The sequence below is a fragment of the Onychostoma macrolepis genome, chromosome 05, assembly GCF_012432095.1.
Source record: "Onychostoma macrolepis isolate SWU-2019 chromosome 05, ASM1243209v1, whole genome shotgun sequence".
Taxonomy (NCBI): domain Eukaryota; kingdom Metazoa; phylum Chordata; class Actinopteri; order Cypriniformes; family Cyprinidae; genus Onychostoma; species Onychostoma macrolepis.
Window position 1 is genome coordinate 1630984 of NC_081159.1, and position 129017 is coordinate 1760000.

Genomic DNA, 129017 nt, shown 5'->3' on the forward strand with positions numbered 1-129017 from the left:
GCTGATTTCACGCGCGAGGTAAGCTGTCCGCGAAGCGCTGCCCAGGTGGAAAAATGCGCTTTAGCTGCCAGATCTCGATTGCCGAAAATTACATTGTGTTTGATGCAAAACTAACCCTACGAAATCATATGAAAAAAATAAAATAAAAATCATAACTGTATTTTTCCGTATACTTGTGTCGCTTACAGTTAAAGTCCTTCTGTGATTTTATTGTTGTTTGCAACGTTACTTGGCAATATTTTAAATATATTATTATTATTATTATTATTTTATTATTTATTTTATTTTATTTTTAAAATATTTAACTTAATTTAATTCAGGTAGTTGCAAAGGCAATATTTTTCATCATCTGTCATTTCATTTACCTTGATGTACTAAAATAACAATCTAAAAGAAAACGGATCATAGAAACCTAAAATGTTCGGAACAATAGTAAAACCTATAATAGTCTCTCAGTTATGCCACAATAACACTGCATTAGTGCTGCTGTCATTATGAGGAATTCGCTCAAAATTACTCAAAGACTCATTAATGGAATTGTAAAGGAAGCAGATCACAATCAGAATTGTAAAGAATTGAAGAATTCATATATATATATATATATATATATATATATATCGGTGTATATATATATATATATATATCAGTGGCGTTCCGTCCATATAAGCTGCGAATGCGCCGCATACCCAGGCCGTCTGAGAGAATGAGTTCACGGGCTAATGAATATAAACATGATTATAAGTTGATCTCTTGTCATTTGAGATGTGACTTAAAGCTTAATAAAGTGTTGGGATTGGGAATAAGTATGTAAAATTATTTATTTGAAAAAAAAAGATTTTCTGTAAATCTACGTCAGTGAGACAGTGACGGAAGCTGACTCGTCAGGATTGTAGCGCGTTCTCAGTGTTCTGCTGGTATGCGGCTGATTTCACGCGCGAGGTAAGCTGTCCGCGAAGCGCTTGCCCAGGTGGAAAAATGCGCTTTAGCTGCCAGATCTCGATTGCCGAAAATTACATTGTGTTTGATGCAAAACTAACCCTACGAAATCATATGAAAAAAAAATAAAATAAAAATCATAACTGTATTTTTCCGTATACTTGTGTCGCTTACAGTTAAAGTCCTTCTGTGATTTTATTGTTGTTTGCAACGTTACTTGGCAATATTTTAAATATATTATTATTATTATTATTATTTTATTATTTATTTTATTTTATTTTTATTTTTAATTTTGCATGGTCTATTATTGTCATCCGGGTGGGAGTTTTAACTCCTATTCACTGGGAATAAAAAATAAATTCATTCAGTTGATGCAGAGACGTAGTCCGGGGAAATCCCCCATCTTCCCACGCTCTGAATAAAACGTTATTTGGCGGTTTTTACTTGGAAAACAGCTGTTTGTTAGCATTCCAATAACTATGGATAAACCTGAAACGATAGAAGGATTGGAGATGAATTTAATTTACAAATAGCCTGAGGTAGGTATGTGCATATTTTTAAATCGACACCTGCCACGGTGTTTTCCTCTTTGAGTGTGCCCTAAAAGCGATTCGGGGGTCCTTAATCTTAGCACTCAGCATACCCTGTTAAAAAAGTCACCGCTCGCCACTGATATATATATATATATATCTGCAAACTATATATAAACTATATAAATATATATATATATATATACTTTTTTTTTTTTTATGTCTAAAATCGATTTGGACTGTCATCGTAAACAAAGCAACAGCTACATTTTATTGTATTTATTAATTTATTTTACACCATTACAGGAAGAGTTTGGAATAAAACTAAAGTTTGCAGGTAGTTGATTATTCAAAGAAGTGATAGGAAAATTAGTCTACACGAGGTCCTGACTTCACCAAAGGCTATCTGTCTGTTTACTAAACAAATGCCTTTTTTATTTCTAAGTGAGAAGTTATTGTTGGCAGTGTGTTTGTGAGTGCATAGTCCATATGTGATGTCTATCAGGTCCAGACAGAAAGATAACATGGATGTACCATTAGAAGAAAGCAGGAAAGACTGATAAGCCGGTCTGCTGGTTAGAGAAAGAGAGTGGATGTATGTCTGTTTTTCTGCTCTGTATCTCCATGATCCAGACATTGTATGTGCTCTGTGTTTCTTGTGAATAAACGTTCATTCCTTTTGTTGTTCTCTCTCTCATACACACACACACACACACACACACTTTTGGTACCAGCATGAGGGTAGTGTGAAGAGCAGACAGAGCTAATATGCTGAGTGAAGTGTAAACACGCTTAGCAAGCCAACACCTCAAAACACACCTCCATCTGACGTCACTCACACACACATTCATGTATGATGGAAAGGGACAATAAATGTAAACAGCATGATGGATGATGTTGAGAGGTTGGACGGTCTGACTGCATGAGTTCACAGAATCACACCCTTGATATAAACTTGATATAAACTGTTCATTCTCCATAGCAGTTTGTAAGCTAAATTGGCATGGGTTCCCTTGGGAATTTCCATAGGGTTTTTTTAAATAGCGGTTAAGATGTATAACAAACACAAGGATTTGAGTTTACATGCTTGATGAATCAGATCATCTTTGAAGTCGTTAGCAATTTACAAAAAAACACAATGGTTTCAAAACACACATTTGAAGCAGTACCGTTTCAAGGCATAGGCAAGCTAGGCGGTCGCCTAGAGCGCCACCAGCTGGAGGGGCGCCAATGAGCACATGTACTGCCGCTACATTTTAACAGAGTTGTGATCAAGAGTGGCACGGACACCCTGAAATATGATTGCCGCCCCCACTGGATCCCCCAACATCATTGGGCTAGAGGACTGTCATTCTGACGATGCCTGTATGCCATTGGATCAGAGCGCTGTCAATGCTGCCTCTGATTGCTGCATGCAAAGTTTGCGTTTGGATCCCTCAACAATGCCATTAGATCAATGGGTTCTGTCAGTGTTTTGGCAAGGTATGGCTTTTTTTTTTGCCATGCAAGTTCAAAGGCCAATTTAAAATGTCGGTAGGCTACATAAAAAGTGCACAAAATCAGTATTTTGTTTAGGCAGTATTTGTGACAGTCGAGAAATCATGTGAAACTGGTCTAAAAGGTGTGCGTTTTTGCGCCAATGCATTGTTAAAGGTTCAGTGTGTCGTGTAATATTCCCATATAAAACCAAAATTCCCATTTTCTTTGCTCCTTGCAAGCGAAGTGTTAGTTTCGTCTTGAGTTATTTGCACTTGGCTATTGGCTGGGCCAATCAGAAGCCGGCCACAGCTGTTTTCACTGTAGTGTGTTAGGCTGTATTTATCAGAGGTCCGAGCGCTGACGCGGAAGCATCAGCGGAAGCGTTCAGCCTCCTCGTGTGAAGACCGACGAGGGTAAAGACCATCGACTTTTCCTGCGCGACTTTAACCGAGCAACGACTCCGAGCGACACACTTAAGTATCTTTTCTTTTTTCCCCCTTCCCTTACACACTCTCCGTTTCTATCCTCTTTCCTGCCACCTCTATCATGTGTTTCCAAACCATTCCGGTTCTCTCTCAACCACGCTCTAACGTCACATGCAGACGGCAACGTAACCCTGCTAACCTGCGCCTTATCTCTACCTCCTCCACTACACCTCTTTCCTTCTCTGTGGGTCTCTGGAATTGTCAGTCAGCTGTCAACAAAGCTGACTTTATTTCAGTTTTTTCTTTAAAATCCACGCTCAGCATCTTGGGCTTGACTGAGACCTGGATTCGTCCAGAAGACTCAGCAACCCCAGCTGCTCTCTCTACTAATCTCTCTTTCTCTCATACCCCGCGCCAAGTTGGCCAGGGTGGAGGCACTGGTCTGCTCATTTCTAACAATTGGAAATACTCAAACCGCTATCCCCTATGCAACTACAACTCATTTGAATCTCATGTCATTATTGTATCAGCTCCCATAAAACTCCAGATTGTGGTCATTTACCGTCCCCCTAGCCAAATTCTAGCCACCTTCCTAGAGGAGCTGGACGGGCTGCTGTCCTCTTTCGTGGAGGATGGTACTTCGCTCTTAGTCTTTGGTGATTTCAACATTCACCTAGACAAGCCTTATGCTACAGACTTCCACTCACTCCTTGCTTCATTTGATCTCAATCGCCTTACCACTACTAGCACGCACAAATCAGGCAACCAACTTGACTTAATTTACACACGCAATTGTACTGCAGATAACATTCTGGTACAACCGCTACATACTTTGGACCATTTCTTCATTACATTTACATTACACTTTGCTTCTCCTGTGCCACCAACCCCCCTACCAGTTACTTTTAGACGAAACCTGCGCTCCCTTTCTCCTTCCCATCTCCTCTGTAGTATCCTCCTCTCTTCCATCACCCACCCATTTCTCATCTCTGGATGTAAACGCAGCTACTGAGACTTTATGCTCTACCTTAACCTCTTGTCTAGACGACATTTGCCCTCTCTCTTCTAGGCCAGCACGGGCTGCTCCTTCCAACCCCTGGTTATCCGAGGTTCTTCGTGAACATCGGACTACACTCAGAGCGGCAGAGAGAAAATGGCGCAAATCAAACGATCTGTCGGACCTCAGTAGGTACCAGTCTTTGCTCACATCCTTCTCTGCTAAAGTCCACACTGCCAAATCCTCACATTTCCGCAACAAGATCGACAGCGCTCCAGACATGCGTAATCTCTTCAGAACATTTAATTCTCTCCTCTGTCCCCCTCCACCTCCTCCCTCCACCTCTATTACAGCTGATGACTTTGCCACTTTCTTTACAGACAAAACTAGATCGATCAGTGGTCAGTTCTCACCTCCACGCACACAGGACCCTCAGCCTACCACATCCACTGCTAAAACTCCCATCTTCTCTTTCTGTCCCCTCACTGAAGCTGAAGTATCCAAGCTTCTCCTCTCCAACCATCCTACAACATGTCATCTTGACCCAATCCCCTCACATCTTCTCCAAGCAATCTCACCCACACTCTTACCTGCACTCACACACATCATCAACACATCCCTCCTCACAGGCATCTTCCCCACTACGTTCAAGCAGGCTCGGGTAACCCCACTGCTCAAAAAACCTACATTAAACACTTCTCTTATAGAAAAATACAGACCTGTCTCTCTCCTTCCGTTCATAGCGAAAACACTTGAACGAGTTGTCTTCGACCAAGTCTCACTGTTTCTTTCACAGAACGACAAACTGGATGCTAAACAGTCAGGTTTCAGGAGGGGCCATTCAACTGAGACTGCGCTTCTCTCGGTCACTGAAGCCCTGCGAATTGAAAAAGCCCATTCCAAATCATCAGTCCTCATTCTGCTGGATCTATCTGCCGCGTTTGACACTGTCAATCATCAGATACTCCTGTCCACCCTCTCATGACTGGGCATCACTGGCATTCCACTTCGCTGGTTTGAATCCTATCTCACTGGTAGGTCTTTCAGGGTGGCCTGGGAGGAGGTATCCAAAGCACATACACTGGTCACTGGGGTTCCTCAGGGATCAGTTCTTGACCCTCCTCTTCTCCACATACACTATATCACTGGGTCCCATCATCCAGGCACATGGATTCTCATACCATTGCTACGCTGATGACACACAGCTCTATCTCTCTTTTCAACCAGATGATCCAACGGTAGCTGCAAGGATCTCAGGCTGCCTAGCGGACATCTCGGCATGGATGAAAGAACATCACCTGCAGCTCAACCTGGCAAAGACTGAGCTTCTTGTCCTCCCTGCCACTCCGACTCTACAGCATGACTTCACGATCCAGTTAGGTTCATCAACAATAACCCCATCAACTTCGGTCAGAAATCTTGGTGTAATCTTTGATGATCAGCTGACCTTCAAAGACCACATTGCAAAGACTGCTCGATCTTGCAGGTTCGCACTATACAACATCAGAAAGATCAGGCCCTTTCTGACAGAGCATGCTGCACAACTTCTTGTCCAGGCCCTTGTCATTTCTAGGCTGGACTATTGCAATTCTCTTCTGGCTGGACTTCCGTCAAACACAGTCAAACCTCTACAAATGATTCAGAATGCAGCGGCACGACTGGTCTTCAACGAGCCCAAAAGAGCCCATGTTACACCTCTCTTTATCTCCCTGCACTGGCTACCAGTCGCGGCTCGCATCAAGTTCAAGACACTGATGCTTGCATATAGAACAACCACTGGCTCAGCACCCGTTTACTTGCACTCTCTATTAACAAACTACATCCCCTCCAGAAGTCTGAGATCTGCTAGTGAGCGACGCCTCGTGGTACCATCACAGAGAGGCTCAAAATCACTCTCCAGAACATTCTCGTTCATCATTCCTGGCTGGTGGAACGATCTTCCCACCTCTATCCGGAATGCTGGATCCCTGTCAATCTTCAAGCAACAACTGAAAACTCATCTCTTTCGACGGCACTTGACTTCATCCTAAACTTAAAAAAAAAAAAAAATCTCTTTACTTATTCCTTCCTTTGGTAGTTTGTATTTATTTGAACAATGCCTGAGACTTGGTGTTGCAAGCACTTCGTCTGTCTGATTGCCTCTTCAAGATGAATCGCTTTATGTATTCCCCAATTGTAAGTCGCTTTGGATAAAAGCGTCTGCAAAATGACTAAATGTAAATGTAAAACGTTTACAGCCAATTAAAATCAATACAATTAAGATCAATACATAATTTATTAAACGGCTTTGTCAAATTTAACGCATCCTAACGGAAGTGTCGAAATGCTGAATCAATTAATTTGCTTCCAAAAAAAAATAATAATAATTCGCTTCCAACAGCGCTTAAAGAGAGTAGCGTCATACATATAGAGGGCAGAGCGTCGCGTTATTTAAAGGGGAAGTTCACGCGTCAAAGAGTAATAAAAGAACTACTAGCTGCATTCTGATTACTTTTATGTCACTGATCAGGCTTTTATAGGCCTACAGTATGTAGTTTGGGGTAACAAAGGGTTTTATAGGTTTGACTGAAATAATAATACAATAACTGACACAACAACAACAAAACAATTGAACGCTAATAGGGATTTCGCCTAGGGCGTCAAAATGGCTAGAAACGGCCCTGATTTGAAGCATAACTGTGTATAATTTATATTGTAGAACGAATCTGAAAAAGGAGTAATGTTAACCGTTTACTTCATTTTAATAATAAAAGCCATAATTGCATGTTAAAACAAACTTTGTAAATTCCTAAGAGAATCCATGACTTCTGGATTGTATTGTATAGTGTTGTTGTTGTTGTTGTTGTTTGTTGGTTACATTTACACAGCAGAAGGTGGCGACAGACCTTTACGAGCGAGTCATTGAATCATTCGTTCAATCGATTTGTTTAAAGAACACCGACCCATTCAGTAACAAACCTGGGCTGTGTTTCTAAAAGCACTGCAAGCCTAGCTTGTAGAGACCATCGATACCAATATTTCCACGATCTACTTGAGGCTTACAATGCTTTTAGAAAACGCCATCCTGGACCGAATCATTGAATCATTCCTTTAGTTGATTCTTTCAAAACACTGATACATTCAGTAATGAAACGTGAGTAATTCAGTCATTTAGTAATATGTTAAAACTGATCAAACTGATTCGTTCAGTAAAGCCACCACCACGACAGCATTTCTCTTTTTACTTTATACTATTTATAAAATAAACTAATTATAAGATATTCTGAATATTCTGTCATAATTTATTCATCCTTATGTCATTCCAAATCTGCATAACTTATTTTTTTATTTTTTCTGTAGAACACAAAATAATATTATTTGGAAAATAATAAAAATAATAATAATCTGTTAATACAATGGAGTTTAATATCATTTGGGCTCCAACATTCTTCAAAATATCTTCTTTTGTGTTCATTAGGGTGAATAAATGATGACAGAACTTTCCGCTTTAGATTAATTACTCCTTTAAATAGGCATAACAATTTTATGTTTATTTTAATATCTTTATGTATCCCAAGAAATACTGTAAATATTGGCAATAAAAATGAACAATGGAACATTTTCATGTAATTTACAGACAGACAAACAAAACACACTGACACAGCCAGGACATGCACACTTGTTTCCTTATGGGATGGATCTAGTCCAGGGCACAGGGCAGAAAGAATACTGATCCATCACAGTAAGAGGATGTCTGAACACACACACACACACACACACACACACCAGCTGCTGCACAGAGCAAGATGATGAAGTCCAGGTGGACTCCAAAAGTCCATTAAAGATAAAGACCTGGTGAATGTGTGTGTGCGTGTTGTTCGGTTTCTCAGTATTCTAATATTCCTGGAGTTTTATTGGAGGAGCTCGACAGAGAAACTCCCTCTTGGATCATTAAAGTCACACTGAAACACCTTTGACATGATCTTACGTCTTTATAGAATTTAAAAGCTTTCACACCTTGTTACACCTTCTGTCTTGTTGGGAAAATAAACAGATATCGAGTCAAATGTCCGTAAACATCTCTACAGAAATCAGTACGGACTTCAACACAGCACACATTTACATCTAATCATGAGTGAGTGTGTGACTGAATATGAATTTTCTTCAAACGTTTATGAAGCCCAAACCACTCCAGAAGAGTGTGTGTGTGTGTGTGTGTGTGTGCGCGCACCCACATCCAAGTGTATACAATAAACTTCTGTGTCTCTGCTCTTTGACTTTGGATGCCTTCGTTAAATCCGGAAATTTGTGACATGTTTGATTTAGAACTGTTTTGACTGAAACTGCAGAAGCTCCTATTTAACAATCAATCAAATTAAAGTGAAAGCTGTTATTTTTCTAACCTGCCATGAATGGCAGAGGTATGAAGCAAACCTATAAATTCAACCAATCATGCAAAGCGCACACACACATACACACATGCATGCACGCACGCACACACACACACACACAAACAACACCTTTCTCCTGTTACAGCCAAAAAATCTGAATCTCTGCATTAAGTTCCAGTGATTTGATATTTGATAAATTAACATTTCAAGTCTATGCGCCAAAATCAACTATTGTTGAAGCGATGTAATTTAGCAAATGCACTGACCCGTCTGAGTCGTGACCTAGAAGTTAGCACAAGTGCATTATGGTGCTTGTGCAGGCAACATAACATGGCATTTACATGAAACTCAATAATGAAATCAGACTCTGTATCAGGATCTGTATTTTCCAATCTTAATATCTGGACAATTTCCACCTTTCTGAGTCATAATCCAAAACTAAGTTGATATAACACTGGAAAAATACAAAATAAAGAGGTCCAAGTCCAGGTGGCAACTATCTTCAAATGCAGTGTTCAGTGATCATCTCAGCCAGTGAGACAGCAGATAAAAGCTTCCTTGTGTCATTATTGCGGCAAAAAGGAATGCATCAGAAGAAAGCAGTGATAAGACAGATGTGTGCAGTGTAACGCTGGAACTGCGTGGCGACTTGTTAACTGCACAGTCTGGATATCTTATCGTTGAGTGTCTGAAAGGGTCAGAGTGCATCTGCTCTTGTTGTCAGTTTGCTTATGACCTTCAAGTCACAATTTAAAAAACTAAGCATCACAATTACTTAAAGCAAAGAAGGACATTTTTGCAAAGGATGTGACATTTACGCCCATTCTCAAGAGCCTCTCACATAAAATGAATGCTTACAATGTTCAGTCATACTGTATGTGTCATGCAAAGAAAAGGGATTCATGCATATAGTCTCACATATAAGGCCAGATCTACATAGTCTCAGATACACTTTATTATCAAACTATCATAGTGTAATTTTACTTACCTCATCTGTCAACATGATGCCGTTGAAATGCAGAGCTGGTGCAAAGATATCCACAGCGCTATGATGCTTTCTTAACTGCTGCTTTCTCACCGCTGTAATTTTTGCTGTGTGTTTATTGATAGGAAAGCATGCAGCACATATTTACATATTCATCTGAACAGCTATGTGGAAGGTGTCTGGATGTTCATTAACAGTATATCCTTGCAGAAGTATTTGCAACTTTTTCTTACTTAAGCCAAGAGTGAAAAACGAGTATATTGTGAGTGCACTGAATCACGTTCAGTCATTACGTGTGTTCGAGTGCGAGCATGAGCAACAAGTTGCTGCGGTTCACTTAACGGCCACGGGTGTCACTAATAACGAGGGTTTCTAAATTCTACATGTGATCCCCTTAAACACACACACAGTAACATGCAGCAAAAAGAGAATTCTGTGGCACAGAGCGAAGGTACAGGAATGCATCCCTTTTATTTATTTTTTGCTTGAAGATGCCCGTCTTCCTGAAACTCCCCCCGCAGGTGTTGACTGACAGGTTGTAGGTGTGATTGAGATCATTTGTATGTGTTGTTTTTCTGAGTGACAGAGGAGCTGGCCGACGTGACAGCATAGCACTTAACTCCTGTCTGTTGGCAGTTGCAGGAAGCGCACATACACACGTACACACACACCCAAAACATGAAACTCACCTGAGGCATACCATAAAATATGTTCAGGCCTTATGCATGGCTGTCTTTGGATATGCAAAAACAAAAATGTACGACTGCACAGACGATTTCTGTGTATGTGTGTGTGCTACAGTGCTTGCTAACATAGTGAGATGACTTAGAGACATAAAATTGTCCTCAGAATGGTTGCTGCTGAAGGTATATTCTGATGGGGTTAGCCAAAGAAAGAAAGAAAAAAACAAACAAACATAAACAAATTATTCAGAGAGTGACGGTAATACTTTAAAAATATATATTTTTTATATTTTTGGGCAAAAAAAAAAAAAATGAATTAGACTAAGTGAAAATATTACTTGTACAGTATAAAAGAAAAAAATCAAGGGATTAACATGATATTAAACAGTGCATGAAAATCCTCACAAAACTTTCCCATTTTTATAATATGCCAGTGTTTCATAAGGCAAAGTATTTCAAGAGTGACATTTATGATGCCGTGTGGCTGCATTGTTTTCCATAAAGTTTCTCAGCGGTTAGGGTTTTCACCTCATGTCAGCGATTACCAAGAATAAATACTTCGTAAGAAAATTCTCCCATCACCAATCATGCCGTTACCTCACATGACTCTTTTAAGGGCGTGGCAGGATTTTTCTATTCCAGCAATTAAACCACATTGGAAGAAAGCCAAGAGCAACAGGTAGTGTTACTATTCATGGGGGAAAATTGGCATCAGGATTTGTTTTTGAGCCTAATTTTACTACTGCACAGTGCCTTATTTGATATAGTGATGGTAGAAGCTATGATGAAACACAGATCTCGTCTTTTGAAGTTCTGCGGTCTGTGAAACTGCTCTGTGGAAAACAGCAACATGAAAAAATAAACCAACTGCAAATCATATCTGGGACAATTGGTCTGTGTTTAAGAAGAGAGGAGCGCACAAGGACATGTGTGCCAGTCGGCCTTGTTCTTCTTGGGACGTTTCCACATGGATGTAATGTAAAACCTATGGGACAGGCCGAAAGACCAGGGCTGCCCCGAACTATAGAAGCATCCCACCGCACATGTTGTCAAAGCATGAGGAATTTGTTACAAATGTTGGTCAGCTGCAGCTTGTTGGTTTTTCCAGAACAATGTGGAAAGTGAAAGGCAGAAAAAGAGAAGAGAAAATAGAACAGACGAATCATCAGTTATCTTCAGAAGACTCTTTGATCGCCTTTATAATTTCAGACAACCTCACAAGTTCCCACAGCAAACTCAACAGTCCTTGCTGACATTAATAAAACTTGTGGTTTTGGCATCGAGACAAAATATTCAATCAAATCTACTTCTAAAATCTACATTTAATGGCAGCTTTATAAATAATCGATAGAATAGGAAACCTGAAAGCAATGCAAAATCATGCTGTTGCTCTTGAATGCTGTCGTAATATTGGATGCGGATAGATAATGGTCCATTTTTTAAATGCAAGTTTATTTTGAAAAAGAATAAAATATGTCCTCATTTCTCTGGTCCTGATTTCTAAATTGCCTGTACAATATCTGGGTTTTGGCTTTGTTTTCTGTTGTCATGCTCCAGTCCTCATACATATTATGGATGCATATTTGCATTGCTTTGACCGTTCTCTGTACATCCCACCTTCTACGACACAATTGGTCATTTATATACAATGCCTGCATGCTATTCGACAAACCACTTTTCAGTCATCATCTTCAGCAAGTATGGAAATAATAATGTGAAAACAACGCAAAAACCTGGACATTTTATAAATCCTGGCCATTCTAAAATGTGACCCTGGACCACAAAGGCAGTCATAAGCAGCACAGGTATATTTGTAGCACTAGCCAAAAATACATTGTATGGGTCAAAATTATCAATTTTCCTTTTATGCCAAAAATCATTAGTATATTAAGTAAATATCATGTTCCATGAAGATATTTTGTCAATTTCCTACTGTAAATATATCAAAACTTCATTTTTGATTAGTAATATGCATTGCTAAGGACTTCATTTAGACATCTCTAAAGGCAATTTTCTCAATATTTGGATTTTTTTGCACCCTCAGATTCCAGATTTTCAAGCAGTTGTATAGCCTAACAAACCATACATTAATGCAAAGCTTATTTATTCAGATTTCACATGATGAATTTTGAAAAATTGACACTTATGACTGGTTTTGTGGTCCAGGGTCACAAATAATTACCTTAAACAGTCTCTTAAACGGACAGTGGTCTGGCTCACCATCATTTCTAGATCCTATACTGCCAAATGTTAATTGATCTACAGTATCATCGCCAGTAGAGTGATCAGTAGAGCGATTCAGAACAGGTTATTATCAATTTTGGAAATTGAGAAATTTTGCCTCTCATTGACTGATTAAGGTTTCACTTCACTAATTCCAGGAGCAGAAAGAGGTGAAGCCTGACAAAGCCTGCTGGGCTGAGCGGCTTCCACCATCCATCAGCTGTGTCAGCTCACCCACAGCGGCTGAGCCGAGGCTAAGAGCACGGAATAAATCACACTTTTACCCACAAGCCCTGCCACTCAGAGGGACAGTGATTTATTCTTCAAATCTACCTTAGGAATGCTTATGCCAATTGAATTTAGTTAAAAGAAAAACGCTTTTTGGCAACACTTTACATTAAATGTGACATGTTACTATATCATAACATTTTTAATAAATAGATGAATGTGCAATCACTATAGCCCCACAAAATAATATATAACTACAAGTATAACTACATTTTTCAATTGTATCAATAAAAAAAGTATTTCACAAATTTGCATTAAACTTAAACGAAAAATCCTTAAATGTTATGCATATAATGAATTAGAAAATTAAAATCAATAACTAACAAAACGACAACCTAAAAACACAACTTAATATACGTTTTGCATAAATCAAAATAACTAAACATTGATCATTTCATTTTATGTCACAAATCACAAAGTGAAATGCAATTTTTTTTAGCTTTTTTTATACATTCAATGATTTTCTCTATTAAATGTCTAACTGAGGAAAAATGATTCATTATTAAATAAATATTAAATATTTTATTATTAAAAGAGGGATATGTTATTCAAGTTTTTTATTTGACTTTTTTTTTTAAATATTAATTTTAAATCTTTGCAAACATGTTTCATATAAAACAATAAAGACTTTTAAAGCAAGTCCATTTCACACTTTCACACAAAAGTAGTAATTATATTTAAATTAATATTGTTAAAGCCAATTATTTAAATTCTTAAAACTTTTTTTTTTTTTGCATTAATTAATAAGCTTATGCATAGAAAAATGCTGAAGCATTATACACCAGAAATATAAATATAATCTTTAAAACTTGCAAGTAGCATATAATACAAAGCCAAAGACAAAGTAACAAATGGAACCTAAACCTTTAATATTTAAAAATGTGCTTCACTGTAAATGGCCGAAGTCAGTGTTCAGTCACTCCAAACTGATACATATCAGTCAATCCCTCCCATCTGTATGTGGGAGAGACGGTGCATTACCTATCAAATGTTCTGCAAACATGGGCTGAACTAAAGAAAAATAAAAACTCTGCTGACTTCACTGTTAACTAACTCACAGATCATATCCACCCGACTGCACCCTGGAGAGCCAGACTCCCTGCGGAAGAGCTGCGATGTGTAATGTGTTTGAATTGGCATGAGGGGAATTTCTGCTGGGGCTTCTTGTGCTGCAGCTATTGAATGACCTACATACTGTTTAACAATTTCACACACGTGCTTCGGTAGTGATAAGAATCAGCTTATACTTTTCCAAAAGGTGTCAGAAGAACAGAGCTGAGCTCCTTCCTGTCGCTTTTGAAAGCAACGAGCAGACAATAGACTGACAGCAGCCAAAAAATATCACTATATCGTACTTTCACGGCCTCCTGCTGTGTGTGAGTGTAGTGTACTTGTTTGAGTGCTGTAATATGATCTGTACATGACACAAACCAGTTCTGTTTTACCTATTAACTTTCTAAATAACTTACACAAGCCTAACCAGAAGAAATAACTAGATTTGAACATTTTCTGAACAAAGGTTTCTTGTCCATGCAGTTAGTGTTATAGTGGATGCCAGGCCAATGTGGTTTCAAAGTGCTTTTTGCACATTGCTATGCATTTGCTAACATTTTCTGGATGGTTTCTTATGAGTAAAAGCCAAAAGAGTCCACCTAGAAGTTTCTATGACAATTTGGACCCTAAATATGGTACTTTGGTACTAAATATGGTATATGGTACTTAATCTTACTTTTCAACATTTACATTATTAACCCTCATGTTGTGTTCCGATCATTTTCACCCAGAGAGGATTTTCTTTTTTCCGAAAAACCTAGTTAATGTTATCGCATCGTACTAAAACTTTGCTTTCATGACAACTAAATCAGTTTTTGAGTGAACATTGCCAAAATTATGCTTTTATCACTCAAAAATTGAGGTGCATAACCTCAGCTTATTGAGGCTTATGACGAATCAGTTCCATTCCATAAAAATAAAATAAAATAAAATAAAATAAAATAAAATAAAATAAAATAAAATAAAATAAAATAAAATAAAATAAAATAAAATAAAATAAAATAAAATAAAATAAAATAAAATAAAATAAAATAAAATAAAATAAAATAAAATAAAATAAAATACATGTGCTAATTAAAAAAAAAAAAAAAAGTTGATGAAAAGATTGAATCCAAGATTTTCGAAAAAGCCGGTCATTTCTGACTGGGATCACCAAATACGTTTTTCAGATTTTCAGCACAAATAAATGTATACATTAAAATACTGTATTGCTCATTGTCAGTGTTGGGGAAAGTTACTTTTAAAAGTAATGCATTACAATATTGTGTTACTCCCTAAAAAAGTAACTAATTACGTTACTTAGCTACTTTTTATGGAAAGTAATGCGTTACGTTACTTTTGCGTTACTTTTTAAATATGAGCAGGGCTTGATTGTTTTTAATACAAGTTCTATTTATAGCAAATGTAAAAGCCCTTTCACACCAGAAAGTGTAATGAATAAACCTCAGGCTGAAGGAAAAGTAAATTCACGTCTGTACAGTAGAACGCAGGAGAAGAAGGTTCAACACTCTTCAGCAATAAAAAAACAATGAAGCACAATTGTTAGTTTATCTAAGGTCATTTTTGCTTATTAGTATGGTTGAACTGGATCATCAAAGGTCAGCAGAAAAGGCATTGGTTAATAAAATGGAATTAGATACATGCGTGTTGTTTAACATATTTAATTATTGCAGGTTTGTGCCATATTCTGTGTTTTAATTCATTTTGATGAATACTAAATCTGTTTTTTGCAAGTGGGATGAATTAATGCACATTCACATTTAGCCTAGAACTACAGTAACATCATGTTCACACGGTGCACTGTCAGACAATAAATGTGAAAAAAGTAACTGGCATTACTTTTTTGAAAAAGTAACAGATATTTTCTTGTAAAATAAAAAGTAATGCGTTACTTTACTAGTTACTTGAAAAAGTAATATTATTACGTAACTCGCGTTACTTGTAATGCGTTACCCCCAACACTGCTCATTGTTAGTTAATGCATGGATTTATTGTACAGTGTTAACATAAATGAACACCCCTTCTCAATAAATCATACATTTTGAGTTACCATTTCTATCCATAGCACAAACAATGCAAGATGAGTTACGTACCAAAGTTTTATACTTAGAGTTAAGAGTTTGTTCATTTCCTCAGCAAACATAAGTCCAGAAACATGACAAAAACAAAGCAAAAAAATGCATTTCTGCGTGAGATGTGTTAGACTCCGCCTTTTGCCCTGAATAGCAGCCCCTCTAAAATAACCAGATTTCTGTCCAAACACACTCTGCCGCTAATGTTTCCTGGACCACAAATTAATGGCTATGTAAGTGTTTGACTGAGATGACTGCCTGAGGCAGAAATGAAACCTCACTTTGATATTCTGTGTCTCTGTTGACCAATGTTACTGTTGGGGCCTCCAGAGGAGGTGTGTAAGACCACCTCTGTGTTATCGAAAAGAGCTGGGTTTTAACTTGCCCGCCTCCTGCGAACGCTTTGCCAAGATTCAAGATCGTATGAACACTCTGAAGAATTAACAAGCACTCTTTCCAGATCTTTATCACAAAGACAATGACCTTCCCTGCCTGCAATCTTCCTGAAATAAAAGCCTTTTTAACAACAACAACAAAAAAACGTAAGATTATGTTGACTTATCTTAACCGTCGTGAGACCAAATTCACATTAAAAAGTATTGAAAAGTTGGTTTGCAGGGGTAATTTTACATGCGTTTTTCTGGCCGAGTCCGCGGCAGCACGGTAACGTAACGCTCTTTCCAGCTCAGCTAACGTGGTATTAACAGCTCATTTAGCTTCTGATGGGCTCCATGTGCAAAAATGCTCCGCCACAAGAGCCAGAGTCAGATCACATGGATTTTTCAGGCCTTTCCTCATCGTTCCACGCAAACCAGAACAAACGCAGAGAGCCCGGAGGAAAACAAATAGCTTGTCCTGGTATGAGAGAGTGTTTGTGTGTATTGCTGTCCTTGGAATCAAATGTGTAAGCGCCGGGCTGCTACGGGGCCTTTGCTGTATTTATTTGCTCTTATTGGGGCATTGCATAACCATACATCTTCTCCAGCAGGAAGTCACTGGTCTGCACTACAGTGGTGCTTTGAAATGGAGACCAAAGGGGGTTGGAAAACTTCACCACCACAAATTTGTTATGCAACACAATCTCTATCGTAATATCAAAGCAGTATTGAAGAATGTTTTCCATTCTGTGCAGGATATATCCATATATATATATATATATATATGTGTGTGTGTGTGTGTGTGTTATATATATATAAGTGCCATTTGAAATTTTCTTCTAAAGTTAGCATTTTTCTCAGGCTCTCATGTGTAAGTTCAGTAATTTCACTTTAATGGCATTGAATAGGTTATTTTCATAAATAACATAAATATAGGAGCCTGAGAAAAATGCTCACTTTAGAAGAAAAATTTAGACACATTTACTAAAAATTACCTTTTTATTATATATTTTCAAGTCTAATTCAAATCAAAGCTGATTATGACCCCTGTAATTTGCCGATTTGGTGCAAAATTATTAATAATGGTTCTTATTATTATCCTCGTCAATGTTGAAAACACTTTTGCTTAATATTCTTCTGTGAAACTGGGATATAATAAATGCAAAAAATTAATAATTTGCTTATTTTACATAAAGTGCACAGATAAATCAGATATATATATATATATATTTTCCTTTCACAATTCAATCAATTTGCACATTTTTCCTCATTAAATAGTGTATAACTTGTATCTGAAACGTCACATTATAGAAATAACTCGTATCACAATACAAATATCACATTAAGGTTTAACTTTAGGCCAGCTCGCCGGTCAGTTTCTGGGTCGCTGGCATTAGGTTAAAGGCTAAGAGTGAAGACTGTGGGTCATACAGCTGCGTTATGTTCAAAAATCAATTGTATTAGAAAGAACAAGACAAACGAGATTTAGAACGAGGCCTTGAAAACGGGGAGGAGTCACGCACCTGAACTGATCTATAGACATACGCAGACGCGCTTTACTCTCTCCTGCATGTAAAGAGAGATGTCAGCATGCCTTTCACATCAGAGCGACGTGTGTAATGGTGCTCTGTGGAAATGGGAATGACAGCGGAGAGAGTGGGAGAGTCGTTTATGAGAAGCCCCCCACTGTCCCCGCTTTCATCATGCAGTGCAGTTGTTGGTTTTTCTGTCTTGGCTCAGCATGATCTGGCAGTGAGGGAAGTTCATGGAGAAGGAAACTGCGGAGGAGAAGAGAGCCTTTCATTGCCTGAGGGAGCCACTGGTCTGCCAGCAGCAATCAGACAAGCATACTTGCTCATGAGGGCCAGATATATCCAGATCTTTATTACGTTTTACGGCTTTAGCTCCGTGCACTGACTGTGACAGGATGACTGATTGCATCATCTTAAAGAAACCCTCCAATCACATGCTTTCTTCATCCATTTGTTCCAGCAAAACACATCTGCATCCACTAAATATCTGCAGAAATATTAGAGGATCCTCAGATCCACAACATAAATAACCGGCAGAAGAGAAGACGGTAAATTTAATACATGCATTTCTTCTTTACATCAGTGAATATAAACAGAGTCTTAATGTTTCAATTCTGTTGTTGTCGCTACAAGTCTGTACATCCCAAAACCTTAAAAAAAAAAAAAAAAAAAAAAGTTTATTTAAAGGTGTACTTAGCATATTTTCCCTGAATAAATGTTCAGTAAAAGTGGTTGGTAAGATTTTTTTTTTTTTTTATATATATATATTTAGAATTTTATTAATAATGACACATTAAACTGTGACAGTAAAGGCTTTTACATTGTCGAAAAAAAATCTATTTCAAATAAATGTCATATTTTGAACTTTCTATTCAATGAATCCTGTTATAGTTATAGGTTAGAGTTCTAGATTGTTGAAGGAAGTAATAACATGGAATGATAATTTTCTAAAATTAATATTGTAATTTGTTGATTTGATGTTTCGTGCAGAAAATCTAATAAAGAAATTTGAAATAAAATATTACCACTTTACTGTATTTTTGATTAATTAAATGCAGCCTTAGTGAGCAAAAGAGACTTTAAAAAACATCACAAGCAATAGCACATATGACCAGCCACACATACACAAATCAACAGCTATTTAGCATTTACCAATTTGGTATCATTATTAATTTCACATGCAAACAAGTTAGCCAATCATAACCTACTCCTGAAGCTTTAAAGCTGCAGGCCTATAAATCAACTTTAGAAAACGTGTATACTATAGCTCCTTTATAGTCTTGGTAGAGTCAGTGATTTACAAATAAATCTCTCTCTGTGGAAGTAACCTCTCAGATGTGTACTAAAGTACAGTATCAGTCTATAGTGTCGTTGTGTGTACAGCTGTAACTGCCATAACCAGATCCAGCCTCAAACAATGGACAAGCATTCCTCCCAGCACTAATCTACACTTGTAAATGTTAAATATCATACAAATATGTCAGGAATTGCATACATCAATGCTTTGTCAATGGAAGGCTGTCAAGACAGCAGCGATCTAGACGTACTCTACCATCATTTTCTGACACATGCAGATAAATAAACTACCGAGACCAAATTCAATGCATATTGTAGGTGTGCTTATAGTGTCTGTTAAAAACAAAAACATACTGACATGCCTAATTTGTCAGTTAACATTAGGACAAGATGAAGTCATTTCCGTGTTTTGCAAAAAAAGCACCTCATTCATCAGTGCATGAGCTATTATAGTCTTATATTTAATATGTCAGCTTGCAGTCATGCATTCTCATAAAAGTGAGTGTCACGCTGCACAGTGTGTGTGTGTGTGTGTGTGTTTGTGTTTTTTCAGATGGCGTAGTCGGGCGAATTCAGACCCAACCGCAGACTTTGGCAGCATGCCCTATCTGAGCCTAGTAAACGCCAAGAGAAGATACCTGCAATTTGTCATCCATATAAAATAACAGCGCCGAGCCGTAGAGTCATTCTAGAAGGCGCGCCTGCGTTACTCTGGGGATAATATTCGGCTCGGCATCCGTGCCCTTTCTGCTCTTTCTTTTTTTTACGATTACAATCTTTTTTCCCCATCTTGCTTTATACTTTTACAACAGTTGGCAAGCCACAGAAACATGTTTAAGACCGAAGAATCTGTTCTGACTGCAGTGCTTTTGTATTCCGCTTCCAGAGGAGGCGAGAGGCCAGAGGGCAATGCATTCATTCTTTCTCTGACAAGACGTTCGGAGAAATGCCAAGGTTAGATTTCTTACATGATGTGTAAGGCTTGTGCCCGTCTACATTTGGGACGGCCAAATTACATGCTAGCTGTTAGAGATTTCACCCTGCCATTTACCATCAAAAGCTACAAGCCAATCTGGCACGAGTAGGAATAGAATCGCCCATTTTATGACCTACATTATTGTGTTTGCAATGAACATCGTAATAAAATGCACACTCTCAGATTCTTCTGTCCTACGAGGCTGCTGGGGAAAAAACTGCATGACAGTATTCAAGTGTTTAGTGTAGGATAGTCATTTTGAATATTTATTTAACAATATTAATAATAATAATTATTATTATTATTACTTAAAACATTTGTATATTTTATAGTGTATTTTATATATTTTTATATGTTAATGAATATTATTTATATTATATTTTTTATTTTATTTATTTTAATACAAATATTGAAAAGTATATTTTTACTATTCTTTATATTTAAATGTTTCTATTTTCTATTTAGTGTATAGTATATTTTATTTAAATATATTTTATATTTTAATTAATATTATTTATATATTTTTTATTTAGTTTTGTATTTGAACTTTACAAAGTAAATTATTGTTTATATAAATACATTTTTAAAACCTTTTATACATTATAGTGTATATTTTTTATATATTTTTAAGAATATTATTTATATTTTAATTATTTATATATTTATTTGAGTTTATATATAATATTTGTTTATATGTTTTAATGATTGCATTGATATGAAAGCTAAAGTGTGTGTGACTATTGTTGTGTTGTACAGTATGTGTGTGTATAGCTTTGCAGAATTACTTCATTAACCTCATTAGAGTCTGCGCTGTTAAAACCCTTGAGTTGTTTTGCTTTATACTCATGCTGCTCAGAAAAGAGAGGCACAGTTAATCTTGTGTTTTGCGTACAAGTGTGCTCAGGTGTAACACCTTTGAAAGTAAATTCCTGCTGGATTTCAAGCGTCTGCTGGCCAAAGGTGACAAATCTTGGTACAGTGTACTCAGCTAATCTTTAGATCTAGTGCCATCGATCTTTTTCACACATGACAAATACGACAGAATGCGAGCACATTCCTGTCTAAGCAAGGCCTTAGATCCTATTACAAATTATAGCGAGCGTTTAAGAGACTGATCAAACAAATATGGCACTGTTGTGTTTGTATATCTATTGTGCAGACACAAACATAAGTGGATGAGTAATACCGCTACAAAGGTGAGCGTACACCAGTGTATTATCAGTAGACAGAATATGGTGTCATTTATCATGTAGCTCTCTTTCATCCAGCACAACTACAGGAATCAAAGACCCAAGCAGTTCAGAGTGAGCAGCTGGAGTTTAAAGGTGTTTTCACACTTGTGTCCTCTTTGAAAGAACCAAACTCAGAACCCTTTATTATTATTATTATTATTATTATTATTATTATTATTATTATTATTATTATTATTATTGGTATTGTTGTTGTTGTTATTATTATTATTATTTGTATTGTTATTATTATTATTATTATTATATTGTTATTATTATTTGTTATTATTTGTTATAATTATTACTATTATTAAATATTTTACAGATATGTTAATAATTTATATTGAAATTTTACATTTATGTTGTGACATTTATGTTTAGAGAGAGAGTATTTCTATTTAATTATGTGCAGTTTAATAAAAATATTGATATATGTTTTAAATTTCATATTGTTTACATTTAATATAACTAAAATTAAGTGAACCAAAAGAGAACCAAGTTCACTTTGTGTTCATGTTTATTATAAATGTATTATAAATATTAGTATATATATTTATTATAATAATAATATTTTAGTTGTTTACTATTATAATTAGTATTAATATTTAAATATTTTTTATAATTTATACTGTAATTTTATATTTATGTTGTAAATATATACATATATTTTATAGTATAAATTGTATTTTAAGTTTGTGTATTTTGTGTTTGAAAATAGATATTTCATTGTTTCAATTTTATATTTATATCCTTTATAATACTGCATGATGAATAGACAGTAGACTGACACCCAATCACAACTAAAGTGGATATTAGTAGTAGTAGAAGAAGAAAAAGTAAAAAAAATAAAATAAAGGTTAAAAGTTGAGGTTTTTTTTTTTTTTTTTTGATTCAAAGTTCTTCACATTTCCTCATGTATGACTGAGAGCTCTGTGGTCCTGGTTGCAGGTTGGCACTCGTTTTGCTCTAGGATTGGCCGGCTGATCACATCTAAAACTCCCACACTGCCACCATGCCTTTAGCTGATCCACTGTGGATGCCAACACCGTCTCATTTTGTCTTTACATTTAGGCTGAAAAATACAATGACTCATATAATGGGTCATATAATGCCATTTTTGTACAAGCTAATATGATTCTTTAGGGTCTAAATTGAAAGTTTGTAATACACTTTAATTAAAAATTCTCATTAGTATTGTAAGAAAACACTAATTTTACCTGCTCAAAAACAGCTCTGTTTTCAGCACACCGTTTTAGTGCGTGTGTTTTTAAATGCTAATGAGCTTTGCTCGCCCGCCCCTCTGTTCTGTGGGGCGTTTTGACCTAACACACATGGAGTGTTGCCTTGACAACAGTTGAGGGTATATTTTGAAGAATGGCAGCGGAGTCTCTGAGGATACTGTGCAACCGTATCAATTCGAACCCGGAACAGGATGACATTAAGGCTCGAACGGGACGTTTCTGAATAGTTGGTTAACGTAATGTCACTTTTATCTATTTTTGTGTGTACTGTCAGGTAGAGTAGTGAGATACGAACGCTATGTGTTTACTGATCGTTAGTTCATTGACAGATTGATGTTACAGCTAATGGTCATGAAAAATACATTTGGTAAATGTAGGCTTGTCAGTGATGCGTAACGTTATCTACATACATCGTGAAGCGTGCTAGCGATTTGCAAAGATTAAGATAAAGATTAATATAAAGGTTAATTAAACGTTACACTCACTTCTTCTGGAGGTTCAGCAGGAACACGAATAGTTGGTACCGATTCTTTTTCAGGAGCAGCTTCTTAGCAAAACCAGCTTTATACTGACCTTCATTTATAAAGCAGTCTGGTGAAAATGATTCGCGCAAACATGAAAACATTGACGTTGCTCGTGGGGAATATTCCTTCAAAAGCAAAACTCAGCCACTGTGTCTTCAGCGGTTCGGACTTAGGAACATCAAAATGACTGCTGTGTTCATTATTGCACCGAGAACAGAACACCACAATCGCTTAGACGCCATTCTGCTCATAGACAGCTCCAGCGTATATCAACAATGACGCGCGGACTATGATTGACAGCTCGCTCACGAGCAAGGGCGGGTCTGTGTTGAAACACTGCTGTCAATCAACCATCGTGGGAGGGGCGTCCGACCGTGTGGCGTCACACGGTCGAACGGCTTGATTTGAGACAGGGTAAAACAAATAAGGAGATTAAAAAAAAAACACTGGATGGATTTTTATCATTTTATGATGGTTGTGTACAGGCACTGCTAACACACATTTCAGTACAATCAACTTGTAAAAGTGCATGTACCATTATATGACCCCTTTAACTCTTTTAACTTTTCAAGCGCTGCCATGCATGAAAGGCACAAACTGATGAACCCACCAGAATGCATTTGTCAAACATAAAGCATGCGACACACAAACAATCAGGACGAACAGGAAGATACAGTTAATGCAGTGCAGACAGGATGTGTTCAGAAGTAACTGGGTTGTGTAATGTGTTATTAGCGGCAGTGCAGAGAGTGTGTGATTGGCAGGGCCCTCTGTGTGTGGTGAGGAGAACAGCTGTAGATACGGGGAGCCGAGGGCCAGCCATTCGCTTTGCTGGGCCTCTGTGGCCTTTAATAAACACATCTACCGCCTGCAGAGCAATAGCAAAGAACTCCTGACTTGAACTGATTTCACAGGATGATCCGAAAGTTAAAGAAATGTGACCCTGGAGCACAAAAGCAGTCATGAGTAGCACAGGGTATATTTGTAGCAATAGCCAACAATACATTGTATGGGTCAAAATTATCCCTTTTTTTAATGCCAAAAATCATTAGGATAAGTTCCTTGCAGATATTTTGTAAATATCCTATCGTAAATATATCAAAATGTAATTTTTGATTAGTAACACGCATTGCTAAGAACTTCATTCGGACAACTATAAAGGCAATTTTCTCAATATTTAGATTTTTTTTTTTTTTTTTTTTGCAATGAACATCATAATAAAATGCACACTCTCAGATTATTTTTCTTTTTTCAGATTTTTTTCTTTCTCAGAAGTGTTAAGTGAAGGATAGTCATTTTTAATATTTATTTGATTATTATTATTATTAATAATAATAATAATAATAATTAATTAAAACATATGTATATTTCTAACCTATTTAATATATATTTTTATATTTTAATAAATATTATTTATATTTTATTTATATTATTTTCTTATATTTTAATACAAATATTGAAAAATATATTTTTGCTATTCTTTATATTTTTATTTTCATTATTATTTAGCGTATATAGTATATTTTATTTAAATACATTTTAATTAATATTATTTATATTTTAATTATTTATTTGGGGGATTTTAATTAAGTTTTGTATTTGAACTTTTTTTTTTTTCCTTTTTTCTTGCACCCACAGATTCCAGATTTTCAAATAGTTGTATCTCAGCCAAATATTGTCCGATCCTAACAAACCATACATCAGTGGAAAGCTTATTTATTTATCAGGTTTCAGATGATGTATAAATCTCAATTAAAAAAAAAAATTGACCCTCATGACTGGTTTTGTGGTCACAGGGTCACAAATTATTGACCAAAATTATGTCATTGTTTACTCATTCTCATGTTGTTCCAAACCCTTACTTTCTTATATAAAACACAAAAGTTCCATTGGGACAAAAACTTCAAGTAAAAGTGTCATAAAATTATTATAAAATAAATCGCTTGTTGTATTCCTCAATTGTAAGTCGCTTTGGATAAATGTGTCTGCCAAATGAATAAATGTAAAATGTAAATAAGACACACGATAGGTTTGTTATTCATTCATAATCTTCCCCTCCAGTGAGCTTTCGTTAACCTCTGTATCCGGATCACTGATTCAGGGAGTTGAACTCGAGAACCAGATTCAGATTTGTTAATTAAGAGTCTTTTACACTTGTCTTCACTTTTAAAGAACCTAGTTCACTTTGTGTCCACATTATTCACATTACTATGTATTAAACTTTTTTATGCAACAACAATATTCCATGTCACATGTACTTACTATTATAATAACAATAAATTATGCATAATTGCATGCAAGTAACCCTAATCCTAACCCTAACCATAGAGTAAGTACATGTAGTTAATTAATATTACTCAGTAGCCTACTTAAATGTATAATTACACTGTAACAGGGACACCTTAAAATGAAGTGTTACAACAACAACAATTATTATTATTGTTGTTGTTGCTGTTGTAACACTTCATTTTAAAGTGTCCATGTTACAGTGAAACAAACAATGAAGAAAAAGTTGGCACACCATATCTCCAAAAGAAGAAGACTATTTATAGCATGTTCTCTTCATATTCTGTGTGGTTTCTAAGGTGTTCTGGGTGATTGCTTGGGTTTTTAACGCATGCATTTGTTAGGTGGTTCTGAATTAAATTTGGTCTCTTTTTAATCAGAAAACTAGCACACAAGTCATATGAACTACTTTTATGATGCCTTCGTGTCCTATTTGAAGCTTGAAAACATCAGTCCTCACTTAATACTGTTGCATGGAAAAGAACAACCAATACAGTCTCCAGAGTTTCTCCATCAAACAAAGTCAATCAGACAAATTTGGCAGTTTGTAAACAATGACAATTTTCATTTCTCGAATCATTACCTGTGAACAGGTTGACAGTAAGTTTACTCAAAGAACACATTTTAGCAATTAGATGTTTTACTGTAAATATAAGTTGTCAAGCTGTAATTCTTAATGTACCATATTTTTCACAGTTAGGGTCTGGAAACCACAGCTCCTGGGTTTGTATTATAAATGTCAAAGTTTTTTTTTTTTTTTAGTGTTGGGCAATGATAAATTAATTGCATCCAAAATAAAAAAGTTTGTGCGTACATATATATGTTTTTATAATTATGAAGTACTGTATATATAAATATACACACATGCATGCATATATTTAAGAAAAATGTTATGTTTATATATTAAATATACATATATATAATATAAATTATATAAATATAAGCTTACACTTTATTTTAAGGTGTCTTTGTTACACTGTAATTATACATTTAAGTAGGCTACTGAGTAATATTAATTAACTAATTTATTTACGATATGGTTAGGGTTAGGATTAGGGTTACTTGCATGTAATTATGCATAATTTATTGTTATTAAAATAGTAAGTACATGTAACGTGTAACAAGGACACCTTAAAATAAAGTGTTACCGGATATAAATATATACATGTAAATATTTTCTAAATATATACTGTATGTGTGTGTCTTTATATATACATATTAAACATACACAGTAAACACACATCTATTATGTACACAAAAACTTTTATTTTGGATGCAATGAATTGTTACCCAGCACAATTTTTTTTTTTTTTTTTTTTTAACAGTGTCTCCCTTTAAGACTCATCTGTTTCTTCTGTAAATCAGCATGGGATGTTCAGACTCTTCTTCATGGCTCTTCCCATCCAGCCAGACACTGGTGTCAAAGGCTTTGAGACGAACACAATGAGGTTAATCTCTCATATTCTGACTTCCTCCAAACTACTGCCACACGGACAGCGGCACTCAAACACATCAAAGCTCAAATTCAATTTGCAACCTTTTAATTACAGGGCTTTGCTTTGGTCCTAATCCTCAGATTGATCCTCACATCGTCTGCTCTCCGCACCCGGCGGCCCATCGTCACACGCACACCGCGCGAGGCATCAGAGGAGCAGAAAGAAGACTCAATCAAACAGGTTTAGGCGAACGAATCCGACCGATATTAGATCTGACTCAGACACACACGTGCTCCCGCCGCCCTCAAAGGCCCATAATCCTCCTTGCTTCTCAGGTGTTGTGTGTTTAGACAGCTTTGAGAGCACAAAGACACGTAAAACCCCTGGGCAGAGAAAAGATTCGGCCAAGCATTGCATCTGAAATGAGCGATCATGATAATGGAAACCACTTAAGAGAGGAGAGAGTGAGAGAGAATATGTGTGATACTATAGAGAGGTGCCCACCTGTATACGTGCCTCTGCCAGGGTGTGTGGTTTTGCGGTGAGGTTTGAGTTTGTGTATGAGATTTAGCCGTGCTGTTTCTTCAAAGACAGATGGGGGGTGTTGGCTTGCTTTACACTTCCATCCATGAGGTGAACAGCCAACTGGTTTGAGAGGATAAGCCGCGTCTTTGTCCGCAGACGACCTTTAACGTGTCCAGACAGTGCGGGACAGACAGTCTAAAGCCAGCATTTTTGTATTATAAAAGAAGTATAGCCATGTTTATGTTTCACCAGGAGACAGAGGAGTGTATAGCTCTGGAAAACGGTGAATCACCTCATTTTTATTATACACCTACTCAAAGTGAAATGTAACTAAATTATGTTTATGGGTTTCAGAGAAAGAGAGTTTGTTTCCCTCTACTCCTCACTATATCTACTTCTCTCTCTCATAGAGAGTCATGCATGGGGAAAAAAATAAAACAAATAAATATGAACATTAAACATAAAAAGTTAAACATTTTAAATATACATAATAACATTTTATAAATATATACTATACCTAGTAAAAAAAAAAAAGCTATATATTTAAAATTAATTTATTTCATACTAAGTATAGTTCAAATCTATTTACATATTTATTGACATGTCGCTCAAGTCTTACTGATATAAAAATTATAATTAAACTTTATGTGTACTATACTTGTGTACAATGCGCATTTCTTAATATTAAGCCTAAAATGTGTTTTAATGTCACTATTGATGAGGACTGTATGATTTTTGAATAATCTCTGTCTTTAAATGCGCGATATTTACAGTGTACCTGAAGTATACTTGCAATAGTTCCACTTTAGCACAATCAAATAGTATATTTTTAGCACTACTTCTGCACAATTAAAGTGCATTAAGCACAAAATTAATTGTCTAAATTTAGCAGACTTTAAGTATACCAGTTTAGTATACCAAAAGTACAATTGATTTTTATCATGTACATAAATATGTAATTTGTGTATAAATATGTATTTGTCGTAGACTTTCTACTATTTCAAATACATTTTAGTATATTTATGTTTCACTAGGAATAATAACATATTTTAAATTATTATGCATAAATTAATTAATATCATACATTTATATTTAATGAAGCTTTTCTCATCTTCTAATTGTAATTTCTGTTCAGGAAACTCTATAGTCACCTACAGACATATGTTTTGGGATTGCCTTGAAGTTAATCATTTTTGGAAACCGGTATCTATGACTCTGAAGGACATGCTGGAAATGGATATACTGTATCATGCGGTTCAAAGCGTTTGCTACTAAATGATGACTCATCTTTCAGTTTATCTCTGTCTCAAATGCTTGGCAATGCAATCTGCACACTCTTTATGTGTTCTTTCCTTGACATTGCAAACATCAGCTGCAAGGATGAACGGTGCCACTTAAAAAACTATTTCAGCTTGGATAAGAGCAATTTCTAAACTTAAGGTTTTATTTAACTGACATGTTTTAAATGTCTTTACACTGTACTCGTCTTGTAAAATTTTATGTAATTATTTTTGTTATAGACTGTGTGTGATTGTACCTAATTTGATACAGAAAGAGTGGGGGAGAAATTTCTTCTTTTTTTTTTAATGGTCGCTGTGGATGGGTGGGATGGCATTTAAAATGAAAAAAAAGCTCAGTGTTGCACTTTATTTCTATTGATATATTTCTGTATAGTAACTTTCTGTAACACTTAATAAAGCTTTGATTAAAAAAAAATAATATATATACTGTATATGTGTATGTGTGTGTGTATACAGTGTATATATATATATATATATATATATATTATAGTAAATCCTTTAAATATATATTTTTAATATTATTTTACAATATATGTATATATTATAATATAATTAATATAACACAATATAATATCTGAAAACATTTGAGAAAACATCTATTGGCATGGCATTTAAGTTCACCCAAGACATATGTTTCATTCAGGAAGAAAAGATCATTTGAAATTTTAAAAGAAAAATAACTTTACATATAGATTTTTAGTCATATTTGCCACTTTGATGATGTTAGGATGTTGTGTGTGGTTGCCAGGTTGTTGCAAGCATTCGCTAAGCTATTCTGAGTGGTTATTAGACCATATTTGATTTATAAAGTGTTCTTGGGGAATGCTAGGTTGGTGGTTCAAGTCAAATTGAGATTTCATTCATGTAGGTGGCACAATTGGTTCCGGAGAAGTTGCGTGCCAAAGTTTAATACTGAAGTTAAAGCCCTAGTGATAATGGACGCAAGAGACACAGAGTCACTCACATATGATGATAATCTCTCTCTATTTATGTTTCTTTCATTACCTCACTCTTTCTGTCTCTCTGTCTGTCTGTGAGAAATACTGGCTTTTCAAATCGGCGGATTGTAATGGGCTTTGGAAAAATGTTCTGGTAATGTGAGACTGCAATAAGAGATTATTGCCTTTGCATAAATTTCAGAACAGAAGGGAGGGGAAGCTCCCCCAGGATAAGTTAGAAAAAGGCTGTCTTTGAGAAGCAGCCAGACCAGCCTCCGTCCCTGGAGAAGAGTTTCAGAGAGACACACTGTAACCTACACACACTCACACACATTTACTCAGAATTTAACCCTGCCTCTTAAGGGCAGCACAAGAGCCAGCCCGGAACTGATATACATATAGAAACACACACACACACACACAGTATGTGGCCCACCGCAAAAATGGGACCACCTACCAGAAAGGAGCTGCCAATATAGTGTCACTTTACAATGAACACGCTCTTCATGTAGACAGCACTCTCGTATATGACACACACACACACACACACACATACATACACACACACACACACACACACACTCCAGGGTGTGTAGAGGAAACGCACATGTACTCACACCGCAAGTAAACACCTGAGGAGATCACTGCATATCTGTGGGCTGTCTCCGGGAAACAAGATTTTAATTGTCTCAGGCTTTTATTGGGCTGTGCAAGTCTGAACAGGATCTTTCTTTCCCATTCATAAGAAAAGGATGACATTTCTCCCTTAGCTCTTTTTCATTCTGTATTGAAGGGAAAGAACACATGCTTTGAGCAAACATTAATTCCTTGTGTTACCTTGTAATTTGGTAATTTGCTTTAACAAAAAATGCAAATAGTGTTACTCTTTGGCACTTTCAAGACATTATTCTGTTTGTTTACAGACAGCAACAATGGCTCAACCAATCTGGTCTGAGTCTGTTTTTTTCTTTAGTCACACTGTTTGAAATAATAATAATAATAATAAAGCCTTGAGGCAACCAGCTTCAGGATTTTGAGTACTCACCTTATGGGAACAATATATTTATATATATATATATATATATATATTGTATTCTCTGCATATATATATATATATAGACTATCAACTTATATTAAAGTTTGTCTGTGCTTTCATTAAACAAGTTCTATAAACTTGTTTTTCACTTTTGGATCCAAGTTAGCTTGGATTTTATATTAAGCTATGCATTAAAATATCATGTAGAAATAATTCTTAGTTTGTCTTGTGTATCCGTTTGTTAAGCTAACTGGAAGGGTCATATATACAGAGTTAATTTTATATATCAAAACAAGTTGTTTAAACTCATTGAAATCGGAAAAAAAAACTTTACCGCATCGTGGAGTTTTGTAGACGTTTAAGTCAAGTCAAGTCACCTTTATTTATATAGTGCTTTATACAATACAGGTTGTTTCAAAGCAGCTTTACAGTGATAAACAAGAAAATAGAGATTCATTGATGCAAACAAAATTCAATTCTGCTGTAAAGCAGCTCTAAAAAGACAATAGTAAACAGTCATTATTCAGTTGAAATCAGTTCTGAATAATGACTGTTTCAACTATGATGACTTCCACTTCTGAGTATCCCGGAAATGTAAAAAAGGTCCATGGTGACTTTAAACATTACTAAAAATTCACAAAAAATAAATCAAAACACTACAAAGAGCTAAACATCTATTAATTTTGAATAACAATTGATTATATTTCAAGAAAATGTTGGTAACATTTTAGAATAGGGAACACTTATTCACTATTAAAAGTGATAAGTTGACTTAACTTAAAAAAATTGAGGAAAGCCGTTGCCTTAAAATGATTAAGTAAATAATAATAAAAAAAAAAGAGTTAAGTGAACTTGACAATTCACTTAACTTATTTTTTTTAAAATTATCATTTACTTAAAAATTTTACGGCAACAGGTTTCCTCAATTGTTTTAAGTTAAGTCAACTTATCACTTTTTACAGTGTACGACTTTTCCCTCAATAAATTCCTAATTTGCTGCTTATTAATAGTTAGTGCGGTAGTTGTTAAGTTTCGGTATTGGGTAGGATTAGGGATGTAGAATAAGGTCATGTAGAATAAGGCATTAATATGTGCTTAATTACTACTAATAAATGGCTAATAGTCTAGTAATATGCATGCTAATAAGCAACTAGTTAAGAGACCCTAAAATAAAGTGTTACCAAAATGTTACATGCTTTGATGAAAAACTAATTATTCAAATGCATGATCAGTGATCATAAGATCTTGCTATTTAATATTGTTAAAGTTGCTCATAATAAACAGGCTATAAATTGACTTCAAAATGTTAACTTTCTGTACATTGCAATGGTTCAATCGACTGCAGCATATGCCGCCTGCACGCTTGATTTAGAGTCAATCGTTTGCTGTACAAACTTTGAAGATTCATAGGGTATTAGCTAGTCGTTCGCTAAACGCTGAAATTAAGTCCAACGGCCCTGTCGTAAATCAATTGTTTGCTCTCCATTTTTGCTCTCCCTCTCCACAAACACAGATGTATACTCACATCGGAACAAAAAGCCACATGCACATGCTTTCCAATGCACACATGCATGCTTTTGCTTTGTTGTTTTAAATGATCACTAATTTATGGTGTTGTGTAGTGTGAGCTGACAGGGGCAAGCCATACACTAAACACTGCAGTCCGAGAGAATCCCAGCCTCATAAATCACAGCTGGGCCGGACCCCTCAGCATATCTCACACACATACATAAACACACATTAACTTATAGCTTATGCTATATAACTTACCATATGGACAAGCAGTAGTTGGTCTCACTATACACCTACCAAACAACTTCTTTTTTTTCTTGTCCTGTATTTAACATGTGTAAAACTAAACTCTCTCACGGTCTGATCCAGCACACTTTAAACAAACAAAATGTAATTATTAAACCACCAAAATCATGTAGGTGTTGAGGAGAGGTATGTTGTAAGTGGTCTGGCATATGGTTTTTGCCAGCTGTACGACAAAAACAAACATAGGCTTACATTGCAGGAGAGACTCAAGCCATATTGCTACATTTAAAAAAAAATTATATATCAAAATATTATATATATATATATATATATATATATGACAGTGACAGTGAAGAGATTTATAATAAAAACATTTTTATTATATGACAATGGTTTTATGCAAACATTTTAAGCAGCACAACTGTTTTCAATATTGATAACTAATGCTTCTTGCCCAGCAAATCAGCATATTAGAGTGATTTCTGAAGGATCATGTGACACTGAAGACTGGAGTAATGATGCTGAAAATTCAGCTTTGCATCACAGAAATAAAAAATATTGAAATAAAAAACTAATATTTCACAATTTTATTCTTTTCACTGTATTTCATGAAAAATAAATCAATCTTGGTGATCATAAGAGCCTTCTTTCAAAAACATAGTAAAACAATCTTTCTGTTCCCAAATAGAACGCTCCGTCAACTGCACAGCAACATTCTAAGAATTAATCAGGACACCTTAGAAACCACATAGCAACCATTCACAACTCCCAACATTGTGGCAACTCACTTCACTTACAAATCTGGTTTGCCTTCTTCAATAGCTTTCAGTCTAATAATCATAAACCAACTTTATATTGTAATTTCAACTTTTCATTTTGTAATTCATATCTCTGAGAGCCCATGCCATGAAGTGTTTATAGAACAGTGCATCATCCTAATGGTGTCACAGAGCAGGGGATCGTGGGATAGGCCCAACAGAACGAAGGTGGGTTTGATGCCAAATGCTCCATCAGTGACTAATGAAACAGCCACAGTCGGACTAATGATCACTCAGGGAAAGTAAATAGATGGATCCACATCTCGGACTCCTAATTACGGAGCTTTCCTGTGGAGCCCTCAACGGACAAAAGCATCATCAATCCACAAGCTTCATCTGGATGGGAGGGAGGAAACTTCAGTGTAAACTGTCATTAACTGAGCATTTCATAATGTTAAATACAATTCATTACTTAAAAGGAATAGTTCAACCAAATGTGACTTTTCTGTCATTATTTACTCATGCTCATACTGTTCCATTGTGTGTGTGTGTGTGTGTGTGTGTGTGTGTGTGTGTGTGTGTGTGTGCGTTTGTGTGCGTGTGTGTGTGTTTGGTAACATTTTAGAATAGGGAACACTTATTCACTATTAAAAGTGATAAGTTGACTTAACTTAAAAATTTAGGAAACCCGTTGCCTTAAAATGATTAAGTAAATAATAATAATTTTAAAAAAGTTAAGTGAACTTGACAATTCACTTAAATTATTTTTTTTTATTTTTATCTACTTAATAATTTTAAGGCAACAGGTTTCCTCAATTTTTTTAAGTTAAGTCAACTTATCACTTTTTACAGTGTAGTGTAACTATTTCAATTACTTTATTAAAGTAATGTAAATGATTACATTTGGTTACTTTTTAAAAATTTTAATGAATGTTGAAACATTTAAACCAGACAGGGTTAACCTTACAGTAGACTTTTGAAATTCTTCATCACATGATTTATGATATGATCATAAAGCATATCATTTTAAAGCACAGCCACCACAAAATCAGACTTTAGAAACTCTTTTTACTTCACGATCGTTCTGAGGTTAAATACAGGGGTTTAAAATCATACGATCTGGTTTAATAGCTATGATACTGTGTTTGAAATCAAATCTTTGCATAGCTATGACAGGAAACACTGACATCTAACAATGCATTGAAAAAAACAAAACAACCCAAATATGAAATAAAGCAGTTGTCAAATAAGCATGTGTCCTATTCTGTGTCCTAAACTCCTGAAACACTACAGTGTCTCATATTTTAGAGCAGTCAATGCAATTTGGGAAAGAAATCAATTAAATCTGTATGTGTTAGAAAAGATGTAACCCCTAACATTTTCATAAGTAACTGTAATTTAATTACATATTTTGTCTCAGTAACTGTAACAGATGACAGTTACATTTATTTTGTAATTAAATTACGGAATTCCGTTACATGTAACTACTCCCCAACACTGATTATTACTGATACTAAAATTACCCTGCATTCATGAGTTCATGAGAGAAGTAATGATGTACAATTTGTGAACGAATCATTCCTCTGAGTCAGATCTTTTCAAATGATCATCTAATCCAGTTCACAAAACCTGACTGAATGATTCATTCATGAATCACGATAAACTCCATTAGCACTTCACTGGTTCAGTGAATAATGACTTATTTCCATTTTCCCTTTGCACGGTTATTATATGTGACCCTGGACCACAAAACCAGTCTTAAGTCACTGGGATATATTTGTAGCAATAGCCAAAAATACATTTTATGGGACAAAATTATCCATTTTTCTTTTATGCCAAAAATCATTAGGATATTAATTAAAGATCATGTTCCATAAAGATATTTTGTCAATTTCTTACCGTAAATGTATCAAAACTTAATTTTTAATTAGTAATATGCATTGCTAAGAACTTCATTTGGACAACTTTAAAGGCGTTTTTCTCAATATTCAATATATATGTTCAAATAGTTGTATCTCACCCAAATATTGTCTGATCCTAACAAACCATGCATCAAAAGAAAGCTTATTTATTCAGATGATGTATAAATCTCAATTTTGAAAAATTGACACTTAAGACTGGTTTTGTCGTCCAGGGTCACATATGGCGTCTGAAGACTTGGGATATATAGCATACAAGTCATACGGACCACTTTTATGATTTTCTTGAATTCTTGAAGCTTGGCAGCTCTGCTTCTCATTCACTGTGAGTTTGCACATAAACAACAACAAAAAGAAAACAGGTTTGCAAGGAATAAAGTCAGTCGCACAGGTTTCTAAAGACACGTGTGGGAGTAAAGTGTTTAAATTTCGACATAACTGAGATTCTAACATCAACACACTCATGTGTTCTGGCGAATGTGTGTATGAGAGCAATGGAAAGAGAGAGTGAAAGTGAGCCTCTGTAATCCCCGCTGCTGTGCGTGTAAAGGCTGCAGAACGTGTTTATGGAGGTGATGGAGTTGTATTGCCCCGTCATTGGTGGTTGAGCACAAACACACACACACACGCACATAAACACAGGATCTGCTTTCATAAAAGCCCTGTAATCCCACTTCTGCGAGCGCCTGAGAAAGTCAGGCAGCTGCCACCAATAAGTAAACGTCGAAAAAAATGTATCCGTGAATGAGTATGTGCATGTGCAAGGACAGCTGTCTGGAAAGACGCCGCACACCTGCAGTTTGTGTGGTTCCTCATTCCCCATGTCTTTCTCAACCTGAGTGATTTTACCAAATCCTTCATTCACCCCCCTCAAAGAGGAACCTTGTCTACCTGCGCAGGTCTGCGTGTATTGTTAGCTCGTCTCAGACTGGTACTTAAGGCAGCTGGAGGAACATGTCTGGACTGACGCCTGTATGCTCAACTAACCTGGATCTACTGTGTTTGCAGTGAGTGAGCGATTAGTCCTCACCCAGTAACCTACAAAGAGCCTCTTTAATTGTCTATTGCTTTTCAAGGGTCTCTTAAAGCACGTTATAGGGTGCATGCAAAGAAAATGTTAGTTTGCAAAGTCAGTTTACTCTGTCATGGATACCTTTGTCAGATAGTATAAGTAGCTGAATGTGGGCTCGAGACAGACTAAAGAAAAACATTTCTAACTAAGCAAGCTTGTCTGTAGCAATGCGAAGTAAGTACAAGTACAAAATTAAAGACATACACGTGGTCCTTAAAAGGATTTGGACAGCAATAGAATTGTATAAAATGTACTTGCATTATATAACAAAAAATCAAAACAAAGGTAGCTCAAGCATACTTTTCAACCAAAACTGAGCTCGTTAGGTTTAAAATTATGAAACGGTAAATATATTGTTCAAACTGAAGAAAGAAAGTCTAACATTTTCATGTTAATATGATTAAGTACAGTGGACCTCTTTTTTAACTTGAAGGGGTTTAAAATAATCTAAATTGGTTTCGAAAAATTTAATTAGTTCTCAGAAAAGCTCTAGAATATGTTTGGCTACTAGGTTTAATGTTTGTTTATTTTTATTTATTTACATATTTAAACTTTACACATTAAATATTAAACTAAAAAAATGACAGAAAGTGTCACCAAAACAAGTATTTGAAACTAATTCTGTTCTTTTAAACTTTCACTTAATCAAATATTCCTGCAAAAAAAAAAAAAAAATGTATCACAGTTTCCACAGAAATATTAAGCAGTTTTCTATTAATAATAAGGAATATTTCTTAAGCACAAAATCAGCATATTAGAATGATTTATGAAGAATCATGTGACACTGAAGACTGGAGCTTTGCATCACAGGAATAATATATATATATATATATATATTTTTAAATATATTAAATGGAAAACAGTTCTTTTTAATTGCAATGATATTTCATAATATTACTGTTTTCACTATATTACCTGATCAAATAAACACAGCCTTCTTTCAAGAGACTTCTTTCAAAAACTTTAAAAAATGATAGCGCAAAATACAGGTCTAAATCATGAATGTGATTAGGCAGCAGTGGCGTGCACAGACCTCCGGAGGGGCAGGGGCAAAATGGGGGGGGGGGGGTTGTATGGGTTTGGTCCCCCTCAGCTAGTGGTGGGCGATATGGCAAAAATATCAAAAACATTTTTTTTTTAAATATCGCGATTCACAATATTATCACAATTTTTTGTCATGTTGGATTTTCTATTTTGCAAGCTGTTTGAGCAGTACAGCCAGACTAATTTCCCTATTATAAAGACAAAGCCTTTCAAGGTAACAAAATATAAAAAAGTATGGCGGATATTTAGGCCAAAGTGGGTGAAGATAAAAATTGTTGTCATTATTTTATCTTTGTTATTAAAAAATGAGAGCAAAGATACACATTACAAATACACATAATATACAAATAAAATAAACATTGTTTTATTTTCAGGTAGTCTACAATAGGTGTATTTAGCAGGAGCATTCAAGAATTTGAATGAACAAATATAAAAATAAAACACTATATAGATTGATTCCTATTAAAGCAACTGTAAAAGTTTTTCAGTCAAGAGTAGTGAGTGATTTTTGGTGTTTTATTAACATTAAAGGAATAATTCACCTCAAAATTAAAATAGGCTAGTGTTTGATTTTTATACCTTCATTTACTCACTCAAAAGTTGTTTTAAACCTGAACGAGTTTCTTTCTTCTGCTGAAAATAAATGTTATTTTGAAGAAGGTGGAAAGCCAAACAGTTGCTGGTCTACAGTGACTTCCATAGTATTTTTTCCTACTGTTAAAGTCAATGTGAACCAGCAACTGTTTGGTTAGCCACATTCTTCAAAATATCTTCTTTTGTGTTCAGCACAAGAAAGAAATTAATACAGGTTTGGGACAACATGTGAGAGTAAATAATGACAGAATTACAATTCTAGGGTGAACTATTCCTTTAATTACAGTCGGCTGCATGTTTAGTACTGTCCCTTTAAGACCTGCACGCATCTAATATACAGGCACATGCGTTTCTCTCAGATGTTTACCTTCATTTTAGACATAACCAACTGAGTCTATACATAAACCTGGTGTGTTTTGACAGTATTACCACAAAACATAACTTAGTTCACTAATCAGGCGCTGTTTGACGGGCTTTTTAGAGCACGCGCTTTGGGTGTATGTGCTCAGAAAAGGCGCTCGTCAGAACAGAACACTGAGTGAAACATTTAACCAGTAAGTCTTTGAATGATAGAATGCGCGCTGAAGTACGATACTACGATATTTCTTCAAAACAGCAAATCGTGGAGACATTTTTATAGTCCACGATCAAAAATCGTCATATCGAACACCCCTACCCTCGGCAGAAATCGCAGACTAGGGGCACCGGACCGCAAGGGCACTTTACCGTCGGACCTCAAAGGGGCAGGGGCTCGAGCACTTAATTTGACACTTTAGAAAGTTAATAATGTAGGACGTTGCGGTTTAGGGTCAGCGATATCTTTATCTTATCTTATTTGCAAAAGATGTGTAATATATTTGGTTTATTTTTATTTACTGATGGGCTTTTGCTCACCTTAATAGCAATATCTGGCAACACTGCATCGCCGTAATCACCAGTAATCGAAAAAGCCCATTTCTGACATAGCCTACCCTACGACATTCGATAAGGGAAACGCAAAAAATAAAATAAAAATTCATATTATCTGTCAGAAACGTTATCAACGCTGTCAAAAACAGTAGCATTTAACACTAGTGCAGAGATCTGTAGAAAAAGTAGGTTACAGAATGAAATGAAATATGCAAACACTATGAAGAAGTATATGCCAAGTCATTCATAGTAGTTAAATTTTCACAAATCATGCTATAAACATTCATAAGAGCACTAGACAAAGTTATCAACTACATAGCAATGGTTATAAATAAAAACTATAACAGTATTGTTGCATGAATAAACAACTGATAAAATTATCCACCCCATAACTATAGAAAAGTATTAACAAATTTTGATGCAATAAATAGGGTATGATTTAAAAATTAAAATCCCTCCAAAACAGAGAAAACATCTTTCTTTTACAAAAATTTCTGTCTATTTTAAAGTGTTAATAGTGTATAATGAGTTGTATATATAGGGGTTATTATAGCACAATTCTATAATAAGAGGTTATTATAGCATCCAATCTCCCCCCAACCATCCCCCCATCCGGACCTCACTAATTTTCAAAGCCTGGCTACGGCCATGATTACATACCTTGTTTGTTAGTCCACTAAATAACCAAGGTATGAGGGAATTATGGGTAATGGTGTCTGTCCATAAAACTGTTTCTTCGATTGACCCCACTGGAGAACACTTTAGCATTTGAGTCTCGAGTTAACGTGACTCTGCTCATTAGCTATTTTGGTTTTTGAATGCCTTGTAAGTACTTTCACAGTGGTAGTTTCCGATTACAGAAACCAAAAGCGTTAACATCTTGAATTTAAATTCTTGAATGCTAATTACTGCTGGTGTGCATCCAAAAAAACAGCATGAGTCAGTTATTTATGAGTCTCAATTTTCGCTCTGTCTCTCTCTCTCTCTCTGTGTTTGTCTCTTTCATTTTGAGACGTTCTGTACATTTCCTCAAAAATAAACACACTATTTATTAGTTTCACATAAATCAGCTCCTTCCTTACTGACACTACACATTAGACTTTATAACCTTAACCACACAAGAAGCGGATATAGCCATAGGTGTTTTACCACAAAATTACTACAATCACAGAGCAGACAACACCTCCCTCAGAGCTACAGATAAACTTCAAGATCCACGTTACCGCCATTTGGCTTTAGTATAAAACAATGATCATTATCAGCTAGCTGACTGATTAACTAGTGGAAGACATGACGCCGCAGCCAAAGCCTTCCATCTGAAGCCATCATGCATATGACTGTATTGTTGTGCTTTAAAAAGTGGGTTTTACCATTTACATTAATGCATTTAGCAGACGCTTTAAAAGTGACTTACATTGCATTCTAGTTACAGTTTTTACATTTTATCAGCTCTTGCTTTCCCTGGGAATCGAACCCATGATCTTGGCGTTGCTAGCACCATGCTCTACTATTTGAGCTACGTGAAAGTAGCTTTCCTACTTTCAAATTGTTGTTGTTAGTGTGAAAAAATGGATCTCAAAATTATACAGTCATTGCTGGAAGAGGTTTTAACCATGCAAAAGATGCTGAAAATCCAAAGAATGTGTGGGACCTGGAAGATTTTATAAAGAGCAATGGGCAGTTTAACTGTTCAGGACAAACAAGGACACACACACACACACACACACAAAACAACAGTTGTGGATCATCTAGGTAATGACACACAGTATTTTTTATAAATTCAGCTATTATTCTGTATTTTGGACTATCTGTAAACATTTTTTAATGTAAAATATCTCATTCAAGACAGTGCTAAATAATATAATAACATATACAACAATAACATGCATTCCCTCTTACTTTGGTAAAAGAATTAACATTTTGCAGATTCTGCATATTAACTTTTGACCACAACTGTGTGTATAGTGTGTACAGTGTGTACAGTGTGTGTGTTTATATTGCTCTAATATTTATTTTCATACATGTAATTTATTCCTGTTATCAAAGCTGAATTTTGAATTTGAAGGTTCAAAAGAATAGCATTTGTCCATAATAGAAATGTTTTGTAACAATGTAAAGTTCTTTACTGTCATTTTGACCAATCTGATGTGAATAAAAATAATATAGCGGCCACATATTAATATATCTAGATAAACTAGTAGATCTGCTACACTAATCGGCTGTTGTGACACATCTAAACTCTTTACCACAAGTGATTATGCTTATAGTTTGCTTAACGAGAAAAACATGCGAAAAGAACAAGGCTGTAATTTCCTGTATCAGTTCATCTGAGGCCAGAAACCAGACTGGTTGAATGGCCTTCTTTGTTGATACTAAGATACGAAGTCGGTCATTTGCATGCAATGATAAATGTTGTTTACTTTAGGCATACACACGACTCAGACGACAGGTAAGCGGAATGAACATGATATACGGATGTGTTCCACTGATTACAAGCCACACACATTCAAACACACACACATGGACTATAGTGGCTATTTCACACTGAGGAGGGAATTATAGTTACATAATGCATTCTAATGCCTGCTGTTAAATATTTAGTTACTGATTTGTGACCCTGGACCACAAAACCGGTCATAAGGGTCAATTTTTTGAAAGTGAGATTTATACATCATCTGAAAGCTGAATAAATAAGCTTTATTTATGTATTGTATGGTTTGTTATATATAGGACAATATTTGGCCAAGATACAACTATTTGAAAATCTAGAAAAATGAGGGTGCAAAAGAAATCTAAATATTGAGAAAATCGCCTTTAAAGTTGTCCAAATGAAGTCCTTAGCAATGCCTATTACTAATCAGAAATTAAGTTTTGATATATTTACAGTAGGAAATTTACGAATATCTTCATAAAACATGATCTTTACTTAATATCCTAATGGTTTTGGGCATAAAAGAAAAATGTATCATTTTGATCCATACAATGTATTTCTGTCTATTTCTATGAACATATCTGTGCAACTTAAGACTGGTTTTGTGGTCCAGGGACACATTTACATTTGTAAGCCGTATAAACAGTGTAATATTTATCAGTAGCGGTTAATTCGGGGCACTTCAACCAGTGTGGGCAACAGCAACCTAGACTCTCTGGGGGAGGAAGAAAATCCTTCCTACATATTAGCAACAGTCATAGGAAAGAAGAAGGGCAGCTCATTTTAAACTCCACCAGCCCATTTAAAAGTATCTCACCCATTTTTCTCTTTAAGTAGACCTGGAAAGGCAGTTATGGGATTTGGGTCAGTGAAATCACACAGTACCTCAGTCAGCACAGGACCTGTCTCTCTTTACCCCCTCCTCTCACACTAGGTTTGGGGTACGAGGGTTCAATGGCCTCCTCATTTCACACAGTGTTGGATGGCAGAGTGTGTATATTTGTGTCTCTATTGATGCAGCAGAAAAATGACTATGTTTGGAACGGAATACATGCATGCTTCTTGCTACGTACTGCACAGCATGCACCGTACACTGCTGTAATATTTTAAGAAATGACATGTGGAAACAGTATGGTATGAGAAATTTTTCAAACAGTAATATTCAGCAAGAGTTCAACATCTTTGGGTCCAGAAGTTTGGTTTTTAATAAATCATTCATGTATATGTTTTATTTATTATTTGTTTGTTTATTTTTTGCTGGAAACAAACAAAGTTTTGTGATTCTTAAATAAAAAAAGACTGCACTATTTCCAGGTCACCAAGCAAATATCGTTTTTTTTGTTTGTTTGTTTTGTTTACATTATTCATATGAATTCTATCATAAAGAAGGGAATTACTTAATTCTGAAATGCAACTTTTCATTAAAAAAATTGCTATACTTATCAAATAATGTCATTAAAAAAAATACATTAGGACTTTCTCGGTCTCATTTTATGTATTTTATTTTTATGCATTTTATAAATGTATTTTTAGCAGTCTAATCAAATAAGAATTTTGGGGATAATGATAGATCGGCAGAACGATAGAGTGATCGACAGAATGTAAATATTTAAATAAATAATAATCAAATTAATTATTTTAATAAAAACTAAATATTTCAATAAACAAATAAAGGTTCCCATTGTTTCTATTTCATTAGCCATACTTAAAATATACAAGGTCCAGTCAAGTGTTGTGGGATACGGTGTTCCATGCATGCTTCGCACATTTTGTAGTGCATCCTTGTATTCTATGTGCAGATAAAAATTGCATACTTTCAGACATATACTCTACATTTGCTAGAGTGTTTGGAGTACCGTACATCACCCCATTTTAAGAGTGTCTTGAAGTCTGCCCTTCACTCTGGGTCCTAAACACTCCATCTCTCTCACTTTAGTGCATCTCTGAGCTGTGAGCAGGAATAATATTGAGATTTCCTGTTTCCCACAGTAGAGTGTGGCCCAACCAAGTTGCCAGCCAGGGAGCTGTGCATGGAGGCCTTAAATCTCACATCAGCCCAACACACACACACACACACACAAACACAAACACACTTGACCTCACAAAGTCCTCCGTCTCTTCACAAGAGAGAGATTCATCACAGCTCTTCAGATATGTACCTGTCAGTGCCTACAGATCACAGCGGCAGGATTTCAGAGCTAAAATGCCATTCAAGGCTGCATTTACATTGTGTCAGAATCACCATAATTATGAGATGGCAACTGAGAAATCTTCACATCCTTAAAGTTTCTCACAATGGCAAATGAATGAGTGTATTCGTCTCTATTGCCATTAACGGTAAAATGCTTACTATATTAATTCACTCTATTTACTCTTGTAAAATCTTAAAGTACAATAAAGCACAAAATAAAACAGTGGCTATAATATTAAAATATAATTGAAATACTACAAAATTCTAATTCAAAATTTAAATATATACACTGTTAAAGCAGCTGAAAATCCAATGTAACTGTGTGTTTTTAAAAGTACTTTACTAGTTGAAAACTCGTGATTATGATAATTCACACATCTCTACGAGCAATAACAATATCAAGACAGACCTTAAGCTGTTAAGCAATGTTGCAATATATGTTCCTTTAGAAGCCGTAAGTCAGTGCAATTTTAGCCAAATGGTCTAATTTCCACTGAAGAACTTCACTGCCTATGAATGAACCTAAAGCGATATCACCACTGATAATAATCAGAAATGTTTCTTGAGCAGCCAATCAACATATTAGAATGATTTCTTAAGGATCATGTAACACTGAAGACTGCAGTAATGATGCTGAAAATGCAACTTTGTATCACAGTAATAAATTACGCTTTAAATAGAAAAAAGTTATTTTAAACTGTAATAACATTTCACAATATTACAGTTAATACATCTGTTGATTAAATACATTGTAAGTATAAGAGTCTTCTTTCAAAAACATAAAACAATCTTACCAACCCCAAACTTTCGAATGCATATTATGTGATGTAGCATTATAGTATAAAGGAAACTAGTGGTGTTTTCTGATAACATTTTCAATCTTCATTGAATGTGGTCTATCGGGTGAACATTGACACCTGAGAGTGTGAGAGGAAAAAAGGCACAAAAGTAACATGAAACAGAGGCAGAATGAAACATGGATATATATGAAGAAGAGAAGTAGGAGAACATTTGAGGAAAAAGTGAAAAGCACACGTCTGTGTTTCTCACATGAATGCAGAGGTTTAGTGTCCTCCAGTGAATACAGACCCTGGGTGGGCTGTCTTACCCTCTCCCTGAGGTCCTATTCTCCAGGAACAGCCTCAGAGAGAGAGATATTCTTTAAGCAGAACACAGTGGCCAGACGCTGGTTCTCCATCTCACCTCCTGGCATTCCTCTCAGCTGTCCCGCTTATTATTGGAGAAAATTTATGGGGTCATTCATTTAACTGGATTTAAATGACATCGGTTCTGGTTGAGGAAGCTTCATGCAAACTCCAGGATCATGTGGGCTAGAGAAAACAGTCGACCAAATAAATCAGCAAGAGGGAGCGAGAGAAGAAGGGGAAAAAACAGAGTAAGAGAAAGAAAAGGACAAAACTAAGGACAGTACCCAGCTATTTCATCACAGTTTGAGTATGAGGATGTCTCTATCTAGTGTGTGTCTGCACAACAACACCAAATGAAAGTAAAACTGGCTGTGTCAAGTTGGATGTTACATCTGAAAATATTATTTTCTTAAACGGTAAAAAAAGTTTTCAAGTTCAAATATCTAAACATCCTTAAAACAACTCATTTCATGAACTGTAAGACAAGATTTATTTTTTAAATATTATATCTTGAATAAAGTTCATTTTTCTTACCCCACTGACAAACTTTTCATTGTTTTAAGTATAAATCTAATAAAATGTGCCAATTCGGCAGTGGGATAAGAAAGAAAATACATTCAGGACTACCATTTATAAGTTTAGGGTTAGTACAGTTTCTTAATGTTTCTAGGAAGAAAAATAAAATCTCTTATGCTCATAAAGGCGACATTTATTTAATCAAAAATACAGTAAAAGCAGATATATTGTAAAATATTATTACAATTTATACCCATTTTCTATTTTATTACATTTTAAAATTTAATTTATTAGTGTGGTGGAAAAGCTGGATTTTCAGCAGCCATTCTTTCAGGATTCTTTGATTAACAGAATGTTAAAGTAAACAACATTTATTTGAAATATAAATCTTTTGTTACATGATAAAGGTCTTTATTTTTTGTAAGGTCTGTAATTAATTAATAATGTCTATTCATTTTTAGTTTTTTTTTTAAATCTCACTGACCCTAAACTTGTGGTGGTGTTTAGTAAATCTAATTCTAAAATTTCAAAATGACTCCTGGCTGGCTCGCCAAAGAAAAAAGAAAAAAAATGACATGATCAATATAAATCATACATTTGTTTCCATGTTTCAGGGAAATCAACCAACAAATTACTTAAAGCTTTCTCTATATATTAAATTTGGCATAGGTGAAACTACAATAAAAAAAAAAATTAATTAAAAAAAAATAATTAATTAAAAATCAACCTCCATAGATAATTCCATTGTCAAAAGAGAAAAAAAGATAGTAATGTTTAGGAAATGTTCTCATTTAGGCTGCCATTGACAGGTGTGGCAAAAAGCTAATTTTGGACCAAGTGTCTGTACTTTGTGTACACGTGCATTACAGAGTGAAAAAATGTGTAAAGAAAAATACAGGAAGCATATTACACAACAGCCAAAACACTTCAGGCACTTTGAACACAGACAAACATACATCAGAAGAAATATAACTCACAAAACAGACCAGTACAGCTGCAGGGCTGAGAGACAGACAGACAGACAGAGAAAGAGAAAGAGAGAAAGAGAGAAAGAGAGAGGGGGGGAGGGGGGGGAGAGAAGGAAAGACAAACCAACTGATCTGAGGAATTTTAAAAACTCTCAAACCGCACAGGTGTCATAGATGATAATCACAGAGTTTCACCCTTCCAGTTCCAGACATGCTTTACGTGTGTGTGTGTGTGTGTGTGGGTGGGTTGGGTTTGGCTTGCACATTAATGGCTGTGTATGCAAAGAGGCCTGCATCTGCTTCATGTTTGTTACATTAAAAATACCAAGAGGAAAAAAAAAAAGAGAGAGAAAGAGAGATGGACCACCCACTGACTCATTGACTGCTGGAGGAGTGATGAGACCCTGAGGAGATCTGAGAGAAACAGAGAGCTGCCGTAACACACTCACACACTCGTGCATGCATGTACACACCTACACATACGCCACTGAAAAATGCCAGGAAGATTCCATGCATTTTGAAAATGCAGATGCATTAAGTCACATCATCGTTTGTTTTTCCGTCAATACTTTTGGCTCCAAACCACTCCTGGCAAAAAACAACCCAAACTCTGGAACTATTAGCCTTTAATTGCATTTCCTTTCTGATTTAATCTGCATCTTTTCAGATTAGAGAAGAGGAACAGTGGACAGCCACACCTCCAGATCTCTGCTGGTCCATTCCCAGAAGAAACTTTTAGAGTGTCAAGTTATATCATGTAATAGTATCACGTTTTAAGTGAAATATCAGCTATCACCTATGAGATGTTTCTCTTAACTTCCTTATGAGAAAATAAAGAAACAAATGAGACAATTGTTGACATATACATAGAGTTTGTCATATACATAGAGACTGCAGAGCTCTGAAAATTTGGACTTTTATGAAAAGTGATTTCATTTTGAGATCTCCGAGCTCAAAGATCTGACAGCAAACTTTGGTATTTCAGCAAATTTGAGCACAGTTTGAGACATTCTAGAAGAGATGCATTTGTGATTGATTGATTGATTGATTGATTGATTGATTGATTGATTGATTGATTTAAAAGGCACAATATACATTAATTTTTGTACATGTACACTACACTGTAAAAAATGATCGTGATTTTAACAGTAAAAAACTGTGAAAATGCTATAGTAAAAAACTGTTAAATGGTTAATGGTAAGTTCCCCTAATATATACAGTGAAAAACTGTAATAGACATTTCAGACAATTTTACGGTGAAATACCGTTTCTGGGAGTGAAAAAGAATGAAAAATTTACAGAATTGACGTTCCCAGAATTCCCAGCGTTGCATTTCAAATTGGATGTTTTTTCTTTGAAATAACTATGTTTCTTAGTTTTTTCTTATCAGTTATGTTTATTAGGGTTGTATGTTACATCTAATGTTGTTAAATTAATGTTTATTGCATATTTCAGTTCAATGAGTCTCACAATGATGGGGTTTAGTGTTTGTGTGAATGACACTGTGCACCTTCTATATACGTTATTATTTAAAAAGCTGCTTGTGATGGGCTTTGGTTCATCATGTGACTTTGATTGATTGATTGATTCTTTTTTATTCATTTGTGTTTTATTTATTTATCTATTTAAAAAGAGACAAAGTACATGTACTTGTAAAAAAAAATGTAACATTAACATTGACATAAATGTTACAGTACCAGAATTACAAAACCCTGTCTAATGAAATATATGTAATATTTGGTAATATATGAAGATTTCATTTGCAAAAAACAGATAACTCAGTTTTTAACAATTTTCAAAAATCATGTTTTTTCACTGTGCATTCCAGTTAATCTCAATCAAACTGCATTTGGGTTATTTTGATTAGGTAAAAAATAACTAAAAAATACATCTAACTAACATTATAAAACACAATAAAAACATGATAACATAATAAAAAACATGATTTTTGAAAATACAGAGTTATCTGTTTTTGCAAATAAATTCTTCATGTAAACTCTGGTATGGGGGACTGGAGAAGCAGAAGACTTCAGTTTGCTCTCTGTTAAATCTCACTGGTGTCAAGGAGAAACAATTGGGATCTCATTTATGAAATTTTTCTTCTCTATTGGTTATCTGCCAGACGTTTCCACTGATGTCGTACAACCTAAACAGTGACAGACTCTTTTTGCATCTCAATTATGAGCTCATACCTCTGCGACTCCTCTTCTCCACAGAAAGCTCCTAACCTCTGGGCGGGGGCCTCCTCCCTGGGGCTGACCCCTACTGCTTGAGGTCGCATCCTCAGCCTCTGTGGTCTGGCTTCCTCTCTCCGCAGAGAAACCAACACACGCAGCGGCTGAGGCTGCTAAAAGAAAACACCCGCTGCTGGTTTAAGCCATGGGAGCTCATCTGCATCAGCAATAATGAGCTTGCTGTGCAGAGCCAGGATAAACACACTTAAAACCACCACAGAAAATCCAGCCCTGATTCAGCATGGCTTCTGAAGCTATCACAGACCCATTCATCACAGAGGGTTTATTTATAGGAGCTAAATTTGGGGGGTTTACACGCCATAAACATTCTTTACCTACAGGAGAATTAACTTAGGACACTGCCTTCACCACTGAATCACACTGAGGCGTACAGTTTTAAATACAGTTTGTGATGTACCTGCCAGAATCTTCAGATTTATTACAAAATAGGATTCTAATAAAACCAATCGAGTAGTTTTGTGAATCACTGCAGTCTCTCTGGGTTCAAGTGAGGTCATGCATCAGGAACTGTACCAATCACTGAGAATGAATACCAACCCTCTCTGCCAAACATACAGCTCATATACATTAGAATGAAATAATCATACACAAAATGGGGATGCTTTTTTAATAACAAATAATATATTAGTAGTAATCATGAATTGTAAAGGAGTGGCATTAGTGTCTTGCAGCTTAAAATACTATAAAATCTAAAACCATGGTAATAGTTTTCACTTGTTCATTTTTTAATTGTTCTAATTTGATTTTTAACAACTATTAAAATTATTTTTTATTTCTTTTTATGCATTTTAATTAATTTAATAGCATATTTCAATTATTTCTGCAATATTTACATTTGTTTCTAATTATTGCTGTTTTTATGACAAAATATTATACATGAAATACATTTATTTTTACATTAGATCATGAAAATGTATTAAAGTTACCATTAGTTAATATATAATAGGAAAGAAAGAAAGAAAGAAAGAAAGAAAGAAAGAAAGAAAGAAAATGAAAGAATGAAAGAAAGAAAAATAATTAAAATTAGGATTCTAAAGTAATGTAGTAAACACACACACACAAAGCAAATAAATATTTTACAATGGTTTCATATTTGTTGATCCAAAAAGAGAGAGAGAGAAAGAAAGAAAGAAAGAAAGGTCACTAAGTGTTGATAGACGTCTGCATTTCTATCTCTATCTGCTCTCTAACGCAGGAAGCAGCAGAGGCCACTGCTTCGCTCAACATTCCATTAACAACGACTGAAAATCTACAGGCTCTGCCTCTGCAGCCTAATTTGCATCAGTAAACATTCATGCAGCTCCTTCAAAGCACTGCGGGCAATGAGCCATGATGCTGGAATGTGTGTGTGTGTGTGTGTGTGTGTGCGTGCATGTGTTCATTTATTGATTCTTGCTCCAATGTAAATTCTATTTCATGTTTACAATTCTGCATAAGTTTCCAGCATGTATTTTTGCATACGGTGTGTATTTGTCCAACTACACATGATCGAAAGAAAGCAAGCAGAAACGTGCACTCTAAGTGCGTGCTTGCACACATGCCTTCATTGATGTCCTGCCACCCAAGTTGCATGGACAGGTGTGTGAAAGGTGAAGTGGTCCATCATGAGAGAGAGTGAGCCATCTCAGGCCTGCGACCCGAAAGCATGTGTGTGTCCAAACACGCCTAATATAGATGGGTCACCTGATACAACATTAGAGACGCAGCCCTCCTCTGATGCTCACCGCACCAAAACACACCACAAACACAAACTTGAACCAAAGTGCCACAGGCAAACAACTGAAAGTGTATGTGCCTATCATCTGTGTGTGTGTGTGTGTGTGTGTGTGTGTACAGGTTTATATATCCTGGTGGGGACTTAAACCTGAATACACACAGACTCATGGTGACTCGTGGAACTTAAATTGAGGTCCCCATGTGTACAAAAGCTTATAAGTCATACAGAATGAGGTTTTTTTGAGAAAGTAAAAATGCACAAAGTTTCCTGTAAGGGGTAGGGTTAGGTGTAGGGTTGGTGTAGAGCGATAGAAAATACGGTTTGTACAGTATAAAGACCATTACGCCTATGGAGAGTCCCTACAAGGATAGCTGACCAGACTCTGTGTGTGTGTGTGTGTGTGTGTGTGTGTGTGTGTGTGAGAGTGAGAGTGTGTGTGTGTGTGTGTGTGTGTATTTTTAGCCACGTCCATATGTGGTACAACGTTAGAAAGAGGTCTTATGTTTTTTCAATGTGACCTCTGAACAGTCATACTGGAATTACACTGACACTATCAGATGAGAACAAAGCTTGAACGGGATAGAGCTGAATGAAGACATTATTGTCTTTTGCTTTATAGCTGAATTTAATTTGTTCATAATCAATGCATTTTGCAACATCAACAATAAACCGACTCAAGAATAACCAAACTGTAGAGCTGCTAATCGCTGAATTAAACTGATGAAGTTACATTTACATTTAGTCATTTAGCAGACGCTTTTATCCAAAGCGACTTACAAATGAGGACAATGGAAGCAATCAATAATATGCAAGTGCTATGACAAGTCTCAGTTAGCCTTAATGCAATGCACGTAGCAAGTTTTTTTTTTTAATTATTATATAATAAATAAAAAGAATGGAAAAAGAATAGAGCAAGCTAGAGTTAGAGACATTTTATTTTGCTTTTTGTTAATTGTATAATAAATAAAAAGAAAACAAATAGATAGAATACAAAATGAGAAGCTTGTGAGCTGACTGGAGCTGCATAATGACTTCTGTTGTCTTTTTAGAGCTACTTTACAGCAAAATTTGAATTTGTCTCATTGTTTTTAAGTTTGCATCATTGATTCTGTAACTTTCCTGTTTAAAAGCTGCTTAAAACTCTATAAAGTGCTATAAAAATAAAGGCGACTTGACTTTTATAAAGTCTTAATCGTTGGTGATTTTAATATCCGCGTTGATAATGAAAAAGATGCATTGGGATCAGCATTCATAGACATTCTGAACTCTATTGGGGTTAGACAACATGTCTCAGGACCTACTCATTGTCAAAATTATACACTGTAACATGGAATTGATGTTAATGGTACTGAAATTCTGCAGCAAAGTGATGATATCTCAGATCATTATCTAGTCTTGTGTAAACTCCATATAGCTAAAACTGTAAATTCTACAAGTATGGTAGAACCATCACTTCTACCACAAAATACTTCTTTGTAAATAATCTTCCTGATTTATCTCAATTCCTCAGCATATCCAACAGCACAGAAAAACTTGATGATGTAACAGAAACTATGGACTCCTCTCAAAACTAGAGGTATTTCGTATTGCTTGTCGGGAAAGTACCCTATCCTACAGAAAAGCTTTAAACATTGCTAGATCTGATTACTTTTCGTCTCTTTTAGAAGAAAACAAACATAACCCCAGGTATTTATTCAATACAGTCGCTAAATTAACAAAAAAATAAATCATCAGCAGGTGTTGACATTTCCCAACAGCACAGCAGTAATGACTTTATGAACTATTTTACTTCCAAGATTGATACTATTAGAGATAAAATTGTAACCATGCTGCCGTCAGCTACAGTATTGCATCATATAGTGCACTATAGATCCCCAATTCCACTCATTCTCTACTACAGGAGAGGAAGAATTGTATAAACTTGTTAAATGTATGTTAGACCCGATTCCATCTAAACTACTAAAAGAGGTGCTTCCAGAAGTCATAGATCCTCTTTTGGCTATTATTAATTCGTCATTGTCATTAGGATATGTCCCCAAAACCTTCAAATTGGCTGTTATTAAGCCTCTCATTAAAAAACCACAACTTGACCCCAAAGATCTAGTTAATTACAGACCAATCTCAAATCTCCCTTTTCTGTCAAAGATACTAGAAAAGGTAGTATCCTCACAATTATATTCCTTCTTAGCGAAAAATGGTATCTGTGAGGATTTCCAGTCAGGATTTAGATCGTTTCATAGTACTGAGACTGCTCTCATTAGAGTTACAAATGACCTGCTTCTATCATCTGATCGTGGTTGTATCTCTTTATTAGTGCTACTGGATCTTAGCGCTGCGTTCGACACAATCGACCACAACATTCTTTTGAATAGACTAGAAAACTTTGTTGGCATTAGTGGAAGTGCATTAGCATGGTTCAAATCGTACTTATCTGGCCATCAATTCGTAGCAGTGAATGAAGAGGTAAAATATCGATCACAAATGCAATATGGAGTACCTCAAGGCTCAGTACTAGGGCCGTTACTTTTCACGCTTTACATGTTACCCTTAGGAAATATCATCAGGAAACACGGTGTTAGCTTTCACTGTTATGCTGATGATACTCAGCTCTATATTTCTTCGCGGCCTGGCGAAACACACCAAATTGAGAAACTAATGGAGTGCATAGTCGATATAAAAAAAACTGGATGACAAGTCATTTCTTACTGCTAAATTCTGAAAAAACAGAGGTGTTAATTATCGGACCTAAAACCCCCACATGTAATAACTTAGAACACTGTCTAACACTTGATGGTTGCTCCTAGGTGTGCTATTTGATAGCAATCTTTCCTTTGACAGCCACGTTTCTAGCATTTGTAAAACTGCATTTTTTCATCTTAAAAATATATCTAAATTGAGACCTATGCTCTCAAAGTCAAATGCAGAAATGTTAATTCATGCATTTATGACCTCAAGGTTAGATTATTGCAAGGCTTTATTGGGTGGTTGTTCTGCACGCTTAATAAACAAACTCCAGATGGTCCAAAATGCAGCAGCTAGAGTTCTTACTAGAACCAGGAAGTATGACCATATTAGCCTGGTTCTGTCAACACTGCACTGGCTTCCTATCAAACATCGGATAGATTTTAAAATCTTGTTAATTACTTATAAAGCCCTGAATGGCTTAGCTCCTCAGTACTTGAGCGAGCTCTTAACACACTATAGTCCTCCACGTCCACTGCCTTCTCAAAACTCTGGCCATTTGATAATACCTAGAATATCAAAATCAACTGCAGGCGGCAGATCCTTTTCCTATTTAGTGCCCAAACTCTGGAATAATCTACCTAACACTGTTCGGGAGGCAGACACACTCTGTCAGTTTAAATCTAGATTAAAGACCATCTATTTAACCTGGCTTACACATAACACACTAATACGCTTCTATTATTCAAATCCGTTAAAGGATTCTTAGGCTGCATTAATTAGGTCAACCAGAACCAGAGACGACCTCTACAGCCCTGAACGTCAGCGGAGATCAGGACACCTAGATGAACCACAGAGACAAATCCCCAATGAAGACCTTGTCACCTAGACGGCCATCAGGACAAGACCTCAGGAACCAGATGAGTCCTTTACACAATCTGACTTTGCTGCAGTTGGAATTGAACTGCTGGTTCGTCTGGTCAGAGGAGAGCTGGCCCCACGACTGAGCCTGGTTTCTCCCAAGGTTTTTTTCTCCATTCTGTCACCGATGGAGTTTTGGTTCGTTGCCGCTGTCGCCTCTGGCTTGCTTAGTTGGGGACACTTAAATTCCAGCGATATCGTTGACTTGATTGCACAGATACTATTTAAACTGAACTGAGCTGGACGATGGCATAATTGAATTCAATAATGAAATGCCTTTAAATGAAAACTGAGTGCTGAGTTTTGACATTGGAAAGTTGCTTTGACACAATCTGTATTGTTAAAAGCGCTATATAAATAAAGGTGACTTGACTTGACTAAATCAGAACTGAGCACCAAAGGCTCACAGTGTGAACATAGCCAATAATGACGGCAAATTGAGCAATAAATGTTGGATTTAGAATCCCATCAAAAATTCTTCATCCATCTGCAAATTTACATACGCATAAACAAGAAACATCAGGAAGCAATTCAATGATCTATTGTAAAAATATCCCATGTGAAATTAAACAAGATAACAACAATTTAGAATTTCAATGTGCTTAAAAGCATTCTTTTGAGTGGACAAATTACATGAAGTGACAAAAGCAATTATCCTGATCCTTGATAGCAAATCATTCCTGGCTCTGCACTGGCTGACACTAAACAGGGTTTCTGTTCTCTTTCCATCTGTCTGCGTCCATCTCACTGCACTGCAGATCACTGCTGGACCACAAAGGGGAGCTGCAGCTTTTTGGAAAACTGCACACACACACACGCACACACACAAACCGCACTACACAAACAAAATACCCACAGACACGTTTCTCCATGTCTAGAAACCCCTGACAATTCAACAAACTAAAAACAACAAACACTTTCATCAAGTCAGCATGCAACTTCAGAACAAAAGAAACTCTGCTAAATAAGACCTTCAAAATAAAACGCACAAGTCTTTAACACAACGACACTTCCATTCGGTCCAAGGGCGTAAACACGCTTCGGTAAATATCATCACACATGGCCTGTGCCAAATATCCCATCATTCTGAGTCCCACACAAAACCGGGACTGTGAAGATGAATGGAGGGAGAAACTGGACCCAAACACGCTCTGTCTTTTTTTTACCCTCGTCTCATTACTGTGTTTTCGCTCCTCTCGTTTTATCCACATGGGAGGTTACTACAACACACTCCAGCAAGAGGCTTCACTCTGTTGTCTGTTTTTCTTTTCTCCGCTCGCCCAAGATTCGCTCCATATTTCAATCCGGGTGAAGGTGTAAAAAGAGGTCTGTGTTGTCAAGTTTGTGCGGCTGAGAGTAGAAAAGGAGACCCCAAAAAAACAAATACTATGCTCACACAAATCACTATTCTTCTGACTAGTGAAAATAGAAGAAATCCTGAGAAAATCCCAACATTTTTGTGTTGGTGTATACTGTATACGGGAGGAAGGATTTTAGAGATGAATTAAAGTGTATGGATTTAGGGTGGTGTGTGATAGCATTTTCTCAGGTGCTGAGAGACAGGTGATTCAGAATCAACGCTGAAAACGGCTGCATTAGACTGAAAAACAGACAAGCTTATAACATCTAACAAAACCTGAAATCAATTGTGTCCATGTTTGAAAGTTTTTACTTTTAACAAATCAAAAAACAAAGATCTTAAATTAGACATTCACAAAATGTTTACATAGATGCATAATGCTCGAGGTTTAATTTAGTTTATTTTTATAGTAATGAAACCAAGCAGTAACTAAGTAAAGAAACTCTGCTGTCTTTATCAACTGCAAACAACAGAAACCTTATTTTATGGAACAATTATTAAAGTATACATTATTAAAATATGTAATAAAAGAGGAGCTACCACCAAAGCTATCACATATGCATGATCTATTATTTTAAAAAGACTATGTATTTATGTTGTGATTATAAATAAATAAATAGATAGGAGGAAGAAACATACTAATAATCAAACAATTTAAGATCTTTGTCTATATTTATATTCCCCACCAGATAAAAATAAGACAAATAAGTCAAGCACTATGCAAAATCACCTTAAAAATACACAAATATACAGTACATATTTCCTCAGCCTAAAACTGAAACAGTTTTTAAAATCATTAATTTGTCTGTTTATATAAAATATTAAATAGAATTAATAAGAATTAAAATACATCAGTATCTTCTGAGATGAATTCTGCATTAAATTCAGCACTCTATACATTAGCAATCAACATTACAACAAATTCTTAAATTATAATTAGGAAAAATAATAATTGGGGAAAAAAAAGAATTTATAATTTATTGCTTACTGCATTTTGTAGTAAAGTAATTAGTAAACTATTCACTAATTTCTAGACATAAACTTTAATACTAACTGCCAATTTTGAAGTGATTAAAAAATTACAACACAGATGAATTTCTACTACTATATTTCCTTTCTTTCTCATTTCATAGCCTTCTTTAGCCTTATTAGGAACCAATAGCCTATGTTTTGATGAAGAACTTTGGAATTCAACAAATGCAATTGCCACAACAGAATGAACCCTTATATGTAATAAACAGGAAATGTAATCTGCTGTACTATTTTTCTCAGTCTCAAATGTTCGTGCCATCTACTAAACATGGAGGAAGTGCGTAACAAAAATAATATATGGCTGTACGTGCTTCGCGAGACACAGCGGTCAACCTCCACCTCTCCCATGACACTCTGGCCACCGTAAACAGCCTTAGCACTCATATTTCCATAACTGCTCATTCACGGTAGGGGGGTGTTGGTCCTAGAGAGCAAACACCAACATGCCGTGGCCTTCACACACAAATGCACACATACACACATTTCCAGACACATCCACCTGCATATGCATGCAGTGCTGTAAATGACACCTATAGAGATGAACACACGCAGACGTGCACTTCTACATTCCTTACACATTTAGTGCACAGTATCGCAGTTATCCAACTGGACCACATGCTACCTCATCTTTCAGTGTCAGAACGCACTTCACAAAGAGATCAAAACAAATGTGTGGAGGCAGTCAGCGCCAAGATGATGGATCACTCTAATCTTTATCATCTGACCTGCAATCTGATTGGCTGTTTTTTTTTCTCACAAGGCCGTGCCATGTAATGATGACGTCCGCTGAAAAAAAAAAACATGAAAATGAACTTGATTGCAACTTTGAACACTTTAATGGGCTGTGGTTATACTTACGGCATTGATTGAGAGTTATTAATTGAGATTATCATGTCATATTTCTGTAGTTCAAACAATAGAGCAATACCAAGGTCATTAGTTCAATTCCCAGGGAATGCATGATAAAATGTGTACTTTAAATGCACTGCAAGAAGCTTTGGGTAAAAGCATCTGCCAAATGCATAAAATGCAATTGAAAAACAATATGCATTGCATAAATGGCATATGAATTCCATATAATGACAAATATTTTCTGGGGTTTTTTACAATATATATCTGGGAAATTTTATTTCAGTCTGCTTTTGACTAGAATTCTTCCAAATTTAGTATTTAAGCCCATGTGAACTTTGAAAAAAAATATATATATATATACATTTTTAGAGTGGAGAAATAAAAAACTGATAAAAAAAAAATGGTGGATTTACTTTGAAACTATTTGCATTCAAAAACAGCTACATTTCACAAATAACTGCCAAAAAATGGCAAGTAATGCCTTGATTTAAACATGAAAGTTTACAGTAGAAAGACTGAAATAATATTTGCTGGTAAAACGCACTTCAATTTCATGAAAACAAAATAAATTTTACAGTGCATATGTGGAATGTTCTGTCAACTTACATTTGGTGACAGACCAGAATTCTTCCAAATTTAGCATTTCACTCATACCCCATATTGTTCAAAAGCTCATGTGACTTCCTGCTCTTCATCTGGATGGCAGAGATGAGGAGCGCAGGAAAGGGCAATGGCAAATTTCCTGTACGTTTTGCCCTTTGTGAACCATAGTTTAGATGGTTTTCTTTCACTTGTTTTGGTCAACGTGACCGGTGGTGATAGATATAAATTCAGCACTCTGAGATTTCAAAGCATCTTATGCCAAATTTGACTCATTTCCAATGCCCATGTGTGAAGATCATCAGTATGAACTATCATTAAAATGGCGAAATCTCAGATCCAATGCATAAGGGAGCAGTGTCTTCGAATTACAGTCCCACAACTAATGAAATTCAGAAGAAAACAGACGGAAAGTGGGAGTTTGAGAGTAGAAATGAAGAGCAGTAAGTCATGGAGTACTCTAATGCTGTCAATCATGGTTGCTCTTTACTGTACACACACTCATTCACTGCAGGCTTCAGTTCTCAGAAATGGAGTGAAGGTAATAGAGAGAGGACAGCTGCGGTCAGCAGTAGCAGCAGGAGGGTGAAAGAGAGAAAGGACGAGAGAGAGATGAGCTCGCGATCTCTCCAGAATAACAACACAGGACCTTCGCATATTAAAATAAACACTGGCTTGTGTTGGTGAAGGGGTCAGCTGGAGGAAAACAGGGAGATACGGACAAGGAACTATATTTTCCATATATTTCATTCTGAGAGATACGAATGCACCCGATCTCTCTCAGATGGAGAAAAAGGTCTTAATTAATTTGGAAGATCACTGCGGCCCTGAGTCCATATCATGGGTTTTTTGTAACAGGAATGCCAGCTATTTAGCAGCTGGCCAATGGGAGAGCTGGAGAGAGGTTAGGTGATGATGGGCTTGCCGTCTCTGCTCAGATAGGAAAAGGATACTTTTCAAAAGCTAAAAGCTTTCCCATTTTAAAACAAAGGAGGGGGGTTGATTTTTCATTCCAGGGTCTCTCTGTGTTCTGTGAGAAATCTGCTTGACAAAATATGTTTCCGTGACCCTTTCAAGACTGCCTGGATTTATATGCAGCGTGAACCTGTGGAAGACCACTACGGCCACATTTATCATTAGATACACAGTGGAAAAAAATACACGACAAGTTTAAAATAAAAAACAAATCTGTCAGAAATTGTCAATTTGTCTGCACATTTCACATCAAAAACAGGCACCACCTATAAAATCAGTACCATGTTCCCAAACATTCCTATACTGAAGGCAAAGTACAGCTGGAAGGATGTCACAAATATTACATGCATATTTTGTTTTGGGATTTTACAAAGGGAAAATTAATTGCAGGGTTCATTCTATGTCAGTAGAACCGAAACGTGGAGCTCTGAATAATGAAAATACTGATAACAATGTGATGCATTTAGGCATATATGTCTAAAATTGTATTTTTAAAATAAATTTAAATGTCGTCTCACTAAAGTAGTTTAGTGAGTACTAGTCAGTTCAGTGGTCTATGAAATTTCTTAACATTATGTAAACCTGTATGTGGGGTGGAGAAATTAATTATAATAATTAATGCATTACCTGAAACCTGACAACTAATTAAGTTCAATTAAATCTGTGACAAAGTCGTTACAAATAATAAATGCTAAACAAGGACGTTTATACAGCTATCTACTAACGGGTAAAAATGCAAGGGTCAGATTGCTATTTTAATTATGGGGAAAACGTGCGTGACAAATAGTTCCTCTAAGGTTAGTGTTTGTTTGGACACATGAGGAGAAAGGTTTCATTGTATCCATGACCATTGTGTTTTTACGTCCCTATACTCAAATGACAAAAATAAAAAAACGAACAGTTTAACAGGAAACATGAATTTTGAGCCAAAAAGGAAGCGTGTTTACAGTAAATGTTCTTTTACCATGCCCAGTTCATATCCCCAGTTATTGTCACATTTCCCGCTCTGACAGACAGATCCCATGACAAAACTATGATGATGCTGAACAAAACTATAGCAACTATCCAAAGATACGACAAACACTCAAATGTGTTCATATTGTGTTCAAACGCGATGATTTCGTTTTAAAACCCAAGTAAAACACAACAGACATTTTTTATTATTATTATTATTATCGACATACTGATGCATGTTTTAATAAATTAACAACATAATGTTATTATTAATCATAATTTATGATTGGCAACAGAACTGTTCTCAAAATAATGGATTTAATATTAAAACAAACGCCTATCAGCACGAATATTGTAAATATACGAACTTGTTTTCCGTCACTGTAGCTATAGCTATTCATATGCATTCATATATATATATATATATATATATATTTGAAAGGGCGTTAACTAATACGCCAACACTGATAGTGTAACAACAGCAGCAATACCTATACACATTAGGCTATTATTATTAAAAAATATATCAAATAAAAGCCTATCAACACAAATAGAATATATTTTACATATATAAAACTAATTCTGCGAATATCCTTTAAATAAACAAACAATCTAATGGCCGTGTGTGATGCCAATCATTAGCTATTAAACAAAATGAACATCACAAAAACTACAATGCCTATCGATTCGTCTAAAACAATACTAATAGCCAATGTCTTTATTCATCATGCACCAGCATTCAATTCAAATTTACACAAACTGTACACATGCAATATTTGCAAAAAGTCATTTTCAGTGTATTTTTGAGCATTTTGTGTTGTATTTGCACACGACTGCTATGTGAAACCGGTCTGGGAATCAGGGGACATCTACTCAGCAACCCAACTGTCAGCGGTCAACTGCTCCCTTCCTGCGGGTCTTATTCGGGGATTTGGGCTAATATTTAGATAGGATAGGATTTTATATACCGTCCCCATACATGAATGCTGGAAAATCAGCGCGGCGCGCTCCTCTGACACGCCGTGATTTATTATCTGCTAATTGATATCGGGTTCTAATTAACATCTGACCGTTTTCTCTCTCCAGGGTTTAGTAAAAATTGGAGAGATACCTAAAAAACGCCTGGAGGCACTGCGAGATACATGCAGCGTGGAAGGATCCCATTCAGAAATACTGGATGCTGATAGACGCAAATATCACGAACTGTAAAGATGAAAACGGGCCCTGAAATTAGGACGCTGTTTTTTGTTTAGGCGTTTGCAATGACTTTCCCTGCAGGCTCATCATCCTCGCACCTTTGCAAGCATACAGAACATGTCTTAACATATGAAAGTTTCTAATGAGGCATCGAGTCTCGTGTTACCACAGCAGAGCTCAAACCCCGCGTGCAGGACCACACAGTTCACTCTCGCTTTAATGCGGGAAAAACTCAAAAAGTTAGGATGTATTTCTACAAAAATACCAATATCCTACAGAAGATCTAGCGTCCTTTACATTCGCTTCTATTGCTACAGTAACAACAAAAAGCACCACCAAAAATAATCTAATATGCCACATCAAAAAACAATAAGGACAGTGGTTTCCCAAATTCTGGAAAAAATACAACGACTAAATGAAGACCGAAATAAAACGTAAAAACACTAAACTTATTCCTCGTGTAAATGTAGGCTATATGAAGTCCAGATACAAAAAAAAAAAAAAAAAAAGTTCCGAAAAGTTATTTCAATACTGTTTTCCGCGAATTATGACATAAATAATAATTCGATAACCAAATGTGAAATAAATAAATAAATAAAAACAAATACTAAATCATGAACGCAGTATTGCCTCTTTATTCGTATACTGACAGGCGAGATTCTTCTCCATTTAATCGATATTAAAATAATGATGTTTTTAAATGCTAGATGCAAATAAATTAGGGCAATTTGTCGGGAAATAATTAGCATTTACATTAGGCTAATACGTTCATTTTCTTATGATCCTAAAGGTGCATCCAGCATTTAAAGAACAATATCATATTAATATGATTGTGGAGTCAATTTATGCTAATATCTTCTGTACATTTGCATACATTGTACATTACAGTCGAGTGTTCTTTTACTATAGAAGCACTTAGTCCAGAAGAAAGTGATTTTTCCAACAAAAGATCCGTAAAATAAATGCCTTAAAATAATCTCTGAAAATAAATGATACCACTATGCAAAAAATAAAAATAAAAAGGTTCATCGTTTGATCATCCGAACTACAAACGAATCGTGAGCAGTGATTTTCATATTAAAATAATGTTTAGTCATTTTTAACCTAAATTATTTACTGTGATTTTCATGTTGGAAATCTTTAATTATTGAATGTTTATTTAAGCATCTCCAAACGGTAAAAGAGAGAATATAGTATAACAAAAATAACACTTTTTCTCAATTTCCACATAATTATTATCATGACAAAAAGAAAATATATAACAATTTATCAAGCAGTGTGTCTGCGCTAGTCTATGTGGACTGAACGTGAACTTGGCAGAAAAGAGTTTTGCTTCAAACAAACAAATCGCTGACATTTAACATTATTTAGCGCCTTACATATGATTAGTCGCGAACATTCAATTACTAAAGCAAATTGAATCAATTCAAGTTGGCTATTCATATTTGAATATGCATTGACTGTTGGCCTGTGAAGCCTCATAAAATGTTTGCAATATAATTTATAAAACGTTAGGAGAATTTAAAGACATGGCTTTCTATATTATTTTATAGAAATGGCTTCTACTTTAGATGTAATACGGTATATGCAGAAAGAAATTGTACACACACACACACACAAACACACACACACACACACCTGGTAGATTCTGAAAGGCGCCGCTGAGAGACAAAACAGGAAAAGTGCCTCCCTTGAAAACAGCATCCAAACCACAAATTAGACTGAAACATAACTCATGTTATACTTGCATCACTGTTATCAAACTGTGAATGTCCAACATCTCCAAAAGACATTACTTAGTGGCTAACAAAGAAGTTTCTGAAAAGCATAAGATATTCATTTAAAGCATATTGATAAAGAGGAGCTTGTCCAGACACTAAAATAATAACAATAACAAAGAAGCCTCCAATCTTTAAAATCTGCACAGTCAATATGGCTTGTTTTTTTTTTTTATTATTAGTATTCCCACTCTAAAATATGATTTGTAGTGCCAAAAAAAAAAAGAAGGAAAAAGGGTGCACAGTACTTCCGAAGCTGAAAGGCAAATTGGGTTAAGACAAATATAAATGCATTTTTGTCCTAAAATCTAAATCCGCTGTTAATGAGTTCGCTTAAATCAACTGATATTTACAAAAAGGGGGGGGGAATCATGTTTTTTTTTTTTTTTTCTTAATGACTATTATTTGAAAATGCAACTCATTTTTCCTCGTGCAAAATCTATTTTCCGTTGCGCAACATTACGGTCTGCCCAGTTTTTATCAAGCTCTGAATTGTGTCTGTTATCACCTGAGTATTTACAAAGGACGCTTCCGACCTGACAGTGATGAAGTGACCTCCAATCAAAAGACGCATCTGATAAAAGAAGGAAATACTTACGCACGTCTGCTGCTTGATCTTGCACAAAACCACAATCACTGCAACCAAAGAAAAGAAAGAAAGAAAGAAAGAAAGAAAGAAAGAAAGAAAGAAAGAAAGACTACTTTGGATTGAGGGATGAGTCACCAATGCAACAATTTCGTTTTCTGTTTCATTGCTGTATACAGCAAAAACACTGTAAAAAGTAATGTGACATCTAGGCTACTAGCCTAAATAATAATGCAACAAGATTACATTTGATAATCTTTACGACTTAAGTCAAATAGCCTATAATTAATAAAATCATGCAAATGGTCCAAATTAGTGAAATTTAAAGTGGAGGTCAATGCACGTTTGGAATTGGGCATTTTTTTACACTATAAACTAATTGTTAGTAATTCTTTGAATGAAAGGGCCACACACCTCAAATCTTTCCTTAGAAAAATACATTTATTTATTTACGACCGATAGCACGCTAGGCGTAAGATAAACATCCAAAAACAAATAGTGTTAAGCTGAAGTGAAAACAGTGGTGTCGTTAACTAGGTTATCTCATTAGTGCCCCGCTGCTTTTGCCTGTTATTCAATCGCCCGAGTGTAAATTAGATTCAATCCGGTTGCTATCGCTGCAGGTCAACAAAACATAACTTTTGTTTCTATTCATTAATTATGAACCTTGATAAGCCGATAACCAGTTAGATATTGTATACCAGAGAGAAGGGTCAAGTGCCAAAGCCACGCGATACACTCCTTACGTTTCACGCGCACTTGGGTCATTATCTAGATGCGCAGACCTGAAAGGTGACTGAATGATTCGAAGAAGAAGAAAAAAAGCAGACATTTCAGCAAGCATATATGCCCATTGAGAACGGCCTAATAGTACTCGAGCAATTTTAAATTAATTATTTTATTTTCATTTTGGACTATTGTGTTGATTTCTCAAAAAGCCTTTTAAATAAAAGCAAATGACCTGACACAAACTGACATTTTGAATAAATGAAAAAATAAAAGTAAAAATAAAAGTATCATCAGTGTACAAGGGCATTGTAATAAAACAAAGGAAAAAAGGCTTGATTAAATGATTTAAAAAAAAAAAATTCCTTATGCATTTTTAAAAATAAACGCTAGAACCAAAAAAGGCTTAGAGCCTGGCGGCACAGTGGAACTCTCTTAAATAAAATTTAAAAAAAAATTATAAAAATAACTTTTTAAACCCCTGAAACCAACATGATGATCTGATAAATTAACATTAAGAGCAGCCAGCAGCTCAAGAACAATGTACAGTGAGCCCAAGATGTTGCAAAGAGCCACTGAGGAAGCTTTGTTGAATGCACTGATAGGTCAACCTCTTTAAGCTGGATTCATTTAGCGCGCAGTTCAGAGCGTCTGCGTGCAGTTCATTGGTGTACAGTTCAGAGCGTCTGCGCGCACTAGCGGGAAAAGCCACAACATATAATTTGCTGTAAAAGTACAGCAGGACATCCGCGTGACGTTTTCTTTTTCTTTTCCTTTTTTCTTGCCAGTGAATTCAAATTTGCTACAGTGATTGACAAGGTCCTATTCAAATAAAACATCCCGCGGAGAGCATGCACACTTTTTTTAACCGCGCACTGGAGGCGTGGAGCTCGCGCTTCTGACATTCTCTCCCGCAGTAGCTCTTCTCCAGCGAGCCCTAATGACATCACCCAGACACCGAGGCTGAAGAAAACTGTTTTTTGAGTGTGTGTGTGTGCGTGTGTGTGTGCGTGTGTGTGGAAGCGCGATGTTTTAATACCGCCGGACGTGTTTGAGCAGATCTTTTAATTGGAGCATATAAAGCAGAGCAAATTCCGTGGGAATAGTTTGTTTTGCAAACACTGGAGAGCACCGACGCCGCCAAAAGGCCCTTTCTCAAAGAACACAACTTTGTGTAGCCTACTTCGAGTTATTGTTTGTAGCCTACTGTCTGTGTTCTCGACATGGAGTAGCTCGGAAGCGCTGTTCCTAGACTCGGTATCTCGCTTATGGACGACTGTAGTCCCCTTTCTCCAAAGGCAAACGCTTTCAGTATTGCCTGTCTGATTTCAGCGAGGGATCAAGCGGGAAACACAGCGTTTGACAAACACGCCACTAGCCTGGACAAGCAAGTGGTGCAAAACTGCTCCAGATCCATTAAAATGCATTACAGCACCGTGACGCGGGAGATTGAAGGTACGGGCACGATCTTGACGATAACCTTGTGATTTGTCGGGCTCGCTCAGTTTGTTGAGAAACTTTCAGTTGACGCCAAAGACACGTGTGTTTCACTATTGCAAATATATTCAACACAGCACGTTCCGTCTATTTGAATCTATTTACGCCCGACGCACTGAATAAATAAAACGCCGCGCGCTAATTTGTACAGTAGCTACCCAGAAACGCAACTAGAATTTCCCCCCGAGTTACGCTTCAGCTACAACTTGTAAAACAGGCTAGTCATTGCCTGCTCCTCAAATAACACAAACCATACATTAAGCGTGTGCGGTGCAAACCGAAGCTTGTCACAGAAATCTAGGAAACTCAGATTCCAGAAGGATGAGCCTGTCAGTCGAGCGGTGGCGCGGATAAAACTGATGGCAAAAACAAATTGCGAACAAAAGGAAATAGCATTCTAGAAACGGACCGGATAGTCGCTCCTTCGCGACTTTAGTTGTTTGTCCGTGTTGCGCGGGTGTTTGTTTGCTTTGCGAAAAAAATGCAGCCTACTCTCCGTCGTGCCAGCTAACCAGTCTATTGTTAGAGGAGGGCGGTGTGGGCGATACACTTATCCAAAAGTAAATGGGTGCCGGAAAGCCCATTATAAGGGGCGCACTTCTCTGTCAATCAGTCTCGTCCCAAGGCGAGGAAAGGCACATTACCTGCAGTTCCTTATCTAAATAGAAATAAGAACCGGTTTTATCGCAAAGGGGAGGCCCTATGCGAAAGATAAGAGAGAAGTCTGGATTTCAGTTTAGCAGAGGGGCAGGACAGAGGCCGCTTGGAACAGCTCACAGCGCGCAAGCCTTTGAAAACAACGGAGCGCCAATACGCACAAGTTTAGATCGTCTACAAAGCCAACTAGGAAGGCGTTTTTACAGATTTAAGGCAATTCTAACGCGGCTTTTCATCTCAACTGCTTCACCTAGGCAATATGCGTTAACCTAGAAGGAGACCGAGTTCTTGGATTCACGCGGCACACTATCACTTGGGACGTCGTGAAGTTACTTTCTCTTTGATAATCATATAGGCGAACCCCTGCGTTCACTTGCATATTGTTGCTGTTGAACTCGAGTCCTGCGCAAATTGTAAACCCGGTTTTTGGAATGATTTCAGCAATATCAAGCCCGTGGCTGACGCAGCTGTCCCATTTTTGCGATGTTGCAGCCTTCACGACCAGCAGCCTGAGCAGTCTCAATACGCCTGGGAGTTACCATCTCTCTCCTTCCCCTGGGGATCCATACAGCCACCATGAAAGCCAGTTTGAGCCGTGCCCTGCAGCCCAGCACGGCTACAGCTATTCCGGATCCAACCCAGCGCAGGCCCCGGCGCAGACGGACACCGGAGCGTCCAACTGCTCCTCGTCGTCGTCGTCAAGCTCAACGCCGAACAAAACGCTGGTGAAAAAGAACCCTAAAGTAGCCAATATTAATGTACAGTTGGAAATGAAGGCGCTCTGGGATGAATTTAATCAACTTGGGACTGAAATGATTGTCACAAAAGCTGGGAGGTGAGTTGACAGATTTCTGTACAGAACTTCGAGAAAATCTGACATCTAGGTGTTGTTTTTAATACAATCTCTCGACATTAAAAATAAAGGTGCTTAAATGGTTCTTCACAGCGATGCCATAGAAGAACCATCTCTTTCTTACCTTTTTATAATCTGAAGAACCTTCTTTCGCCACAAAGAAGCTTTTGTGAAACAGAAAGGTTCTTCAGACGTTAAAGGCTCTTTATGGAACCATTTAGACAAAAAAAGGTTCTTCTGTGGCATCGTGAAGCACCTTTATTTTTAAGTGTATGCACAGAAAAATACAAGAGACTAAAGTCACTTTTAAATTAGCACCGAAACGTCGTATAATGTTTAACATGCAATTAAATGTACATTTCACTAGTTTGAAATGCAAATTAAAATTTATCATCAATGTACTTGAACTACTGATGTGCTAAGCATTATATTTTGAGATAATCTGACATCTAGTTGTTGTTTTTAATACAATCTCTCGACATTTATGCACAGAAAAATACAAGAGACTAAAGTCACTTTTAAATTAGTACCGAAACATACAATTAAAATGGACAGAAATGCAAATTAAACTTTATCATCAATGTACTTGAACTACTGATGTGCTAAGCATTATATTTTGAGATAATCTGTCATGTAGTTTTTTGTTTTGTTTTGTTTTTTTAAATACAATTTCTCGACATTTATGCATAGGAAACTTACTTTAGTAGGCTATGTTTTTATTTAACCCTGACAAACGTTGTATAATGCTTAACATGCAATTAAATGCACATTTCAGTAGTTTGAAACGTAAATTAAACTTCATAATTTACTTGAAATACTGATGTGTTAAGCAGTATATTTTAAGATAATCAGACATCTAGTTTTTTTTAAATACAATTTCTCGACATTAATGCATTGGAAACTACTTTAGTAAATTTTTATTTAACACTGACAAACGATGTATGCAATTAAATGCACATTTCAGAAGTTTGAAAGGTTAATTAAGCTTAATCATCAATGCACTTGAACTACTAAGCATTATATATAGTTTGTTAAGGAATTAATGCGCTTGGAAACTTTTTGGAGCAACTCAAGACATCTTCAAATCTATTTCTTGCACGGGAAAGATACATTTATCATCTTATTGTCAGAAAGTTCAATAGGTCCGTTTCTGAATAAATACCATGAACAGTGCATTAGCTTAGCACAATCATGACTATTTACAATGAAGTGTAAACAGTCTATTGTGTGTATTTACACAGTGATAAGACAGATAGCATGAGATACAGTACATTTTTAGCTCACCTTTGTGCTGAAGGGCCCCTAACTGGCTTTCACCATTAATTCACAAGCATATGCATAGCTATAGTGTCTTATTTTTACAGGCCGGTCTGTTTATTCAGGTGAACCTCGAGCTTTACTTTGCATTTACTTCGTGAAAAACAGCCCGTGATTAAATGAATGCAAAATAAATGAATATATATACACACTGTAAGACTAAGATAAATTACACACACACACACACACACACACACACACACAGAGAGAGAGACAGAGAGAGATACAAATTCACACATGTATTTGGATACGGCCAGGCCTCAGCCAGGGAGTATTATAATTTGATGCTCTAAGGTACGTTTCTATCAGCAAATTATCTTTTAAATAAAAACGACATGTGGGGAAGGCAAAAGGGAGCATTGCAATTGCATAATAATGACAATGAGGTCACTAAACCAATAGAAGCACCGTTCATCTAGTTTAGTGTTAATTTCTTGCAGCTGCTGTGGCCTACTAAAAATCGGAGCAGTTCAATGGGGAATAATATTGCATGCATCGTAATCAATACTTAGATTGCGCAAGCAAATTAGACTTTTATTCTGAAAAAAAAAAGGCACCCGAACTTCGCCTTTTAATATCGTGGTGTCAACTTTTAATATTGGTTATACAGACTCTAAACATGTTTTGCACATAAAAGTGGATTTTTTCCCCCAAAGCCCGGAGTGTTCTAATAATATTTTCGTCGAATTTGCTTTGTCTCTCAAACATTTGCACAGAACCATATATTTTTTATTTCACGGTGTATCAGCTGGCGTCGCTATCCTGTCCAATTAGAAAAGTACCCTATGTATTTAATAATGTTGTCATGTTTAACAACAATAACATTTTAATTACACTGGTTTAGTTTTTCACAATTTCTGAAATATTTTACCCGATCTGTTATGACTTTATCTATAAGTAAACCGGATTAAATTAAAAATGAATTTACCACTTCTAGCTGACTTATCACTGTAAATTTAGCATCGATTTGATTTCAATAAAATAAGTCAATTAAAAATTTCTACTTTCAGTGTTCAATTTCAATTTCATTTTTTTACTGTGTATTTTTAAATGTAAGCAGAACAGACAAGTAAAGCTGTTAGTTATTAACCTGCTTAGGAAAAAATAAAGGGGAAAAAAATTGGGTCAAGTATGAAGGAAAACTAATTTAAAACGTAAATATCCAAAACCTTCAAAAACAGTGCTTTTATTTAAAAGCAAATCATAAGACTACAAGTAGGCTACCGGTTCAATCAGCAACAACAATACGTTTTTATTTATGGCCTAAAGACGCGTATTAATATTGCTCTTAATTTAAATGCAAGCTAAACATTATACATTTATTTGCAAGGTGGCATATGGAATAGATAGGCTACATTTGAATCATTTTACATATTTACCTGTGGATATAAACGTGACTTCTATTTAACAAGATTGATGACCCTTATAATGTCACGGCCTTGATTCATAATGATCTGCTTATACAAGATACTAAACGGCGACAGATGCGGATAAAAGAGGAAGATTAAGGGAAAATTGCAATAATAAAAAAAAAGTAAACATTTTAACAGCTAATAGTTAAGAGCTAATAGTTGAGCTAACTGGTTGTCCGCTTGTGTGTGTGTGCAAGGTCATCTGTCATTCCAAAGGTACTGACTGCACTGGATCTAAGGAAAGCCACTTTCAAAGCTACTTTAGCTTCATCTATCCACAACTAGCGCCGTGAAAAGACTCTCGCGTCCACTGAACAATGATTCCAGGATCACTTTCACTGGTATGCAGCATGTGGTGTGCCTTCAGAGGGGGCTTACACGGTTTCAGAATGATGCATTTGTGAACACAACATGCGTCCTTATGCGTTTATTCTGCACAATCGAGCATTGCATCCTTGTGTGTGTGTTTGTGTATGTGTGTGGGAGAGAGAGAGAGAGAGAGAGAGAGAGGGATACGCTGCGACGTGCGCTGGAAATAAACGTAGGTAGGCCCAATACTGTATTTGTAGGCTACATTCCAATTTGTCAGCAACATTTTGCGGAAAAATAGTTCGCCACCACAATTAAGAGAGTCAAATTAGAGAAGGATTTATATAAAATGATTCCAGAAATAGAAAATATGTTTACTCGTGAATACAGTGTATAGCTAACTAACGGATTACTTCTGCATTCTCCTCTTCAGACGAATGTTTCCTACATTTCAAGTCAAAATATTTGGAATGGACCCAATGGCAGATTACATGCTCCTGATGGATTTCCTACCGGTGGATGATAAACGATACAGGTATACCATGAACCTGAGTGCCAAGGGCACATACTTATGCGCCTACTGTATGCAGACACCGCTAAATGTGTGCATCAAAACGAATAAACACATTTCGAAATCAACGTTGCGTAATGTCAATCATATTTGGTGAATCATATTTTGGTGAATATGATTAGTGTTATCCAAAGAGCACAACTGCCCCAAACGGAGCACTCATTCTCTTTTTTCTCTATACTGAAGGTATGCCTTCCACAGTTCATCGTGGCTGGTGGCGGGGAAAGCTGATCCAGCGACTCCAGGAAGAGTGCACTATCACCCCGACTCACCTGCCAAAGGAGCGCAGTGGATGAAACAGATCGTTTCCTTCGATAAACTAAAACTAACCAACAATCTACTGGACGACAATGGACATGTAAGTGTTACTTTTTTTTTATTTTTTATTTTTTAAACGGAGACCTTCTTAAAAATAATGTTGCATTAAAAAAAAGTTATGAGATATTCGTCTTTTGTCATCTTTCATATTTATTTGAAAACAGCACAGACCAGTGGAAGAATGAGTAATTATATTCATGAATCACGCCTGATCTGGCAGATCTGCACATTTAAAGGCAGTAGGCCTGTTTAATATCGCTATGTTTGTACTGTAATGCCGCAGTGGAAATAATTAGTGACGGTTATTACTCCGGCGTATACATATTTTGGAAGTTAATTATACCTAAGTTAACGACACAAATGAGCAGGGAAACGTGTAATAGCCATGTTCTCATTAATTGTTGTTTATTTATAGCATACGATGGAGTGCTTCTTAGTTTAATAACGCAAATTTAATGTTTTTATTTCACGTTTTTATGTAGCCTATTAATGTGAAGTAACCTAAATATGCCTAATAAGAAGTTTATGACTATGCACGTAAGCGCGGCACGTAATTCATCCCAAACGGAGCGCTGATTCTCGCTGATTCTCGCTGCTCTAGTGCCTGATTTTTAATATTTTTTTTAAGTCATGTTCAATTATGTATTGCTTTTGCAGATCATACTGAACTCCATGCACAGATACCAGCCCAGATTCCACGTGGTGTACGTGGATCCTAGGAAAGACAGTGAGAAATACGCCGAGGAAAATTACAAGACATTTGTTTTCGAGGAGACTAGGTTTACCGCCGTCACAGCGTATCAAAACCACAGAGTAAGTGCTCATCTCAGACACTAATTACTGCTTTTTAGAAACACCTTCCTGTTGTCACTGATTTTAATATTACTGCAATCACACAATTAAAGACCCATCACCAGTTACGGGGAAATTACAGTACTTTATATAGTTATCTATCTATTTATTGTTTTGAACCATGCAACTTTATGTCCGAAAGAAAATTAAACACTAAAAACTCGAAAAACACGAGTTTCCTAATAGAAATAAATTCGAGTAGCCTATCATGAGAATATTTTAGACTTTAAAATTCAGTTTTTATTATTTAAATTATTTTCATATGATCTCAATTTACCTTTAAAAGAACTATTAATTGTTTATAAGGATTGTTTATAAGTTTTGCAAAAAGCAAAATTTTAAATTTAAAACGCTATACACTTGACGATAGTTGAACGCTGCATAAAGACTATGTGTCATTGATGCTCTCACGCAGCTGTCCAGTGTTTTTCTTCTTTTTCTTCTTTTTCATCTGTCTTTCCTGCTCTGTCTTCTATCAGTTTGACCTCTTGATCTCTAACTCTCACCGCGGGCTTTACATTTGTTTTTCAACTCATTCCGGAAAATCACGCACACATCTTCATCGAGCGCTTTTCCACAGCCACGAGGCATTAGCTCGCGCGCTCATATTTAACATAAATAGTTTCCAATCTGTGTCCAAATAAATGTTGAAATGTGTTATTGTTAATATAAATACAATCGTCGAGTGTCTACGCCCTTTCAGGAATACCGCACATTCGTTAACATTGTTGTATACGCGATTAATTGGAGCGTAACATGGCAGAAAAATGAGTTTACAATTTAAAAAACGCCTTATAATAACACAAGCTCTGGAATGGACTTTGAGAAATGATTACCTGTATAAACAATTTCATTGTCAGGATAAAAATAAATGAACAATATTGGAGGTCAATACCCGAATTTGTTCATTTGGCACCCGCACATTTTTCACGTTTTCACTCTCTTCTTCTCAGATAACGCAACTGAAAATCGCCAGCAATCCGTTTGCCAAGGGCTTCAGAGACTGTGATCCGGAGGACTGGTGAGTTTTTCCTTTTTGCTTTAGTTTAAGTAAGATTTAAAAAATAAATTAATAAATAAATAATAATACTGGAAATATTGTAAAGACCATTGTAATGCACGTTTCTAAATAAAATGAATGCACGTGAATGCCGACAGAACAAACATACAAATTAGTTACTGAATTAGAATTTGTAGCATAACTGCATTTTAAGTACGTTTATTTGTACAATTTGCCAACTTTACCTTAAAAATAGAGATGCAACTATATTTATTGGCTTTTTAAAATATAGTGCACTTTTTATACAGTAAATTACGCATTCATTTTACTTTTAAAACTTTGTTGACAATATGAAAAAAATGCTGTTATGCATATAATATATAGCTATATGACTAAAGTAAGCAGAAATATGATATATTGCTCTGAATGACAATTATATTTTTGCTAGAATTCTGTCAGACATAGCACTCATTCATACAGACTAAAACAATGCATTCCAGTGCATGTCACTGATTTTATCTTGCCTGCTTTCCAGGCCCAGGAATCACAGGCCGGGCTCTCTGCAAATCATGAGTGCGTTTGCTCGAACCAGGAACCCCATGTCCTCTCCCCCACAGCAGAACGGCACAGAGAAAGGTCTGTATATAAAACACAGCTAACAAAATCTCATTTTGCATGAACAAAAAAAAAAAAAAAAGTGTTTTAAAACAATATTCTTTGTTTACAAATGAACATTTCTACATGACAAGACAAATGGTCACATTTGGTATATGGATTATGTTGTGTGCCTATTACTGATCAAACAGTCCATGCAGGAATGTATATTCACATACATAAACACTAAAGCGTATTCAGCTGTGATTACCGTGTAAAAGCCAATTTACTAGAAACGAGCAACAGGCTCAAATAAAGGCAGTTAGGAGTTTCAGTCGAGTAATGGCTCCAGTCTGTTTGGTTTCTCAGCATCTACGTTCCATTGGGCAAAACAGTTACATTTGTCTAGCTGAGCGCTGCAAATTTCAGTACACAAAGGTTTGAACAGCTGCATGCCCAGAGGACATGCTCAGACTGAGATTTTTCAGTCCTGCGCTCTGTGTAAAATGATTTCCTGTGCGAATTCACCTCTTTGGCTGAAGGACATTTATGACTTATCCTGCCAATCAACCACAGCACATCTCACTTCACAAGCGAACTAAATTACACCGCTTTTTCATCACAGTTCAGCTCCCTGAGCTCATTGTCAGGGCTTCCTACATTTGTAAAGGGCCATTCAGAACAGCGCATCTATCTGTACACAAACAGGCCTCTAATCAACGGTTCGATTGTGCAAAATAATCCTAAAAATAACACGACCACTGTGACTCACACCTGCTTATATCTCGCACTGTATCATATTTTAAGGCAAGATACCGCAGGTGAACTTAACTAATAGAAATCACCATACTTTTGGTGGAATTGGAAACATTGTTTTTATTACAAGTTTTATGAAATTGCTTAGATATGCATTTTTTTGCATCTCATAAAATGTGATAATTTGATACATGTCCAGAACAGAAATCTGAATACTGGATAGAGATGGTTTAATGGTCTAATTTTGTTCACATAATAGAGTTCAAAGTTTATACAAAAGGGATTTTGGATATTATCTCTTTTGTCACACCACAAATCTGTCAACAGCCATGAATATATATATATAAACAAAATCACCATGATTTTAGGAATAAAATGTATTATAAAACCAGGAAAATTATATGAACAAACCCTTTTGTAAAAACATTCAAAATATACACTGAACATTTTCACTCATAAATTGCTAGTAAATTTCACAGTGACAAAGAAACTGCATGTAACATTGAATTAAAAAGAACTTTTAAAGTAGAAAAACTGAAATAGATTTTTTTTTTTTTTTTGTAAAATGTACTTCTATAATCTTTGTTTTATTTAAAACTTAGTGTACAGTGTAGATAGGAGATGGGAATAAAACTGTTTTGGTGCTACTGAAAAAAAATAATTTTGAGAAAAGGCCTTTAAAGATATATACTGAAATTGAAATCTATTCACACAAATGTGACCCTGGAGCACAAAAGCAGTCTTAAGCAGCACAGATACATTTGTAGCAATAGCCAACAATACACTGTATGGGTCAAAATGATCGCTTTCTCTTTTATGCAAAAAATCATCAGGATATTAAGTAAAGATCATGTTCCATGAAGATATTTTGTGAATTTCCTACCATAAATATATAAAAACTTCATTTTTGATTAGTAACATGCATTGCTAAGAACTTCATTTGAACAACTTTAAAGGCGATTTTCTCAATATTTAGATTTTTTTTGCACCCTCAGATTCTAGATTTTCAAATAGTTGTATTTCAGCCAAATATTGTCCGATCCTAACATCAATGGAAAGCTTATCTATTCAGCTTTCAGAGGATGTATAAATCTCAATTTTAAAAAATTGACCCTTTTTTGTGGTCCAAGGTCACATTTTACAGTAACAAAGACACTGCTTTTTGAAGTAGAAAAACTGAAATTGGATTTATTTTGTTTACAACTTTTTGTGCAGTGTATATAGGAGATAGGAATAAAACTGTTTTGGTGCAACTGAAAAAAAACTTTAAAGATACAAAGAGTGCAAAAAAAAAAAAAAAAAAAGTGAATTTTGGATGTTTTCTTTCCACTAGTCTGAAACAAAGCCAAACTGCCTTAAAATTGACCGATGCATGAAAAAACTGCCTTAAAATCTTATACTTTCTTTTTTTTGTCCCAAACACAGAAGACAGCAGGAGAGAATACGAGCGTGACCCCAGCGGCACTTCCCTTCATTCGGACCCCACTCACCAGCTGATGTCCCGAGTCCTCAGCCCAGCCCTTCCAGTCCTTGGCGGCCTGCACACTATGCCTCTCACAGCCGGCCCTCGCAGCCCACCCCACGAGCTACGCCTGGAAGGACACCCACAACCCCCAGACACCCTGCACCATCATCCATACAAATACCCAACCACCTACGAACACTATCTGGGAGCCAAAACCCGGCCGTCCCCGTATCCCTCACCGAGCATCAGAAGCCACGGTTACCACCCTCACATGAACCCAGCCACGGCCAACATGTACTCTGCAACGAGCGCGCCGACTAATTACGACTACGCTCCCAGATAATGACTCCATTGGCACTCCAAATCGGATTCAGACCGAGAGCCGTACTGAGAAAATACACACAAACCTTGAGTCCCAGACTCACAAAACATGTTGAGTTTTGGGTCGGGCACATCTTTTGCAGTGGCTTCTAACCGCTGGAAAGAGAAGCGGTCATATTTATTGACGGGAGAAATGTCACAAATGTCCTTGTGGAGCATTAGGATGAGCCCTGTGGACCTAACATTAGCTCTGGATGGCAGGGCACCTGGAAACTACAGTATAACTAGTGTTTGGAGCAAGGAGGAGGACAAAGACTTCTTTAGACAAATAATGCATTATCACGGACTGGAATTGAACTTTTGTGTTGGATGCACTTTTTGTTTTTGCTTTTAAAAAGCCATAAATTATATATCACCCTTGAGCCATTGAGCTTCTAGATAGATGGAATATTTGCATGTTGCGCTGTTTTGAAGGTGCTGAAAAGCCCCGAAATGTTTGTTTTTTTTCCTGGTTGAAAATGAATTTTTGCTAGACCACCTTTAGCAGGTCCGTGAAGCTTGTAACGTGGCACTGACGTACAGCAATTCAAATAAATAAATGAACAGAATGACTGTGCTGAACTTGTAAAATAAACATTAAATATTTTACCTTTAAACATGTTCCATTAGCATTTGCAATTCTTCTCCAGGTTTACCAGAAGCTTTATCTAACTCTTTCCTTACTTGGAGGAAATGCAACTCCCTGCTTTCATTCTCTCCAGAACTTGAAATTTATTTGATTTATTTGATATTGATGCATTTTTAAATAGAGAATGGTGATATTATCAGTTTGGGCCTATTTCAACCTAAAAAAAAAAAACACAAAACAAAAAACACATGAATGATTAATGGAAAAGAAATGGTTGAATACTACTAAATTATACATACCTAATATAGGTTTATTTATTTTATTTTTTATTTTTTGGCCTAAATCACACCATGCAAATTATACACCGACTCAGGCTACAAAACGAATAATAATAATAATAAAAGAACTGGAGAGAAAATGTTAATATTAACATTAACAGTGTCCATATTAAACACAATTTAAACAGGACGAATAACAAGAAGGCTTAATACATACTGTGCAGTTACAAAACGAAAGGTATGCACAGAATAAGTAAGTTATAGATGCTCAGAATTGCTGTAAATCCGCTGTAAATGAAAGCGAGGCGTTATTGAAATAGATTAGCGGCGTCTACAGTTTCTCTCCAGCGTGATTTAGGTAATCCCATGGTAGAGGAAAGAAACGCTTGCACACCATTTGACCTCTGACAGCTAACGACTTTCTGAAGTATCAAAGGTTAAACAATGTTTCCAGCCATTTGAGCGACGACTAATTGGTCGTATAATTTTTTGTTTGTGGTAACAACTCGATGCACGCCTGAAATGCAGACATTTCAAAATGCTCTGCGATAATAGTTATTAAAACTGTGAAAAAAGGCAAAAAAATAAAAATAAAATACGAACAAAGATTTCATTATTTTTACGCATTTTATGCATGCTAAATATGCTGCCAAAATCTGCTAAATGTATTTATATTCTGGCTGAATTACATCTTATACTATTTAAATTGTAATACACATAGCCTTTTAAAAATAAATAAATAATGTTCTGACACCCTTTTTAAAACGAACAAATAAATTATAAGTAGGCTATATAAATATAGGCTACAATATATTGTGCATGTTTAATTACAAGATGAATTTAAACATTTAAAATAAAATATTTAGCATATGATAGCCTACTAGGCCTAGTAGCCTTTTTTTTTCATATATAGCCCGTTTATATTCATCCTTTGTAATTAAATCTTTTAACAATCCGTCCATTGTCAAGTGAAGCGCACATGTTATTTCCCTGCTTTAGTACATTTGGGTCCGGAAGAGCGCGTTTGGAGGATTGGGCCTCCCTTCGCGTGAGCCTGTTCCCGGCTAGAGGTAATGAGTTTGGCCCATCAGGAAGGCCGGGACACCCGGACCCATGGCTCTTCCGTCAGGGGTCTACCCATCTGTGTTTTCTCTGGTAGCGCTTCGCCTTGATGAGAGGGGCCGCCTGTGTACCTGCATCCATGAATGATGACTGACGGCTGTTTCCAACAATGACCGCTTCTAAAAATGCTCATTATTTATGGGCCGAATGCACCGAAAATTGTATTCGTCTTTGAAGTCGAACATGATGCGTGAGAAGTTCAGCATGAACACACAGTTTGATCTCAGAGGAAATACTTGCGCTTCGAAAACACACACACACACACACACACACACACACACAGTAACAGATTTGAGTAATGATGTGTAAAACATTCGTTCGGCATTACAATGTTACAAAGTCGACGAAAGCTATTAAAATTAAATTAATAAATGAATAAAAAAAATATTATAATAAATTAAAAAATGTAAAATAATGTATCGTTCAAGATAGATCCTAATATAGGCTAAGTCCTTTCAAAAAGAAACATGTTAAATTGTGCGCAGTAGCCTAAATAATTAAACGGCAATGCGTTAACGTGTACAATAATAATAATAATTAAAAAAAACATTTGAATAAAAAAAAAAAACGCAAAATAGGCTTTTTTAAAACTTAAATCCAATACCTTAATTAACTGGATAAGATGAGTCCATTTTGTTATTAATTTTTCATTATTATTTTGAAACCCTGACCATATAGTATTTCCATGCAAAGTCACAGTTTAAATGGATATTATCGAATTAAAACTACTGATCGATCTCTTAACGCGGGGAAATACAAGCGACACTCTACAGACCTACGGCATTGAGTATTAAACAATATTACTGAAGTTATGAACAACTTATGAAAACATAGCCTGTATAAAATTCCTAAAGCGAAAAAACCCTCAATCCACCTTTGAACTTTCTTGTTTTTAACCTTTTCTAGCGCAAGGACTCTCAGCCATCGTAAAAAACAAAAGAGGCTTTTTAATAAACAGCAATAACGACCAATATTGCATTATGCTAAAATAATGTTGACCTAGTTTTTCAGTTAACTGTACCTTTATGTCTCCTGCCATGTCCGACTCTCTTTTGTGTACAAAGCGAGGCAATGAATCAAGTGATGAGATACACCAGTAAAATATATATATTTATTAATTTTATTGTATAAATATTTTTTATATATCAGTCCACGCTGAAAGCCTGTAACTCACAGCACATGGACATTTCTTATCAGACAGCAAAGTAAAGGTCATTAAAACAACACACTGTATGGTTAAGGAAAAATGAACTGGTAATCATGTGACACAGGGTCGCATCTGGAACATCTGTTGTGACAAGCCTATCTTTTGTGTACATTTCTCTCGCTTGGCACGTCCAAAGACAGCTCTTGAAAAGAAAAGAAGAAAAAAAAAAAAAAAACTTAAGGTGGACCAACTCTGCAAAGATGTTTACCTACAGCCACGCACGTGTTTCACATTTTCCCGCGTTTTTCAGCGAATTTGTGTTCCATTTGTCAGCGCCGCGTATGAAAACAAATCACCGGCGTGCTTATCTCAGACAACAGAACCCGCTTCATTCCGACTGAGCTTGCCAACATATAAATAATTTACTATAACACAGCCAGTGTTGGGTTTCTCTCATTCAAAGGGCCATTTCCTCAGACTGTGATTACCTGGGATTATTGTTTGTTTCCAAAAACTAACATCTATTCATCCAGTCTTACCCAGAGAATCCAGCAACACATGCCATGTAGAGTCTATTGTGGGTGACTAGGGGTTTGTTTAAGCTGGTCAGGTGACCTCTGACCCTGGTGCAATAGACAGGCGTGTGTCTGTTGTTCAGGGAGCCGCAGGTTTTTGTCAGTGGCCCGTGTCGAGGTTCTGCTTATACTGACTGCTTAAGTGATCTATTATTGACTTGGGAGGTATAAGCTGAAATCTCCAGCAATACGTGTGCATATTCACTGAACGGACCCCTGGCATGGCTTTGTTGTGCCCTCCCACTGAGTCTATAAAAGTAGGAAGTGATTACCAATCGGATGAGCTCTACAGAGGTCATGGACAAAGGTACATGAGGGTCCACAGATGACAAGGAGAAGGCTAATGACCAGGCGGACTGTGAAATGAACTGTTTTGTCTTCCTCTCCGGCCGGCGACTCGCCCGCTGTTGTTTTTCCTTTAAAAGGATGGCCTCCAAGTTCCCCGAGCTTCCTGTACCGTCTGATGAGATATTCCAGTCTGGGTTTGTCCCCAGAGACACGTGCTTTATGGGGCAGAACGGCTGTGGGCCGTTTGAAGTTGCATGAAATCCCATTTAGCTTAGTACCAAGGATGGCTATTATTACCGCATACGCTGACAAAAATATCCACTTTCAAACTCTTTGCATGTTAGTCAACTAATATCCATGTCTGTTTTCGATAATCAGGTTGAATTATTCAAAAATAAAACATTATGTTTGTTGCCTGAATTTGAAAAACAACAGGTTTGGTTTGAATCTTTATTGAAGTTTAAGAATTGTGACTGAAATCGAATCGAATCGTAATGATTCTGGTACTGATTCACGATTCCAGTTGCTTAACGGTTCCACTAATGATTATTTTAATACTTCTGAGGAAGGAACATTTGGAAGAAAGTGGCCAAAGTTTCTAAATGATTCAATTATTTTAGATTTCAACATGACTTACCTTGATTTTCAATAGCAAAACATTAAAGAGTCACTCATTAGGGAATAAAACTAGGGTATTGTATGATTCACCAAAAGAATCAGTTCATTATTTGTTTGTTTGTTTAACGCCATGCCATCTTCTGTGGCTATTTTCATGGCGAGAAAAATTTATAAGTCAAGTCACCCTTATTTATATAGTGATTTTAACAATACAGATTGCGTCAAAGCAGCTTTACAGCATCAAATAGGAAAAGTGTGCGTCGATAATGCAAAAGGACAATAGTAAACAGTAAACAAATGATATTAGGTTTTTAAAATGCATTTTTGCTACATTAACTCTGTTAAAAATCTCTTCAAAAGAGTTAACTAAATAAAAAAAGTTCTCTCACAGGGTTAAAAGCAGCACAATCTAATAAAACATGCTTCAGAGAAAGAGTTTTGGCAGAGAGAACACGTTGGAGGATTTTGAATTGGTTCATAAAAGGTCAGACATCACACAATTAAACTAAACTGATCCATTGTGTATTGTATGATTCACCAATAGAATCAGTTCATAAAAGTCATTCATTCTGAAATCATAAAACCAAAAGTGAAACAAAACATCTGTAAAATCATGAATTGGTTCTTGGTTCCCATTCCTACTTAAGAATCTTATTTAGAAATATAGTGTAAACAATATTAGATAACAGTACAAAAAGGAAAAGTACTCTGGTGAGTGAGCTGTGTTGTATTCGCAGAGCAATAAATGCAAAAATAACTAGTTTGTCTTTTAGCCACATCCCAGCACAGAGGTCAGCCTTGTCTTTAGGCTGAAAATAGAGCCGCCTTCATCAGCTCATGTGCTTCAAGGGAAGAACGAAACGAATCCTGCTCAATGAATCTTTCTAACAAACAGGCCTGTCTGCGGAGCCGAGCCCTTGTGATTAACCCTGCGTGATGTATGCAGGTCAGTCCAGAGGGCAATCTTAAACTCGGAGGCAGATTTGGAAAAACAGCGCTGAATTACTTTGCCGCTCAGGTGCGACTTCAAGAGCAAATACACACCTACTGAAGCACATCAGCCTGGGCTAAAGCAAACAGATCGGAGCGGACGGTTTAAGCTCTGCCTTTGACAATAAAACACGTTTCAATAACTATCAGCCATTGTGGCAAACTGCAACCAAACACGGTGATGGAGTGTGTTTATACTGGCTGCTTTTGTGTTTGATTTTGAAGCATTTCACCAATAAGAACTCGTTCATTTGGACACGTAAGTAATGGCAACGTCTTTCTAAATTCAACTGAGTTTTAGCTCCACCTCCGAATGGCAGCCAGCCACTAATTTAGGTGCTTTCATTCAAAGAAAATATATTAGCACCAAGCTCAAGTATGTAAATAAAGTCAGTAATTTGCAACAATCAGTTTGAAGGAAATGGTAAAGTTTCGCTATATATAAACCACAAACTACACTGGCCATGCTGTTTTATGACCAAAAAGAACCAAGTCGTTAACAGAACCAATAGTGAAAAATTATCCATTTTGACAAAAAAAAAAAAAACCTGTTTGAAATAAGAATTGATTCTCGATTCCCATCCTTACTTAAGAAACATGTATGCAAATACAAGATCTCAAGTCATTATACAAAAAACAAAAATGTTAAATGAGACTATGTTGTATTTTAGCTCCGCCTCAGAATGGCAGTCAGCCACTAATTTAAGCGCTTTCATTGAAAGAAAATATATTAGCATCACACAAAGTCAGAGTAATTTGCAACAATCAGTTTGAAGAAAACGGTAAAGTGGGCCTTTGCCTTTCAAACTCAACTCTGGCTATATATAAACCGCAAACTACACTGGTCATGCGGTTTTGTTTGACTGACCAAAAAAAAACAGTTCGTAAGTCATTCAATCGAAAATCGTTAACAGAACCAAAAGTGATTAAAATTATTCATTTCGACATTTAAAAAAATAAAATAAAATAAAAAGGAACCTGTTCAAAATAAGAACTGATTCTTGGTTAAAATGCCCCTATTATGGGTTATGAAAGGTTCATATTTTGGTTTTGAGAGTCCCCGTAACAACAGGTTGACATGCAGGCAAGGTCAAAAAACACTTTCATTATCTCATAATATGCATTTATTTTTACCTTACTTGCTCAACAACTCCCAAACAATTCATTTTTCCAAACCCCTCCTTTGCATGACGCTAATCTGCAGTGATTGGTCTGATTGGTCATTTCATTTCAATTTCATAAAGCAGTGTTTGTGAGTGCAGTGCTGCTTTATGTACAGCCGTTACCAGGGAAACAGCTATTGTTACTGCTCCAAAAGCGGCACCTAGTGGCAAAGAATGAATTTGCATTTTCATTCAGACCAACTCAAAAATGGACTGAAGGTGGGGGGTGGCAATATGTGGAAGGGCAATATGCTAATGTTTCATGTTGACGTCAACATGAAACAGCTTGGGATTCATTTTAAAAACAACTCGTTTCAATGATTCAGAGTCTCCTCTTTTTTTTGAAAGACAATAACTTTACACACGGTGCACTTTCAGATTTAAAACATGGCAGGGTGTTTTCATTCACTTAGAGCTGTTACACACTGCATGAAAGGTCATTTCCAAAAATCCATAATAGGGACACTTTAAGAACCTTGTATGCAAATACGAGATATCATGCAAAAAAAATAAATAAAATAAATTAATAAACTGTTAAATGAGACTATGTTGTAGCTCCGCCTCAAAATGGCAGTCAGCCACTAACTTAGGTGCTTTCATTCAAAGAAAATATATTAACACCACGTTCTAGTATGCAAGTAAAGTAATTTGCAACAATCAGTTTGAAGGAAATGGTAAAGTGGGCCTCTGTCTTTCAAACTCAACTTTCGCTATATATAGACCACACACTGATCCGCTGGTCCTTGGACCCCGCGGCCAAAAGTCTCTGTGGGGGGTCCTGATGGTCTGAGAAGGCCACACTATTCACCATGTCAGTATGATGTTGCAGAACAGCCAGCGGCTTCAGTTTCTTCCAGCCGAACACCCTGATGTTGTTGTCCCATCCCGCAGTAGCGAGGATCTTTCCATCGGCACGAATACACAGCTGGGAGACCCCAGGATTGGTCATCTGAACAGAGTCGTGCATCTGTAAGGAAACACAAGTCAGACATCAACCTAAATGAGCCGGGACAGACAAATGCAGGACTTTACTTAACAAACGGTGCCGTCAGAATCTCTATGCAAGGCGTAAATTGAATATCAGATGCGAAACTAAACGTTTTGCTATTAATTTTGCTATAAAAGTTTAATTGCAACATATAATCATCGCAGTTAATAGTTCACCGTCTGTTTAATTACATGTCATTAACTAACTGCATGAATTTTACTGTACATTTACTGTACATGTGGACATCAACTTGACACTGATAAGCTACTGCTAAATATAATGTAGAAACTTTAAAATAGAAACTTACATTTTCTGTAAAGCTACTTTGCAACGATTCGTATCGTGAAAAGCACAACACAAATAAACTGGCAACTGGGAATTATAGAAATTAAATACTTTTATTTTGATGATAATGTCATTTATAATGTTGCAAAAGATTTCTATTTCAGATAAATGCTTTTCTTCTGAACTTTCCATTTATCAAAGAAACCTGAAAAAAAAAAAAAAAATATATATATATATATATATATATATATATATATATATATATATATATATATATATATATATATATATATATATATATATATATATATATATTCTACTCAGCTGTTTTCAACATAGTAATAAAATCAGAATATCAGAACGATTTCTGAAGGATCATGTGACTGGAGTAAGGATGCTAAATATTCAGCTTTGAAATCACAGGAATAAATTACATTTTAAAATACATTCAAATAGAAAACCGTTATTTTAAATAGAATTTTTTTTTAAAATAAATTTTACTGTTTTTGCTGTACTTTGGATCAAATAAATGCAGGCTTGGTGAGCAGAAGAGACTTCTTAAAACAAAAAAAACACATGAAAAATCTTACTGTTCAAAAACTTTTGACTGGGAGTGTACCTTACCAACTATGAAAAGCGCAATACAAATATACTGGAATTGAATAGAAACGAATCGTGGCAATTGTCACCATGCGCACTTACTCGTCTCAGGCAGCTAGAAAGGATTACCGTTTAAATGCACGACGCGTAAACTATTTACCAGAAACAAATGAGCTTGTTGTTAAATGACCTGAGCGAGATCAAATTTAAATCCCTAAAAAAACCAGGCCATAGAGTGAGAGCAATTCCCCACCAGCCACCTTCAGGCTGATCTGATGATTGAGCCGCAAATGAACGGCTAAATAGCTGTTGAACCTGGCAGAGAAAATCCGTGAGCCTCAATCGTCGGCCGTAAAACATTCAATCATGAGCAAAACGCTATTTGGATTGGAGCATTAGACGTTAGAGTTACCTTTGTCACCAAGCAAGGACTGCTTTGTTTGTGAAGGCCTTGTTGTTTTAACAGTCTCTGGTGAATTACATTTGCATTGAAAGGTCTGGTCAGCAGCACGAGGGAAGCAAACACTGGCTAAAGATTACCTTCCCTTGCTCTCTGTGATCTACGGCGGCCAGGAGACCAGATAAATCTCAGTAATGGGCAATAATGTGACGTATTATAAAGTATTACCGAGAGCTCATTATCTCTCCTTTGAGGACGTTCTCGAGGTATTTCCTGGAGAAAAGCGCATGTGTGTGCTAAGCTTGTGTGTGTGTGTGTTTCTCCACGGGAGGCATCTGGTCCCAAAGCTGGAATCGAACTGGACAGCGTAAAATTGACTTCATAAGCGGTGTCCGGAGAGACTAATGGCTCTCATGCGGGAGAAGACAGTGAAGAATTTGTCGGCGTGCTCCTGTTTCTGCCTGGAAAATCAGAGCCAGTCACTCCTGCATGTGGAAGATATAAGCCAGTCAGGTATTCCTGACCCAAGCGGATAGAAGAATGCGCCGGGAACACCGTCCACAACATTATTCTTTAACAGGAGGAGGAAAAACGAGCATTGCTTTTGCTCGTATCTGAAATCACTTTGCATCATAGTCCAAATCGAAATCCTGGTGCATGGTAATGATATCACCTGCGTGCAGAAACTTTCCCACAAAGGGAAAGGGAGAGACTGGTTTCGGCCAAGAGGGACAGCGAAAAGATGAATCGCTCCGAGCCGAGGTTGGTATGCCTGAGCATCTGGTCCATATTACAGAGCTGATAATGATGGGTTAATGTGTCTATCTGTGTTTGTTATGCTTCCCATAGTTTGTGTCAGGAAAATACATTAATTTAATTAAGAGGTCACAGCAAAGCGATAAAAAAGGTAAATGGGTGTTTATAAAGCGAGGCCTGTATCGAGAAATAACCATTAGAAAAGGCTGATTTACAGATCGCCACGCTTTCGTTTTTTTTTCTTTAAATAATCACATGAACTGAATTTTCCTACAGCTTTCACTCTTTCAGGGTGTTTTAAAACAGAAGTTGGGAGATTAAACATTACGGGCTGCGTTTAATCCAAAATCCTAAATTAGCACATCTGGCTATTGCTTTTCCACACATATGCTTGATTTAAATGGTGTTTCTCTCATATTCGATCTCGTTCGAATGCAATATGGAAGCATTCATTTCTAACACAGCCTTTAGAGCTTGAGAATGGTTATTAGCTTTCATTTATGGAATCCATTCTCCATGGGTCCACATCCTCTGCAATGAACTTGCAGACATCAAAGAGGTCAGTCTTTATGAACTATCCTTCATTTCTCCATTGGGCTATTGATTCCTGATGGGGGATACGTAGCAAACGGTCATCTGTGCACGCAACGTACACGCATATGCTTGTTCTGTCGGCGATTAACCAAAAACAAACCTCAAAACTCGCCTTAGGCCCAACGGTGGACTGGAAGATAATACGTTTACTTGGTTATACTACACAACGGAGTGCCAATTGAAAGAGTCCTGAAATTGGAAATAAGTTGCATTTTTGCACTTGTGGTTCCATCTGGTTATTACAAGCTTAAGATATTCTTTAGCTTGAGATATTCATCATCATTACTCCAGTCTTCAGTGTCACATGATTCTTCAGAAAATATTCTAATATGCTGATTTGCAGTTCAAGAAACATTTTTGATGATTATTATCAATATTTAAAACCGTTGAGTACATTTTTTCAGGATTCTTTGATGAACAGAAAGATTCAAAGATCAGAATTTATCTGAAATAAAAAGCTTTAGTAACATTATACACTATACCATTCAGAAGCTTGGGGAGTCTAGAAATTAATACTTTTATTTTGCAAGGATGCTTTAAATTGATCAAAAGTGATGATAAAAGACATTTATAATGTTACAAAAGATTTCCATTTCAGGTAAATGCTTTTCATCTGAACTTTCTATTCATCAAAAGTAACCTGAAAAAAAAATTCTACTCAATTCAACAAAATAATAATAATAAATGTTTTTTGAGCAGCAAATCAGAATATCAGAATGATTTCTGAAGGATCATGTGACTGGAGTAACAATGCTAAAAAAATCTGCTTTAAAATGACAGGAATAAATAAAATTTTAAAATATATTCAAATAGAAAACAGTTATTTTAAATAGTAAAAATATTTCAAAATTTGACTGTTTTTGCTGTATTTTGGATCAAATAAATGCAGGCTTGGTGAGCAGAAGAGAATTCTTTAAAAAACATGAAAAATCTTACTGTTTTTGTCCGGTAGTGTACCTAACTAACGATATAAGGTGCAAATTAGGAGTTTATTGAGGCAAAAGTAAGAGTTAATGGTTTCTTAATAGCGGGAATTTGACCTTAAAATAAAGTGTGACCAAAAACATCCCCCAAATTGTGATGTTTTAAGCTTTCACGTGTCTTGAAAATAGTCACCACTAATAACCTACTCCTAAATATAATGTAGAAACTTAAAAGTTTCTGTAAAGCTGCTTTGCAACGATTGGTATCGTGAAAAGTGCTTTCCACAAAACTTGAATTGAACTGAATTTTACTTCTAGTGATTGCATTTAGGCTTCAAAACGTTGTACAATTGTAAAGATTATCTTGAAGAACAAAACATAACTATAAATGTCTGTTGGTCACAGAGCTTATTTTTTTTATTATTCAGGTCAATGGAAAAATCCTATTGGCTTTTTGTGAAGGGAACCATGGTGATGCTAACTTCTAAGTTGGCCTATAAAAAAAATAAATAAATAAAATAAAATCAATTAAAAAAAGTCAGAGATCATTTTTTTTGAAAGCAATGCAATGAGACAAGTACGCAACGAGTGGGTTGCCAATTAAAAAGCTAAGTGCGATCGATTTTTGGCAGCAACTAACGGGATGTTCAAAGCGCAATATGTTGCTCTTTCCGGCATGGACTTGGCAGGCTCTTCTGACCTCACACTGATCACTGAAACCAGTTATCACCACTTGTCCACTTGAGTCTGACAGTCCAGTACAGATGAAGGATGTGTTTGCATTTTCCGACACACCCCTTTCGTTTGCACTTCGAATTACGCATTTTTTCAACCCCGCAGTTCTCCAATCTGAGCATTGCACCAAGTAAAAATTTTTTTTTTTTTTAGCATAACAGCATTGAAAAATTGAAATCAATGCCTAATATTATTGATGACAGCGAAGGAATGTACAAAGCATCCCGCTTCCTCATTCCAGAACACCCCTTGACGGGGCAGCCTGATCCCTCCAGTCGAGTGCTGACAGACGCTGGATACCTGAAGCACAGAGTCTGGTGCGATAGTAGAAGGGAGGGCCGTTTAATTGAGAAGGGCGGCAGGAATGTAGGGACTAAAAGTGAAGAGATGTGGAGATGCACCTGTGAGTGCTGTCAGCACGTCTCCAACAGCATGCAAAGACAGCCATGCTTGATTTACACTAATCTTTACACACATACAGCCTCACCCTCTAAAATCTTGTCCGTCCACATCTGTCAAGAGTCAGGAGCGAGGCTAACCACCCATAGCCAAATCTTGATCAACAAACGTCTTGCTTTTTACCATTACACAAACCGCTGCGATCACACATGCAAAGCGATATGCAAGTGTGATCACTCTTAGTCAAGCCTGTGATAGATGCGGCTGCTCAATTCCACCAACACGGCTATCATTATCCATGAGCGCCCCGGGCCAATCAATCCTCATCTGTGCTTGATAAGAGCCGCTTGCTTTTCTTCAGCTCACATACGCAAGCTTACAGACTACTGGCGGTTTTTCAGCAAAGCGTCGAAAGCGTTAATCTCGTCATTAAAACTGCTGACAACATTTTTTTTCCCCCATTTCATAATGAAAACAAAAGTGAGACAAAAATACATTTTTACTGTTGCAAGAAAGAAGATGTGACAAAAATAACAATACAAGGCATCAATAATGCACTAAAATGTTTTTGAAGAAATAAAACATAAAAGGAAGGTTAATGATATGCACATTTAAATGTTTTTGAAAAAAGTCTCTTCTGCTCACCAAGCCTGCATTTATTTGATCCAAAATACAGCAAAAGCAGTAATATTGTGAAATATTTTTATTTTTTTTAAATAACTGCTTTCTATTTGAATTTATTTTCAAAAGTAATTTATTTCTGTGATCAAAGCAACATTTTCAGCATCATTACTCCAGTGTCACATGATCCTTCAGAAATCGTTCTAATATGCTGATTTGCTGTTTAAGAAACATTTATTATTATTTTTATTATCAATATTTAAAACAGTTGAGTACATTCTTTGCAGGATAAACAGAAAGATCCCATCAGCATTTATCTGAAATAAAAAGCTCACTATATACACACTATACCATTCAAAAGTTTGGAGTCAGTAAAATATATATATATATTTTTTTGGAAAAGAAATGAAAGAAATTAATACTTTTATTTATCAAGGATGCTTTAAGGATGAAAAAAATTGATTAAAAAAAATTATAATTTCAGATAAATGCTGTTCTTCTGAACTTTCTATTCATCAAAGAAACCTGAAAAACTCTACTCCGCTGTTTTCAACATAATAATGATAAAAGATTATTAAGCAAATCAGAATATTAGAATGATTTCTGAAGGATCATGTGACTGGAGTAATGACGCAAAAAATTCAGCTTTGAAATAACAGGAATAAATTACATTTAAAAATATATTCAAATAGAAAGCAGTAATTTTAAACAGTAAAAATTGTACTTTGGATCAAATATATGCAGACCTCTTTAAAAAACAAGAAAAATCATATGGTTCAAAAACTTGACTGGTAGTGTATGACTAAAACAACTTAAAACAAATTATTAATAAAAAAAAACCTAAAAAAGGTGCTTGTTAGCGTTCTCCACAGCGAGTGCATTTCAGCCACAGGTTAAGGCCATGTTGCTTCATCGCTCCTCAGCCTTTCGTAGAGCCTCCCACTGTGAACTACTGTTCCTTTTATTGCAGATGTGTTTTTTGTTTGGTTAGCAGCCTGCGAGGTTTTGATGTTTTTATTACCTCTCGCGGGTCGTTCGTCAAGCGGCAGATACCCCAGCTCTACCGCCACACAAAAATACGTCTGTGGGAAGAGCTCACAGCGGCTGTCTGGACGTCACACTGCGCTGCACTTCAGGGTAATTTAAAAGCCCCCGCTGACTCCTTTTCCGAGCTGCTCTTTTTTTTCAAGCCCTTTCCGCCAAGAATTACATTTTAAATCAATTTTTTTTTTGACGTGCAAAATAAACCGAACCGTCGATACAGCTCCTATTTTGTGAATAAACGCTTATTACTGCAGATACATTTTGCATGCAAGACAAAATAGGGAGGAAGGTTTGGGAATATTTCTAATTCATCCATTCATGTGTAAAAGGCGCTGGAAAGAATAACAATCCGTGCACAGGACTGGAGTGTTGTATATCAGAGCCTTTTCACACAGATTTCTCGCCGCTTATGAAATATTGAATCTGTAAGACCTGAAATCAGCAGAGAGTATGGCTGCTAATGAGGCATTACCTTTCAGACGAGTAAAGTGTTATGAAAGCATGCTCATTTTTTAAGAATGCTGTGTAAATATAAATATAAAAGCATTTGTATGTGCACGGCATTGTGGGAGAAGAGATGTTTTCGTCTAGAGGCAAAATCTGTACACACGTGCCACGTACACACCGCTGCGAAACACTCCTCAACTCAACTTTTTTATTTTATTTTTTTTACATTTTCCAATTTTTTTTTTTTTTGAGAACCGAACTGAGCAACCAGTTACTAATTCGACAGAGAACGAGCATGTAATAGCACTGTACCAATAACCCACGAACAATAATAAAAACATCTCTAGAGACTAATATGACTACGGTCAAAAATAGCCAACACCAAATGTCTGGCACCCTTGTTTCTTGCATTCAAAAAACAGAGAAACGTCAGAACTGAATGTGACATACGGTCATAAATATTCACAACATGGAACTGAAATTGACTGGATTGTGAAAGGTGGGTGCTCTATATATCAGAATGTGACTTTGCAGTTAAATATCTAAAATATCCACTTCAAAAATATTGAAGGCAGCAAAGTTTGAGGAGGCTTTTTGAATGGATTTAAAGGCTCAAGTTCACCTTTGAGAGCATCTCAATGTATCCCAATGGTAACGCTTCTTTTTTTTTCAAATTTAATGCAATTTGCAATTATTGCTGTTCTAAATCAATGCATTTAGTGCTGCATGATTTGAAAAAAAAAAAAAAAATTTTCTGATAAAAATTGCAGCTTATTTATTTAATAAAATCACAGCTTGCGTAATTTGATGATTGCACTAAGCAATATTCCAATTTCAGTTTTACTTCAATTTAATCATGCAGCCATATAATTTACTACTGACAAGATTACTGACAATGCATAACTTGATATTTGGGTATTGGTTAATATTAATGCTATAAGCCATTAGGCGATGGCAGCCGAATAGGAAAGTTGCTTTAGAAGCAACGTTACTAGGCGGAGCAAGCTAGATAATACATTAAAAGTTTACAAAGACAAACATTTTTCTCTTAATTAAAGGTTTCAGTAATGAAGATGCATTACTTTCACATGTGATCTCACCTGAAGGTTTTGCTGCTTGTCAAGTGTCCAGGATTGGAGGATCTTCTCTGAAGAACCCGAGATGCCTTTCTGCTTGCATACATCAACGTCTAGACACATGACTGGCTCAGGATGTGCCTTCAGACAGCTGTATGGACGCCGATGGGAAACATCCCATAACACCAGAGAGCCGTCCTCATAACCGGCACACAGAACCGGACCAGAATCCGCCTACAGAGAGACAAACAAACAGATGACAGACCAAGGAAAACAGGAATGTAGAAATAGTGAAGGGTTAGGAAGAGAGAGAGAAAAAGAACAGATGAACAGAAGCATATGGCAGCAGTGTTTATCAGAGGTTATCAGTCTGCTCGTGCTCTGATGAACCGCAGCATTAATCATCTGATGCTGCCTTCAGCCAATCACAGCAGCGCTGGCAGATATACAGGCTATGGTGAAATAAATATATTTAATAACATTTGTTGTCAATAAAATTAGCTTTAATATATTTTAGTCAAAATTTCAAAGTGTAAAAATGTAATAAATATGTGTCCTTGTGTCAAGTTAAAAATATTGTGGAGAAAAACAAAAACAAACAAATAAATAAATACTGCACAAAATAAATTAAAAAATATTTTATTATATATATATATATATATATATATATATAATTTTTAATATTAAATGAAATATATATAAATAGTAGAAAACTACATATACATATACATATATATATATATATATATAATAAAAAAGAGACATCAAATATTTTTATTTTATTTTTGGATATATCACCCAGCTGTAGAGAGAATGAATAGATATGAATAGAATAGAATGAATAGACAAGCAGACAAATATCTGCAAACCACAAAACAGAAAAGCCCCATATTTGCATATAACACTCATAACTGCTTTAACAAGCCATTATAATCCTTAATCCAGAGCCTGTGGTCACTTTATACTGCCACAATCAGTGTGACCTCTGACTCCGTTTACCTTCTGTGACCTTTTTTCACTTAACCTCATAAAAAAGCGACGGCTCAGGTGCGTGTGCTTGTTTGTTTGCTCAGATTTACAGCACCTCCGAGGTTCCCCGCTCATTATCTGCAAGGAGAAGCGCTCGAGCTACACGGCTACACGCAGTAGGCTGTCTCATAAATCAGTTTAGCGGATAAAAGCAGAATGAGAGAGCTGATAAAAGCCTACAGTCTCATAACTCAGAACAGAGCTGCAGGCGTGCTGTCTACACAACAAGATTTACAACAGAGGTGTCCTTCCCCTCTTTTCTCAGCCACACACACACACACACACACACACACACACACACACACACACATCTTCTCCAGAAGATCATTTGTCTGCTTGTGCAAGTGACAACACAGTGTTGCCATTCACTGGATTTGATTTACACTATGGTGTGTATGCAAATAGCAACTACAATAAAATTGCTTTTTATATAGCACACATTTATTTGGTTTTCTTATTACTTATTACAAACAAGCAGCATTGTAAGACATACACAACCATTCAAATGTTTAGGGTCATTAGGTTTACTTAAAAAAAAAAATAATAAAAAAAGATACTTTTAGTCAGCAAGATGCATTCAATTTACTGAAAATTTAAAGTATAGAGCTTTATAATGTTACAAAAAAATTCTGTCAAATAAATGCTGTTCTTTGAACTTTCAAAGAATCTTAAAAAATAAATTACCACAGTTTCAGCAATAATATTGAGCAGCACAACATTGATAATAATAATAAATGTTTCTCGAGCAGCAAATCAGCATATTAGAATGATTTCTGAAGATCATGTGACACTGAAGACTGGAGTAATGATGCTGAAAATACAGGTTTGATATTTTAGTATACCTGAGACAATATTAAAGTTCTTATAGGCTAATATTATTACAGTTTTAGTTTTAAATATTTTTTTAGATGATACATCAAGTTATACAAAATTAAAATGAGATATGTTGCCTTCACAACTAGCTGAAATAACAATTTTGTATATTTTATTTCAAGTAATTTTATAATAACCCTACATTGGAAACAAATTACATTTATTAAAAAAAAAAAAAAAAACACTTTTGCCTGTATTTTTGATCAAATAAATGCAGCCGTGGCGAACATAAAAGACTTCAAAAACCATTCAAAAATATATATTTTTTTTCTTTCAACAGTAGTGTTCAATAATTAACAAGAAGCAATGATAAAAACTAAAACAACAAAATATATATATATATATATATAAAAATAAAACCATGCACGATGCCTGTCTCGTGAGTCCAGTTTGTTTTGTTCTCGTTTTGGGTTTTACCTACAGAAGGATGAGAAATGAGAAATCATCTGCCCTCGGGCAACGTTAGTGTACCGGGTACAGGCAAATCTGGCAAGAGAAAAATTCTTTCCATATGTGTAAGGCCTGAAAAATCAGGACTCATTCACCCCCCCCCCCCCTCCCCCCTCCTCTCTTATAAAGGTCGTCCTCTCTTCGCACGGTATATTTCTTTTTCTGCTTAATAAAATAAAATTTCCCTCGAATCGCGAACGCCATGCACGTAAACACATCACCGGAGCGTATTAGGGTGAAATAAAAAATAAAACAACTGGAAATCAATCCCCAAGCCTCATAGACAGTTGTTAAGCATTACCGTCTGTTGCCCTCTGGCCCCTGCACTTCAGTTAAGTGTAGGTGCTCCCTGATTGATGATGTCACAGGTCGAGGGTCACGGAACCCTGGGTAGACACCTAATTCATTATATCCTCCATGGCTGGTCTACAAGAGGGCGCTTTAGCCGGATTAGGACTCAGGCTTCAGGGAAAGATTCATCATCCCAACAGCTGCTTCAGATGGATGCTCCAGACTGAAGCCACAACAGACCAGCGGCGTTCCACTGGATGGCAACAAGTCGCCATGCACCAGCGAAGCCCCGCTGAGCGGGCAACCGCAGAATTGATCCTGGCACAGCATCTCTGGGGGCCTTCAAAGGAAGATCAGGAGAGAGGAGCTCCTCTAGGTCGAGTCGTGTGAAGGACTGTGGGTGGCGTGTATGTAAGCCACACCTAGAACAAGAGCCAACAGATGTGCAACAGGGTTACTAGAACATGCAACACGCTGATGAAAGTGAAAGCGGTTTACGGGGCTGTAATGAGGAACCCAAAGAGGCCAGGCTCTGAAAAGCTTACGGAGCAGAGCTGGTGGAGATGAGCGGAGTTTGATGGATATCTGTACAGGAACATTTCCTTCTCACCAACACCTCATTCAATCTCACTCAGTACGTTTACACGCGCAGTTTTGTTTTTTTTTTGGTCCCAAGTAATTAAACTAGTGCTGTCAAACATTTAATCACATCCAAAATACAAGTTTTTGTTTACATGATGTGTGACCCTGGAGCACAAAACCAGTCTTAAGTCGCTGGGGTATATTTGTAGCAATAGCCAAAAATACACTGCATGGGTCAAAATTATTGATTTTTCTTTTATGCCAAAAATCATTAGGATATTAAGTAAAGATCATGTTCCATGAAGGTATTTTGTAAATTTCCTACCGTAAATATCTCAAAACTTCATTTTTGATTAGTAATATGCATTGCTAAGAACTTCATTTGGACAACTTTAAAGGCGATTTTCTCAATATTTAGATTTTTTTGCACCCTCAGATTCCAGATTTTCAAATAGTTGTATCTCAGCCAAATATTGTCCAATCATAACAATTTATTTATTCAGCTTTCAGATGATGTATAAATCTCAGTTTAAATAAATTGACCCTTATGACTGGTTTTGTGGTCCAGGGTCACATATATGTGTGTGTACTGTGTATATTTATTATGTATAAATAAATACACACACACACACACACACACACACAGGTACAGTATTTAGAAAATATGTACATGTATTCATATAATTTATATTAGTCATATTATATTATATCAGCGTTGGGTGTAACTAATTACTAAGTAATTAGTTACTGTAATTTAATTACTTTTCCTTTGAAAAGTAAAGTAAGGGATTACTCTTATTTTTTCTGTAATAATTACAGCTACTTATGTAATTGAACTTAATACTGCATAGACTGTAGAACATTTATAAACAATACAATACTGGATTTAACAATTTAAAGTCTTACTTTAATATGCATGCTTTTTATGTACCCTTTTCACTTTAGATACTTTGGTGAGTTAATAAAAATATTGGTAACACTTTAGTGTCCAATTCTCACTATTAACTTGTTGGTTATTAGCATAAATGTTATTGGGGTATTGGCGGTTTATTATTACTTAAAAAGCACATATTAAAGGCTTATTCTGCAATACATTCTAAATCCTTAATCCTACTCAATTCTTAAATTTATCAACTACTTTACTAAGTATTAAGGAGTATATTGAGGCAAAAGTCACAGTTAATAGTTAGTTAACAATTGTGAGTCGCTTTGGATAAAAGCGTCTGCAAAATGACTAAATATAAATGTAGTTAATAGCGAGAATTGGACCCTAATCTAAAGTGTGAGCAGAATAATTGATGTAGTTACTTGAAAGAATTAAAAGAACCGTTTCATGTCCATCATTGTGTCATTAACTTGTCGAGGTTGATATAGAATTTAGAAAGTAATTAAATTTTTTTGGACAGAGTAATTTGTACAGCAATCTAATTACACTGTTGAAGATGTAATTAGTAACTAGTAATTAATTACTTTTTTTAGGAGTAACTTACCCAACACTGTATATAATATATAGACATAACATTTTTCTTAAATATATACACATGCATGTGTGTGTATTTATATATATATATATATACACACATAATAAATAGACATAGTACACACACATATCATGTGAACAAAAATTTTATGTAATTAATTAATCGTTTGACAGCACTAAATTAAACAAGCTGACCTACCCGATTATCAATTTGTTTTTAAATTCGCAATGGACTTGTGCAATTTCAGTATGATTAAAGCATTTAAATTACACTTTAATTATTAATTTTTTTTTAAATTGCACAAAAAAAAAAAAAAAAAAAATTAGTGCTTTAATCTGGCAATTTGAATATTTAAAGTGCATGTTAAATAAGGAAGAAACGATTCTAAAACTGACCAATAGAGATAGGATAATAACCATTTATTATGGCGTCCATACAATAACCGAAGTAATTAAACTAGTGCTGTCAAACGATTAATAGCGACTAATCGCATCCAAAATAAAGGTTTTTGTTTACATGATGTGTGTGTGTGTACTGGGTACATTTATTATGTATAAATAAATACACACACATACAGCATATATTTTGAAAATATCAAATCAATCAATCAATCTGTAAACATTAAAGTCAAGTTTGAGACAGTAGTGATTATCAAAAGGTTATATTAAACAGTCTCAATAAATTCTTCAAGTATTGAAGTATTAAAACAGAGCAAAACAATGTAAATAATTAAATATCCAAAATCGACTCCAGTATTATTTTATTATTAAAGTATTTATTAAAATATTCAATTAGCTTCTATATTTTCAGTATTCAGTTTAGTTTACATTTAGCAATTCTGTGTGTTTCAAGTTCAATTTCAACCACAATTTATATTTTATTATATTAATTAAAATATATTAAATTTATTCAGCTAATACTTATGCATTTTTCAATAAACAAAAATTATTTTTAATAGTTTTAACTAACAAAAACACCAACACTGAATAGACCAATCACACACACACACACAGCTAATATCAATATCAGCCAATAACACTAACAATATCTCATGTACCTCTAATCTAAAAATACAGACTGAGACACTCTTCACAATTTTCCAACCAATCAGAAGCCACAGGGCTCTATCACAACCGAGACGGGGAAAAAGACAAAAAGTGCCAAACGAGACTCAAGCCAAACCCAAAAGAAAGCATTACTTAATATGGCATTTAATCTGTTCCAACAGTCCAACACAAAGCGCTTAAAGAAAGAAAATAAATCTGTTGTCAGTTCCACTGGCAGCTTGATGGAGGAGACGCGTTCAAAGAGAAGAGAAGAGTGCGATTGTGTGTGTGTGTGTGTGTGTGTGTGTGAGGTTGAGGAAACAGCAGTCTGCACCAGCAGGGATCGTGAGGATAACAAGACAACTGCCTCATGATTGATTGACACCGGGAGCGAGCATGTGTTACAGCCGCTGGGGAAGTGACTGGGCCAAGTGTGCCACACGGAGCGAAGACTGCTCAACACGTTCACGCTGGGCTCCTCATCCGTGCAGACGGGTCGCTCTGAGCTCCAGCGTGACAGTAACAGATCTCCTCGTCTGAGCAAATGAAAGACAACAGCTCGGAGCGATTTGCTGTTAGACGTCAGTAGCTCTGCGAGTGAACGGCGCATTATTGTTCATCCCAAAGAGGCACAAAATCTCTTTCACTGACTTTTACATTAAATGTTCCCTCCTGCTGAAATGACCTGCCCAACTCAATCTGAGTCCTTAGCCATCTTCAACAAATGGCTAAAAACACATCACTCTGGCACTCTCTATTCTAATTCTATTTTATCTATTTGTTTTTTATACATATATATAAAAAAAAAATTGACCCTCTAACACTGAAACCAGTGTTAATTTCGTTGACGAATAATTTGTCAATTTTCGTCAACGATATTTTTTTTCACTGACGACAACGAGACGATAACGAACGAAAACTCTTTTTGAATGACAAAAATTATGACGTAAATCTATTGACATTTACGTCAACTAATAAAAACGAGACTAAAATGTTAGGGAGGGACGATTTGGGAAGAGATTCATTCAGAACGAATCTGCTGCATATGAGGTTAGATGCGAACATATGAACCGGCGGGACATAAGCTAAAATACACTTGCTGCACGGCGCATAAAACAGCATAAAAAATGTCAATATGTGGGAGTATGAGAAGAGCAGGCATATGGATAAATCTGACGACGCAAGAGAGAACTCAATTCGGTCCGGTTTTCTGAGCGCAGACACTGAAGCATACACACACAGATATGGAAGGCCAAAAGGGTCAAAACACGTGAATTTTAACGCGTTAACAACACGTATTTCACGCGTGAAAAATCAGTGCGTTAAATACGTGTTAAAAATCAGTTTGAATGGGTTAGTGTCATTGGCTGCTGAAGACTTGGGTCAAACCATTTATGTGAGCTTAGGGGGGTGTACCATTCATAGACCATTCCTACCACCATTTAACATGCTATAGATCAGCTTATTCAGCCTAATTATTTTGTCTTCTGTCTTTTTTTCCCCTTTTCTTTTTGTGTAGAATATATTTAAATTGCGGTTTTAGGAAATATTACATAAAAATAAAATTTCTTTCTCCACTCATGCTTTTTTTGTTATCAAAGGATGAATATTTTGTGGGGAAATCAGTTACAGTGGAGGTAAAAACAAATTCACGTGTTTTTGGCCCTTTTGGCCTTCCATACACAGAAAGCACGTCTCACAGTGCGAGTACTCTTTCACGTCGCATGAACGGAGAAATACACACAAAATGATGTGGAAATGTCAGTTTTGACGAATATTCACGTTAACACAGTTGATTACATCTTAAGTGAACATAAACAGTAGGGAGAACGTGTATCAGTACATTGCATCCATGCATTCGGTTTTAAAGGGACAGCAGCCTAATTTAGTCACTATTGTCCGAGTCATTGATGTTAATCAAGCAACAAAAGAAAGACAGAAAAAGCACTCACTGCTCTTGACTGAATCACTTTAGTAGCCCTAAAGATTAATCTAAATTTATTTATAGAAATAAAAATGAAGAATATGGTAAACAAGTTGCTATAAAGAATGCATAATTAGTCTATATAACCATTGGTATTTAATTAAAAAGAAGACCATGTTGTTGTTCTTTATGAGAAGTGGTTTTATTTAATTTTGACAAAAGGCATGTTGTGTGTCACCGCAGTTAAATCACAGTCTATCATGATAAAACCTTAATATCAAACCTACATAATGAGTTTGGAAATTTTAGAGAAATGCTTAATAAATGCACTGTAACTAAACCCCATTAGATTTTAGCCGACTAAATTTACTGTAGATTTAGTCGACTAAAACTAGACTAAAACTAAAAACAATTCAGATGACTAAAATATGACTAAAACTAAAAAATGGCATTTTAGTCAAAAGACTACACTGTAAAAAAAAAAAAAAAGAAAGTTGAGCCAACTTAAAATTTTAAAGCAACCAGCTTCAGCAGATTTTTGAGTTCTCTCAACTTGTCGCTTTAAGTTTATACAACAAAATTGAGAATCTCCCACAAAAATAAGTTGAGCAAATTAAATTAAAAATTAAAATTAAAATTTTAAATTGGCTCAACTTTTTCTTTTTTTACAGTGTATGGCTAAAACTAAATCAAAATTTGCTGTAAAAATTAACACTGTCTGGAACTCTCTATCCGTTTTCTAACTGCTTGTTTTCTTAAACAAAAAAAGCCTCTAACACTAGCTTTCTCCATTCTTTTTCTATTCTATCTACTTGTTTTCTTTTTATTGTATGTACATCTCTCTCTCTCTCTCTCTCTCTCTATCTGTCCATCTACCCTTGCTACATGTACTGCGTTAGGCTAACCGAGACTTGTTATAGCATTTGCATATTATTGCTCTCTTGTTGGTTTTGATTGCTTCTATCGCCCTCAGTTGTAAGTCGCTTTGGATAAAAGCATCTGCTAAATGACTAAATGTAATGTAAATGTTACCTGTGGGGCGCCCCAATAATACTTCATAATGATCCATTCTAATGCATGCAGAGCCCCACTGTCTACACAAGACAGGGAAGATGGATGAGGGAATGCTGGTGAAAAACAAACTGAATTACAACAGCAGTCTTTTCATTGGCTGTCACTGATACAACCAACGAAAGCGCCTGCAGCCGTGCTGCGTTCATCAGCCGCTTTGATTAGCTCTGCCAATTAACTGCGAGCAAACTCCGCCCTGCTGTCAAATGACCTGACATTCATTTTTTTACTTCAAGGCTACAGATGGAAAAGCCGTAAATACTGCAAAAAGAGATATTAATTATCTGTGAAAATAATTGCAGGTTTCTTTAATGGGGGCAAAATAAAATGTTCAGCTGTGTTTACAAAACACACATGGACAGTTGATATACGGCACTGAAGTGAAGTTGTTCCAAACACCATGATTACAGTGCAGCGAGGGTAAAGGGGGGAAGAACAGCCCGGACAGGTCGCATCCATAAATCAGATCAGTTCTGTCACTTTACACACTTGCCAACTGCTCAGTTTCTCTGTGAGCTCTAGGCTTGCTTGTCAGTACTTCAAAAGGCAATGCTTGATAATGTCAAACTTGGAAGAAAAACAACATTATAACAAACCTTGGAAAATCAGACAAGGCTGAAAAAAATTAGACTTTCAAGTGCAACCAAGAACATTGTCACGCATGCATGAGAAACGAGATATTCATAAATTGGAAACGATAAAGTGTGAACATGCAAAGGTTCTCGCACGTATGAAGAAGTCAAGGTCAGTTTAGGGTTTTTGTGCAATGCTAACTACTGTTTACAGTGTAAAACTTTTTGAATTTAAAGATCAAGGTAAATTGTACTTAATTTGTCTTCCGGGAAACATGCAAGTATCTTCTGTTGCATCCGAAGGGCAGTACTAAATGGAAATTTCTACAAAATAATAAAAATTTTGACATTTTCATGCTGTTCAAAAGTTTTTGAATGCATCGTGTTTCCTTCTGGAGCATCAGTGAATGTTTGAACCTTTTTTAATAGTTGTGTTTGAGTCCCTCAATTGTCCTTAGCGTGAAAAGATGGATCTCAAAATCATACAGTCACTGCTGGAAAGTGTTCAAATATGCAAAAGATGCTGGAAGATTACGCAGGACATGGAGGATTTTTCTGAAGAACAGTGCTCAGTTTAACTGTTCAGAACAAACAAGGGACTCAAGAACAACCATCACAAAACAAAAAAACAGTTGGGGATCATCCAGGTAACCACACACAGTATTAACAACCAAGGGTTCACAAACTTTTGAATGGGGTGATTTTTATAATTTCAGCTATTTATTTATTTATTTATTTTTTGTGCACTAAATGTAAACATCTTTTATGTGAAATATCTTACTCAGGACAGTACTAAATAAAAAAAATAACATGCATTTGGTATGATCTCTCTTATTTTGTTAAAATTACTCACATTTTCACAGATTCTGCAAGGGGTTCACAAACTTTCAAGCAGCACTAATAAATAATTCCAGCATTGCATAAAACTTCCACTCTCCATATAAGATGGTTATTTTTTAATGCACATAATTTATTATTTTAAGCATACTTACAAACAAACATAGTGGACTGCTATGACTCTTACCTGCCACATCTTCATACACATGAGCATCCCCAGCTTTAAATCTGGTTTCAGAGTGCAAACAGGAGTCCAGCTCCTCATCTCCACCACTCTCACCTGCAAAACATCATACACAACTTCAATTAGTTTTCACTGCAGAATTTTTCCTATGAGCAGTTTCACAGAAAAATTATACGTTTAAGGGAGTCATTAGGAGTCACCACCATTAATGCTGAAGTACTGCTAGTTGAATGCACAACTTGGTGTTAAAGCCGCTTTATCAATGATTCATAGTCAGTTATTACTTCTCTTCAATTTTTGGCAGATGCTATCCTCGCATCCACGCTAAAATGAGTGTAAATAATCTATAGTCACAGAAAAGCTCTGCACAGATGTGCATTAGAGAACGGTCCTGTTGGTTTGCCGTGATGCATGTTCACAGGTGGCAAGCGAGCACAGCCAACGTTGGGCTGATTGCCAGCAGCTTCCCGTTTTCCTGCCTGACTCGTCCTGACTCGTCTGACTCCAAAAAGAGGCAAATGAGTCAAAAACTCAACAGTTTCCAACACAAAAGGGCCATGACTATTAATAACAACAACAACTAACTGACACACTAATGTTTCTGACTAACAATATCCAAAATGGTGTGAGCATGCATGCACATTTCCCTGGCAACTACTACAGTGTCTGGACGCTGCATTGGACAACAAAATCCCAAAACAAGAAACATTTGCAAACCAATGATGATGTATAATTGGTCTCAAGGTGATTTTTAGTGGATGCATGACATCAGTTCTCCTCAAGTGCACACAAGATGCAGTTCATCACATTATCCTTGAACATGATTCACTTATGTTTGACAAGCAGAATGTTTCCAAACACTCAATTTTGAACATTCGCTTCACAGTCCAGGAATCTTTTGCTCAAAATTATTATTATTTTTTTTTAATATATAAATGCAACTTGGTTTAACATTTCAGCTAATGCAATGACTTGTGCAAGTGTCCAAATACTTTTTGGGTCACTGTAAATAACATGCATATAATAACACTATAATAACTCCTGAGGAAACGGTCGAGGCCAATATGTCTGGCCTGATTGCACAGGCAGCCATGATTAAGAATCCTCCTAATTAAGCTCAATTTAACATTTCTGACTTCAGACCAATTCATATTTTAACACTAAGACACATCTGCGGCGTTCTACACGTGTTTACGCCTGTATCTATAAACAGCAGAGAAGGGCAGTTCTCATCCCCCCAGGTTAGAGAGAGAGAGAGAAATCTTGACGTGAGTTAAACAGTCAATAAATAACAGCGAGTCTATTAATTAAAGCCCTGCACTTGTCAGCCTCACTGGAACGCTGAACATGAAAGCCTCCGAGAAAACCAGAAGACATAGATGAGGTCGAGGTTTGAGTTCCGGACTCCCAGCATGCCTTGCAGCACTGTTTTTGTTTTAAGAGACGTATAGTGGTGCTGTTTGCCTGCAGTTACCTTGTGATGGTTATTACCTTGATGGCCTTGACAGGCTTTCATTAGTGAGCACAAGGTGGGAGGCAGCTGTACAAGTGCTGTAAAAGCAAGACATAACTTTTCCATGCTTGAACACTATACAGGGAAATGAGTACACTGGGTAGTGCACACTATATTGAATATGAAGTGATAAATATGTACAGTAGTCATTTGAAGTGGAACAAAAAAGTTGTCCGTAGACAAGAACGTATTATGGTTTTAGGACAATTTTGATGAAAGGTGTTGATCCACTACAAATGCTGACTAATGTAGTTATTACATAAAAAAAATCAAAATAATAATTATTATTATTTATACGATTTTATTTAACAATTATATTATTTGTTATGAATTTTAATACAGAAAATGTAAAAAAAGTTCATAAATCTTATTAATATATATTAACCTGGGGAGGATGAGTGCTGCCTTTCTTTAACATTTATTTTCTATTTTATGGTTTTATTTAATTTTTTAAAAACACACACACACACACACACACGTATGCATGTGTGTGTGCGTATATATATATATATATATACGGTGTATATGTATGTGTGCGTATATATATATATATATATATATATATATATATATATATATATATATATGGTGTATATATATATATGGTGTATATGTATATATATGGTGTATATAGATAGATAGATAGATAGATAGATAGATAGATAGATAGATAGATAGATAGATAGGAGTTATTTTAAAAATTATATAAATATTTTAATTTTATAATAATTTTTTAATTAAAAAATAATATTGAATGTATTATATATACACATACTTTTATTACATATTTATATTAAAAGTATTTTCTATTTTATACTTTCTATTTTCTATTTTATATATATATGTAATCAAATTTATATATGTATTACATAATCTTAAAATCATAAAATATAATTATTTGTTTAAATATATTTGATATGCATTTCAAATATATAAAATATTGATTGTATGATTAGTGATCAAGTCCAGTTCTGCGTCAATACCAGTGGCAAGGCGCATGCAGTGATGAAATGAAGAGGAAGGGAGATGCATATGGAGCATTGTAGGAAAAAAGGACGAGGATAACAGCAACATTGAGGCTCTGTGTTTGGTCTGGCGGCTGGGCTGCTGGTAGCTGAAGCATGGTAAATGTAGATCGAGTGACAGATCAGGCTCACTCAAGTGAGGAGCTGGCAGATTGGATGGTGAAACATGAATCTGGATGCAATAAAAGCCAAGACAGAGCAGAACTCACACTCTCTGCTTTCTGTTGCCTGCTCGACTGCACAAATCACGCAGACAGTCTGAATCAATCTTACCTAAAGTGATCTCTACCAAATCAAATCAACATGATTCAAACAATGACTGAAATAGTCATTTTACTTGCCAAAACTGCACACTGCAACATGTTCCAACTAGTGCTGGTTCCATATACCTGCTATTCCGATTAATCTGTCAATTTTTAGTTATTTTTGGAAATTCGGAAGACAGCTTGGTTAACTACCTTAAACATACACTATTTTAAATTTAATTGATTTTTAATCATATGTTTTTGAAAGAAGTCTCTAACCGAAGCTGCATTTATTTGCATATATATCAAAAATACAGTAAAAACAGTAATACAGTGTGAAATATTATTACAATTTACAAAAATTGCAAAATGTTTTAAAATATAAAACAATGTAATTTATTCCTGTGATTGTAAAGCAAAATTTACCATAGCTATTACTCCAGTCTTCAGTGTCACAAGATCCTTCAGAAATTATTATAATATTCCAATTTGGTGCTCAAGTAACATTTATTAATTACAAAGCAAAACAAACATGCAAAATAAGTGACATGTAAAGAATTATTCTGCCTGGATGAAAACCCTGAGTCTATTTTTTAAATCAAAAGACCACAGGCATTTATTTCCAGCATCATTTAATTTGTTATCCTAAATTCTGATTATTGACATCAGCATTTTAAAGGGATAGTTCACCCAAAAATGAAAATGCATGTTTACATGCAAGTTCTTAAGCCGATTATGCTTAATAAGCTGAAAATGCATGTGGTCATGTAAACGCGGTAACCCGTTTTCTTTTATCGGAGTAAGGTCATAAACGGCATAAGCATAAACTGGTCAACACAGGTAGTTTTTTGCCTCTTACTCTGATTTCATGTGGCATGTAAATGCAATAACCCGTTTTATGTCAGCTTATTGAAGTGCGCATGTGTGATATGTGACAGGAACGCATCATTATTGCATATTTAAGCGCATTTAGACAAATAAGATAAAAACAAAATTAAAAATGATAAAAATGTGTTCTCATCTCGTGCAGTGGTTCAGTCAAAACGCTGCATTCATAACTGCATGAGAGGATAATATGTGAGCCTGGAGCACAAAAGCAGTCATAAGCAGCACAGGTATATTTGTAGCAATAGCCAACAATACATTGTATGGGTCAAAATTATCCATTTTTCTTTTATGTCTTAAATCATTAGGATATTAATTAAAGATCATGTTCCATGAACATATTTTGTAAATTTCCTACCGTAAATATATCAAAACTTCATTTTTGATTAGTAATATGCATTGCTAAGAACTTCATTTGAACAAATTTAAAGATGATTTTCTCAATATTTAGATTTTTTTGCACCCTCAGATTCCAGATTTTCAAATAGTTGTATCTCAGCCAAATATTGTCTGATCCTAACAAACCATACATCAATGGAAATCTCATTTATTCAGCTTTCAAATGATGTATGAATCTCAGTTTCACTGGTTTTGTGGTCCAGGGTCACATATATGAGCTGTAAGTTTCCCGCTGACATGATGCAAGCTTTATTTAACATCACAACTGACAATACTCGGAGTCAGATACAAATTATTATATTTTGATGTCACTACAGGGAAATAACCTGATTTATTAATTTAGTCATGTAAACGCAGTTGACTTGCATTGTCAGGTTACGGATGTGCATGTAAACGGGGAAAACTGGTTATTTTAATAAGCTGATATTAAAATTTTTGGGTGAACTAACCCTTTAAACAACCTAATTCTCAGAAAGGGAAGTGCAGTGTTGTTGTGAAGTGTGTGTGACGAAGCGGTCCTTCACCTCCTCCATGTGTTCTGTGGGGTGGGCCAGCAGAGCGGCTCCGGGTCGGGTCTCCAGCAGAGAGCACTGACAGAACCCCACACTGGCGGTCAGGAGAGAGTCTGTCACTGCGCTGCGGTCTTCAGACAGATCCCACACGCACAGCCGCATGTCCCGACCCTGACTGACAGCCGCAAACACATAAACACATGCACAGCAGAACAAAAACACAAGCCCACCACAGCAGTATCACAATGAGCTGAAGCCGTTTGGCCAGATGGGATTTTAGACCAAGACAGACAGGGCAGTGCAAACAGTGGGAAGAAGTAAAGATAAGGCCCTATGTTACCATACATATAATGTTACCAATTACCATATAATGTGGAATGTCACAGAATTTGGCAGTTTTTTGATGAATAAATCAAAAGCAGGGCTGTACACTTAATCAATTTGTGATATGGACTATTGTATATATGTTTCGCTTATGAATCATAAATAAATAAATCATAGCCCTATTATTGTAAAAAACGGTTACACTTTATTGTAAGGTGTCCTTGTTGCAGTGCAATTATACATTTAAGTACTGAGTAATATTAATTAACTACCTGTATACTCACTATATGATTAGGGTTAGGATTAGGGTTACTCGCATTTAATTATGCATAATTAATTGTTATTATAATAGTAAGTACATGTAACACGTGTAACAAGGACACTTTAAAATAAAGTGTTTCCTAAAAAAAACTATAGAATTTTAACATTTTATTAAAATGGAATCCAGAAAAAGTAAAACAGAAAACACAGAACTTGGGAAAAATTAAACAGATTTTATACGGCCCTAAAAATGTTGTCATGTTTTCAGTTGATAAGAAATGCTTTTTGATTTAACCGTTAAAACAGAATCCAGAAAAATAAATAGGGAAACTGAGGAAACTTGGAAATATGTTTCTGCATTAATATGAAGGAATTTTCCGTATTTGTTTTTTTTTACAGTTGTTTTACCTGTATTTTGAATTTTGCATTGTGTTTTAGGGTTAACAGAAATTTCTGGATAATGTCCTGGCAGAAAATTTCCATCACATTTATTTTTTTATTTTTTAACACAATGTAGGGCCCTATGAGCAAGACAGCTTCACATTCGATCCATGCATGTTAAAGGAATAGCTCACTTCCAGAATGAAAAATCAAAAATCACCATGGAGAAAAATCCTGGAATGTTTTCCTCAAAAAACCTAATTTCTTTTCGACTAAAGAAAAAAGACATGAACATCTTGGATGACATCAGGAACTTTTTGTTATGGAAGTGAACTACTCCTTTAAGATTTTACATGGTCACATGACAATAATGTTGCACAGCTTGACATACTAAGGGCTGACAGACATATTACCCCCCTCCCCCTCCCCCTCCTTTACCTGATCAATCTGCTTCTGCTGTCTTTGAAAGACTGGAGCCAGATAACAGAGCTCCCAGCGTGGCTCTCCAGAACACGCTCTGCTCTCCTGGTGGTCAGGTTCCACAGATGGATCGCACCTTTACCTGACCTAAATCACACAAACACCAAGATTACCGTACACAGGACAATTAATATATATATATATATATAAATGCTGATGGTTCATTTAAAGCTGCCACCCACCCAGAGTAGAGAAATGGTGGTCCATCGCCACCACAGCAGAAGCTCAGGCTGTTCACTGCGGACCCTGAACCCCTCAGAATGAACAGCGGGTCTGGAGGAGCACGGGACATCACTACTGCAACTGCTCAGCTAACATCTGTATCCCAGGAAAAATAAATGAAAGAAATTAAATAATGCCAGTACTGACTGACATGGTCATTGATATATTGTGTATGCTTAGCAAAACAATCTATTTCCTGATTAAAATCATTTAGTCTAAAGTGGGTCTACTCTCACTGGTGAACCACACACACACACATTGAAATATCATGCTCAAGCGCAGAAATCCAGTCTGATACCCCTGTATGCCAACCCACCACCTCGGCGTCCATATATCACCTGTTTTTATTTATTTATTTATTTTCATCAATTTCTCGGTGCCTCTGTACCACCTTTAATTTTTTTTACATTTATTGAAATTAATTAAATTCTTATTTAATTTCTATTTTTTCCCCCTTCTTTCTTTTTTTGTTTGTTCTTTTATAGATTATGTACCCATTTAATTATTTCTCTCTCTCTCCCTTTATTTTTATTTATTTATTTCTCTCTACAAGCATTCTCCTCTGACCTTCTACATACATACATAATTAGGAAATGCATAATACAGATATACACATACACAACAATGGTTACACACACAAGTTCAAGTTTACTTTATTTATATAGCACATTTAAAACAGCCACAAGACTGACCAAAGTGCTTCACAATAAGAAACAACATCATAAAATTAATACAAAAACTGCAACCAAAAAATTAAACACAAATACACACACACACACACTTCACATAACTACATGCACATCCTACTTTGTGTTCTACGTGTTTTGTATTGATGGTATCGTCTAAGTATGTGTTGTCTTATGTACTGCTTTAAAAACTAATTTAAAAAAAATTATAATAATTTAGTCATTTATAATATATTTTTAATTTAGGATTCATGCAGATATCCTGAATAATGTTTCACAGTTTCTACAAACATATAAAGCTTTCAACATTGCAAACCAGCATAATTTCTGAAGAATCGTGTGAAATTCTGACATTCAAAAACAATGGAACAGAATAATTTATCGACCACCAGCACTGGAGGAATTTGTTTACACAACCTTCACATAATTATTAGCATCAACCCACACGTAAACACTGATATCTCTTCGTTAACACAGTAAACACTAAAAGCCTTTGGGCAAAAGGAAGATGTGATCATGTTATTTTTTCTCTCGTCTTTCTTCCTTCTTTGCAAAACCTCTTTCTCAATATGTCATAAATCACGAGCTAGACAATTTAATTACTGTAAACAGACTGGAATCTGTCGTTTTTAATTTTATTTTCATCAACAGCTAACAAAAAAAAAAAAGGGGTTCAAAGCACACGCGAGTGCAAACGGCTCTGAGGGCCACAGTGGAGATGCAACAGACCACAAAAATGCAGACGGAAATTAGACATGAGCGACAAATCCTTTTCTAACTGCCGCGCAAAGCTAAATCTGTTGATGTCTTTATAAAAGAAAGCATTACAACTTGACACATTGATGTGGTTTTGAACCTGTAAGATGTCATAAAGGCAGTTTTGACTCTCCTTAGAAATGCTTACGATTAGGGATTCAGTCTTCTAGCAATTCGCATCGATTCACAAATTTCCAAAAACTATTTTCTGGTTAATATATAGTAATAATAACAATAACATGATGTTGTCGGAACAAAACAGCAACAGCAATGGAGGAGGAAAAACAAATACATCCTGCCCCATTTTCAGCGAGGGCAAGTGTTTGTAAAATTATTATATTAATTATTGATCTTTTGTTATTATGGGAAGTGTAAAATATTTTAGATTTATTAGGAAGTTAATAGTTAATAGGAAACACTGATTTCTTGAGTCAGGACTACCCATACTATAGACTGGTGTGTTTTGTATCAAAATACTGTTGTATTAAAAAATTTATAAGGAATCGTGATTTAAAAAAAAAAAAAAAAAAAAAAAAATGTGAATCAATTTTTAATTGAATCGTGACCCCAAGAATTGATCTGAATCGAATCATGAGGTACCGAATAGGAATGGAACGGTCTTATCATGATTACAGTGACCAAAACTATCACGGTATTGTTAAAATGTGCTGAAAACGTTCAGAAAGTACTGACACATAAATCACTTCACGTTTTATATTTAAAAATCAACAAATAAAATCACTAAAACAATAACATTACCAATGGTGTTCAGATTTTAAATGACAACTTGACTGACAACAGTTTAATAACATGTTCAAATATCTAATGTAAATGTTCAAATATAGCTTTGAAAAAGTTTCATAAATCGGTAAACCTCACATTTCAGCCTTTAAATAAAGATAAGGGTTAAGTCAAAATGATAACTGATTAATAAATTATACATGTATTTTATCTGCTCCATAAATAATTCTACATAACTTATCTGACATGTTTAAATGTGCTTGTTTTCCATCAACCGGTCAAAATTTACAGCAGGGCATGCAAATTCGGTCCGTTTTTTCCCAAAACTGCTGCACACAGGCTGAATATAAATGTAAGTCTCTGTAAAGCCACTCTCTGCCAGCAGGTGGCGCTTATGGAACAGCAAAATTAGCTGTTACTTAAAACTGGATAGTATTTATTTATCCTCAGTTGTTCAAATCGCGGTACAGTTATAATGATAATTAAAATATGAAACTGTAATACTAACCGTGGTTTTATGATTTATTGTAAAACCGGTAATCGTTACATCCCAACCTGATCTCATGAAAGTGCATATAAATACTGCGCCAAATAAAAACTATTGATACACAAAAATGGACTGTATATGTGGGTGTATATGCTACGCAATGGGTAGGATTAGGGTTGTGGGGTAGATGCGTATCATATGCACGCGAAAACTGCGTATCATATGCACGCCAAAGTCAATTTTTGCGAATCAATACCATGAGTTGTGTGTTTATATTTGGCGTACTATTTTTATGCATTTTCATGAGACCGGGCTCTACATCCCTAGTACCGAAAGATTCCCAACTCCTACTTACGATGCTTGAGAAGAAAATAAATTTTTGGCCCATTTAAAAGGGAAGCAAAAATTACAGCAATTAAAATGAAACAAAATTAAGACTATTAAACCAACATAACTACATAACCACAAACAGAGCCGTGTTTCTCCTTTGAGTGGCGACCGATATTGCTGATTTTAGATATGAAGCGGCCCGCTTAATGAAGACCCTTCTGCTCAGTGTCATCTTTGGTCACCTCTGCCCTCGCGTTGAAACCGGACCCACAGGTATTTTAGAGGAGCTCATTTCGGAAGGTTAGTGGTTAAATTGTGCATGTTAATCTGTCAAGCGGAGATTCTTCACTGCCCTACCTTCCTAATTAAGAGTCGAGCCCCCAGCCGCCCCGTACGAACCCCTCACAAAGGGGACAGTCACTAAACGCCCCTCTAGTTTCTTACAGGTGAGCTGGGACGGAGGCAGCGGGATTAGAACCCGTGACTATCAGTCGCCATCAGGCCTGTATAGGAGCCAGAGCCGTCTACTGCACATATAGGGGCTGAAATTAAACCTCTGGCCAACTGTCTGTCCCTCTTAAACCGATGCTATAGTGCACTAAGATTAATGGCCTAGTTGTTATTTTCCTTTTCTTTAAACTACATTTTCAAGAAGAAGAAAAACGGCAAAGGTGGAGGAATGCACTATCGGACGATCGTCTGTGTGACAGTGAGGTTTTCATAGCTTTAAAGAGGATTAACAAGCCCGTATTGTGAAGTTCACTGCACCACACGGGTCTGGAAACACACGTTCTCGTTGTGCAAACACAAACGCATCAAAACATACCTCTGCCAATATGGTGCTGTCAGTCATGAGATGGAAAGAAATAAAGATGGGGACGGAGTTGAAAAACAGGCTGAGGAACTAGGCCGAAGAGTCAAGACTGCATGTGTATGGCAACTCTTTAGGGTTTTTCCTTTTACTTTATTGACAGAGACAACAGGAGAGACACATAATGTGTTATGAAAAAAAAAAAAAAAAAAAGGCTGAATAGGGTCACAGTGCATTATATTAAATGTATATGAGATGATACCTCTTGCAAAAATGAAGATTCTCATCATTTACTCACCCTTATGTCATTCCAAACCTGTATATGATTCAAAGCTTTTGAAACTACATCAGATGCAAACAACATTTGACCCATTGGATTTCATTGTAGTTGACCTAATTTGCATTCTACTGAAGAAAGAAAGTCACACAGATTTGGAAGGCGAGTAAATAATCTTTTGGGTGAAATATCCCTTAAAGTAAAAATGATACATATACAAGAGTGGAAGTGTGATTTAGCTTTTCTACAACATTTCATTTTAACACCTACTAACTGACATTTTGGAAACAATGTTTTGTTTATTTAACAAAAAAACTCTGACTAAAATGTTGAGAAAAACAGAATTGGAATTCTACATAGCAAATAAACAAGGAGTCACTGTGAAGTTGTAGTGCTGTAGTGAAACTTCAGACTGTATCTGTTATATTAAGAGATATAACGTCATCCATCAGCTAGCTGTTGAAAACAGCACTAATCAGTGGACTACTAATGCAGAGGTTTCGCTTATGCTGAAGTTTCATGAACTTGAACGCTCAAGACATTTGTATAGACAATCACTGAAGTCATAAGCTCTGACAGAACAGTCAAAAATTATCATGAGTCAAAACTGTGAGACCCTCTTGTTCAGCCACAATGATATATACAACTTGACTACGGAAACAACACCTTCAAATTGTCTCTATCAAAAAAAAAAAAAAAGCACATGACAGTATCAATGCATTATGACAACAATCTGACAATGAAAAATCACTGCATCAATTACAGAATTTGACTTATTTACTGTAACAATACAGAGTGCATTAAACATTGATCTCTTTTAAAATAATTTATAACCTATTGCTAGTTTATATTAAAAAAAAGTGTTTTTTTTATATATATTTGTTCATTTATTTTATTGAATGCTACTGCTAAATACCTGAAAAAATAAAGCACTTTGTTTTATTTGTATATTATGTTCTAATTTTTTAGTAACAGAGATAAAATAATGATAAAGATTTTCAACTTCGCGCACTTTGGCCTAAATGTGTGCCATTATTTTTTTTTTACTTTATATTTTGTTACCATGTAAGCCTTTGTTTTTAAAATAGGGAAATTAGTTTGGCTGTACTCCTCAGACAACTTGCAAAATAGTAAAACCAACACAACAAAGAATCATGATAAAATCGTGATTTTCCTAAAAAAAAAAAAAAAAAAAAAGTGATGATATTTTTGCCATATCGCCACCCCTAGCATATCAAAATGATTTCTGAAGGATCATTCAGCTTTGCATTACAGGAATAAATTACACAGTATATTAAACTAAAATAAATAGAAAACATTTATTTTAATTTGTAATAATATTTCACAATACTGTATTTTTGATCAAACAAATGCAGCCTTGGAAACGCCATGATTATGGTCTGAAATGCTCCAAAAAAAACATTGTGGATCTGTAATTAAATGTACAGTCAAAGGCAGGTATGAAATGAGAACGCCTGTTTCTGATGGAGGATGAAGAGAAGTTTTTCAGCTCTCTTGGTGTAACAGATAAGACAGCTCCAGTAATCTGACTCTAAGACTGTGGATAAAGGCAGTTTGTCTCTTCGTGGGCCGTCTGTCAACACCTGCTTGGTAATTAGGCCTAATTATGAGAGAGAGTTCGCTTCCCCTTCATGTTATTAAATAAGCAGCAGCCACGTCAGCCAGGTATCTCTCAACACGGGCGAAGGGCTGGCGACCTTCAGATCAAACACAGGCTCTATCTGTGGCCCCTGCGCTGTGACTTACACCGGAGGAGGGGAGCGCCAGTCATTTTAACGTGGGCTTCAAAGATCGAGGAGGGCTGGTCCGCATTCCTCTCCCCCTGCGCTGTGGAATCGTTGGATCCAGAGATGTACAGCCACACACGTCTGCCCAAACCACTGTCATTCATAAATAAGCCCAACTAAGATCCTGGGGCCAGTTGTTCAGAAAGTTTAATCTGGATCAGAATGATCTGGATTTGGAAATCCCATGTTTTGCTATCCAGGATCAGGTAACCCATCTTACTTTGGTGCTGGTTTTTCAAAACAAAACTGGATTGGATCACAATGATCCAGATACAAACTTTTTTGCATTACCAAATCTGGATTACTAATGCTTTACGGAGTCCCTAAAGGGACATGCTGAGAGATGAAAAAAAAGCCAATGTTTTGGATTCTAGTTTTGCATTGCATTTACACAAATAACTACTTCACGTTCTGACTGGTCCATCTCTGATGATTGTGCCAATGTAGTTTACAATCAGTGATTAAAAAAAAAAAAAAACTTAAAATTAAATATATATATTTTTTTTTGATATTGACAGCTGTTTGGGGAGATATTATATGTTACAAATGTTATTACATTTTTGTTCCTGAAATACACCCTTCTGCTGGGATCAGAATAATCCAGGTTTTTTTGGATCAAAAGTATCCCAATCTTACTAAAACGTTTTGAACAACACAAACTGAGGATTTAATCCAGATCAAAACCAAGAGTGGATTTTGTGATCTAATCCGAATTCAGAATCCTTTTTTTTTCTTCTTTTGAACAACCCATTTTCAAGATTTGATCCGATACGATGGCCAGAATCCGATCAGATTACTTTTGAACTGGTCCCTGGAGATTGTGGGGAATGTGATTACTGCTGCCCTCACGGAGCAGGTGGATGCCATCTTTAAAGCACTGCTGTGACAAAGCATTATGGGAAACTGAAATGAGTCTGAGAAATAAACTGTGTGTTTCAGGAGCTGTGGCCTAGTAGTTAATGCATGTGCTCTGAGCTGCAGAGCGTGAATGGGAGATGCAAGTTCAATTCTAGTGTTATCATTTTACTCCCCTGCACATAAAATGTGGGAAAAGGCCAAAAAGAGATGACCGATTACCCGTCTAATCAGACTTATAATTTTGTAAAAAAAAAAAAAAAGACAATGAAGGAGGGAGCAGACCCTAGTGAAAAAAAATAAATAAAAAAGCACTTTTTTTTTTAATACATTTATTCTGTGCTAAGTATACGAATACATTTACATATTTATGTGCTTTATAAAATACTTTTGGTATACTAAACTGGTATACTTGAAGTCTGCTAAACTGGACCAACTAGTTTTGTGCTTAATGCACTTTAATTGTGCTTAAGTCCAGCTAAAGATATACTGAAGTATATTTGATTGTGCTGAAGTGGAACTATTGCAAGTGTACTTCAGGTGCACTTTAAATATCTTGCATTTAAAGACCGATATTACACAGTGATCATGTAATCCTTATTTATAGTGATACTAAAACAAAGTATGTATTAAGTGATGAATCCTAACATGTCAATAAATATGTTAATGGATTTGAAGTATACTTAGTATTAAATAAATGTATTTTAAATAAATTATGGCATAGTTTTTTTTAGTTTTTTTTTTACATACAGTATCTATGGTTCAGAGTCACAATTCTTGATATCTATTTTCTACTTATCTCTAACTTGGGAAATTAAGTTAAGAGTATTCCCAAAAACATTTATTGGGACTGTTCTAAAGACAAAACGTAGGAAAAATATGAAGTGCTCAAAATGTTCTTAAAGATCCTTGTAAAAACTCTTAGGCCCGGTTTCACAGACAGGACTTAGATTAGACTAAACCAGGATTAGGCGGCAAGATGTTTAAGTAATTTTTATAAATGTGACTTAGAAAAAAACATTACTGATGTCCCTCTTGAGACAAAACATAGGCATTGATATATTTTAAGATCAATCTGTGCAAGTTTCTTTCAGTTGAAAAAGCTCAGACTCATGTTAGTCTGGGACTAGGCTTAAGCCTTGTCTGTGAAACCGGGGGTTAAAGTTAAGATAATCTACACCTTGGCCTAAATCCCCAAAGGTAAGATCTTTAATGAATTCATTGGTCTGTATTATTAAATATTAAGCATTACATCATAAAACTCTAGTTGCATATAAAATATATCACTATTACTAGGGATGCGTTTACAACAACTACGAATTTTCAATAGCATTCAGCACATATGACAACACTAATAACCAGGGGGCATATTCATAAGAAAACGTTACACTAATTTTTGAAGTTAAAAGGTGAAATGTTTAATTAATTAGGTTGTTTCAAATATAAAGAATTACAAAATTATAACACTTACTACAACCATACATACACATACAAGTGCTTTTTCACGTATAGTGGGCTCTACAAGCACAACTGCTCCTGCATTTACTCTCAATAGGTGCCACAGCCTCTGGTGCAGCGCAGTGTATGGATGATGTGAGAAAATTAAGCATGAAACAATATAATAAATGTTACGTTTATGAACATTATGATCACATAACACTGAGATTTGAGCAAAAACACTGTGAATGCACACACAGCAGACAGTATCCTCTCAGAATAGAACAGCAACCGATATTTTGAACCAATATATGAAGTGTTTATTTGCAAAAATCATGTTTATTATTTTATCATGTTTTTAATGTGTTTTGTGTAAGTCAGCTGTATTTTTTTTTTTTGTTATTTTTTAACCTAATCAAAATAGCCCAAGTGCAGTTTGGTTGAGATTAACTGGAATGCACAATGAAAAAACATGATTTTTTAAAAATTGTTAAAAACACAGTTATCTGTTTTTTTTTGCAAATGAACTCTTCATATATGTCTGGTGTAAAAATTAAAATAAATGTCAAGATTAAAAATAACAAGGGCTCTGACAAAAACTTTCTTTAAATGCTTTAAAATTATTTCATTGGCAAATCAGTTTTGAAAATGACCGATACCGATAACCATAAAAATGCTTAATATCGGTGCCGATAATCGGTCGACCCTAGTCTGAATGCGATTAAAATGTTTTCATGATAAAACATCAATGAATCATAAAGGGAGTAGAATGACTTTGCAGGCTGTGCGCTGATGCAGTGGCCAGTACTCCCCGTTTTGACTGATATAATACCTCGGAGATTACTCACTCTTTTCTTTATTCTTATCTCGGTTTACCTCCTCTCACTCTCTTTCTGTTGTTCACTGACATTTCCACCTCACCGAGCCCAACACTCGCATAATCATTAGTCAGCGCTTCTATCCCGAGTTTACACATGACCACCCTTGTGCCAAAAAAAGGCAAATTCTCCCGTGAAGGAAACAAACGTGGCAAACGGACCAGCAGGTCCATTCTAAAGCGCAGTTAAACAAACAGAGGAGGAAGTGCGGGGTACACACACGCCCTTTATTGTGCAGCCGTGCATCGGTGAAGGAAAGCGGAGGGAAGGGGGGAGTATCTAGACTGGAAAAACAGCTCTGTGGAAGATAGAGAGCTTAAGTCAGACACAAGTGCTTCCACACCCACTGTCACTCAGGCTGACGGAGGTGAGCGACAGGCCGCATTGTTCCTGTCCATGGCGTGAATGCCACGCTGAGGCTGACAGAGATAAGAGCTGAATGCATAGCTGCTCTCAGTATGCGTGTGAGGGAAGTGACGGTGGCCACTTTGTCATTGCACCCGGACTTAAGGGGCTTTAGAGCTGATTACCAAAGAGGCCTGCAGGTTACACACGCTTATCTGTGGACGTTATCACCTGCTTCCTTGCAATGATGTATTGAGGGATTCGGCTTTACTGGGCTGATGCAGACAGGTTCATGTGCGCTCGCTTCTGCTTGACACACTGGTTAAACTATTTACTTCTTCTGGAAAGTTTGTGAATATTTCTCATTTAGAGTCATGAATGTGCATGCCAGGTTTCGACACACTGATGCGTTTTGGAAAGGCTGTGCAAATCTTGCAACTTTTTGTCAAACAAAAATCGGTTTCCATGCAATGTAGCAAAAAGTCAACACTGAAAAGCAGCACAAAAAAAAACTTGTCAAACACTAAAATATAAAATACATGGAAAACTCAGTTTACCTGAAATTGAAGACTCATCTTCTGAATCATCAAAAAAAAAAAAAAACTTTTTAGTACAGGGACCAATTCTTACTTTTAACTAGTTGTTTATTAGCATGCCTTTTATTAACATATTGGCTGTTTATTCAATTCTGCACGACCATATTCTACATCCCTAATCCTACCCAATACCTGAACTTAACAAATTAACTGTTAATAAGCAGCAAATTAGAAGTTTATTGAGGGATAAGTCGTAGTTAATGGTTTCTTAATAGTAAGAATTGGACCTTAAAATAAAGTGTGAAGCATTTTCTCTCTTTAATCTAGTTGAGTTGCAAATCTGTCAAAGTACTGTATGTTTTTGATTGTTTATTTTTTAATTACTAGACTGTTTCAGAACTGACAAGATATCATTATCTTTCAGTATCTGATAAGCTACAATACAGTTTTTCTGTTTTGACATGAATCTTTAGTGTTGCGCATAGAGTCGGAGCTGGTCGACAAGTTGCAGCCAGTTTTTTTGTTTTGTTTTGTTTTTTAAACAAGAGGGTTGAACTGTGTGAATTGCACTACATTATATAGAACATATTAAAACATGGCATCTGCAAACAAATGATGCTTTTCTTACAACAAACAACAACTTGAATCCAACATATGCATCACATCTTTTCTACTTTTCTCATACGTATACTTCACTATATCCCACAATACTGTGTTCGTGTGTGGTTTGGCAGTGGACACAACAATGTCTTATGGACTGGCTGAAAGGAGCATTTCTATTAATATAATAAGTATTTTAGTGACTAAATATTTGCTCGGTTATCTCTAAAGCACACTGAAATTTAGTGTAGTGCAGTGGTTCTCAAACGTTAAGTTTCAGGTCAGTAAGACAGGCCAGTCTTAAATATTTTTGAAAGAAGTCTCTTTTACTCACCAAGGCAGCATTTATTTGCTCAAAAATACAGGAAAACTGTAATATTGCAAAATATTACAATTTAAAATAGGCTATAATTAAAATGTAAAACTGTTTTCTATTTGAATACATTACTCCAGTCTTCATTTTTAATCAATTTATTGCATCTTTGCGGAATAAAAATAATAATTATTTAGTATGTATTTATTAACGGCTATCATAACTTAGAAATTTACATAATAACAAATAATAAAAATAAAATGCACTCATTTTATTCAGTCTATTATTTTTTTATGCTTAATTTTTAACGTCTGCTAAAACTCAATGACTGATGAGGCTCTTGCGCAATTTATTTGAAGTACAGCAATACTGGTAAGAACCACAATATGTTGCTCACATATCCTTAACGTTGAACTCAAAAAGATTTCTATTTGATTTCTATTTGGGGAAAACAACAACAGAAACACTGAATATTGGTGAGAGAGTAACTCTGATTGGACTGAAGGTGGCACCTACACTGAAAAGTTCTGTACTAGATCCAGTGTTGCCAACATTGTTGCTAAATATAGCAACTTTTCAGACTACCCTAACAACCTTTTCTTCCAAAAGCACCAAGCAACAAATCTGGCTGTTTTTAAAATTTATTTGGCAACTTTCAGCAACTTTTGAGAAGTGACTCAAACAATAAAAAGGCACACATTTAGCATTTAAATTACACAAAAAGAGGAAACTAAAGACACCTAGCAGTACACACATCATGTGAAGTAAGTTAGCGGCTATTTGCAATGGTTTAATATGATAATAACAATAATTTAATAATAGTTAATTTATGATATACTTTGTTAGTAGCTTGTACCTGCGATTGTTGATCAGTTAGTACACTGTAAGAAAAATATCTAGAAAAATGGAAAAGTTACTAGTAATTTTCCAGGGCATTATCCTATATCCCGAAAACGCAAAGCGTAACTAAAAATGCAGGTAAAAACCTGTGGAAAAAAATCAATACAGAAAATTCCTTCATAGTAACATAGTAGATTATGCCCTATTTTTACAGACTTTTCTGAGTGTAGCATACTAACTACTAATGCACTGCTTAAAAGTATTGTTCAGAATGTGTAGTTTTGCTTAATAATAATAAAACTGTAATCGTTCAAAAGTGTGTAAATGTTCAATAATTCAATGCATTTAAAAATAGTTATTTATATTTTAATATTATGCATTTATATTATTTTATGAACAAATCTAAATTAACATATGTATCTTTTTTGCTGAGATTTGATGCAGTGACAATTTTTGCGTTGTGATTACGTAATGACGTCACAACACCATTTAACAACAAATCAAGTTTGCTTTAGCATTTTTGTATGATTCTTCAGATTCCTGTAGTATTGAGTATTCTCCGACCTTTTTCTGAGGCATCAGGATTACATTTAAATATTAATAAATGTGAACTGCTGTCAATTAAGAATTGCTCTGTTGCCTCAATTGAGGGTATTGCTGTCAAAAATAGTTTAACATACCTTGGGATACAAATAACTAAAACCAATTTTAAACCTATTATTGCAAAAACACAAAGAAGATGCAAAAGTCTTCCTTTTCTTTTAATGTGTAATTATGATATGTCAAAACTCACAATCAAACTTTCATCGACAGGTTCTTCTAACATGGGCTTTAATTTATAAACATAATTTTTCACCACAGAGGTGTTTTATTTGGAACAATAAGAACATTTTATTTAAGAACAAATCTCTGTATTATGATAATTGGTTTAATAATGGTTTGGTTTTGGTGCAGCAGTTGTTTAACAATCTGTCAATACACTCAGGAGTTTTGGTATGATATTGGCGCTTTTGTTAAGTTGAAGCTTTTGCCAGAATTTTCTATACAAAAAAATAAATATTACATTTGGATATTTTGACTCAGACCCCACAAAAGAAAATATTTGTTTTATTATAAATTTACTTCTTTTCTTAAGCAAATGTTATATTCATAAATGCAAATTCTCAAATTGGAAACCTGTCTTTGTGGTCTTTTTAAGAGACATGGAGAATTATATTAATTTGATTTCATTATCTAATAATAAGAAAGCTATGAAGAATTTGCTCTGCACTGTCTTATGTCAAACAATGGCCCTTTATTGCATTTATTTATTTATGTGTGTGTGTGTGTGTGTGTGTGTGTGTGTGTGTATTTTTACCGTTTTATTTTATTATTGTCTGTTCAAGTGTTATGTGGGTATTTTGTATGTTTTTGATTTCAGCAATAAAAAATAAAGAGTTTCCTTTAGCAACTTCTCCTGAAAATGAGTTTGCAACACTGACTAGATCTTGACGTTATGACACCATCGAACCTGATTCAACATCCGCAACATGCACAAATACAGAGTTTGACCACCTTGTGACACTAATCAGACATCAATAAAGATCCCGTGTTAGTGTAGATGCGGTATGGACCACAGTCCGAGCTCTACAGTCCAGACAAACCCGATCTGTGCTGAGGCTGACAGCACGATGAGTGACAGACGCGGTGCTGACAGCTTCATTACACGCACAAACCTGCTCTCACTAGCGCATAAACACAAGCAAACAAAGCACGAAGAACCCCAAATTAGCCCCGACACAACAACATATAACAATACGCGACTATTTTGAACGGAATCGTGAGCAAAGCTAAAACAAACATTGCGCAATCCTCTCGCTGCAGGAATGTAAACGCGGTACCTGTATGAACTGCAGAATCCCGCGTGCGACGGATGAAATCAAAACATGCGACGGTGAAACTGATAAGCCCCGCCGCGGAGGAGAGCTGTCTGCAGCACTGCCTGATTTTTTTTTAAAAACAAGTTGCTTAATTTACTAACCATTCAAGAAACAGGCGAACAGTTCTTTCTTTGTCTTTCTTAAAATAAATAAATAAATAAATAAAAATAAAATAAAATTGGGAAAAATAATATAAGTATAGCCTATTACTTAGCCTAAAAAGATAGGCCTTAGTAAACATTTTATAAATAAATACTACTTATTCTTTAAAAAATTGACAAAGGAGATCATAGTTTCCAAGAAAATGTCCATTATCAATTGTTTATTGACTGTAAACCCAATAAATACATTTTTAATTTATTTAAATTTAAAAACATAATTTATTTACATTACAGTGGTGGCTGATACTGAGTTAGCAATTGCTTATTAAATTCATAAAACAATATGGGACGTTTTTAGATTTTACATTCATAGATGCTTTATGAATGCATTTTTTGGTGGTTGATACCAATTTCCTATCGTTTTCTGCTACTTTTTATTTTATTATTGCATTTCAATATTTTATTATAATATTTTATTTATTTTATAGCTGAATCGTCCAAGGTAAATTGTGGCTATGATTGGAAAATCATAATAAATTCATATGGAATCTCTTCAAATATTTAAGAATTATTCTGACATTTGTTTTAATTAATGTAGTTGTTTTTCATGATAGCGATGACTGGTACTGATGATTTATTTGTATTGATTTAGAAATCACTAATTAATAAGGGCTCTAGTTCAAGCAATTTGAAAAGCTTTTAGAATCTAATATTTTTTTATTATTATGCTTCTATGTAAACACTGTGATCGTGCATCTGATATTATTAGTATACCACGGTACTGCCTAAAAATGTTACCATGTCTGGAACCCAGGGAAAAGGAATCAAGTGCAATGTGAAAAGCCCCCCTGCTGTAGAGCAGCGACTCAGTAAACAGCTCAGTCCTTTTTTGTTTCCCTCCTCTATTTCATCCTTTCTCTAATTGAGAAAACGGGAGGGGGAAAGTCCAGTCTAATCCACTGAGCACATAGCGGCCTTTCATAGCTGCACTGGGTGAGAGAGAGACCTTTATTTGTAGGTTTGGATCATGGAGAAGAGGTTTCAGGCTCAGCTGGGTCTGTGCAAAAAGATTAGATGTAACCAGAGCACTTTAAACCTCTTTAGAGGCCCTGGATTAGCTCAACTGAGGGCTACTCCATCTCTCCATGCATATCTCCATCTCTCTTAAATGAGACAATGAGATCCACAAGGACACAGGTGCTGCACAGAATGCTGAAGGAATGTGAGGCCATCTACAGATGAGGAAATTTAAAGCATTAATACATTTTTTTCAAGGTAGTTCGGAAAAGCCATCATGGTGAGAGTCTCAAACAGCGTGGGAACAACCTACTAGCTTTTTAGTATGACAAATGAACTGCATTAAAAAAATTAAAATGTTGTGAAAAATTAATTAATTATATAGAAATTGTTAAAATTGTAGATATATTAAAACATATACAACTAAAATAAATTCACAAATAAATACTAAATGGTAAACAGCAATATTTATTGACAATAATGTAGAATATTATTGTTTGAAAACTTTATTTTTGCTTGTGATATCTATTTACAAGATACAGATCTATTTATAGAACGATAGATAGATAGATAGAACGATATAGAATGATAGAATGATAGAACAATAGAATGATAGATAGATAGATAAATAGATAGATAGATAGATAGATAGATAGATAGATAGATAGATAGACAGATAGATAGATAGATAGATAGATAGATAGATAGATAGATAGATGAAGATAGATAGATAGATGATAGATAGATAGATAGATAGATAGATAGATAGACAGACAGATAGATAGATAGATAGATAGATAGACAGACAGATAGATAGATAGATAGATAGATAGATAGATAGATAGATAGATAGATAGATAGATAGATAGATAGACAGATAGATAGACAGACAGACAGACAGACAGACAGATAGACAGACAGATAGATAGATAGATAGATAGATAGATAGATAGATAGATAGATAGATAGATAGATAGATAGATAGATAGATAGATAGATAGATAGAACGACAGATAGAATGATAGATAGATAGAGCGATAGATAGATAGAACGATAGATAGATAGATAGAACGAGATAGAATGATAGATAGATAGAACGATAGATAGATAGAACGATAGATAGATAGATAGATAGATAGATAGATAGATAGATAGATAGAGATAGATAGATAGATAGATAGATAGATAGATAGAGATAGATAGATATAGATAGATAGATAGAATGATAGATAGATAGAACGATAGATAGATAGATAGAACGAGATAGAATGATAGATAGATAGAACGATAGATAGATAGAACAACAGATAGATAGATAGATAGATAGAACGATAGATAGAACGATAGATAGATAGATAGATAGATAGATAGATAGATAGATAGATAGATACTCTCTTAGATATGAAATAGCACACAGTGTAACTCATTAGTATGCAGTGTATAGTGAGCGGTGTTCAGTGAATATAGTATTCTATTCTGTCAGTCAGTGATAAGATGCAATCAATGTAAATGGCAGGCAGCAGGCCACTGACCCTGCAGAGGGGGCCATCAGATGCACATCTTCTGCTCGGGCCGGTCAGATGCCATGCCCCACGTAACCATGAATTATTGGTGCCATCTCACATTACCCACAATACCCCACAATGCCAGTGAGGGAGCGCTGCGGTCTCCCTGGGCCTGAGGAGGGGGCCGGTATTGTCCATCTTGACGGTGGAGGAGGAAAGGAAATCCCTTGGCTCTCTCTCTCTCACAAGGCCGCGTAGGTCAGTTTACAGCTCATCACTAAATTAGATAAGCTTTTAGTCAAACAAGCCTCTCTTTTAGACCGGTCAGGCATGAACTTGATATTACTGATCATTAAAAAAAAAAAATACTACAGTAAATACTGTACACATCTAATGGAAATAATTGTACTGTACTATTCTATATTTAACACCCGTGCATCTATTTATATTAGTGCTCTATTGTGATGACCCTGCTGAAGAGATCAACATTGCTGCTCACTAGCACTAGTTAGTCAGTAAAGTGAATCAAATATTAAAAAAATTACAAATGTCAAATTGAAAAATGCAATAACATTTCAAGTTTACTTTTAAAAATTTTCATACACATTAATTATTACAAAATATTTTTTAATAAAAGTTATTCATTCATTATGAGTTTATTTATATATGGACAGTACAAAAACATAATCTTCCAAAAAATCTGAAAGGCAAAAATATGCATTGATGGTAATCGAATATTACATCACAAGCTAATTTGCATATCAGGTCCCTTGAAAGGCATTTATAATGTTACAAATGATCACTTGGAATGGTAACACTTGTTAACTATTAACTATGACTTTCCCTCAATAAATTCTTAATTTGCTGCTTATTAATAGTTAGTAAGATAGTTGTTAAGTTTAAGTGTTGGGTAGGATTAGGGATGTAGAATGAGGTCATGTAGAATAAGGCATTAATATGTGCTTAATTAGCACTAATTAAGTAATATGCATGCTAATAAGCAACTAATAGGTGTAACTGTAAAATAAAATGTTACCACATTAGTTAATGCACTGTGAACTAACAATGAACGACTTTATTTTTATTAACTAACATTAACAAAGATTAATAAATACTGTAATAAATGTGTTGATCATTGTTCGTTCATGTCAGTTAATTACATTAACTAATGTAACAAATGACACCTTATTGTAAAGTGTTACCATATATATATATATATATATATATATATATATATATGAAGAGTTCATTTGCAAAACAGATAACTCCGTTTTTAACAATTTTCAAAAATCATGTTTTTTCATTGTGCATTCCAATTAATAATCCCAATCAAACTAGAGTTGGGTTATTTTGATTAGGTAACTAACACAATAAAAACATGATTTTTGAAAGAAAAAAAAAAGTTCTGTTTTTGCAAATAAACTCTTCACACACACACACACACACACACATATATGTGTGTGGATGTGTCACACTTTCTTTCTATTCAAATTCTCATCCAATCAAAACTCTAGATGGTTATAACTGGCTCAGAACTAAGCAAAAATGAATGGAAAGAGGTATGTTTACTTTAGATATTTTAGGAATGTTATGTTTGATTTTTCTCAGTCTCTTGTGTTTGTGTTGGCCGTGTCTGTGGCGTGTGGGTGAGGATGTCAGGGAGGGTGTGGATGGACCGCTGGGGTCTGGAAGCACCTGATGGTGTCAGTGAAACGCAGATCTCCTGCTCCTCCCTGGAGCTGCTGAAGGGGATGAGAGAGGATCCTACATTAGAGCCTCACAGCCTTATCTCTACAGCCCTCGCTCTCAATGCCTTCCCATAATGCTGCACAGCTGCGAAACAGTTACAGTAGTTTGGAAAAAAATCTCTAACAGCACTTGGTTTGATATTTTGTTATCTAATGCAATGGCATTTATTTTAAGTATCCAAATACTTTATATTCAGTTAAATATCATTAAATGGATACTAAAATTAAATAAATAAGATCATGAATATCATCTACTGTATATGATGTTCAACACAGATAATATCCTGATGTTCTGTACAGACATTAACCAAAAATGTATGAACAAATATCAACATTATATTCACGTTCACATTCTGTTGATATATTATTTATACTGTATATACTTTTCAAATGTTTAGGGTCAATAAGATTTTTTAATGTTTTTCAGGACAGTAAAAGAGTAACATTGTGAAATATTATTACAGTTTCAAATATTTGTTGTTCTATTTGTGATGCGCAGCTGTATTTTCAGCATCATTACTGCAGTGTCACATGATCTTCAGAAATCATTCTAATATGCTGCTCAATGAACATTTCTGATGTAAAAAAAAAAAACTAATATTTTTGTGCTGCTTAATATTTTGTGGAAACATTTGCAATTTACCACGATTCTTTGATAAATAGAAAGTTGAAAAGAACAGCATTTATTTGACTTTGAAAACTTGTATAACATTATAAATGTCTTTACAGTCACTTTTGATCAATTTAATGCATCCTTTCTAAATAAAAGTATTACTTTAAAGACTGAGAGAGACTGAGAGAGAGAGAATGTGGCACGATCACTGAAAGTGTGTCTACCTCAGCCCTACAGCCCAGGGTTAATGTTGTGGCTGTAAAGTGGGAAGTATTGTCACAGCCTGTGAAGATAAGGTGATTTATGACAGAGAGTGTGAGGATAATAATCCCAGCGCCACAGGGCAGGGAGAGAGCACGGAGAGCAGGAGTGAAGGAGAGATGTTTTGGCAGGGATTTCTCAGCACTGCGGACCTGAAGACTTGAGTGAAAGAACACAGAGCCACAATCAATGAGCCTTTAATCACCTGAATGAGGATTGAACAGTGAGTAAGAGACAGAGAGCTGCAGAGATCAATCACACTGAAAGGGAGAATTCACACAAAACATGAGAATTCATCATCATTTCCTCGCGCTCATTCCGCTTGAATTACTATAGAAACTCAAATGAAGATGTTTCGCAAAATTCTAGTTGTTTTTACGCTGTAACAAAAGTGAATGATGTCAAGCTGAAAAAAAAAGCACAAAAAGATTCATATTAGTTGCATGCAAGGGTTCCAATATTTCAAAAATGATTTTCTTGAAATTATTCCAGTCGGTCATATATCATTTGAAGATGTTTATGGTACTTTTGTGATTTTTTTTAGCTTGACACCCCGTACTATATGCAGAAGAAAGAAAGTCACATACACTGTAAAAAAAAAAAAGTTGAGGTAACAAACATTTAAGGCAACCAGCTTCAGCAGATTTTTGGAGTTTTCTCAACTTATTTTTTTAGGAGATTTTTGAGTTTTTTCAACTTTTTGTTGTATAAACTTAAAACAAGTTGAGAAAACTCAAAAATCTGCTGAAGCTGGTTGCCTTAAAGGCCCCATGGCATGAAAATGTTTTTTTTAAGATTAATATGAGTCCCCCTAGCCTGCCTGTGGTCCCCCAGTGGCTAGAAATGGCGATAGGTGTGAACCGAGCCCTGGGTATCCTGGATATCGCCTTTGAGAAAATGAAAGCTCAGATGCCCAATCTGGAATCTTCCCTTTATGTCGTCATACGGGGAAACGTTACCTCCCCTTTCTCTGCTTTTCTCTGCAAAATCTCAGAGATATAACATTAATTAAAAAAATAAAAATCCAGAGTGTGATCCAGTGTACGGAGTTTGTTAATGAAAACACTAGTAGACACTCCCATAAAATGATAAATAGCAAATAACACCAACACAAAACTTGTTTTATTTATTTAGTGTAGGAAATACAAATGTGATTTATTGTTTGTAACTATGGTAACGTCTGCCCCGAGACCGCGACGCGAGCACCGCCTCAACTGCCCAAAACGCTTCCACTACGAGCGTTTCCACCGCTTGCCGCATCCCGTGTGAAAGGCCCTTAAGAGCCATTGCGACACATCCACTGTCAACATTAGCACATGGTAGTGCAAGCTGGTTAAGGCCACACCCCCACCCTCCACGTTGCCCCGCCTCTCTCCTCCTCATTAGCATTTAAAGCTACAGACACAGAAATGGCACGTCCTAAGGAAAGCTCATTGTGGGACTGGCTCGTAGTGGCTGAAATTCTGCACCAAGGCTGAATTTCCAGAAAGAGACTTCAGATACAGTACTAGGGACCACTTAGGCCTATATAAAAGCATCCAAAAAGCAGCATGTCATGGGACCTTTAAATTTTTAAGTTTGCTCAACTTTTTTGTTTTTACAGTGTAGGTTCAAATTTAAATTTCTAAGTAACCCATTGCTTTAATGACAAAGATGCAAGCATTGCATCCCACAACCCGATTCTCAGAACTTCCCAAACATTCTGGCAAGTTATGAACAAGCATTCTTCCAGTAACATTAATAGAACATTTGTTCAGTCTACATTTTCAAAATGTTGGCAGAAAAATATTTTCTCTACATCATTCATGGACCTTTTTTTAAAAAAAAAATGTTTTATTTGGATGTTCATCAACATTTTTAAAACATTACTACTTGATTCAGAATGTTCAGAGAACATTCAAAAGTAACAATCCCACGCTGTAAAAAGTGATGTTGACAATGTTTGTTAAAATGTAACGTTCCTTGAAGTTTGCATAACTGAGAAAAAACTTTTGGATGCTCTGCAGTGAATGGGTGCCGTCAGAATGAGAGTCCAAACAGCTGATAAAAACATCACAATAATCCACACCACTCCAGTCCATCAGTTAACATCTGGAGAAGTGAAAAAGAAACAATTCCATCAAGGCAAAATAACGTGCATAATCCATAATAACTCTTCCTCCAGTGAAAAAGTGCATCTCCTGCTGTCCTCTCACATCAAAATCCACCAACATATTTGCTTAGAGCCGTTTTGGACTGTTTTCACTTGTAAACATACTTCTCTCCTGATTCAGACAAGATGACTTT

General features: G+C 35.7%; 2 protein-coding genes and 1 pseudogene across 5 annotated transcripts; 2 read left to right on the plus strand and 1 right to left on the minus strand.

Moving 5' to 3' along the window:
* Window positions 1-2353: 2353 nt before the first annotated feature.
* Window positions 2354-6379, plus strand: LOC131540310 (uncharacterized; annotated as a pseudogene).
* Window positions 6380-64445: 58066 nt separating this feature from the next.
* Window positions 64446-76263, plus strand: tbx1 (T-box transcription factor 1). 3 transcript variants are annotated; one of them, XM_058777674.1, is made up of 8 exons: window positions 64446-65136; window positions 66277-66670; window positions 70160-70261; window positions 70484-70655; window positions 71273-71428; window positions 72421-72488; window positions 73003-73103; window positions 75243-76263. In XM_058777674.1, the coding sequence occupies exons 1-8, from the start codon at window positions 64950-64952 to the stop codon at window positions 75623-75625; spliced, it is 1563 nt and encodes a 520-aa protein (XP_058633657.1). In that variant the 5' UTR covers window positions 64446-64949; the 3' UTR covers window positions 75626-76263. The 3 variants fall into 3 exon arrangements, with proteins under 3 accessions (XP_058633657.1, XP_058633658.1, XP_058633660.1); XM_058777675.1 differs by having other exon boundaries at window positions 64447-65136; window positions 66328-66670; XM_058777677.1 differs by lacking the exon at window positions 64446-65136 and having other exon boundaries at window positions 65177-66670.
* Window positions 76264-78851: 2588 nt separating this feature from the next.
* gnb1l (guanine nucleotide binding protein (G protein), beta polypeptide 1-like) lies at window positions 78852-121494 on the minus strand. Of its 2 annotated transcripts, none has more exons than XM_058777647.1 (7): window positions 121448-121494; window positions 107828-107963; window positions 107604-107732; window positions 106212-106374; window positions 101624-101716; window positions 91305-91514; window positions 78852-83379 (listed from the first exon to the last, which is right to left on the minus strand). In XM_058777647.1, exons 2-7 carry the CDS (start codon window positions 107935-107937, stop codon window positions 83113-83115), a joined length of 972 nt encoding a protein of 323 aa, XP_058633630.1. In that variant the 5' UTR covers window positions 107938-107963; window positions 121448-121494; the 3' UTR covers window positions 78852-83112. The 2 variants fall into 2 exon arrangements, with proteins under 2 accessions (XP_058633630.1, XP_058633629.1); XM_058777646.1 differs by lacking the exon at window positions 121448-121494 and adding an exon at window positions 121122-121401.
* Window positions 121495-129017: the final 7523 nt, after the last annotated feature.

What these genes read in the sequence shown, in the direction of transcription:
- tbx1 (XM_058777674.1), top strand. Translation starts at nt 64,950, where the DNA reads ATGGACGACTGTAGTCCCCTTTCTCCAAAGGCAAACGCTTTCAGTATT. An exon ending in ATTGTCACAAAAGCTGGGAG is followed by an intron (nt 66,671 to 70,159) that starts GTGAGTTGACAG and finishes TCTCCTCTTCAG; the next exon opens with ACGAATGTTTCCTACATTTC. An exon ending in GCAGAACGGCACAGAGAAAG is followed by an intron (nt 73,104 to 75,242) that starts GTCTGTATATAA and finishes TCCCAAACACAG; the next exon opens with AAGACAGCAGGAGAGAATAC.
- gnb1l (XM_058777647.1), bottom strand. Translation starts at nt 107,937, where the DNA reads ATGTCCCGTGCTCCTCCAGACCCGCTGTTCATTCTGAGGGGTTCAGGG. An exon ending in CCACCATTTCTCTACTCTGG is followed by an intron (nt 107,733 to 107,827) that starts GTGGGTGGCAGC and finishes TGTGTGATTTAG; the next exon opens with GTCAGGTAAAGGTGCGATCC. An exon ending in TGTGTATGAAGATGTGGCAG is followed by an intron (nt 91,515 to 101,623) that starts GTAAGAGTCATA and finishes GTCTCTCTGTAG; the next exon opens with GCGGATTCTGGTCCGGTTCT.